The sequence below is a fragment of the Malaclemys terrapin genome, chromosome 14 (assembly GCF_027887155.1).
Source record: "Malaclemys terrapin pileata isolate rMalTer1 chromosome 14, rMalTer1.hap1, whole genome shotgun sequence".
NCBI classification, from domain to species: Eukaryota; Metazoa; Chordata; order Testudines; family Emydidae; genus Malaclemys; species Malaclemys terrapin.
This window is the reverse complement of record NC_071518.1, coordinates 10,252,955-10,359,090: the sequence shown is the minus strand read 5'-3', so window position 1 is coordinate 10,359,090 and position 106,136 is coordinate 10,252,955. Positions and strand designations below refer to the sequence as shown.

Genomic DNA, 106,136 nt, shown 5'->3' with positions numbered 1-106,136 from the left:
GAAGAACATAACCCTTTGCGGACATTCCAGTTGAAACTTTTCTGCTGGGTCCTATTGGTAGCAGCTGTCACTTAGCTTTTGGAACAGAACAAAGGATCCATGGGCTACCCTTCCCCAGAGCTACCAGTCTTCCGACTAACAGAGATCAGTAGAAACCAACAGAGACCCTATTCCAAGTAAAGGTTACTCCATCATTGAATCTCTGAAACCAAAAATGGCAGAGCCAAAATGCAGTGCCTACCAGGAAGAAGGGAGTTCAAGAAAAACCCTCCTTTACCCCTGTCTGTGCCCACAAAGGAAATGGTAGTTACTCCAGCTTTTAGGAAGCCATGGTTTGAAGAGGGAGGGAAAGGTGCCTGTCCCTCCCATTCATGATGTTTGCAGTGTTGTTGTACCTGTGTTTGTCCCAGGATATTAGGTAGACAAGATGGGTGAGGTGATATCTTGTATTGGCCCAACTATATTGGACCAAAGAGACAAGCTTTTGAGCTTACACAGACCTGAAGACGAGCTGGAGAACTTGTCTCTTTCACCCACATAAATTGGTCCAGTACAAGATATTACCTCACCCACCTTGTCTCTCCCATTCATGAGGCCTTGGAGGGAAATACATGTTGGGAACTAGGATTCTTAAGCACAAGATATTGTTTCTGGATATCTAGCTTTGCTTGGCTCCTTTTACAGCTTGTGACGATGCGGTTCTGGCGGGACCCAACTGAGGGTGCCAACTCAGGACAAATTGCTTAAACAGCGCAGTTACGGCCCAAGGCTGGGTTTTTTCCACCTGTAAGGCAAAGCAAACCAGCCAGACTAAGAGGACTTCGGTCTCACCCCACTGGCTAACCACAAGTCTCACAAGCAATTTCCTTAGACACTCCAGTTTCCCAGTATCACCACCAGTGCCACCCGTTATGGGGACAAATGGTTATGAAAACCAATACCCCAATAAAAGAAAAAAGGTTCTCCTGATCCCAGAGGACCAAGCCCCAGACCCAGGTCAATATACAAATCAGATCTTACCCACAAATCACGCTGTTGCCAATCCCTTAGAATCTAAAATCTAAAGGTTTATTGATAAAAGAAAAAAAAATAGAGATGAGAGTTAGAATTGGTTAAATGGAATCAATTACATACAGTAATGGCAAAGTTCTTGGTTCAGGCTTGTAGCAGTGATAGAATAAACTGCAGGTTCAAATTAAGTCTCTGGAATACATCCCCCGCTGGGAAGGGTCATTCAGTCCTTAGTTCAAAGCTACAGCTTGTATCAAAGTCCTTGCAGAGGTAAGAAGCAGGATTGAAGACCAAATGGAGATGAGGCATCAGCCTTTTATAGTCTTTTCCAGGTGCAAAAACACCTCTTTGTTCTTACTGTGGAAAATTACAGCAAAATGGAGTCTGGCGTCACATGGGTCACTTTCTGCATACTTTGCTGAGTCTGAAGGCATATTTGCCTTCTCTCAATGGGTCCATTGTATAGCTGATGGTCCTTAATGGGCCATCAAGCAGGCTAGGCAGAGCTAATCCCAGTTTGTCTAGGATGTCACCCAGAAGCATAGCATAAGTTTGCCATACAGACAGTATAGAGCCAACATTCATAACTTCAACTACAAAACTGATACACACATATAGACAGCATAATCATAACCAGTAAACCATAACTTGTCTTAGACACCCCATTTGACCCCCTTCATACAAGATTTGGGTGCCACTACAGGACCTTGGTTACAACAATGATCTATATGGTCCCAGTTTATGTCAATAACATCACACAGCTCTTATCTGGTTGACCAATCTGCTTCTGAGGTCAGTCATGGAGGCCGGTGCATAGGGAGTTCCTGACAACAGAAGTTCCTGATTCCCCTGGGCGAATGACAGGAATGGAGAGGAAGGGGCTAGTGAACAAACTTTGAGCTAAGGGCCATTTAATTCCTTTCTTAGCAGGATGATGATCAGACAACAGGAAAAGGACTCCTGGGCCAAACCCCAGTATCCAGATCCAAGCACTTCTGAATTTTGAAGGTGTCAGAATTATGAATGCAGGTCTAGATCAGAATTTTTAACAGTCCGTTTAGAATGAATCCAAACCTCAGACCCAGACACCCTTCAACTTTGGAGCTTTTGAAATAGATGCAAATATGGTAGCTTCAGCTCAGGTAACTTGTCTGGGACAAACTCTCGGCAGTATGCTCAGCAGCTCCCCTAGTGACATTCACAAGAGCCTAGTTGCAGGGTGGAAGATTCTCCACTGGGGAAGGGGCGATACAGAGTCCAGCTGTGCTCCATGGCTGCTGCGGATAGGTGATTTAACACCCTGAAATGGTGTCTTGCCCCAGCAGTTGCACTGTAAGCTGTTTTAAACTAGTGAAGCCATCGGGTTTGTTCTTTACACAATGATTACTTCAGCTGTCAACAGAATTTAGTGAGCCACCACCAAAAAACGCAGGTATATTACTGGCAGAGTACAGCTCAGACTGCATGTGAATGATAGGACTCCCTTTTGATGCCCTGATTCCTAGCTCAAGCTAAGAAAATTGCCCAGAAGCAGCTGGAAGACGCTGAGTGGCACTGAGCCTCGTCCTTTATACTATAGTAAATCTGCTTTTTGGAAAAGAGAGACCCTGGTCAGATGCGCCAGTGATGGGTGGCAATGGAAGAACCTATGTAGGTTTTCCTCTGTTTCAGCATCACCTGAGAGGTAGCTCTGCCTAGTAAACTGGCTTGTGCTAGCGCACTTCTGCTTAAACCTGCCATGTGTGTGTGTGTGTGTGTGTGTGTGTGAGTGAGGAACGGGGGAACGGACTGATTTGCTGTTGTCATTCAATACTGCATGATTTTCACAGAGATGTGACTGTCTGCCTTTGTATCCATTCGTAAATACTGTTTCACACAATGCCAGGGAATGTAAGATCCACTCTCTCTCTCTCTCTCTCACACCTGATGGCAGGTATCTAGAGAAGTGATTCAATCAAGGAAGGTGATCCGAGCAGCTGTGATTTGAATGGACTGAGGGGTGGGTGCAGTGTAGGAAACAAGAAGCTAGAGGGGAGAATGACAGTAATCAAGACATGAGATAATGACGGACTGGATGAGAGTCTGAGCTGTAGGGATTTCAGTGGGAGTTAGGTGCCTAAATACCTCTGAGGATCTAGGCCAGAAAGACAAGTTCAGCTAGGTGTTGCGGAGGATGTTGTGGCAAGGTCTGGACGCTTGCCAGTGCATATAATATACGTATTATTATTAGACTGAATGTGTAAACATACTTGTTTTAAATCAGCACGCTAATCCCAAGAGCACACATTGTTACCTCCAAAGGCAAATGATGATCATAAACCAATAACCTGAACCAACATTACTAATCACTGGCAGGCAGGAAAGTGAGAAATGTACAGGTACAATTACTGGAACATACTATCTAAGCAACCGTTTGCTCTTTTGTATTTATGGAAGAAGAATGGATCGTATACGTCAGCCGTTTCACATTTTTTTCTATACTATTGAAGTCAAATTGCACCTGGACGACAGTCCCAGTGTCTGATGAAGACCCCCAAAAACTCAAGAGTTTTTTCTGAGTGGAAACATTTGCAAGTCAAAGCAATCAGTGGAGATCATTTTTACACATGCCGGTCTTGACTGAAGGTCTGAGCCATGCACACTTTCTTTTGTACTTAGACACTATGTTTCACCGAGCAAATGAAAACAAATTTGAATTTAGCTCAGAAGAGCTTGGCTTTATACGACCTGTTTTGTTTGACTTGTCTTGAAAGACAACAGGGCCTCAGTAGTTAAAAGGATCTTGTGATAGAAGAAGAACTGGCAAGTTCCTTTAAATAAGGATGTTTCCAGTACTTCTTGCCGGGGATGAATAGAATTGGTTGCAAGAGGAGAAACAGGATAACGCTAGGGGAGAAAAAAAATCTTCACTTCCATGACACAGCTGGTTACGGATCCTGAGGCTAAGGGATAGATAGTGTGGATCCTTTGGGAATGTAGAATGAACAGATATCTCTATTGGTCGGAATGGTGGGTCTGATGGGCCATATTACGCCACTGAATTTTGAAGAGCACTTCCCAATGATTGAGGCTGTGATTGAAAAATAATCAGTGGTGTTATATCACCCATGGCATTTCAAATACCATATATTACACCTTTACAACAGAGCCATGGTAATGTACTAGGACAAAATGGAGATTAAATCTGAGTTGACTTCGAAGGAGTTTTCTGTTATTGAATCTGTACAGGCAAGTAAGCTCGATGAAATGCTCAGAAAGATTTCGTTAGGCTCAGAGAACCTGCTTAACTTGTGTTACAAAAGAACAAAGATGATCAGTTTAAAGAGTAGAGCTGGATGGAAAGTTTCACAGCTAAAGAGAAAACAAACAACTCTTTGTTTTGGCCAAGGCACATGTGATTGGTTTTTGCTGGTATAACAGTTTCCCTTTTGTGTACCTGTGGCAAGAAGAAATGCAGGAAACAGAGTCAAATTCATGGCTGGGACGGGATAAGTGACGGCAATTTTAGTGAAACCTGCAGAAAAATTGACCCATGGAGAGTAAACACAGTGGGACAGATTCACAAGCAGACGTAGTGGAGATCAACTGGTGTCAATCAGTTTAAGAGCTGATCCAGTGTAGGGATTCATACATCATTTTAATAGCATATTTTAACACCCTGGTGGGGCAGCTGACTTGGGGTGGTTTGCCATTAAACACAGAAACTTTCAGTTCTAGGATATATTGGCTTCGCCGTGCTCCAGATTGGTGGTGACTGGATATGCTGGCTGTTCACTAGTCTAGGTGAAGTGTCTTGGATGCTGCCCGATCTCAGTTCTGCCTCCAATGGGCACATGCCCATGTCGCTCACACACACACAGCCCAATTAGCACTAATTCCTAGTCTGGCTGGCAGACTTAGCGGAGATGCAGATTTAAAGGATGACATTTAATTGCCTGATTTTCAATGGAGGGGCACATACGTAGCCCACTTTTATGTGTGCAAAATCTAGCATGCTTGCATACCTACACATGTGATCTCACATTATGCACATACAAAAGTAATTGGGCATCATGCCAGAGTGTGTATATCTTTGGGTATAGATGCGCACAATTGCTTAGCACATGGAAACTGGGTTTGAAAATTAGACTTGAAAGCCATGAATTTTTGAAATGTGCTGCAAGAATCTATTGTAGTATTTTGCTGCTCTCACATGAGCTTGTGCCAATTGTGAATAAAGGTCACAGAAGCTCCTGTTTGGTATTATGAGCATTACTGCAAATCTTTAGACTTTGGGGAAGGGGTTGGAATGGGGGCGGGGCAGAGTGGGGAAAGGGTGGAGTGGGGGGGGCTAGCACCCACTGGCACCCGGGAAAGTTGGCGCCTATGGCAGCATAGATGTACCCCTAAATGATTTACTCACTCTATGGTGGAACAGAGAATTAAATGCAGGTCTTCTGAATCCCAGGCTAACAGCCTAACCACTGGATTGTCCTTCCTTTAGGAAAGTTTCTCTTTTCCAAGGCAGCTTTGGACCAGTGTGCCCAAATCCTCCATAGGTTTTGTCTATGAAGGACTCAGTTAAAGAAATTCCCCTCTCTTAGGGCGAGAAAGTTGACCCTTCAGGACCACTGCTAAAGGAAGTGGGAAGAGCTTTCTGGATTCAGACAACACGATTCTTTGCTCAAGATTTTCAGGTGAGGTTGCTCCTCTACCAACCTGTGGTAGAATCTGCTTTTTATGAATATGTTTTCCATTCAGTTGCACTGATGGGTTTGGATCACACCCTTTAGGATCTGTTTCTAATGTTGACACTTACCACTCAACAATGCAAATTTTGGGGATGATCCTCCTTCAGACTACAGGTGATAAATTTGATCACATAAACAAGTCAGGTATTGTGCATTCTTTCCCATCATTCAGTTGATGCTATCACAATCTCACAAAGGTTTGTCTTTTGGCATATTCTTAGGCCTGGTCTACACTAAAAAATTAGGTCGACCCAGCTGCGTCACTCAGGGATGTGAAAAATCTACACCTTGAGTGACGTGGTTAGACTGACCTGATCCCCAGTGTAGACAGCTCAAGGTCAACAGAAGAATTCATCCATTGACCTAGCTACTAGCTCTCGAGGAGGTGGATTACCTATGTTGATGGGGAACTGTTCCCATCAGCGTATGCAGTGTCTATACTGAAGTCCTACAGTGGTACCACTACACCATTGCAGGTGTCGACAAGCCCTTAGTTCCTTTTAGCATCTCAGAACCCTCAATGATAATTGAAAATATAAAACAAACTGAATTATTACTATTTTAATTCTATTTCCCCTTAATTCTAATTGTTATATTCAACAAGAAGCTGTAACAGTGTATTGAATAGTAATATACTCTTAAAAGTTTCTTTAATCTTAAAACTAACTTTAATTCCAGGTGAGTTTATTTATTCCAGCCTCCAGTATGGTAAATTTTATACCCAATTTTGTTCTACATTAAATAACTTCCAGAGTTCACTATCAAAGTAACATTCCAATGCCAAACACTAAAATGCTTTTTATCATTTCAAATTAAACACTTGTTCATTAACCAAAAGTGATACAATAAACAGCTTGATTATAATTAATACTACCTTCTAATTCTAAAACATAACTCCATGTAATTGTTAAAGGACACTCCCACACGTAAAAGCATGTATATGTAACTCAGCATCTCACTGATACTAAACAACTTCATTACAATTCTTAAAACAATAGTAACTAACTACAGTTAAATTTCAGAGGGGTAGCCGTGTTAGTCTGAATCTGTAAAAAGCAACAGAGGGTCCTGTGGCACCTTTAAGACTAACAGAAGTACTGGGAGCATAAGCTTTTGTGGGTAAGAACCTCACTTCTTCAGATGCAAGAAGTGAGGTTCTTACCCACGAAAGCTTATGCTCCCAATACTTCTGTTAGTCTTAAAGGTGCCACAGGACCCTCTGTTGCTTTTTACAATTAAATTTGTAACTACACCTTTACCCCTATATAATGCGACCCGATATAACACGAATTCGGATATAACGCGGTAAAGCAGTGCTCCGGGGGGGGGGAGGGAGGAGGCTGCGCATTCGAGTGGACCAAAGCAAGTTCGATATAACGCGGTTTCACCTATAACGCGGTAAGATTTTTTGTCTCCCGAGGACAGCGTTATATCGGGGTAGAGATGTTTTTTAACTTGGATATTTAGTGAAATTTAATCCACAGCGCTATACTCAGAACTTCAAATATAATCAGACAAAGGAATATTTGTTGTCAATTTGATTTCTCATATAACCATCACAATCTCTCTTTGGGCTATTGTTTTTATATTTTACAAAGATGATAAAAGTGACACTTAAGCTAGTCGTTCCTAACTTGAAAATCTTGAGGACTTCACCAAAAACTTTTATATTGATTTACATCTTACCAGGAGTCTGGTAAGTGCATGAGATGTCTACAGTGGGCATTTACTTTGTGGTTGTCACATATTTCATATTGTACCAATTACCAATGCAATATTATGATCTTGGAAAGGTATCAGTCACCTTAGATTCTTAATGATTGGAATCTGTACAACTTAAAAAAGGTGGAAACAAAACCAACCCCAGAGGGGTGAAACAGAGGATAAGTTCTTCCCTGTGAGCTTCACAGCTGAGATAGTTTCAAGGATGAAAGAAGGCAGTCTGGCTGTCCTCCTTTCACACAATTTATTGCTCTTTCCAAAGAATAGATAAGGGTTCCAGCAGGCAGCATAAAGCTGTGAACTAATCATCAGAAAGGAAACAAAGCACAAATTTGTACCTCTCAACGCTCACCTAGAGGTTTTCTGGGCCTTATAAAATATAGGTCTTTCTTTCAATTTCAACATTAAACCCTGTATCAAGTATTCCTTAATAATACTTCTACATTGCCATTTCTAAATACAAATAAATGACATCACACATGCCTCAATCAAATTTAACCCCTAACATGCCACTCCTGCATTTGCTGACTGAATCAGTGTGTATGGGGATTAGTTACCATCTACAATTAGTCTCTCATCCAAGACTTTTTCTTTGTCCCTTATACTGGGAAATTGCATATAGGAGATTGCATATAGGAGATGAACAGGGAGTTTCGCAAGGGAGTTCTCCAGGTGAAGGAGGAGCAAATACAGGACCTTTGGGGTAAGTGACTGTCAGTAGTGTGTGTTTGTTTGTGTTTGAGGGTTACTTGCTGAGTGCTGAGCTTGTGTTTGTCAGTCTGTTTGTTTGGTTGGTTGTTTGAAGGACCGTGTGCTGTGGCTGGCAGTTGGAAGCTGTGAGCTTCAAAGGAAAGTCTGAAGGCTAGAAGCCTCTGGTAATTGGCTGAGCCTTAATCAGTGGGCGGGGCATTCACCTAGGCCAGGGCTTTATAAAGCAGCGCACAAGTGACCAGGGAGCTTTTGCGAACAGGGAGTTTCGCAAAGGAGTTCTCCAGGTGAAGGAGGAGCAAATACAGGACCCTTGGGGTAAGTGACTGTCACTGGAGCTTTTGCGACCAGGGCCTGCTAACAGGGAGTTTCGCAAGGGAGTTTGGAAGGGGAGCAGGAAGGGAGCGCAGGTCCCTTGCCAGTTCTATCTTATACCCTTTATTCCCCTTAAAACCTATAACCCAAACTACATTCAAAACTTCTTGCTTTAAACAACCCCTTCATTAACTAGGAGAAAATGCAGGCAGAAGCCCAGCTGCAGAGTGGGGGCTATCCAGTTTATTGCACTGAGTGTAGCATGTATGATTACCTGCCCCAGGGGTGGGTGGCATATATGTGCATTCTGTGCAAGGAGCTCCTGGCACTCAGAGACCATGTACGGACTCTGGAGGCAAGGGTGGCGGAACTGGAGGAGCTAAGGGAGGCAGAGAGGTATGTTGATGAGGCTTTCCAGGACATTGTAGAATTGTCCCACTTCCGGTCAGACAGCCCCTGCGCTGTTGAGGAGGATGAAAGGCCCAGGGAAGCAGAGCAGTCAACGGGAGCAGAGGGAAACCTTCCCATAGTTGGGACCCTCCTTCCAGACGGTGCTGGGGTTGCCTCTCGCACTGAGGTTACCTCTCCGGGGGAGGGAACTCCAGTTTCTAGGAAAAGGCAGGTATTAGTATTGGGAGATTCGATCATTAGAAACGTAGATAGCTGGGTTTGTGATGACCGGGAGAACCGTATGGTGACTTGCCTGCCTGGTGTGAAGGTTGCAGATCTCTCGAGGCATCTAGACAGACTTATGTGTAGTGTTGGGGAGGAGCCGGTGGTCGTGGTACATGTGGGTATCAATGACATAGGGAAGGGTAGGAGAGATGTCCTGAAGGCCAAATTTAGGCGGCTAGGGAAGAGACTGAAATCCAGGACCTCTATGGTGGCATTCTCAGAAATGCTCCCAGTTCCACGCGCAGGGCCAGGTAGGCAGGCAGAGCTTCAGAGTCTCAATGCGTAGATGAGACGATGGTGTAGAGAGGAGGGGTTTACATTAATTAGGAACTCGGGAAACTTCTGGAATGGGGGGAGCCTATACAGGAAGGATGGGCTCCACCTAAACCAAAGTGGAACCAGACTGCTGGCACTAAACATTAAAAAGGTTGTAGAGCAGTTTTTAAACTAGGAGATGGGGGAAAGTCGACTGCTGCAGAGGAGCATGTGGCTCAGACAGAGACGTCTCTTAGGGGAGAGTCTAATGATAGAGAATCTCCAGGTTATAGTCAGGAGCAGAGGATGGAAGAGGATAAAGTAGGGGCAGATCAGATGATAAACATTCACATAAAAAAGAATCTGATACATCAGAAAAGGGCAGACAAATAAACAGTGACAAGTTTTTTAAAGTGCTTGTACACAAATGCTAGAAGTCTAAATAATAAGATGGGTGAACTAGAGTGCCTTGTTATAAAGGAGGATATTGCTATAATAGGCATCACAGAAACCTGGTGGACTGAGAGCAATCAATGGGACACAATCATTCCAGGGTACAAAATATATCGGAAGGACAGAACAGGTCGTGCAGGGGGAGGAGAGTGGCACTATATGTGAAAGAAAATGTACAATCAAATGAAGTAAAAATCTTAAGCAAATCCGCATGTTCCATAGAATCTCTATGGATAGTAATTTCATGCTCTAATAAGAATATAACATTAGGGATCTATTATCGACCACCTGACCAGGACGGTGATAGTGATGATGAAATGCTAAGGGAAATTAGAGAGGCTATCAAAATTAAGAACTCAATAATAGTGGGGGATTTCAATTATCCCCATATTGACTGGGAACATTTCACTTCAGGACGAAATGCAGAGATAAAATTTCTCCATACTTTAAATGACTGCTTCATGGAGCAGCTGGTACAGGAATCCACAAGGGGAGAGGCAACTCTAGATTTAGTCCTGAGTGGAGCGCAGGAGCTGGTCCAAGAGGTAACTATAGCAGGACCGCTTGGAAATAGTGACCATAATACAATAGCGTTCAACATCCCTGTGGTGGGAAGAACATCTCAACAGCCCCACACTGTGGCATTTAATTTCAAAAGGGGGAACTATGCAAAAATGAGGGGGTTAGTTAAACAGAAGTTAAAAGATACAGTGACTAAAGTGAAATCCCTGCAAGCTGCATGGGCGCTTTTTAAAGACACCATAATAGAGGCCCAACTTCAATGTATACCCCAAATTAAGAAACACAATAAAAGAACTAAAAAAGAGCCACCGTGGCTTAACAACCATGTAAAAGAAGCAGTGAGAGATAAAAAGACTTCTTTAAAAAGTGGAAGTCAAATTCTAGTGAGGCAAATAGAAAGGAGCATAAACGCTGCCAAATTAAGTGCAAGAATGTAATAAGAAAAGCCAAAGAGGAGTTTGGAGAACGGCTAGCCAAAAATTCCAAAGATAATAACAAAATGTTTTTAAGTACATCAGAAGCAGGAAGCCTGCTAAACAACCAGTGGGGCCCCTTGATGATCGAGATGCAAAAGGAGTGCTTAAAGACGATAAAGTCATTGCGGAGAAACTAAATGGATTCTTTGCTTCAGTCTTCACGGCTGAGGATGTTAGGGAGATTCCCAAACCTGAGCTAGCTTCTGTAGGTGACAAATCTGAGGAACTGTCACAGATTGAAGTGTCACGAGAGGAGGTTTTGGAATTAATTGATAAACTTAACATTAACAAGTCACCGGGACCAGATGGCATTCACCCAAGAGTTCTGAAAGAACTCAAATGTGAAGTTGCGGAACTGTTAACTAAGGTTTGTAACCTGTCCTTTAAATCGGCTTCTGTACCCAATGACTGGAAGTTAGCTAATGTAACGCCAATATTTAAAAAGGGCTCTAGAGGTGATCCCGGCAATTACAGACCGGTAAGTCTAACGTCTGTACCGGGCAAATTAGTCGAAACAATAGTTAAGAATAAAATTGTCCGACACATAGAAAAACATAAACTGTTGAGCAATAGTCAACATAGTTTCTGTAAAGGGAAATTGTGTCTTACTAATCTATTAGAATTCTTTGAAGGGGTCAACAAACATGTGGACAAGGGGGATCTAGTGGACATAGTGTACTTAGATTTCCAGAAAGCCTTTGACAAGGTCCCTCACCAAAGGCTCTTATGTAAATTAAGCTGCCATGGGATAAAAGGGAAGGTCCTTTCATGGATTGAGAACTGGTTAAAAGACAGGGAACAAAGGGTAGGAATAAATGGTAAATTCTCAGAATGGAGCGGGATAACTAGTGGTGTTCCCCAAGGGTCAGTCCTCGGACTGATCCTATTCAACTTATTCATAAATGATCTGGAGAAAGGGGTAAACAGTGAGGTGGCAAAGTTTGCAGATGATACTAAACTGCTAAAGATAGTTAAGTCCAAAGAAGACTGTGAAGAACTTCAAAAAGATCTCACAAAACGAAGTGATTGGGCAACAAAATGGTAAATGAAATTAATGTGGATAAATGTAAAGTAATGCACATTGGAAAAAATAACCCCAACTATACATACAATATGATGGGGGCTAATTTAGCTACAACAAGTCAGGAAAAAGATCTCAGAGTCATCGTGGATAGTTCTCTGAAAATGTCCACGCAGTGTGCAGAGGCAGTCAAAAAAGCAAACCAGATGTTAGGAATCATTAAAAAGGGGATAGAGAATAAGACTGAGAATATATTATTGCCCTTATATAAATCGATGGTACGCCCTCATCTTGAATACTGCATACAGATGTGGTCTCCTCATCTCAAAAAAGATATACTGGCACTAGAAAAGGTTCAGAAAAGGGCAACTAAAATGATTAAGGGTTTGGAACGGGTCCCATATGAGGAGAGATTAAAGAGGCTAGGACTCTTCAGCTTGGAAAAGAGGAGAGTAAGGGGGGATATGATAGAGGTATATAAAATCATGAGTGATGTGGAGAAAGTGGATAAGGAAAAGTTATTTACTTATTCCCATAATACAAGAACTAGGGGTCATCAAATGAAATTAATAGGCTGCAGGTTTAAAACAAATAAAAGGAAGTTCTTTTTCACGCAGTGCACAGTCAACTTGTGGAACTCCTTACCTGAGAAGGTTGTAAAGGCTAGCACTATAACAGAGTTTAAAAGAGAACTGGATAAATTCATGGTGGTTAAGTCCATTAATGGCTATTAGCCAGGATGGGTAAGGAATGGTGTCCCTAGCCTCTGTCTGTCAGAGGATGGAGATGGATGGCAGGAGAGAGATCACTTGATCATTGCCTGTTAGGTTCACTTTCTCTGGGGCACCTGGCATTGGCCACTGTCGGTAGACAGGATACTGGGCTAGATGGACCTTTGGTCTGACCCGGTACGGCCTTTCTTATGTTCTTATGTTTTATGAAATCCCCATTTGTTTATTAAATACTCTTTGGTGGGTTCTGCCAACGTCCATGAATATTATAGTTTGGTTCAGCAACTGAATACTACTAAACAGTAGCTTTGGGTTCCCCTTTTCTTCAGGTTTATATGAGAATAAATCCACACACGGCCTTTTCTACCTCTTGGGTAAAGGGCTAACTAGCTATCTCTCCTCAGCCCATCCCAATCCACCAATTAGGCACAGCTCTTCCTAATCAGGGCTACTCCAGAGCAACTGCTGTTGTTGCAGCACCCAGAGTGCTGCCTCAGTTGTTGTTTCCCAGCACTCTGTCACACATCTCCCTGCTTACCTGACAGGAAGGTGTTTTCTCTCCCTCCTTACTGGAGGTGCTACCCCCTGGGGCTCCCTTAGTAATCCTCCAGGTCCCGCTTGTGGGGCCCACTCATTCTTCACCCATAGAAATCACTGCTGGTGGGGGGTGGTCACCTCCATAGCTTGGTTTCGGCCCACAACTCTTCACACCGTGGGCATCCTGGGGGGTTGCTCTTTCTATTCTCCTCCTTTGTATCTGCTGGTGGCTCAAGGACTGTCCCCTGCCCCAACTTTGTCACAGCCCTACAAACCTTGTGCCTGACCACTACCGCCAATGATGACAGGGAAATACTATTTTACTAGCTCCTTGGACCATCCGAGAGGCAGTGTGGTCTAGTGTTCAGAGACAGCCTACTGAACTAACCTCTGTAAAGAAAAGCAGTTAGGCACAGGTGCTAGAACTAGGGGTGCTGGGGATGCAGCAGCACCCCCTGGCTTGAAGTGGTTTCCATCATATACAAGCATAGGCGCCGACTCTGTGGATGCTCCAGGAAAAAAAATTAGCGGGTGCTCCCTCCCTCTCGCGTCCGCCTGTGGCCCCTGCTGATCAACTCCTCCTCCTCCCTCCCAGTGCCTCCTGCATGCTGTGGAACAGCTGTTCAGCGATGTGCAGGAGGCGCTGGGATGGAGGGAGAGGAGCATGGACATGGCGTGCTCGGGAAAGAGAGTGGAAAGAGGTTGGGAAGAGGTGGGGGGGTAGGGGGGCCTTGTGGGAGGGGATACAACGCGGGATCGGCTCCAGGTTTTGGCCGCCCCAAGCAGCCAAACAAAAAGTGAGGGACCGTCCACCGTATTGCCGCCGAACAGCTGGACGTGCCGCCCCTGTCCGAAGTGGCCTCCCCAAGCACCTGCTTGGTAAGCTGGTGCCTGGAGCCGGCCCTGATACAACATATGTGTTGATAAAGTGATACAGCAGTTTACTCTCTTATACTTTGCTGCTTGAGCAAAGGTCTTTTCAAATGCAAATAGTTTCTTCTTTCTACAGCACAAGACCGAAGTCCCATAGCTAACTCTGAGGTATATAGGAACCATCAGGATTGGAATGGTAAGTACTCACATTGGTTATAAGTAAATTAGAAAAAAGTAAATTGTGTCCAGTCACATTTTGGGTCTGAGAAATTGACACATTCAAAATCTGGGCTATCCAGTTCCCCACCAAGGATCTTTTTTAAAAAAAATGATAGCTCCTTGCACATCAACTCAACCTCAAAACTACTGGTAATAGCTCAACCAAAGACAAGTGTCTAGGTCTGAGTTCCTTTGCCAGACCTGAAGAAAAGCTCTGTATAGCTGGAAAGCTTGTCTGTTTCACCAACAGAAGTTGGTCCAATAAAGATATTATCTCACCTCCCTCTAATATGCTGGGACCAACATGGCTACAACAACAATACAGACAACTTTCTTTTCTATAAGCTTTGTATTTGGAATAGTTTTCTGATCACTAATAATGTTTTTTTTACAGGGCCTTTAACATAAGCCTATCAGAGTGCAGGAGAATTTCATCAGTTTGTTACGTTTGAAGATCAAGTAAAATTATAGTGACATCTAGTGACCATTAAGATTACCAGCAGTAACAGAACAATATATTGCTGCTAGAGAACATTTTAATCACACAGTATTCAGAATTCGATTATTAAAATCGGTAGAGAATGAATTAAAATGCTGATGGATGTAATAACGTGACCAACCCTATAATTTATTGAAAACAGGCTTGCAAATTCTTAAGAATGCAAAGAATGATTACAATCAGACCTAGTTAATGTGAATGCATCTAAAACAACATGTTTATTCAGCCTGAAATACAGGAGAATGTGGTTAACAGAGAGTTCGCTGTGGTCAGAAAAACACCAGATCACCTGCCTGTCCCCAATCAGAGAAATTGGAGAAATTTAACGTAGCAAAGATCTGCAATTGCCCATTTATTAAATGTATCTGTATAAACAGCTAGAGCTGTACAATTTCATGTGAAGACAAATATCAATGCATTGAACAGTTTCATGGTCTCTATAATGCCAGGTTGTTAAGAATAGTGATTGCGCTTTAATTCCCCCAAACTGCACGTCAGTTTGAAATCCCAGGCAGGAGAGCACTCTGCCTGGATCTTGGGCTGAGAAGACCTGCACTAGGACACACATGGCAGTGACAAAGTCTGAACTTGGACTGCTTTGGACTCATAAGACTCAGCTGTATCCTTCTGCGTTGAGCCAAGGGTGCTCGCTGTCATTTTAACCCCCCAAGGAATCAAAGGGCGCTCTGGTCACTTCAGAGTGGGGAGTCTGTTATACTTAGCCTGTGTAATGACCTGGTCCCAGCTGGGCCGTCAGCAGAAGGGCTCAAACCTGGGCACTTCCGGTTCTTTGCATAAGCCTCTACTGCTTGAGCTAGAAGACCTCTCTCTGTAAGCCAGTGCTGCAGCAGGCTCATCGCTCTCAGGCCAAGCCGCCGCTAGAGAGGGACAGAGCACAACGCTGAGTGTGTGTGCGGGTTACCCTGTGAAAGAATAGTCCCCACCACCAGCAGTGGGCCTGCTGCCCCGGAGCTCAGGTGCCGTATGAGAGCTCAGCATGCACCTCTTGAACCCATTCCTGAGCCTCTTCCCAGCCCCGCAGAGCCAGTGGGTTCTGACCTGGGGGATGGAGCAAGCACCTTGTGCTGCTCCCGAATGACACATTGTCGCTGACTGAAGGGAAGCTGCTGATGAGAGCCGTGGTCAGCCTTTCCCCCTGAGCTGGAAGCTCACTGGGAAGCTGGTTCTTTCAGGGCATGATCCAATGCCCATTGAAATCAGTGGAAAGACCCACTAAGTTCACTAGGCTTTGGATAAGGCTCAGGGAGAGGGGAGGGAGGGAAGGGGAAATGTGTGAGGAGAGGGCAGAGATCTCCCCTGAAATCAAGAAAGTTCTGCAAGGAGTAGGGTGACCAGATGTCCCAATTTTATAGGGACAGTCCCGATTTTTGGGTCTTTTTCTTATATAGGCTCCTATTACCCCCAACCCCCTGTCCCGATTTTTCACACTTGCTGTCTGGTCACCCTAGCAAGGAGGAAGCAATTCAAGGCTTTGTTGTGGGAAATGGGTTCCTGTAGGTGTCGGACTGTCAGTACTTACAGTGAGCTTGTCTCTAGTTAGTGCTATCAGTCCCACACTTTCCTACAACACCCCAAATGGGGAAATTCCTAGCGAGATTTAAAAAGCAGAAGAATGCTTAGCGGACACTGCTGTCTGATTGCCTGGGGTTTGGCTTGCTCTCCAGTAAAACACTGGGTTCTGACTCTAAGTACGACAGAATCTAACCTGGACAGTGAAATCTGATAAGTGTTGCAATCCGGACAGTTATCTTTGTCTGTTTACAAACATGGAGCTTCCCAGGGGATGTCTGCTTATGTCAGGCAACCTGTTCCCTTGACGATAATGTGGCTTGGACCTGAGCACAGCCAGATGGGGAGAAATACCATCCACAGATGGCAATGACAAAGAGCAAAGTATTGAGATGGGGGACAGGTTGTGCAGTGGGTTACCATAGAGATCTGTGCCTGAACTTATTTATCTGCACCATCAGCAGTTTAGTGAAATGTTTTGTTGATATTAAATTATGATGTCGCTGAGCACAGAGAATTAGTACAAAAGAATGTAGAAATAGTTGAGGCTTGGGAGGAAAATAGCAAAATGAGATTTAGCTTAGAAAAATTCACACTAATCCTTAGGTGGAAAGCAATATGAGTTATACTCCGTGATGGGGGGAATGCTACATAGCAGTAGTTATTCTTTAATTCTTATGTAGGGTTACCATATTTCCACAAACAAAAAAGAGGACACTGGGGGGGGGGAAGCCCCGCCCTAGCCCCGCCCCGCCCCATCCACTCCCTCCCACTTCCCACCCCCTGACTGCTCCCCTCAGAACCCCAACCCCCCCTGCTTCTTGTCCCCTGACTGTCCCCTGCTGAGAACCCCCTACCCTAACTGCCCCCCCCCAGGACCCTACCTGTCCCCTGACTGCCCTGACCTTTATCCACTCGCATGGGTGGCAGGGTTGTAGAAATTTTGGTGGTGCCCAGAACCCCCCACCCCACCTGCCTAAGGCTCTGGGAGGGGGTTTGGGTGGGGGGAGGAGGTCTGGGGTGCAGGTCCTGGGCTGGGGATTAGGGTGCAGGAGGGGTGCAGGTTCTGGGATAGAGTTTGGGTGCTGGGTGCAGGCTCTGGGCTGGGGCAGGGGGTGGGTGTGCACTAGGGGGTGAGGGGTGCAGGCTCTGGGATGGAGTTTGGGGGTGAGAGGCGGTGCAAAGGGAGGGGGTGCAGGCTTTAGGAGGAAGTTTGAGGGCAGGAGGGGGTGTGTGGGAAGGGGGGAGGGGGATTGGGAGGGAGTTTGGGGATAGGAGGGGATGCAGGGGTGAGGGCTGTGGGTCTGGGGATGAGGGGTTCATGATGCAGGAGGGGGCTCAGGGATGGAGCAGAGGATTAGGGTGTGTGGGGATGAAGGCTGGGGGGTTTGGGGTGTTGGAGAGGCTCAGGGCTAGGGTGGAAGGGCAGGGTAAGGGCAGCCTGTCTTCCCATTAGTGGATGGGGGCACTAGGACCTGGGGGCAGCAGACAGCAGTTGTCTGCGTGTACTCTCAGAGCCAGCACATGCAGACAAGGGAGAGGCAGACAGGGACGGGGGGGGGGGGGGGGGGGGGGACCCACGAAGGGGGGGATGCACGGAGGGGGGGTGGCAGGTGGAGGCTGGGGACCCATCCAACACTCCCCCGCTCCCTAACTGCCCACCCCCACTCCCCTTACCATTCTGGCTCCACGTGGGTCGGTTTGTGTGTTACACAGGACTACAGACAGAGGGAGGGGGGAGCAGGGGAGGGCTCTGGCTGCTGGAGGCCAATAGGAGTGGGTCAATCGGCCTAGCCGTCCAATCAGCAGCCACGCTCTGCATGGAAGGGAGGGAGGGAGGCGAGGGAGAAAAAAACCCCGGACATTTTAACCTTGTTACCAATTCCTCCCGGACGGCTATTTAGAGACGCAAAAGCCGGACGTGTCCGGGGAAATACAGACGGATGGTAACCCTATGTAGCATCTAGAGGCTCCAGTCACTATTAGAGTCCTGTAATGCTTGACACGGTTCAAACATCCAAGAAGACACAGCCCCGAAGAATTTACATCTACAAAATCTACTGTAATCCACAAAGAAATGTAGTGGAGAGAAGGGATAACAAATTAGACACTAAGCTACTGTAGTAAGATGAGGCCCTGAAACATAAACCCTTATCAGAGGCCTGGTATGAGGCCTAAGGCCTGAACTAAAGTAATGGTCAAGACTTTGCTAACATAAAGTAAAGTTAAGCTGTGAGCCGGAAGCAGGCCCTGCTCACAGAAGCTGGCAACAAAAGGGCTGATGTTTCAAAAATACATATACCTAAAAGGTACTGGACACTAAAGATACAAACATATGCCAGGATGATACCAGAACACTCTGATACTTGCACATTACACACAGATAACAAAGAACAGGCGAACCCATCCTAAAGACAGGGGCAAAAGAGTACTATGATGGATGGAGTTGTTTGGTTCTAACCAACATGTACAAGGTGAGAGGCGGCACCTTACTGCGTAGAGGGGTTGTACCTCAATACGTCAGGAATGATGTGTAACTTGTTTGTACCTGTGTATAAGAATGCATCCCTGGGGCGGTGTCTTTGTCCAGCATAGGGGGCAGTGGAGTGTCCCGTCACTGACTGAGCCAGTCCATTGTCAGGGAGCATATATGTACTAGCAGAACTGTAGACATCTGATCCGGGGAGCTAGAGACTGTGTTTCGTTTGACAATAAACCTGGCCGGGTGCCTTCGTGCCTTATCAGAGTCTGTGGTCATTGGGGGTTCTCTTGGGGTCTGCTGTGTCAGCGATCTGCGCAGAGCCGGGGCAGCACACAGAGGGAACACACGCACGCAGCCGACGGTTACCAACATTGGACAGAGCAGAGCATCACACCGGTGGCGTTTGACAACAGCTACAATACAAGAATTTGGGTTTGCTGCCCAATCAGCACTAGGGTTTATGTTTGTGTTCAACAGTGCTAGAATCTTGTCATTCTTGTGACATATCAAATAGTGAAAATCTTCTCAGATCAACTGTTCATGAACTTTCAGCCCTAAATTCCTGACCAACACTTAGCTGCCTAATATCCTGAAAAAAGTACCATCCTCCGATATTATAATGTTATTGAAACAAATAACTCTCCCTGTCCCCGACAACCAACCAGTAGATTTAGCCACTGAAAAAGACAAAGCAGTGTGTGTTCTAACGAGGAGAGTTAGACTCCTCATTAAGTCAGCGCAACTAAAATTTGCTAGCTCACTACAGCTGAACTCCTCCCTCCTCTGGCTTTGGTCAATTACAGAAAAGAGTGAAAGTGACCTGATGAAAGAAGGAGTTTCTCTCAAGAGAAGCTGGAGAAATGTTGTTTATTCCCAAATTCTTCACTGCATAAAGGACTGAAAACGGGCCAGACGGTTTAGTGCCTAAAGAAGCAAGAGAGTGAAAACTGATAGTTCAACCGCAACTGTTTTACAGGTAAGACACCTTTTAAACCCAGAATCTTTGTGGCTGATTTGGTCATAAATGTGCATTCAAATCTGGCCTATGAACAAACATTGCAGGAAACGGCTACACTGCCTAAGAACTGAGAGGGAATCTTCAGCCAATTTCAGACTTGACTTCTCTTGTGTCTTTACTTCTACCAAAAAAGAAACAAAAGGAAGTGAAGTTGGATAGTAGTGTTGACGACTCTTGTGATATTTCATGGTTTTCTTAACAATTTTAAAGCTGGAATCAGGTTATTACTTGACAGTCTCAGATCTCATTTAAAAAAAAAATTTTTTTTCTAGACTTCCTGGTTGCTGTGAAAAGCTTGAAAATGTGACCCCTAAATGCACCAGTTCCAGAACATAAATAAAAAGAACCGAAATTTATTATTGTTTAAAATCTCATAATTTTTAAGCCAATCGTGTGATTTTTGGGGGCCTGACATTTGAACCTTTGGGGTTGACGATACTGGGATAGCTACAATTTACATTTCTATACATTATGAACAGCACCAGTTGGGGACATTTCTGATCCTGCCTGCACATTGTTCTAATTGGGAGCAATATTGTTTTATATTTGGGGTCATTTTCCCCATTTCTTTCATATGATGGGTTTTTTGAGGGTTTTTCAGTACTGCATACTGATAACTTTATCCAGATTGAATACTTCTTATATCCTTAGTGTGGTAAGTTTTAAATACATGAATCGTATTAACCAAGGAGGAAGTGCTACCTAGAGAGCAGCACAATGGGACTTTTATCCCTTGGGCTTAGGACACCTTTATCTTAAGGCACAGAAGGTACCTGAGAATGTTTGAGGCCTCTCAGATCAATCATCTGTGCTCTGACCAGTCATTCTCAATCTGATCCTCAGAGTAGGCTGATGTTTGGGTAGTTTTAACTCTTTGGTCCTCTGGGTATAACTATTAGCCTATTTGTCCATATCAAAATCCCTGTTCCCTCCCCAAAGGGCCACCAATCCCCTGGGTTTTCTCCACCAGGTCCTGGCTTCTCTCCTGCATTGCTTACCATGAGCTGTGATCTTGAGTAGTGATCTCTGCCCACCCGGGACTTTATATTCTGGGAACAGCCAGCTAGCCTGCACACCTTGATCTGATCTGCAGCTGTTGCTGGTTGGCTTGTCTTTCGTTCCTCCAGCAGTGGGAAGGAGAACCTGGTCTCATTGGTGGCCACACTGCCCTTTGAAGTTTGGGAGACCCCAGAGTATGTTGAAGTGATCAGTGGCGCATTCCCTAATCCCAGTGCATGTGGGGCTCCCTCTCAGGCCCCAGGGTTTCTAAAAGGCAGGAACAACAGTGCAGACATAGAGAGCCAGGTCCTGCTGCTGTCAGGTAAAGGGGTTGTAGATCTACTTGCCCATTCCTGACAATTGACTTCCAGGCACAGGGCCTGCTGGTTGCCTCTGAAGATTATAGGAAGGAACAGTGAATAAGGAGAATAAGGGCAACCCATCCTCCCTGCTGTATTTCACATTATGTAGTGGGAGGGGAAAATCCCATGGTGGAGATGATGCTCTGTCACGGTCCTTGATTTCCTTCTTTTGGAAAGTGAGCATCTCCTTCCTGCTCCTAATACCTCACTTAGACCAGTGAGGCACAAAGCTGGGGAGCTGAGCCACCAGGGATGGTGGTGAGTAAGAGGCAGAAAATGAGCCCCTCCCATTCACCCCTGCTAATGAGAGGAGAATGGAGCTGCCAAGCTCACTGAAAGGCCACAGCACCAGGAGTGCAAATCTGCTTCTAGCTCCTGTCAGCACTAAGAGCAGGAGACAGTGGGATGAATGCCCTCTGCCAACCAGCATGAATAGCACAGGAAATATTTAACCAAGCAGTGCCTAGATGCAGGGCCAGCTCCAGCTTTTTTGCTGCCCCAAGCGGTGAAGAGAAAAAAAAAAAAGGCGCAATCTGCGGCAGTTCGGCGGCTGCTCTATCGCGCCCCTTCATTCTTCGGCGGCAATTTGGTGGCAGGTCCTTTCCCCTGAGAGGGACTGAGGGACCCGCCGCCGAATAGCCGCCAAAGACCTGCCAAAGACCCCCTTCCATGGGCTGCCTCAAGCACCAGCTTGCTGCGCTGGTGCCTGGAGCCGGCCCTGCCTAGAAGGCTGGCCGTGCGATTAAAGAACTGTATTGGGGCTCAGAGGCGCTGCGTGTGGTTTCTGGCTCCCACTAGGACCTTGAGTGTGTCCTTTAAACCCAGATCCTCAAAGGTCGTCAGGCATCTAATTTCCCCTGAGGTAGGCACCCAAATATCTTTGATAATCTGGGCCAAAATTGTCTCCCTGACTCAATACCCCACCTGAAAAATGGGAACAATACCACTTTCTTTGTCTGACTGGTCTATTTAGATAGTAAGCTCTTCTGGACAGGAAGTACCTCTTAAAATATGTATGTAGAGTGTCTAGGACACCTGGTGCCACTAGGAACAATGGTAAAACAAGCAAACTCATCTTGTCTTCTGCAAGGGGCTTAGTCATTTTAAACAATCGGGTGTAAAGAGGTTCTTCTCCTATGATGGATGGTGATACTCAGCCAAGCATTTCAGACACACAATTGTTATTTTACTCACTGACAGTTAAAATGAACATCACAGAATATTTCACCATAATTTCTTATAATGGCTCCTACAAAAACCTGGATTTGGAGACCTTGACTGCGATATTCCAGCATCACATCAGGGAGCAGGAGAGGATCTGGCCCTCTGTTACGATTCTCCTTTCCTCCCAAATGTCTGAAATTTCATCTTTGTGATTTTTCTTAATTTTTTGAGCAGTACACATGGAGCTACTGAAATCCAAGGAGTTACACCCACTTACACCAGGTCTTAAGTTGGTCTGAGGGGCAAGTCTACTGATATATGGGGGGTTACACTAGGATCCTTCATTAGATGAAATAGCATTGATGTGATGTGTGTTACATTCTGAGGTGCAATCCAGACCAGTGAAGAGCTGTCAACTCTGACCCTCTAACCTTTAAGTGTCTTAAAACTTTGCTTCTGTAGCTCTCTGCTGGGGATGTCCACAGTCAGAAACAAACATGCGCTTTATGTCTGTGTATTGGGCAACCCTGGTTCAATGTTTTGACTTCACACTCTCCGCAGCGCAGAATTTTCCCCAAAACACGTATTCTGAAATGTCCAGCCCTGTCCCGGACAACCAGCGGAATGTTAACGTTCATTGCTCTTTAAAGAGTCAACATCCAACAGTTTGTTACTTTAACTGGAGTTACCAAACCGTTCAGTTCAAACACAGCTCTGGACTGGCTTGGATTAAAAGTAAAACAAGTGAATTTTCATTTCAAAGAGAGAGGTGTTGGGTGGGTACAAGCATAAGGATTAAAGTCGGCAATAGTTACAAGAGAAATATAGATAAAATGCTTTCTACTAACTAAAAATTAGCAAGCTAAACTTGGTTCAAGGTAAAATCCACACCACATGTTTCCATCAATATGGCTGACGGAGCTCCTGGGTCAGGATCTATCCTCCAAAGTCAAAAGGCTGATACTCTTGTCTTCTTATGTGAAAGATAGATACGTTGGGTTTCTCGACCCCTCTCTTTTATAGTCCATTGAAGCTTTGAAGAGGATTCTTCTGAAGGAGACGTCCAGACAACAGTCTATTTCCAGCTGTGAAAGAGGCAACATGGAGTCTGTCTTGAAGGGAGTGTTCTGCTGCATCTTCCCCTGCTTGGATTGTCTGCTAAAATGCAAATTATTTAGTTTCTGCCCCCACTGGTGCAATTGAATGAACATTAGACGTGTGATTGCCAATCTCCTTCCCCCCACACCATAGTATGACAATTGCCTTCACCCCTTGTTAGCTTGATGGGTCTGTTTATGTGGGATGTAAATACATTCTCATTATCTTTCCAAGTATTTTGGAAGTAACTTCCAGGTGGGGAAATTCCTGCGTGGCTGGAAAACACATTTTAAGAATTATAACTTCAGTTGATGTCCATAACTTTGCATCAGATGCTTGCATCTACATTACATGATGGTATTAATAACCAGTGAGTCATGAGATTTTCACTGAAACCTTGCATGACACTTACCAGATACATTTCACGACATTACAGACTTGGGGTACACTTGAACTAGTTAAGCCAGCTGCAATTCATTACCAGATATTTTGGTGCCCCTAGCCCTCTGCCCTGGGGCTGTTCTTAATGTCACAGTGTGTCACCAGGGTGAGATTTTCAAATCCATCCAGCATTGGCCTAAATATGCTCCCATTGAAGTCAGTGATAAAAGTCCTTATAGAAAGGTGGGTTGGGGTCGCCTCTCTCTGGGGCGGCTGGGAGCCAGGCCACCTCACTACTTAGGTCCGGTGAGTCGGGGAATTAGCCTGGTGGGGCAGGAAACAGTCAAGGGCTCAGGCCCTCAGGCAGGGGCTGAGCAAATAGTTCAGTGCCAGGCCTGGACCTGGGTCAGGGCGGGCAGCAAGCACCCGGTCGGGAGCTCAGGCCCTCAAGAAGGGGCTGAGCAAATAGTCCAGGATAAGCACAGGCCCTGGGTCAGAGCAGGGCAGCAAACAAGCAGGAGCTCAGGCCCTCAGGCAGGGGCTGGGCAAATAGTTCAGGAACAAAACCCAGGCTCCTGGTTCTGAGTGTCTGGGGCGAGGGGGAGATTGCCACCCATGAGTGGGGTGGCAGGGGGGACGCAGGCCCGCCCACTCCACTGCGTCCCAGCCCAAGGCCCTAACAGCGGCAGGCACCCTGCTGCTATGTCAGTGGGGATCCTGGCCGCAACACACTGACATCGGCTTTGGGTGTGCCGCAGCCAGACTAGGGTCGGCTGCCCCCGGGCTACTTCCTACCTCCCCATCTAGCAGTATCTGCGTCTGCTCGGTGTCCTCCACGGAATCGAGCACCATGGGCTCCTCAGGGTACTCAGTGAGCGGTAGGCTTGGCAGCTCCTCTGGGTCGCTTCTCACCGGTAGGCTTAACAGCTTCTCTGGGTCTGGTCGCCATCAGGCCTTGACTGGTATGGCCAGTCCTCGGGTCGGTCACAGGCTCAGGAGTCTCCCCAGCGGGAGCTAGGCCCCCAGCGTCTGGCTTCTCCGGTGGCCTGGCAGCTTCTGAGCCCTCGGATGGGGCTTTTATACTTCCTGTCCTGCACTTTGACCTTTGGGAGGCGGGCACAGGCTCCAGTGGCTTCGCCCACCTTGGAATCCGGAGGGGCTCGTCCCTCTCTGGGGCGGCTGGGAGCCAGGCTGCCTCACTACATTCCTATTGATTTTAAAGGCAGCAGAGTTAGGCCAATAACTGAAGTCTTTGGAAAATACCACCCTAAGGAAAGGAAACAGGAAATGTTTGGGGGCAATAATAATTGATAATAGTATCACTAATACTCATTCAACAACGGTCGTTATCTTCTAGTCTGTCTGCACATTTGACATTATGCATTAGGTGGAGTTCAATGTGCAAGATTGGCATAAATTTACAGTGAAGACAATTCTGCTTCACAATTTATAAAGAGAGGGTTAGTTTCCCCCCAGCTGGGCAACAAAATTCAAAGAGAGTTTAAAGCTATCAGTTTTCTTCTGCTCACCTATAAGATGAAAGGGGTTCAACCTCAAGGAAACAGATTAAATTCGCATGGCAGCTTTGTAGATAAATAGAAAGACCATTCAGACAGAATACCGATCACAAAGCCACTGTATACTGAATCACAAAAAGGAACGCCAAAAGCAAAACAAGATGAGTTCAGAAGTGATCCAATAAAAGATATTACCTCCCCCACCTTGTCTCTCATATCCTGGAACCAACACAGCTGCAACAACACTGCAACAAACAAAATAATCCAATGTATCAGGGCACCTGAGGTGTTGGGATTAATATAGGTAGACAAGTGGAATAACTCATTTTAAACTAACAAGAATGAAAAATAGCAAGACGTATACTGCTTTGCATAAAAAAGTTCACCTAAAGCAGGGTTGGGGCTTAGCCTCAGCTCCCAGTAGCGCCTGTGGTAGGTTACATGTGGGCCCAGGCCCTCAAAGGTATTTAGGTGCCTAGCTCCCATTGAAATCAACCTGTTTACTAGAGACCTGGTTTAGAAGAACATAACCCTTTGCAGACATTCCAGTTGAAACTTTTCTGCTGGGTCCTACTAGTAGCAGCTGTCACTTAGCTTTTGGAACAGAACAAAGGATCCATGGGCTACCCTTCCCCAGAGCTACCAGTCTTCCGACTAACAGAGATCAGTAGAAACCAACAGAGACTCTATTCCAAGTAAAGGTTACTCCATCATTGAATCTCTGAAACCAAAAATGGCAGAGCCAAAATGCAGTGCCTACCAGGAAGAAGGGAGTTCAAGAAAAACCCTCCTTTACCCCTGTCTGTGCCCACAAAGGAAATGGTAGTTACTCCAGCTTTTAGGAAGCCATGGTTTGAAGAGGGAGGGAAAGGTGCCTGTCCCTCCCATTCATGATGTTTGCAGTGTTGTTGTAGCTGTGTTTGTATATTAGGTAGACAAGATGGGTGAGGTGATATCTTGTATTGGCCCAATTGTATTGGACCAAAGAGACAAGCTTTTGAGCTTACACAGACCTGAAGAAGAGCTGGAGAACTTGTCTCTTTCACCCACATAAATTGGTCCAGTACAAGATATTACCTCACCCACCTTGTCTCTCCCATTCATGAGGCCTTGGAGGGAAATACATGTTGGGAACTAGGATTCTTAAGCACAAGATATTGTTTCTGAATAGCTAGCTTTGCTTGGCTCCTTTTACAGCTCTAATCTGGTTGACCAGTCTGCTTCTGAGGTTGGTCATGGAGGCCGGTGCTCCCTATGCACCGGCCTCTCCATCCCTGACAGCAGAAGTCCCTGATTCCCCTGGGTGAATGCCAGGAATGGAGGGGAAGGGCTAGTGAACAAACTTTGAGCTAAGGGCCATTTAATTCCTTTCTTAGCAGGTTCATGATCAGACAACAGGAAAAGGACTCCTGGGCCAAACCCCAGTATCCAGATCCAAGCACTTCTGAATTTTGAAAGTGTCAGAATTATGAATGCAGGTCTAGATCAGAATTTTTAACAGTCCGTTTAGAATGAATCCAAACCTCAGACCCAGACACCCTTCAACTTTGGAGCTTTTGAAATAGATGCAAATATGGTAGCTTCAGCTCAGGTAACTTGTCTGGGACAAACTCTCGGCAGTATGCTCAGCAGATCCCCTAGTGCCATTCATAAGAGCCTAGTTGCAGGGTGGAAGATTCTCCACTGGGGAAGGGGCGATACAGAGTCCAGCTGTGCTCCATGGCTGCTGCGGATAGGTGATTTAACACCCTGAAATGGCATCTTGCCCCAGCACCTGCACTGTAAGCTGTTTTAAACTAGTGAAGCCATCGGGTTTATTCTTTACACAATGATTACTTCAGCTGTCAACAGAATTTAGTGAGCCACCACCAAAAAACGCAGGTATATTACTGGCAGAGTACAGCTCAGGCTGCATGTGAATGATAGGACTCCCTTTTGATGCCCTGATTCCTATCTCAAGCTAAGAAAATTGCCCAGAAGCAGCTGGAAGACGCTGAGTGGCACTGAGCCTCGTCCTTTATACTATAGTAAATCTGCTTTTTGGAAAAGAGAGACCCTGGTCAGATGCGCCAGTGATGGGTGGCAATGGAAGAACCTATGTAGGTTTTCCTCTGCTTCAGCATCACCTGAGAGGTAGCTTTGCCTAGTAAACTGGCTTGTGTTAGTGCACTTCTGCTTAAACCTGCCATGTGTGTGTGTGTGTGTGTGTGAGTTTGTGTGTGTGTGTGTGTGAGAGTGAGGGAACGGGGGGACGGACTGATTTGCTGTTGTCATTAAATACTGCATGATTTTCACAGAGATGTGACTGTCTGCCTTTGTATCCATGCGTAAATACTGTTGCACACAATGCCAGGGAATGTAAGATCCACTCTCTCTCTCTCTCTCTCTCTCTCTCTCACACACCTGATGGCAGGTATCTAGAGAAGTGATTCAATCATGGAAGGTGATCCGAGCAGCTGTGATTTTAATGGACTGAGGGGTGGGTGCAGTGTAGGAAACAAGAAGCTAGAGGGGAGAATGACAGTAATCAAGACATGAGATAATGACGGACTGGATGAGAGTCTGAGCCGTAGGGATTTCAGTGGGAGTTAGGTGCCTAAATACCTCTGAGGATCTAGGCCAGAAAGACAAGTTCAGCTAGGAGTTACGGAGGATGTTGTGGCAAGGTCTGGACACTTGCCAGTGCATATAACATACATATTATTATTAGACTGAATGTGTAAATATACTTGTTTTAAATCAGCACGCTAATCCCAAGAGCACACATTGTTACCTCCAAAGGCAAACGATGATCATAAACCAATAACCTGAACCAACATTACTAATCACTGGCAGGCAGGAAAGTGAGAAATGTACAGGTACAATTACTGGAATATAGTATCTAAGCAACCCTTTGCTCTTCTGTATTTATGGAAGAAGAATGGATTGTATATGTCAGCGGTTTCACATTTGTTTCTAAACTATTGAAGTCAAATTGCACCTGGATGGCAGCCCCAGTGTCTGATGAAGACCCCCAAAAACACAAGCATTTTTTCTGAGTGGAAACATTTGCAAGTCAAAGCAATCAGTGGAGATCATTTTTACACATGCCGGTCTTGACTGAAGGTCTGAGCCATGCACACTTTCTTTTGTACTTAGACACTATGTTTTAGCGAGCAAAAGAAAACAAATTTGAATTTAGCTCAGAAGAGCTTGGCCTTATACAGACTATTTTGTTTGACTTGTCTTGAAAGACAACAGGGCCTCAGTAGTTAAAAGGATTTTGTGATAGAAGGGGAAATGGAAAGATCCTTTAAGTAAGGACGTCTCCAGTACTTCTTGCCGGGGATGAATAGAATTGGTTGCAAGAGGAGAAACAGGATAACGCTAGGGGAGAAAAAAAATCTTCATTTCCATGACACAGCTGGTTACGGATCCTGAGGCTAAGGGATAGATAGCGTGGATCCTTTGGGAATGTAGAATGAACAGATATCTCTATTGGTCGGAATGGTGGGTCTAATGGGCCATATTACGCCACTGAGTTTTGAAGAGCACTTCCCAATGACTTCAATGGTGAGGCTGTGATTGAAAAATAATCAGTGGTGTTATATCACCCATGGCATTTCAAATACCATATATTACACCTTTACAACAGAGCCATGGTAATGTACTAGGACAAAATGGAGATTAAATCTGAGTTGACTTCGAAGGAGTTTTCTGTTATTGAATCTGTACAGGCAAGTAAGCTTGATGAAATGCTCAGAAAGATTTCCTTAGGCTCAGAAAACCTGCTTAACTTGTGTTACAAAAGAACAAAGATGATCAGTTTAAAGAGTAGAGCTGGATGGAAAGTTTCATAGCTAAAGAGAAAACAAACAACTCTTTGTTTTGGCCAAGGCACATGTGATTGATTTTTGCTGGTATAACAGTTTCCCTTTTGTGTACCTGTGGCAAGAAGAAATGCAGGAAACAGAGTCAAATTCATGGCTGGGACGGGATAAGTGACGGCAATTTTAGTGAAACCTGCAGAAAAATTGACCCATGGAGAGTAAACACAGTGGGACAGATTCACAAGCAGACATAGTGGAGATCAACTGGTGTCAATCAGTTTAAGAGCTGATCCAGTGTAGGGATTCATACATCATTTTCATAGCATATTTTAACATCTCAGTGGGTCAGCTGACTCGGGGTGATTTGCCATTAAACACAGAATCTTTCAGTTCTAGGATATATTAGTTTACCTGTGCTCCAGATTGGTGGTGACTAGATATGCAGGCAGGCCTAGCAGAGATGCATATTTAAAGGATGACATTTAATTGCCTGATTTTCAATGGTGGGGCACATACTTGTCCCCCTTTTATGTGTGCAAAATCTAGCATGCTTGCATACCTACACATGTGATCTCACATTATGCACATACAAAAGTAATTGGGCATCATGCCAGAGTGTGTATATCTTTGGGTATAGATGTGCACAATTGCTTTGCACATGGAGGCTGGGTTTGAAAATTAGGCTTGAAAGCCATGAACTTTTGCAATGTGCTGCAAAAATCTATTGTAGTATTTTGCTGCTCTCACATGAGCTTGTGCCAATTGTGAATAAAGGTCACAGAAGCTCCTGTTTGGTATTATGAGCATTATTGCAAATCTTTAGACTTTGGGGAAGGGGTTGGAATGGGGGTGGGGAGGGGTGAGGAAAGGGTCGAGTGGGGGTGGGGATGCTAGCACCCACTGGCGCCAGGGAATGTTGGCGCCTGTGGCAGCATAGATGTACCTCTAAATGACTTACTCACTCTATGGTGGAACAGAGAATTAAACGCAGGTCTTCTGAATCCCAGGCTAACAGCCTAACCACTGGATTGTCCTTCCTTTAGGAAAGTTTCCTAAGGCAGCTTTGGACCAGTGTACCCAACTCCGCCATAGGTTTTGTCTGTGAAGGACTCAGTTAAGGAAATTCCTCTCTCATAGGGCGAGGAAGTTGACCCTTCAGGACCACTGCTAAAGGAAGTGGGAAGAGCTTTCTGGATCCAGAACAACACGATTCTTTGCTCAGGATTTTCAGGTGAGGTTGCTCCTCTACCAACCTGTGGCAGAATCTGCTTTTTATGAATGTTTTCCATTCAGTTGCACTGATAGATTTGGATCACACCCTTTGGGATCTGTTTCTAATGTTGACACTTACCACTCAACAACGCAAATTTTGGGGATGATCCTCCTTCAGACTACAGGTGATAAATTTGATCACATAAACAAGTCAGGTATTATACATTCTTTCCCATCATTCAGTTGATGCTATCACAATCTCACAAAGGTTTGTCTTTTGGCATATTTTTAGGCCTGGTCTACACTAAAAAATTAGGTCGACCCAGCTGCGTCACTCAGGGATGACGCTTGGGTGACGTGGTTAAGCCGACCTGATCCCCAGTGTAGACAGCTCAAGGTCGACAGAAGAATTCGTCCATTGACCTAGCTACTGCCTCTCGAGGAGGTGGATTACCTATGTTGATGGGGAACTCTTCCCATCAGCGTATGTAATGTCTATACCAGGGATCGGCAACCTTTGGCACGCGGCTCACACCCTGGCGGGCCAGGCCGGTTTGTTTACCTGCCACGTCCACAGGTTCGGCCGATCGCGGCTCCTTTTAGAATCTCAGAACCCTCAATGATAATTGAAAATATAATAGAAACTGAATTATTACTATTTTAATTCTGCTTTCCCTTAATTCTAATTGTTATATTCAACAAGAAGCTGTAACAGTGTATTGAATAGTACTATACTCTTAAAAGTTCCTTTAATCTTAAAACTAACTTTAATTCCAGGTGAGTTTATTTATTCCAGCCTCCAGTATGGGAAATTTTATACCCAATTTTGTTCTACATTAGAACAATTTTGTTCTACATTAGATAAATCCAGAGTTCACTATCAAATTAACATTCCAATGCTAAACACTAAAATGCTTTTTATCATTTCAAATTAAACACTTGTTCATTAACCAAAATTAATACAATAAACAACTTGATTATAATGAATACTATTTTCCAATACTAAAACATAGCTCCAAGTAATTGTTAAAGGACACGCTCATATGTAAAAGCATGTATATGTAACTCAGCATCTCACTGATAGTAAACAACTTCATTACAATTCTTAAAACAATAGTAACTAACTACAATTAAATTTGTAACTGTTTTTATTTGGATATTTAGTGAAATTTAATCCACCGCGCTTTACTCAGAACTTCAGATATAATCATACAAAGGAATATTTGTTGTTAATTTGATTTCTGACATAACCAGCACAATCTCTCTTTGGGCTATTGGTTTTGTATTTTACAAAGATGATAAAAGTGACACTTAAGCTAGTGGTTCCCAACTTAAAAATTTTGAGGACTTCACCAGAAACTTTTATATTGATTTACATCTTACCAGGAGCCTGGTAAGTGCATGAAACATCTACAGCAGGGCCGTCCTTGGGCATACACAGCATACGAAACTGCGTAGGGCACGATGAAATTGGGGCACCAATTTGCCCCAAATTTATGGTGCCCTAGGCAGCTGCGTGCTGCATACGTGGCCGCACCAGCCCCTTCGACAAGCCCTATCCCTTGGCCGGCCCCCCCTGCAAGGGGCAGAGCCATCCCTAGGGGTTGTGGGGCCCCGGACAACTCCCTCCACCTTGCCTCTTACCCTTCCCCCCTGCAACCCGGCCCCAACCCGCTCTACTCTGCCAGCTCCCAGCCGCGGCGCTACGCTGCCTGCCGCCGCTGAGTGCGGGGAAAGGATCGCCCCTCGCATTCACTGGCAGCGGGAAGCAGAGAGACGCGGCCTCAGCCCACTCCGCTTTCCTTGTCATGCCCCAGCCATGTTGCTTGGGTTAGGGGAAGGACCGCTCCCAGCGCTCACCAGCGGAGGACCGTGGCTGGGAGCTGGCGGGGTAGAGTGGGTTTATAGATTCATAGATTATAGGACTGGAAGGGACCTCGAGAGGTCATCGAGTCCAGTCCCCTGCCCGCATGGCAGGACCAAATACTGCCTAGACCATCCCTAGTAGACATTTATCTAACCTACCCTTAAATATCTCCAGAGACGGAGATTCCACAACCTCCCTAGGCAATTTGTTCCAGTGTTTAACCACCCTGACAGTTAGGAACTTTTTCCTAATGTCCAATCTAGACCTCCCTTGCTGCAGTTTAAACCCATTGTTTCTGGTTCTATCCTTAGAGGCTAAGGTGAACAAGTTCTCTCCCTCCTCCTTATGACACCCTTTTATATACCTGAAAACTGCTATCATGTCCCCTCTCAGTCTTCTCTTTTCCAAACTAAACAAACCCAATTCTTTCAGCCTTCCTTCATAGGTCATGTTCTCAAGACCTTTAATCATTCTTGTTGCTCTTCTTTGGACCCTTTCCAGTTTCTCCACATCTTTTTTAAAATGCGGCGCCCAGAACTGGACACAATACTCCAGCTGAGGCCTAACCAGAGCAGAGTAGAGCGGAAGAATGACTTCTCGTGTCTTGCTCACAACACACCTGTTAATGCATCCCAGAATCATGTTTGCTTTTTTTGCAACAGCATCACACTGTTGACTCATATTTAGCTTGTGGTCCACTATAACCCCTAGATCCCTTTCTGCCGTACTCCTTCCTAGACAGTCTTTTCCCATTCTGTATGTGTGAAATTGATTTTTCCTTCCTAAGTGGAGCACTTTGCATTTGTCTTTGTTAAACTTCATCCTGTTTAACTCAGACCATTTCTCCAATTTGTCCAGATCATTTTGAATTATGACCCTGTCCTCCAAAGTAGTTGCAATCCCTCCCAGTTTGGTATCATCCGCAAACTTAATAAGCGTACTTTCTATGCCAATATCTAAGTCGTTGATGAAGATATTGAACAGAGCCGGTCCCAAAACAGACCCCTGCGGTACCCCACTCGTTACGCCTTTCCAGCAGGATTGGGAACCATTAATAACAACTCTCTGAGTACGATTATCCAGCCAGTTATGCACCCACCTTATAGTAGCCCCATCTAATTTATATTTGCCTAGTTTATCGATAAGAATATCATGCGAGACCGTATCAAATGCCTTACTAAAGTCTAGGTATACCACATCCACCGCTTCACCCTTATCCACAAGGCTCGTTATCCTATCAAAGAAAGCTATCAGATTGGTTTGACATGATTTGTTCTTCACAAATCCATGCTGGCTATTCCCTATCACCTTACCACCTTCCAAGTGTTGGCAGATGATTTCCTTAATTACTTGCTCCATTATCTTCCCTGGCACAGAAGTTAAACTAACTGGTCTGTAGTTACCTGGGTTGTTTTTAGTTCCCTTTTTATAGATGGGCACTATATTTGCCCTTTTCCAGTCTTCTGGAATCTCTCCCGTCTCCCATGACTTTCCAAAGATAATAGCTAGAGGCTCAGATACCTCCTCTATTAGCTCCTTGAGTATTCTAGGATGCATTTCATCAGGCCCGGGTGACTTGCAGGCATCTAACTTTTCTAAGTGATTTTTAACTTGTTCTTTTTTTATTTTATCCGCTAAACCTACCCCCTTCCCATTAGCATTCACTATGTTAGGCATTCCTTCAGACTTCTCGGTGAAGACCGAAACAAAGAAGTCATTAAGCATCTCTGCCATTTCCAAGTTTCCTGTTACTGTTTCTCCCTCTTCACTAAGCAGTGGGCCTACCCTGTCTTTGGTCTTCCTCTTGCTTCTAATGTATTGATAAAAAGTCTTCTTGTTTCCTTTTATTCCCGTAGCTAGTTTGAGCTCATTTTGTGCCTTTGCCTTTCTAATCTTGCCCCTGCATTCCTGTGTTGTTTGCCTATATTCATCCTTTGTAATCTGTCCTAGTTTCCATTTTTTATATGACTCCTTTTTATTTTTTAGATCGTGCAAGATCTCGTGGTTAAGCCAAGGTGGTCTTTTGCCACATTTTCTATCTTTCCTAACCAGCGGAATAGCTTGCTTTTGGGCCCTTAATAGTGTCCCTTTGAAAAACTGCCAACTCTCCTCAGTTGTTTTTCCCCTCAGTCTTGATTCCCATGGGACCTTACCTATCAGCTCTCTGAGCTTCCCAAAATCTGCCTTCCTGAAATCCATTGTCTCTATTTTGCTGTTCTCCCTTCTACCCTTCCTTAGAATTGCAAAGTCTATGATTTCATGATCACTTTCACCCAGGCTGCCTTCTACTTTCACATTCTCAACGAGTTCCTCCCTATTTGTTAAAATCAAGTCTAGAACAGCTTCCCCCCTAGTAGCTTTTTCAACCTTCTGAAATAAAAAGTTGTCTCCAATGCAGTCCAAGAATTTGTTGGATAGTCTGTTCCCCGCTGTGTTATTTTCCCAACATATATCCGGATAGTTGAAGTCCCCCATCACCACCAAGTCTTGGGCTTTGGATGATTTTGTTAGTTGCTTGAAAAAAGCCTCATCCACCTCTTCCACCTGGTTAGGTGGCCTGTAGTAGACGCCTAGCATGACATCTCCCTTGTTTTTTGCCCCCTTAAGCCTAACCCAGAGACTCTCAACACTTCCGTCTCCTATGTCCATCTCTACCTCTGTCCAAGTGTGTACATTTTTAATATATAAGGCAACACCTCCTCCCTTTTTCCCCTGTCTATCCTTCCTGAGCAAGCTGTACCCATCCACACCAACATTCCAATCATGTGTATTATCCCACCAAGTTTCAGTGATGCCAACAATGTCATAGTTGTATTTATTTATTAGCACTTCCAGTTCTTCCTGCTTATTCCCCATACTTCTCGCATTTGTATATAGGCATCTAAAATACTGGTTTGATCTTTCCTCCCAGTTTTTTCCTGACTCTCCTTTCTCTCTGCCAATATAGCCCACACTCCCTCTTGTTTCCGACTCATTTCCCCGGTCTCCATGTTCCCCACTTACCTGTGGGCTTTGCTCACCTGTCCCCGTCGAACCTAGGGTTGGGACCGGGCTGCTCTGCTTCCCGTCACTGCCGGTGAGTGGGGGGGAGGGATCCCTTCCCCAAGCCCCTTGCCCCGAGCGACATGGCTGGGGTCAGGGTGAGGGAAGCGGAGCGGGCTACTCCCGCCCCCCCACTAATCCCGGAGCCATTCTGGGCCTGTGGGGCCCCCAAAAGTGGCCCCCCACAGCTCCTGCCTCCCAGGCACCCAAATAGCTAGGGATGGCCCTGGTCTACAGTGGGCATGTACTTTGTGATTGTCACATATTTCATATTGTACCAATTACCAATGCAATATTATGATCCTGGAAAGGTATCAATCCCTTTATCAACTTAAAAAAGGTGGAAACAAAAACAACCCCAGAGGGGTGAAACAGAAGATAAGTTCTTCCCTGTGAGCTTCACAGCTAGGATAGTTTCAAGGATGAAAGAAGGCAGTCTGGCTGTCCTCCTTTCACACAATTTATTGCTCTTTCCAAAGAATAGATAAGGGTTCCAGCAGGCAGCATAAAGCTGTAAACTAATCATCAGAAAGGAAACAAAGCAAACATTTGTACCTCTCAATGCTCACCTAGAGGTTTTCTGGGCCTTATAAAATGTAGGTCTTTCTTTCAATTTCAACATTAAACCCTGTACCAACTATTCCTTAATAATACTTCTACGTTGCCATTTCTCAATACAAATAAATGACATCACACATGCCTTGATCAAATTTAATCCCTAACATACCACTCCTGCATTTGCTGACTGAATCAGTGTGTATGGGGTTTAGTTACCATCTACAATTAGTCTCTCATCCAAGTCTTTTTCTTTGTCCCTTATACTGGGAAATTGCATATAGGAGATCCCCATTTGTTTATTAAATACTCTTTGGTGGGTTCTGCCAACGTCCATGAATATTATAGTTTGGTTCAGCAACTGAATACTACTAAACAATAGCTTAGGGTTCCCCTTTTCTTCAGGTTTATATGAGAATGAATCCACACACGGCCTTTTCTACCTCTTGGGTAAAGGGCTAACTAGCTAACTCTCCTCAGCCCATCCCAATCCACCAATTAGGCACAGCTCTTCCTAATCAGGGCTACTCCAGAGCAACTGCTGTTGTTGCAGCGCCCAGAGTGCTGCCTCAGTTGTTGTTTCCCAGCACTCTGTCACACATCTCCCTGCTTACCTGACAGGAAGGTGTTTTCTCTCCCTCCTTACTGGAGGTGCTACCCCCTGGGGCTCCCTTAGTAATCCTTCAGGTCCCGCTTGTGGGGCCCACTCATTCTTCACCCATAGAAATCACTGCTGGTGGGGGGTGGTCACCTCCATAGCTTGGTTTCAGCCCACAACTCTTCACACCGTGGGCATCCTGGGGGGTTGCTCTTTCTATTCTCCTCCTTTGTATCTGCTGGTGGCTCAAGGACTGTCCCCTGCCCCAACTCTGTCACAGCCCTACAAACCTTGTGCCTGACCACTACTACCAATGATGACAGGGAAATACTATTTTACTAGCTCCTTGGACCATCTGAGAGGCAGTGTGGTCTAGTGTTCAGACCAGAGAGCAGGTGCTCCCTCCCTTCGCGTCCGCCTGTGGCCCCCGCTGATCAACTCCTCCTCCTCCCTCCCAGTGACTCCTGCATGCTGTGGAACAGCTGTTCAGCGGTGTGCAGGAGACGCTGGGATGGAGGGAGAGGAGCATGGACAGGGCGTGCTGGGGGGAGAGGTGGAAAGAGGCTGGGAAGAGGCTGGGTGGGGCTGGGAAGCGGTGGAGCCTTGTTGGAAGAGATACAATGTATGTGTTGACAAAAGTGACACAGCAGTTTAATTTCTTGAATTTTGCTGCTTGAGCAGAGGTCTTTTCAAATACAGTTTCTACAGCACAAGTCCAAAGTCCCATAGCTAACCCTGAGGTATATAGGAACCATCAGGATCAGAATGGTAAGTACTCACATGGGTTATAAGTTCATTAAAAAAAAGTAAATCATGTCCAGTCATATTCTGGGTCTGAGAAATTGACACATTCAAAATCTGGGCTATCCAGTTCTCCACCAAGGCTCTTTTAAAAAAAAATTGATAGTTCCTTGCACATCAACTCAACCTCACAAGTACTGGTAACAGCTCAACCAAAGGCAAGTGTTTAGGTCTGAGTTACTTTGCCAGACCTGAAGAAAAGCTCTATATAGCTGGAAAGCTTGTCTGTTTCACCAACAGAAGTTGGTCCAATAAAGATATTATCTCACCTCTCTCTAATATGCTGGGACCAACATGGCTACAACAACAATACAGACAACTTTCTTTTCTGTAAACTCTATATTTGGAATAGTTTTCTGATAACTAATAATAGTTTATTTTACAGGGCCTTTAACATAAGCCTATCAGATTGCAGGAGAATTTCATCAGTTTGTTACGTTTGAAGATCAAGTAAAATTATAGTGACATCTAGTGACCATTAAGATTTCACAGTTGTACTACCAGTAACAGAAGAATATATTTGCTGCTAGAGAACATTTTAATCACACGGTATTCAGAATTCGATTATTAAAATTGGTAAGAGAATGAATTCAAATGCTGATGGATGTAATAACGTGACCAACCCTATAATTTATTGAAAACAGGCTTGCAAATTCTTAAGAATGCAAAGAATGATTACAATCAGGCCTGGTTAATGTTAATGCATTGAAAGCAACATGTTTATTCAGCCTGAAATACAGGAGAGTGTGGTTAATAGAGAGTTCTCTGAGGTCCGAGAAACACCAGATCACCTGCCTGTCCCCAATAAGAGAAATTGGAGAAATTTAACGTAGCAAAGATCTGCAATTGCCCATTTATTAAATGTATCTGTATAAACAGCTAGAGCTGTACAATTTCATGTGAAGACAAATATCAATGTATTGAACAGTTTCATGGTCTCTATAATGGCAGGTTGTTAAAAATAGTGATTGCGCTTTAATTCCCCCGGCTGCCGCTGCTACCCCGGGGCTCCAGCAGCAGGGCTTGGGTGGTGATTTAAAAGGCCAGGGGCTCCCAGCCACCGCTCCCACAGCGGAGCCCCGGTCCCTTTAAATTGCTGGCAGAGCCCCTGGGGCTCCTGGCTCCCGCCGCTACTCTGGGGCTCCGGCAGCTGCGCTCGGTCAGCAATTTAAAGGACCTGGTACTCCGGCCGCCGATACCGCCCCGGACCCTTTAAATCTCCACTAGCTCCAGCAGTGGAGCTCTGGCGGAGATTTAAAGGGCCCGGGACAGTACCGGTGGCTGGAGCCTAGGCCCTTTAAATCTCCGCCAGAGCTCCACTGCCGGAACCCTGGGGTAGCGGTGGCGGGGCTTCGGCGGTGATTTAACGGGGCAGCGGCTCCCAGCCGCTGCTACCACAGCAGAGCACTGGGCCCTTTAAATCGCTGCCGGAGCTCTTGGGGTCCCAGCTACCTCTGCGACCAGGGGGCTCTGGAAGCCGGGCTCTGACAGCAATTTAAGGGGCCCAGGGCTCCATCTGCTGCTGGGAGCCCCAGCCCCTTTAAATTGTCGCCTGGGGAAGCTGGTCCAGCATAGGTATGGCACAGGGTACCAGCTCTTGCTGGTACGCTGTACCAGACCGTACCGGCTTACTTTCACCTCAGACCCCACCTGAAAAATGGGAACAATACCACTTCCTTTGTCTGACTGGTCTATTTAGATAGTAAGCTCTTCTGGTCAGGAAGTACCTCTTAAAATGTGTATGTAGAGTGCCTAGCACACCTGAAGTCACTAGGCACAACGATAAAACAAACAAACTCGTCTCCCTGTCTTCTGTAAGGGGCTTAGTCATTTTAAGCAATCAGGGTGTAAAGACATTCTGCTCCTATGACGGATGGTGACACGCATCCAAGCATTTCAGACACACACAATTGTTCTTTTATTCACCATGCAGGTAACATGAACATCACGGACTATTTCACCAGAATTTCTTATAATGGCTCCTACAAAAACCTGGATTTGGAGACCTTGACTGCAATATTCCAGCACCACATCAGGGCTGTTCCTTTTGAAAACCTCAGCATCCACTGCGGGGAAACCATCGAGTTAGACTTAGAACCAGTTTATGACAAAATAGTGAAGAAGAAACGTGGTGGCTGGTGCATGGAAAACAACCATCTTTTATATTGAAATTCCCAGCGAGATTTTAAAAAGCAGAAGAATGCTTAGCGGACACTGCTGTCTGATTGCTTGGGGTTTGGCTTGCCCTCCAGTAAAACACTGGGTTCTGACTCTAAGTACGACAGGATCTAACCTGGACAGTGAAATCTGATAAGTGTTGCAATCCGGACAATTATCTTTGTCTGTTTACAAACATGGAGCTTCCCAGGGGATGCCTGCCTATGTCAGGCAACCTGTTCCCTTGACGATAAAGTGGCTTGGACCTGAGCACAGCCACATGGTGTGAAAGACCATCCACGGATGGCAATGACAAAGAGCAAAGTATTGAGATGGGGGACAGGTTGTGCAGTGGGTTACCATGGAGATCTGTGCCTGAACTTATTTATCTGCACAATCAGCAGTTTAGTGAAATGTTTTGTTGATATTAAATTATGATGTCGCTGAGCACAGAGAATTAATACAAAAGAATGTAGAAATAGTTGAGGCTTGGGAGGAAAATAGCAAAATGAGATTTAGCTTAGAAAAATTCACACTAATCCTTAGGTGGAAAGCAATATGAGTTATACTCCGTGATGGGGGGAATGCTACATAGCAGTAGTTACTCTTTAATTCTTATGTAGCATCCAGAGGCTCCAGTCACTGTTAGAGTCCCGTAACGCTTGACACAGTTCAAACATCCAAGAAGACGCATTCTACATTCTACAAAATCTACTGTAGTCCACAAAGAAATGTAGCAGAGACAAAGGATAACAAATTAGACACTAAGCTACTGTAGTAAGATGAGGCCCTGAAACATAAACCCTTATCAGAGGCCCGGTATGAGGCCTAAGGCCTGAACTAAAGTAATGGTCAAGACTTTGCTAACATAAAGCAAAGTTAAGCTATGAGCCAGAGGCAGGCCCTGCTTGCAGAAGCTGGCAACAAAAGGGCTGATGGTTCAAAAATACATTTACCTAAAAGGTACTGGACACTAAAGATACAAACATATGCCAGGATGATACCAGAACACTCCGATACTTGCACATTACACACACAGATAACAAAGAACAGGCGAACCCATCCTAAAGACAGGGGCAAAAGGGTACTATGATGGATGGAGTTGTTTTGTTCTAACCAACATGAACAAGGTGAGAGGCGGCACCTTACTGCATGGAGGGGTTGCACCTCAATACATCAGGAATGATGTGTAACTTGTTTGTACCTGTGTATAAGAATGCATCCCTGGGGCAGTGTCTTTGTCCAGCATAGGGGGCAGTGGAGTGTCCCGCCACTGACTGATCCGGTCCATTGTCAGGGAGCATATATGTACTAGCAGAACTGTAGACATCTGATCCGGGGAGCTAGAGACTGTGTTTCGTTTGACAATAAACCTGGCCGGGTGCCTTCGTGCCTTATCGGAGTCTGTGGTTATTGGGGATTCTCTTGGGGTCTGCTGTGTCAGCGATCTGCGCAGAGCCGGGGCAGCACACAGAGGGAACACATGGACGCAGCCGACAGTTACCAACATTGGACAGAGCAGAGCATCACACCGGTGGCATCTGACAACAGCTACAATACAAGAACTTGGGTTTGCTGCCCAATCAGCACTAGGGTTTGTGTTTGTGTTCAACAGTGCTAGAATCTTGTCATTCTTGTGACATATCAAACAGTGAAAATCTTCTCAGATCAACTGTTCATGAACTTTCAGCCCTAATTTCCTGACCAACACTTAGCTGCCTAATATCCTGAAAAAAGTACCACCCTCCGATATTATAATGTTATTGAAACAAATAACTCTCCCTGTCCCCGACAGCCAACCAGTAGATTTAGCCACTGAAAAAGACAAAGCAGTGTGTGTTCTAACGAGGAGAGTTAGAATCCTCATTACGTCAGTGCAACTAAAATTTGCTAGCTCACTACAGCTGAACTCCTCCCTCCTCTGGCATTGGTCAGTTACAGAAGAGAGTGAAAGTGACGTGATGAAAGAAGGAGTTTCTCTCAAGAGAAGCTGGAGAACTGTTGTCTATTCCCAAGTTCTTCACTGCATAAAGGACTGAAAACCGGGCCAGACAGTTTAGTGCCTAAAGAAGCAAGAGAGTGAAAACTGATACACTTGTGGTTGAACTGTTTTTACAGGTAAGACACCTTTTAAACCCAGAATCTTTGTGGCTGATTTGGTCATAAATGTGCATTCAAATCTGGCCTATGAACAAACATTGCAGGAAACAGCTACACTGCATAAGAACTGAGAGGGAATCTTCAGCCAATTTCAGACTTGACTTCTCTTGTGTCAGTGTAACAGACTTACTGGCTTATTCTCTCAATTATCGGCCCAGCCAGAATACACATTCACATCATCTGACTTGGTTCAGATGCCAGTGTGAAAGGTGACCCAGAAATAACCATGACAGATGGACAGATTCAAACACTTCTGATGTTATGCTTGGTTCTGATAGTTGTAAGCAATAATACATTTTATTTTGTTTTCAAAGCCAACATACTTTCAATACATTTAAAATTAGAGTAGTAACAACACAGTAAGATTTCCCTTAAAGAGGAAAAATCATTTAAAATACTGTTTTTACTTCTACCAGAAAAGAAACAAAAGGAATCGAAGTTGATAGCAGTGTTGACAACTCTTGTGATATTTCGTGGTTTTCTTAACAATTTCAAAGCTGGAATCAGGTTATTACTTGATAATCTCAGATCTCATTTAAAAAAAAAAATTTTTTTTCTAGACCTCCTGGTTGCTGTGAAAAGCTTGAAAATGTAACCCCTAAATGCGCCAGTTCCAGAATGTAAAGAAAAGGAATCCAAATTTATTATTTTTTAAAATATCATGATTTTTAAGCCAATCGTGTGATTTTTGGGGGCCTGAGATTTGAACCTTTGGGGTTGACGATACTGGGATAGCTACAATTTACATTTCTATACATTCTGAACAGCACCAGTTGGGGACATTTCTGATCCTGCCTGCACATTGTTCTAATTGGGAGCACTATTGTTTTATATTTGGGGTATTTTCCCCATTTCTTTCATATGATGGGGTTTTTGAGGGTTTTTCAGTACTGCATACTGATAACTTTATCCAGATTGAATACTTCTTATATCCTTAATGTAGGAAGTTTTAAATACATGAATCATAGGAGGAAGTCTACCTAGAGAGCAGCGCAATGGGATTTTTATCCCTTGGCTTTAGGACACCTTTATTTTAAGGCACAGAAGGCACCTGAGAATGTTTGAGGCCTCTCAGATCAATCATCTGTGCTCTGACCCGTCATTCTGAATCTGATTCTCAGAGTAGGCTGATGTTTGGTGGTTTTAACTCTTTGGTCCTCTGGGTATAACTATTAGCCTATTTGTCCATATCAAAATCCCTGTTCCCTCCCCAAAGGGCCACCAATCCCCTGGGTTTTCTCCACCAGGTCCTGGCTTCTCTCCTGCATTGCTTACCATGAGCTGTGATCTTGAGTAGTCATCTCTGCCCACCCGGGACATTATATTCTGGGAACAGCCAGCTAGCCTCCACACCTTGATCTGATCTGCAGCTGTTGCTGGCTGGCTTGTCTTTCATTCCCCCAGCAGTGGGAAGGAGAACCTGTTCTCATTGCTGGCCACACTGCACTTTGTACACTGAAGTTTGGGAGACCCCAGAGTGCGTTGAATTGATGGGTGGCGCATTCCCTAATCCCAGTGCATGTGGGGCTCCCTCTCAGGCCCCAGGGTTTCTAAAAGGCAGGAACAACGGTGCAGATGGAGAGAGCCAGGTCCTGCTGCTGTCAGGTAAAGGGGTTGTAGATCTACTTGCCCATTCCTGACAATTGACTTCCAGGCATAGGGCCTGCTGGTTGCCTCTGAAGATTGTGGGAAGAAACAGTAAGTAGGGAGAATAAGGGCAACCCATCCTCCCTGCTGTATCTCACACTATGTAGTGGGAGGGGAAAAGCCGCGGTGGAGATGATGCTCTGTCACCGTCCTTGATTTCCTTTTTTGGAAAGTGAGCATCTCCTTCCTGCTCCTAACACCTCACTTAGACCAGTGAGGCACAAAGCTGGGGAGCTGAGCCACCAGGGATAGTGGTGAGTAAGAGGCAGAAAACGAGTCCCTCCCATTCACCCCTGCTAATGAGAGGAGAATGGAGCTGCCAGGCTCACTGAAAAGCCACAGCACCAGGAGTGCGAATCTGCTTCTAGCTCCTGTCAGCAGTAAGAGCAGGAGACAGTGGGATGAGTGCCCTCTGTCAACCAGCATGAATAGCACAGGAAATATTTAACCAAGCAGTGCCTAGAAGGCTGGCCTTGCAGTTAAAGAACTAGATCCGGGCTCAGGAGTGCTGGGTGTGGTTTCTGGCTCCCACTATGACCTTGAGTGCATCCTTTAAACCCAGATCCTCAAAGGTATTTAGGCATCTAACTCCCCCTGAGGTAGGCACCTAAATATCTTTGATAATCTGGGCCACAGTTGTCTCCCTGACTCAATATCCCACCTGAAAAATGGGAACAATACCACTTCCTTTGTCTGACTGGTCTATTTAGATAGTAAGCTCTTCTGGTCAGGAAGTACCTCTTAAAATGTGTATGTAGTGTGCCTAGCACACTTGAAGTCACTAGGCACAACGGTAAAACAAACAAACTCGTCTCCTTGTCTTCTGTAAGGGGCTTAGTCATTTTAAGCAATCAGGGTGTAAAGACATTCTGCTCCTATGACGGATGGTGACACGCATCCAAGCATTTCAGACACACACAATTGTTCTTTTACTCACCATACAGGTAACATGAACATCACGGACTATTTCACCAGAATTTCTTATAATGGCTCCTACAAAAACCCGGATTTGGAGACCTTGACTGCAATATTCCAGCACCACATCAGGGCTGTTCCTTTTGAAAACCTCAGCATCCACTGTGGGGAAACCATCGAGTTAGACTTAGAACCAGTTTATGACAAAATAGTGAAGAAGAAACGTGGTGGCTGGTGCATGGAAAACAACCATCTTTTATATTGGGTTCTGAAAACGCTGGGATATGACACCACCATAATAGGAGCAAAAGTTTACAACCCAGAAGAAAATGCATATAATCATCATATTGATCACCTTCTGCTAAAGGTGGTCCTGGATGGGAAAGCCTACATAGTGGACGGCGGCTTTGGAATGGTCTATCAAATGTGGCAGCCAATGGAGCTGATTTCTGGGAAAGACCAGCCCCAGGTTCCCGGCATCTTTCGCTTCATGGAAGACAATGGGATCTGGTACTTTGAGAAAATCAAAAGGAAGCAATACAATCCCAACCAAAGCGTCTCTAATTCCAATAATCTGGAAAAAAATGCATGTAAGAAAGTTTACCTGTTTACCCTGGAGCCACGAGAGATAGAAGATTTCAGGCCCCAGAGTGTGTATCTCCAGACATCTCCAGATTCTCTGTTCGTTAAAAAGTCCATCTGCAGCCTCCAGACCACTGATGGCCTTTGGGCTTTAGTTGGGTGGAAACTCACCAAGGTTAAATACAATTACAAGGAGAACATGGATCTGGTGGAAACCACAACACTTACAGATGAGGAGGTGTTAAAAACAGTGAAAGACAAATTCAGAGTAATGCTAGATCATAAACTCATCCCAGTGAACAGGAGCAGATTGTCTATGGTTTAGTTTCTTGGCCAGAATATAATTTGATACAGCTACATCAAAGAGAATCTCTTTCCCAGGATCCAATTATTGCAAAAAATGAAGGGCTAGGCTGTCACTTTCTGGCTAGCATAGAACAAGGAGTGGCACGTAGCAGTGCTATCCCAGCAAAGAAATTGTGACTCTTGGAGCTACAATTTCTTCCCTGCTTCTCCCCTGGCTTCAGCTGGTAAATTAAGTCTTCCAGGCTTATGCCAGTAGTACAGTACTTTTCACTCTGTGTGGGCTCCATTGCGCTGGTTGGTCCATGGGGTTGGGTTGGGGGTGTGTGGGCTGGAGGCAAGTTTCTGCCCCTTCCCTGCTTCTTTAACCCTATGGAGCTGCCCTTTCCATATGCAGAATGGCAAAGTGAGGAGGTCATGCAAGGAATCCCCTTATGCCTCCTTGCTCCCCTGCACTACCATGTAGAGCAAAACATACCCAGGCTCTAAAGAAATGCTACATTACAGCTGCAATTTAATATCCAGAGATGCTAGGACATTCAGAGTTCAGGTTGCCACAGTCACCCTAGGTCTACCCTCTTTTGCAATTGCATTAGGAAAAGGATCTTTCACTATGTAGTCACATAGCTGCACAGCTGTGATATACCGGGATTAATACTTAGGGACTGACTATTTGCAGCTATCAAAATTGCCATGGATGAACACAACTCCAGCACTGGGTGGGAATTTCCTGCCCCTTTTGTGGCTCCCCACATAACCTGAGGCATCTCCATAATATAACCATAAAGGGGCAATTCTAGGGAACAATTTTTGAGGCACGGACCACATATTTTTGCATTTATAATCCTGACCCAGCCATGGTCTCTCTGCAACCCACCATCTCCTTGACATGCATATGATTTCTACTCAGCATAATGACTTTTACTCTCCTTCAGGAAGAACTTGGTCATTTCTTTTTAATCAATCTGCCAATTGGTCCTACACTCATCACTGAGACTTGGGAAGGGCTATTATTCCCCTGCCCAAAACAACTAAGCATTCTTAAAGACTGTTCTGTTTGTCATGATTATTTGTACGTTCAGAAATATTTTATGAAGACCAGCCTTGTACAATAAAATATCTGAGGCCCATTTTGTTGTGTGATGTGGGTGGTTGTAGTCATTGTATGCACTGGTTAATAACAGGGGCTGCTGGCTAACAAAATCTTAGTCATATACGTAATTGATACATGAGTTAATGGGATTGCTTCCATATGTGAGGGGCACAGGAAGTGACCCGTGTTCTGTTGTTTTTATTGACCAGCAGCCCATATTCCTTTTCAGGTAAAAAGTCATTTAATATTCTGGTTGTTGATGATGAATTATTAAAAAGAAGCTTTTGCATTAAAATCAAGCTTAGTATCGGTTTACTATCAGATAGGGCCTCTATCAGGAGATTGTATCCTTTCCTTCAAGGGGAATTGACTCACTCAGATAATAGGTATTTTTCCATCCATTCATCAGTGGTGTCATTTGAAAGATATGATAAAAATGCTGAGCAGTCACAAAAAATGGGCTCACATCAGTTAAATGTGGTAAAGGAACAGAAACGTGAAGTGTTCCATGTAGACAGAATAACTTCCCACTGCACCATCCGCTGCGACATTCACGTGCCCCGAGACTCTCACATGGCGAATCCAGTCAGCCTGGCTGTGTGATGGTTATTTATAACTGCTCATGCCTTCCCTCTTCCTGCCACAAGAGGAAATGAAATTCTAAAGCATCTAAAGCATACAGTGAATCACCATAGAAACAGGTTCATTGCAGGGTGTCCCGATCTTCAAATGAAATTCTTGCAGAGTCTAGCTAGCAACATGGGTGCCCCATCACACATCATAATATAAGAGACATCAACTCTAGCTATCTTAAGTATGTATATCACCCTCATTACTGTCACATCTTTAATGTATTTATCCTTACAAGCATCCCATATCTAGGAAAGCTCTATTATCCCCATTTTACAGAGGAGGAACTGAGGTGGGGAGAAGGAGGGATAGCTCAGTGGTTTGAGCATGGGCCTGCTAAACCCAGGGTTGTGAGTTCAATCCTTGAGGGGGCCACGTAGGGATCTGGGGCAAAATCAGTACTTGGTCCTGCTAGTGAAGGCAGGGGGCTGGGCTCTACTCGATGACCTTTCAGGGTCCTGTCCAGCTCTGTGAGATCGGTATATCTTCAAAAAAAGAGAGAGCGAGAGACTAAAGCCTAGATCCTCAATGGTATTCAGGATTTCAATGGAAATTAGGAACCTAAATTCCTTTGAGGATCTGGGCCTACGTGACTTGTCCAAGGTCACACAGAGGAGCTGTGGCACAGCAGGGATTTGAAGTCAGGTCTGTTCAGTCTCAGAATAGCATCCTAGTCAATAGGCCACATAGAGAATGGCTGCACTACACCTGGGCCTGAGGGCTACCTGAAAGACTGGGCTGCAGAGTGCTCCTCTCCTCCGGCCCAAACGTAAGTTATTGTGGGCATGTTGGAGCTACGGTTTGAACAACACATGGGAAATGTTAGGGTCCCCAAAGAATGGGGGAAATGCAGGCAACACAGACTCAGCACCCCAAACTGGATGGAGCAGTTTGACAGACAGGCCTGATGCTCAGTCCAGAAGTGCTGGAGGAAACTACGAGACCAAATATCCCAGCTATGCATGCAGATAACATGTTACTCACAGAAATACTGACACCTGGTGATTACGTGCTGGCAGAACCCACCTGGTCATCTCAGCTGGCCAAGGGGCACCTGGGAAGTTACACACAGTTACGGAGAATTCACTCAGCAGTACTCACACCACAGCATGCCCCCACCTTGCGGGGACCGCTGCATTTCCATGTCTATGAGGGGTGGGTGGGAAAGGCTTCTTAGGAGTAGGCAGGGTACTCTGGACAGAGTGGGCCAGGACTTCATGCCAGCTCTACACAAGCCAGGGCGGGGGGGAAATTTGTGGTGAGCCAGTCCACTAGCTAATGTGGATCTCCACACCTGGGCTGGAGTGATGGCCCAGAAGGGGCTGTTGTGCAGTTCCAGACCCTCCTCTTGTCACAGTACCTAGGTAGTTGCTCCTCCTTCTGAGAGCCTTTTCCAGTCCCCGGAATGCACCCCTTCCAAGTGACAGGCCTGTTCCTCCACCCCTTCTTGGGGCAGGAGTCTGCAGTGCAATCCAACCACTTTCTGACTGGCTCTCTGGGTTATACCTCCCTGGTATACCATGATACCGAGCAGCTCCCCGTGGACGGTGGGCGTGACCCTGCCAGAGTTCTCCTGTGGGAGCCAGTGGTCAGTAACACTATGCAGTGACACCAAACTGCGCACAGAGCTGAGAGTAGATTTAAAAAATAACAGAGAGATCTACACGGATATTGTTTTACCTATGCTTGGCACTCCCCATCCAGTCCTGAGGTAGACATGACTAAGCCTTGGTGTCCCTATTCTCTCTGGGTACCACGTTACAGCTAGCTGGCTGTAGGCCCTGGCTCTCAGGACAGTTGGTCTGTCAGCCTCGCTGCTGCTGTATCCCTGCCAGCTGAGCTGACCATATTCCCACTCCCTCCCTTTCTGCCAGGGCAGCTTTTTAACCCCTGAGGGTCTTTGGAACTCAGTCAGCCCTGGGAAGAGAAAAATATCTTAACCTGGAAGGTTCCAGCATCCATCTTAGGCTGGATGCTTCCCGCTTCTTTCCCCCAACGGATGGCCAGGCCCTTGTTGTCTTAACTCCTTTAAGTGGGCACCTCAGAGACTGTCTTATCTGTCTCATTGGTTTACTGTTCTTGGGTTCCTTAACAACCCCCCTTTACAGTCTGTTTTGATTTAACTCTGTGCAATTGGTCAGGCAGCAGTATAAACCTGAATGAGGAAATCAAATCAGACATAAGATTTCTACACGGTCATACAGATATTTCCAGTGTGTCATAACCCTGCAAAAACAGCTTTAGCAGCGGGAACCAAAAGGACCAATCTCTTAGGGTATATCCACAGCCACAAGGTGTGATGGCAGCTCAGGAAAACATGCCCATGCTGAAATCCAGCCGTGAAGCCATGGCATGCCGTGCCTCCAGGACCCAAGCTAGCTAGAGTAAAACTGAGCTGCAATCACACTCCAGGACTGCAACACAGACATACCCTTAGTTGACTCTTCCTCCAGTCACTCTCCCTGCAGCCTGTGGCCTGTTACACAGCTCAACACTTCTCTGTCAACTGTTTCGGTGTACACTGTTCTGGACTTATTGCTCAGAGAGGAGTTGAGAAGATCACTGGGCCAAGCCTGGGTCATTCAACCAACCCACACTCTCACATGTCAACGGTTTGGTCTTTTCTTAATGTTATCTCAGCTGTTGGAGTCTTAAAGGCAGAGCAGCCATATGGGCTCAGATAATTCAGGGTATGCTGTCTACACTGTCCACAGCAGTGAATCCCTGAGCCCAGGGCGACGGACGCGGGCTTACGCTAGGTGCTGAAAAGAGCTGTGTAGACATTGAGGCTTGGGCTGGAGCGCCGAAGTTGAAGTCCACCCCCATCCCTAGGCTTCAGAGCCTGAGCGCCAGTCCGAGGTGCAACATAAAAGCACAGTCTCTTACAGCTATTGTTAATGCTGTAGCAGGAGCCCGAGTCTGTCGAGTTGGCTTGGGAGGCTTGCTGCCATGGGCTGTGTAGATGTACCCTCAGGGGCTGGCTGGGAATAGAATCCCCCCTCCACTGAATGAAGAACAAAGGCGCCTCCAGGGCTTGATATAGGGATACAAGAACTCACCACTACACTACGAGTTCAAAAGTTGCTCAGCCTGTCTGCAGATCAGTGACTTTAGTGGAATGAATTGGTAGCTCTCCATCTCAGTCTGGGCAGGTGTCTTCCATGCAAACACCACCATCACAGTCATGGGGGCTTGTAGAGTACTGAGCAGGGGGGCCAAGGACGGGAAGTCCATAGAGACAGAACTGCTCTGATTGATTGTCCCTGGAGGGGAGGTTTGTGGGGGCACTTTGGAACATTGCACAAGGAAAATTTACCCTGGTGATGCCTGTGCTGTACTCGCTCTTTGGATTGCTAGAGAGCTTCTGTCTTCAAAAGAAATGGTGATCCAATGTGCAAAGCTGAAGGTTTAAACTTATTTAGATTGTGAGCCTTTTGTTCTGTGTTTGACCAGCACCTAGCACAAGGGGGTCGTAGGCCATGACTAGGGGTCCTAGGAGCTATGACAGTACAAATAAACAAAATTATTGTTATTAATAATAATGTATAACACAAAAGAGGACACTACCCCTCTTTCCCTAAATGGCTCTGCCAGAGAGTGAAACACTCAGTTCTGGTATATGGTGAAAAGGGGTCTGCACCTTTAAGAGCAGGAGTTTCCAATGCAAATATTTTCAGGGAACTTTGGAGAGAGCCAGAAGAGAAAGCCTGACACTTGCTAGTTTACAGGAGATTGCCTAGGTGCCTTATTCTTAACTTAATCTGTTAGATACATTCAATGGCGTACGGAAATGACTTTTTTTTGTGGCTGCAGCATTCCAGTGCTTGCACCTACTTCTGCTATTCACATTGGGGAAGTTTAAGTTTTAAAAATAAACCGAGTGAAATGTGTTGCAAGGCAGCAGCCAGACTTTTCTAAGTAAAAGTATCAAGTTTATGTGTTTTTAAGCTAAAACGTTTGAGACTTAAACTAAGCACGTCCAATGGCAGTGGATAAAAATCAGCTCCAATCTCAGATGCAATGCAACTTTACATCAAATGAACAGTTTAGTTGCATGCAAGAGACTCATACTTTGCAAGTTTTTCATGAATGTTAGCAGTGAGGAATTATTTCTTGCTATTCATTCTAATTATGAGAAGATATAGATATTCCCAGGGCAGTTCGCAGAGAGAGACAGAGTTAATGTGTGAATCTTGCTAGCTGATCCCATGAATGCTGAATGAAATCCTGCTGCCGTGGGAACAAAAATAAATGAGTCAGATTAGATTCAGGGCCTATATTTTTGGCAATCCAGGTTTGGAATAGAGACTGGTAACACACAGACTACCTAGTATACCAGGGCTTGCTCTCATTTCAGTATGATCACTAGTGCGGTGAGAGCAGTTGCACAGAGCAATCCAGCCTGTCACAAGAAGGGACACTTGCTCTAGGAAATTTAAAATGAAAGGCACATAACTTGTATGATTTCCGCCTGTCTACACTCATGAAGCCAATGATTTTATACCAGAGACACAAACACTCACATGGCCTAATTGAGACCACACCCATTATGCTAGGCACTGTACATATACCCAATGAGGGACTGTTCCAACCTTGGAGAGTTTACAATCTAGATAGACAGAGGCAAAGAAATGGTGGAAAGGGAAATGGAGGCACAGAGGGGTGATGTGACTTGCCCAAGGTCACACGAATTGTCAGTAGCGGAGTCAGAAATAGAATCCAGGTCTCCTGACTCCCAATCCAGTGCCCTAGCCAATAACCTGCAAAGTAGCTCATTAACTGGATAGCATAGCGAGCCCTTGTGTTTGGCAAGATTGTGTAGGTGTGTGGCCAATGCGGGCTGCTGGAAGCGGCAGCTAATACGTCCCTTGGCCTGCGCCATTTCCAGCAGCTCCCATTGGCCCAGAGCAGCGATCCACGGTCACTGGGAGCAGTGATTGGCTGGACTGGCGAACGGGGCAGGTAAACAAACCTGCCCGGCCCGCCAGGGGCTTACCCTACGCAAGCGGCGACCCCTGTTTGAGAAACCCTGATCTAGCTCCTTCCTTCCTTGCAACTGGGCCAATGGCACTATGGCTAATGGCTCTGGGATGAGTGACAACATATGAAGGTAACCTGCAGGGCCTAAGTCCAATACTATTGACTAAGAGGTAGAATCAAATCTCTTCCCCAAAGCTGCCTCTGATCCAACAGGGAACTTATAGCTTCTTGAACAAAGTAAAACTCAAGTAGGTGCCACACATTAAAAAAATAATTCAGGCCCATCAGGCCAAGCAGATTTACCAGGTTCTGTCTGGAACAGCTTGGCCTATTCATAGTGACTGGACATTCTTAACCAGAGATGAATATTGGACCAAAAATCTGAACAGAAATAACAGACTCTCTGCAGAGTCCTACAGCATCCTGGGGACTGACTGTGAGGCGCCGATGCTGCAGCTCTGGATAGCTGAGGAGGCTGTGGCAGAGTGCACCCCTCCTCAAACAAAGGGCGGGAGAGGAAGGGGGGCAATGCAGGAAGTGGTGTCAAAGAGGCGTTGCCACATTTTTTGTGGTCACTTTGGCTATTCTGAGGTGATAATTTTCCCCCTCTCCTGCCCCTCAATGGGGAACTTTTTTCTCTATTATATTACATTTCCCTCTGTTGTTTCATCATAGAGCCTGATTCTGACCTCATACCAGTGTAAATCAGGAGTCACTTCACTGAAATTTGGAGTTACACTGCTGGGAAACCAATAACTGACATCAGGCTGGTACAGGCTATAGATGAAGAGGCCTGTTAGGTCATCTGGTCTACTTTCCTGCCAAGATAGCATTTTTCCCAATTGTACACCTGGAGTGAGATTTCCAAAAGTGCTCAGCATTAGCCTAACTCCGCTCCTCTGGGAGTGCCTGGAGAAGCTCCCACTGACTTCCATGGGAGCAATGCCAACGTTGAGACTTTTGAAAATCCCACTCATCTCTCGATTTAGATTAACACAAGTTTAGTAGCTTTTAAATATACCCAGGGAGGTAGTTTCAACTACTTCACTTGGAAGACTATTCCATAGCCTGAGACATCTCACGCTCAGGAGGTTTGTCCTGCTAAGGGTAAATTTTCCATATATTAATTTATATTCCTGCTAGTTAATGCCCCCGTCTGCAACCTTTCTTATGCTGAATCGTTCCTTTCCCTCCTCAGTGCTGACAACCTTCAGGTACTCGTGGGCTGCTCCCTGTTCATTGCTGCTGAGGCAAACAGTCCATATTTAACTCTCCTAGTCTTTCCTCAATAGTCAGTTCTCCCAACCCTCTCCTTTGTGTTGCTCTTCTCTGGGTTTTCTCCACTCAGTCAATGTCTTTTGAGTAACAAGCGGTGCTTCTCTCTCCCTGCCGTTAGCTCCAAAAGGCATGATATCATTTGCAAGCACTCATTGACAATAGTAAATTTGCTGGAACAATGTGCCAACACATAAGCTGTCATTAGATCACATTCTAGCCCATTCGGGCTCCAGTAACGTGATAGGCTTCAGCATTAATCTCACTGCACAACGTGCATGCAGTGTAGCTGGAGAAATGCAGTTTTGCAAGACAGGCTAATAATACATGTGGAAAGCCAACCAATCCATTTTATATTTCTTTAAGCAATACAGCATTTTACTGTTCAGAAACATTTTGTTCTATGCAGTACAAATAAGTCCTGAGTGTGTATTCAGCTACAGGGCTGTTTCATACACGAACACGGCAGAGTCTCACAGTGTAGGTGTGACAATATACTCAACAAAACGTCAACCAAGTACTATAAAACTCCTACTGGATTTCAGAACTGCAGGAGCACAGCTCTGAGTTGCTGATTCTGTGTATGAAATTTGGTTATAATTCACACGGTACAGTTAGTGTAATGGACACAGCTGGGAGGTGTTTACTTTCCCCTTATTCTAATCAACAGATTCTTGGCAAGTTTTTCTGGAAGAGAAAAGAACTCTCTTTTCTAAGGTGACCACAGCTCTTACTGAAAGTCAAATAATCCATAACAGATTGCTGAATGGCTCTGGAAAAAATCAAGTCACAGAAAAATGTTAAATTAAATCTAAAAAAGTGGAAACAACACAAATCCATTTAGAGTTCGGCTGAGTGAAGGGATCAGTATTGTCATCCAGAGACTAATTATTATTATTTTTATTGCAATAGCACTTAGGAGCCCCAGTTACGGACCAGGACCCTATTGAGTCAGGCATGGTACAAAAACAATAAAGATGGTCCTTACTTGTAGAAGTTTGCTGAGAAGGTGATGCACAATTCTCATCAGCTCCTAACCTTATCTCTATTTTGAGAATGCCTTGTAAATACATATTTCTAAAACAGGTGATACCCACCAATCTAGTGTTTCAGTCTTGTTCTTATCTCCTGCATGGACTTAGCTTTCTTTCAAAACACTAGAGTCAAGGGTAAGGGGGGAAGTTTGCAGGTCAGGCAACCTGCGTTACAAAAACGGGGTGAATTCCTTGAGATCAGTACAACTATAACAAGTGTTTCACTCTCTTCATGCAGGAAAAATGAACATCAGAGAATATTTCACAATATTCCTACAAAAAAGTGGACTTGGAAACCTTAATTGCAATTTTTCAGCACTACATTCAAGCTGTTCCATTCGAAAAACTCAACATACACTGTGGAGAAATCATCGAGTTGGATGTAGAACCTATTTACAAGAAGACTGTGAGCAAGAAATGTGGCGGATGGTGCATGGAAAATAATCAGCTTTTGTTTTGGGTCTTTCAGGGTTGACTCTATCCTTGGAGGAAACACTCACGATCTAACAGAACACATATATACTCCTCACATGAATCGTATTCGACTGAAGGTGGCTTTTGGTTGCAAATCCTATATAGTTGATGGTGGCTTTGGTGCTAGGTGTCAAATGTGACAACAAATGATGCTTTCTGGGAAGGACTAGCCTAAGACTCCTGTCATCTTTCGCTTCACAGAAGACAGTGGGATCTAGTAGTTTGAGAAAATCCAAAGGAAGCAATACAATCCCAACCAAAGCTTCTCTAACTCTGATAATCTGGAAGCAAAAAAGGTCAGGAAAATATATTCATTCACTCTCAAGCCATAGACTATAAATTATTTTCAACAGCTAAACATGTACACTCAGGCATCTCCAGATTCTCTGTTTAGAAAGCTGCCTCTAGATCACTGATGGGTTAAAAGCCTGGGATCTCACATGGAAGTCAAAACCAACCGCTTATGAGGAAGACTGATGAGCATGATGGCCTTTCGTTGTCCACCCTGTAAAGGAGGAAGGTGACCCCAGCTCATGGGAGTCACTGGTGGACAAGGTGAACGGAAAAGACATCGCTCAGGTAAATGAACGATTAAGAAGTGACAGTCGAGGATGGGGTTAGGAACTGACCTAGGGTTGCGTAAATCTAAAAAAAGGCAGTGGGGGCTTAGAGTTGTTTCTTTTCTGAAAATCTCTCAACTGCTCAACAATGCCTTTCTAGAGGACACGGAGGCCCTGGCCCTGGGTATTTCCGAGTCTGCCTAAACAGAGCTGCTCGCTTTCTCTTCAGAGACTGATAGAGTGATTGCTACAGATATAAGTACCACACAGAGTTTTCTAAGCAAGCCTACTTTAGTCTGAAGGTAAAGAGCATTACAGAGAGAACATACAAAAACAATAAAAGAACCTTTGCGCATGCTAAGAAGCTTACCAGAGTTCATCCCAACTCTAACATGGGTGCTGACAGGATAAGTCCTTGAACTCCCCCACCCTAGGCGCAGCCTCGTGGTTACAAGTTCATCACAGCTTTAGCTCAGAACACCACCCAGTCTTATGGCCTCAGTCCTTCCAATCCTCCCCTAAAGATTGGGGTCCTCTGTGGACCAGGAGTTCTGTCCATTTGACCTGTCAGGAAGAAAGCCCTGAGTCAAGTTAAATCCTAGGCTTTTATATCATAATATTTTCTCTCTGTTGGTCTCTGGAGTATTCAGAGTATATGCATTTTTCCTTGGGGTAGGGGAAGAGGCTTCAAAGGCTGATAATGGGGGATGTTCATTGGCATTCCCCCTCCCCGTCAGAGAAGGTATATACAATACTACACCACCACATACACAGTCACATTTTAATACAATGTACCCCACAGGTGCTAATTCAGTAAAATTTATCTTCACTCAATAAAACTTATCTTAATTCCGTAAGGCTTTGTGACAGACTGACAATATCCTGCACAGTGTATATTATCTAATTCAGGGGTCGGCAACGTTCGGCACGCGGATCACCAGGGTAAGCACCCTGGCGGGCTGGGCTGGTTTTATTTACCTGCTGACGCGGCAGGTTCAGCCGATCGCGGCCCCCACTGGCCGCGGTTCGCCGTCCCGGGCCAATGGGGGTGGCGGGAAGCGGTGCAGGCGAGCGATGTGCTGGCCACGGCTTCAGCGTCAGCAGGTAAATAAAACTGGCCCGGCCCACCAGGGTGCTTACCCTGGCGAGCTGCGTGCCGAACGTTGCCGACCCCTGATTTAATTCAAAACAACTATGCTAGATGGAACTTTTACAATCTCAAGGTAAAACCTTCCGTAAAATTAACATTAAAAATATGTTAAACTGACTGCCAACTTGAGCAAATAAATTCACAATAAACGTAACTATACTATTAACTAATTTTAATATACCGATATCATGTCTTTTCTTAAGCTTCTTCCCCCTTTCAAACCAAATCTTCCTAGTCCTTTTAATCTCTTAATACAGAAATTGCCTTATATTTCTATTATTTTTTGTCCCTTTTCTCTGGATCTTGTTTTAATTCTGGTATTCCTTTTTTTTTTTTTTTTTTTTTTTTTAAAGTGGGCAGCCAAACTCTAGTGCAGAATTAAAGGTGAGGCTGTATCACAAAAGTCCTCTAATATTTTCAGTATAATTCTCCATCTCCTCCTTAGTACATTTTTACAAATTATTCACGTCCTTGAACAGACTGTAATTGATAGCTGAGCAGATGTCTTTCTTCAGCAGTCCACAATAACACCCAGGAGAGGTTATGACTTAGTCAGAACACACCAGAGTGTAGGAGGTGATTAAATGACACTGAAAACTAGTTGTAAGCCCTGAATTCCATTTCCTTATCAGAAACGGTGGGCAATTTACATCGGGTCACATTTTCAAAAATGCCCTGTAATTTCCGGTGCCCAACTTCCAATGCCAAGGGCCTGATTTTCTAAGTCTTTGAGTATCTACAACTGTAAGGAAGGCAACAGGAGCACAGGATGCTCCTGAAAAATCAGGCCCATGGGATCTAAAATGGAGGCAATCAAAATTAGATGCCACCTTTGAAAATGTGACCCTTCACCTCTTTATGCCTATTTTTCATCCAGCTATAAAATGGGCAGACATGGACATTTCTTGCAATATTCTTGAAATACTTTAATTTTATGTAGTATTGTGGGCTTAGCTGGGATTGTATAACCTCTCTAGGGTGGGGAGGATGTAACAGATATTGCAACTCCATGCAGTATCTTTGGGGTTGCAAGATCTTGCAAGAACCAGATTCTTTCCGGGCTCTGCTACACACTTGGTCAGGTCTCAGTGTTCTAGGCAGATTTGGGACCTTTAACAAACAGCATGGTCTGAACATTTGGAGCCAGGTTTTCCTGAGTTCAAATTCCTGCTTTGCCAATGAGGCACTGTGAAGCCTTTGCCAAATCACTTAGGGCAGGGGTCAGCAACGTTCGCCACGTGGCTCGCCAGGGTAAGCACCCTAGCGGGCCGGGCCAGTTTATTTACTCGCTGACGTGGCAGGTTCGGCCGATCGCGGCCCCCACTGGCCGCGGTTCGCCATCCCGGGCCAATGGGGGTGGCGGGAAGCCACGGCCAGCACATCCCTCAGCCCGCGCCGCTTCTCGCCGCCCCCATTGGCCCGGGACAGCGAACCGCGGCCAGTGGGGGCCGCGATCAGCCAAACCTGCGCGTCAGCGGGTAAATAAACTGGCCCGGCCCGCTAGGGTGCTTACCCTGGCGAGCCGCGTGCCGAATGTTGTCGACCCCTGACTTAGGGCTTGATCATGGCAAGGTGCTGATGATAGCCCTGATCCAGCACAGCACTCCACCATGTGCTTAACTTTAAGCACTTGATGTCAATGGGACTGTTCATGTGCTTAATGCTAAGCACATACTTAAGTGTTTTGCTGGATCAGGGCCAACATGCCCTGCATTTTGCAGGATGAAGCACTCAATCTTTTTGCCTCACTTTCTCCTTCTGTAAAATGGGAATAGTACCTGTTCCACAGAGGTAGAATTAATTAATGTCTGTACAACACTTTGGCCATGGAAAGTGCCAAGTATTACTATTGAAATAAACTACTTATTTTTTTCTCATATATACATAAAATTGTGTTTAAGATGTATTTGTCATGGTATTCATTGTTTATCTATAAAACATCAAGTCAGTGCAATGGAAGTTTTAAAAACATCCAAAAAAAACAGGAACTTCTGTTAGTGAAGAATGGTTCTATGTACTTGGTCCTTTGAAATTTGAACCTGCAACACCTGAACAACATACTCAGTTTACTAAGAAGAAAGAGAAGACTGGCTTTCCTAATGCCAATGGTTATTGTTTGCTGTTCAAGAGAAAATACATCAACCAGCAATCTATGGAATTTTTTCGGGGGAGGGGGGGGAATGAAAATCTAGTTCATTCTGGTTTTAACCAGTAGAAAAAATAGCAAATCTCTTAAAAGGAAGATACAAAGTTTAATCAGCTCATGGATCAATGAAGTCCAAATATGTGCACTCATCTCATGGACTCTGCCCTCTCTTGGATTTTAAGATCTAGTACAGAACAGCCCTGAGGCAGACATATATTACTTAGAAAAAGAAGCTTGTAGAGGGGAAGCCTTGCACTCCATGGCTGTTCCTGATTTAGCGATCCAAAAACAAATCAACCAAAAAACAAAACCCCAAACGGGTGCAAAACCTGATACAATTGTTGCTGGGTCGTTTTCACAGGTAAGCTCCTTTTTAAAACCAAATTATTTGTGTACAGTTAAGGTCCTGGAGAAACATGCAATACAAATGTCCATAGGACTAAGGTTTGTAGAAAATGGTGTATGAAAAATGGTGCAGAAATGGAAACAAAACACAGCCATGTTGGTTTAATGCCATCTCTTGAAAGTGGCAAAACAATTATAGAAATATGTATTGGCTTTCTCTCTCTTATTTTTACCACCAGACCTATTCATCTAAACTCGGATATTCCAGATTCTACACTCTGTTCCCAGAAATTACTAATTCTTTTGTTATTTTTTAATTTTGCACATGCAGTAGATTCTTAATAAAGCAAGCAAAGACAAATAAACTAGCCAAAAATAGAGTTCTTATTAAAAGGGGTAAGAATTCACGACAACCTTTTAAAAATAACTTTAAAAAATATGAAGTTATCAGACTTTGCTTTCCTTACTGCAAAATGATCCATTTTCTGGGAACAATGGGTTAATAATAGATGGATCATTTGCAAATAGATTTACTGTGATAGTGTGTACAGTTATGGTAACTGAATGTGCAAATATAGTGCATCAATGCCCACACATTTTTGGATGTGCATCTGCATTCCTAGACTTCTGACAGGCCACAAAATTTCTTTTGTTGATGATTTTCTCTGTATAATGGTGGTTGAGTTTGAGTAGGATAGTTACGTCTCCACTGGACAGTCAAAGCTTATCCAGAAAGCAGAACATATGTTGTAAACCATTCCACTCTAGTAGGTTCTGAGAATTTTCACAGCAGCTACTCTCACGATCCTTTTCTTGGCCATTTTCTGGCGTTACTTAAACGTACCCAAATACTAAACTCCTTTCAGCCGAGGTTGATTGCATCATATTGCTAGTGCTGGGGCTCTCTACTAACTTTGGACAGCATGTGTTGCCTATACCACGCATAGCATGAATCTGTCACTGAAAACCATTTTATGATTCATCCTGAGAAATTTCATCTGGCAGTAAACACGCAGCAGCTCCCTGATGAGTTTATCTCAATGCAGTAGATTGATTCCCTGAGTTGACAGAATGGTACTAACAGTCTAAACATCAGCTTACCATAGAGCTCCCATTGTGTACACATAAATATTTCAAGGTAGGTTTACGAGTTATCAAGAAATTAAACATTTGAAGCAACACGGAGTGCTCGAAATGGTTTGTGTTCCTAGCAAGGGGACAGGCTGTAAGAAAACCTTCAAAGCATTTTATGCACAGGTCCCACTTTCAAACGGAGCAACATACAGCCACTTGCTGGCTCTCCCACTTGGAATGTTGGGACTGTAGCAAGCCATTGAGAAGACTCAGAACATTTCAAGGCATGACTTCTCAGCTGCACAGCAAGGCAGGAAAACCAGCTGAATAATTCCTATGCAGAAATGCTGACAGTGAGCAGTTATTTGGCCTGTTCAAACTCGCCTGCTTGGATAGGCTGAATCTTGCTCCCCCTTCATGCGCACAAAAGACTCAAGAAGACATAATGGAACTGGTCCAGTTCTTTTGTGTGCCAGCTGGGGGTGCCTAATAGGATTGAGAAAGCCTGGTTCAAAGAGCCAGATATGGACCAGTTTTCCCCAGTTCTGGTGTAGGGGAATCTTTGGTTGCCATCAAACCAGGTAATGGGTTCCTATACCACCTCTTGCTGCTGCTATCACAGAGGTTGTGTGGCGAGCATTTCCAGTTTGGGGAAAGAACATGACTGCACTGTGCTGTGCTCCAGCAATTCGGCTAGTGGACAGCTAGGCATATCAGACAGCTGCAAACAGCCCTCTACCACCTTCATCTGCACCTAGGTGAGAGAGAGCACGGCTGAGAACAGAGGCTATGGTCTTAGTCTTTCTGGGAGTTTACCTGCCTCTTCTGAGAATCCCAATTCCAACACCAAAGTGTCACGACTATATCAAACTAGACAGGATTAGAGCTTAGTGATTTGTGACTCTCAAAAAAAATCAGTGGTTCAGTTAATCATCTGATGGTCTGAATTTATAACAAGACTTGACACTTCTATGGCATCTCTAATCCAATAATCTCCCAAGTGCTTTACCAATGTGCAAGGAATATTATTTTCCTCATTTTAGAAGATGAGGAAACTGAGGCATACAGAAAATGAATGGCTTACTTATGATCTCAGACACAGACTCAAAAACAGAACCCAGGACTCCTGACTCCCAAGTGCCTGCTCTGACCATTAGATCACACTGCTTCCTTCATCACTTCTTCAGATGAGAATATGGACATGAGAACTGTCTTATTCAAAAACCCGTTAACGTTTCCTAATTTTGTCCTATTTTGACTGAGTCCTGGTATCACACTGACCTAATGTAGATACCAAAAATCTTCCTTACATACACTTGTGCACACAAGGGGGTAATTACTCTATGGTGTCCACCCTTGTCAAGAGATGGCCTGGGACCAAAAAACCCAGATCCCAACATCCATGCCCTATCATTACTACTGCATTTCTCTACCACAAGAATCAGTTTTCTTTTCAATACTCCTATGATGGGGTTCAGTAGATCATAGCATCTGTGCTAGTTGGAATCAACAAGAAATCCCTTCACATCATCATAAATAATTAACTTTTTGTTAATGTTACTTCTTTTACAGGCAATATGTACATCGAAGAATATTTAGCAAGAATTGGATACAAAGGCTCCCATGAAAAACATGATTTGGAAACCTTAACTGCAATCTTCCAGCACCACATCCGAACTGTTCCATTTGAAAATCTCAGCATCCATTGTGGGGAAACCATTACCTTGGATTTAGACCAGGTTTACAACAAAATTGTAAGGAAAAAGCGTGGTGGATGGTGCATGGAACAAAACCAACTTTTATGTTGGGTGCTGAAAACACTGGGATATGACACCACTCTTTTAGGAGCATATATATACAACCTGCACCAAAACACATATGCTTCCCAAATGACCCACCTTCTGCTAAAGGTGGATATTGATGATAGAGCCTATATCCTGGATGGAGGCTTTGGTGTATCCTATCAAATTTGGCAACCAATGGAACTTATTTCTGGGAAAGACCAGCCTCAGACTCCTGGCATCTTTCGCTTCACAGAAAACAATGGGACCTGGTACTTTGAGAAAATAAGAAGGAAACAATACATTGCCAACCAAAGCTTCTCTAATTCTGATCTTCTGGAAAGAAGTGAGTGCAGGAAAATTTACTTGTTCAGTCTTGAGCCACGAACAATCAGAGATTTCCAGTTCCAACGTACGTATCTTCAGACATCTCCAGATTCCCTGTTTACAAAGAAGTCAATCTGCAGCCTGCAGACCACTGATGGGTTTCGAGCTTTAATTGGGTGGACACTCATTGAGACAACTTACAACTACAAGGACAACACAGATCTGGTAGAATTCATGACTCTTAAAGATGAAGAGGTGGAGGAGACACTGAAAGATAAATTCAGCTTAACATTAGAGAGAAAATTTGTCCCAATTAACCTCAAAGGACTGTACGTGATTTAGTGTAGTGCTAAAACATACAATAATTCTATGCAATTGCAGCATCTTTCACAGTCTAATATGACATTCAATAAATGACCTAAAATCCATTAATACCAGGTTAAAATGAGAACTTAAGTTCAGAAAAACAGGCACTTCAGAGTCCCATGTTGATTAGTTACCACCGAGAGAATAAATGGAGCCCACACACACTTTTGTGGGCACAAATTTAGAGACTGGTTTGAGGCTGGATGAAGATCTGAGAGGACATGTGGTCCAGGGAGGAAAAGTTTTCTAGTGGTGTAAGAACACAACTTGGAGAGGAGTACTGGGGTTTCTGTGCTACTGACATATATATGCTGGGACCATTAGGGAAATCACATTTCCAAACTTGGCTGCTTAAATTTAGACACCTGAAGATCAGACCACTTATTTAGGTCTGAAATGTGGATTTAGAAGTACTGTACCAAGCACTCAACTCCATATCCCCATTTTACAGATGGGGAAAATATACTTCCCCACCTCCAGGGTGTGTTAGGAGGAATAATTCATTCATGTATGTAGGGCACTTTAAGGTCCCCAGACTTACAAGTGCAGAGTATTATCCAATTTCTCTCTGTGATTACTACAACGAACCACACATGTTAATTATGTTTAGTATGTCCATTTTTTTCTTATGATGCTTTTGTAGTGGTACTAATTCACATCCTGTCTAAAGGATGAATTGTAATATGGTGCCCAAACTTGTTTCTCTATTGTGCCTACTTCCATTCCACATGGCCACAAACTGAAATTCCTTAAAGACAGATACAAATGGGAATGTTATCAAGGTGACGAGCATAAAAAGCATCCAACTGAATCAAGTCTATTTAAAGAAACTCCTTGTCTAACTAATGAGTCCCCTCTTCTAATATCTGTGGTTTTGCAATTGCAGTTCCCTGTTCTAAAAATGTTTCTCTCCATCATGTTGCTATGTGAAAGACCCATAAAAACAGAGAAATTGACTGTGCAGGGGAAACAGTGTCAAAACAAAGTTAACAGAGTAGACCACTGAGAAAAATAATTCTCCAGTCGTTTTTCCTGATGGTAATCTTACATGCTGCTTTTAACAATAGCAGGTTAAAGAAGAGAATCAAGACATTTTCTTTTCAGTGGACAGCCTCCTTGTTCTAACATGATTTATGAAAAACTCATGAAATACAAAAATATATTAAAAATAAATAAATGAAAACAAGTCTTTGTAAGTATGAATTGTAATTAAGTTTTTATTCCCCAAATATCAGATAAGTACTAAGTGTTTCAAATAAAACTTGCCACTTTCTCTTTAGCTGGGAGGAATTTTCATTTGGTGCTCACAATCCATAACACAGAACCCCCTCTCTTCTACGTAGCAGATCACTGCCTCCTTTATGCTGATAATGGCTCCTTCTCTGGTTGGCTTCAATGTGGCCTTTGACACCCTGGTTATTCCATCCTCCTGTGTCACCTCCATCAGCGCCTCTGGTTCTGCTGCCACCTAACTGCTCCTGCTGTCTACTAAAAGGCCTATTCTCTGTAGAGCTCCACATGGGTCAGTCCTCAACCCTCCCACCCTCTGCACCGTCATTTATAACAACTCTCCCACAGAGATTTTTCCCCAGACTTGACAATTATTACCAGGTCTTGGCTTTACAGTGTCAGGTCAAATGGAGCTCTGCTGATTTACACCTGCTAAAAATCAGTTTTTCAGCCTGGCAAATTCTCTGAGTTGATAAATACAGTAGTTATTTAGCTGTGAATACTGTACCCCAAACCTCTCGAAAGACAGATAACTAGGCCTAAGATAAGAATGGTATTAAATATAAGAGTCACCGAACCACAGCCTAATACCATTAGGGAGGCCTTGTGATAGCTGCCTTCCCACAGGAAAAGGGAAAGGAATGACTAATTTCTAAAAGGATCCGGCAGGAGGCATAGGAGATTTATACTCCTGTTATGCTGATAAACATGGGATCTTACGTCTACAGGGTAATTCAGCCGACACCTTTCCCCTGCAATACATTTTAAAGTTAAAGTGGACTCTCTCTCTTTCAGGCTAGTTTAATGAGACGCCAAACTATTGTGCAGCGTTTTAGCTGCAACCTGTTGTCAAGTCACCTGGCACCAACACTGTTAACACTATATCCCAACACGTTCAAAATGTATCGGGAATTAGGAAAGCACGGTATCTTGATTTACAGGAAGACAAGGCAACTTTGCTTTCAGGCTGAGATCTGAATAATTGTAAAATTAATGGGAGCTGGGTGTTCAAATCCCATAGATGGCTCTGAATAATCTCAGCCTAACTGCCCATCACGTATACCCAAAGCCCAAAGGAAAATACCATCCATTAACAATTGTATTCGGAGTGTCTTTCAGAAAAGAACTACGAGTAACAGGAGAAAACCAGTTCAAGCTTCATTTCACCATTGGAAAAAGCAATTAAAAAAACAACAAGGAACAAAGTTTAATCAGCTTTTGGATCAGTGGAGGTAAGATACAGGATGAGCACTCACTTCAGCTAGACTCTGCCCCTATGGCTTTTAAGGTCCAGCATCAATTAGATCAAAAGAGACAAGATAGGAAGAAGTGAAGGGAAGGGAAGTTGTGCAGTCCTCATCTATTCCCAGCATTGGCAACTACAGTAGTAGTAAAAATTTCAACCCAACTGGCACCACAGAGAGGACAGAGAGAACTAGCTCAATTGTTGCACTATTATTTCAGACAAATCATTTAAGTTAATCATCTTCGAGAGTTATTTTCTCTTGCAAGTTTCATTTACTCAAACTGCATAGGCAACAGCTAGCAAACATAAAAGGAAACCACCACATTTTAATGCCTCTTCAGGAGTGGGGGGAGGAGATATAATATAAAATAAACCAACTTGTGTTTTTATTATTGGATCCCGATAAGTACAATTTAATTATTCACAGCATGCTAGATAAGCTGTTAATCCATTCTTAACAATGCTGGATGCGTTGACTGACTAGCACATCCAAACAGTGGGTGAATAAAAACAAAATCTAGTTTCCTGCCTCAGTTTCTTTGTTAACAACACTAAGCAGCAGAAGAAACTGATGACTTGCCAACTAATTTTGTAGTTTTCCTGAATTCCTCTTCTGGCTCCTCTCAGCCAGCGTACCTCAAATAGGACACTTCAGGAAGAGTGATGATGGCTAATGATATGTGCTTTCCTCATGCAATGCAGTATTAGACAGATGATGAATCTGGACCTAAAAGGTCACTCTCAAAGAGGACAGGACAAATAGTTCTAGATGTCTGAAGACAAAGTTTAAACTATTCTTACTGCTATGAGCTCTCAATGAGCACATGAATGCCAGCTGCTGTAGACTGCAACAATCACCCCTTGCTCTCATTCTTGGTCAGAGTTGTGCCAAATTCACAGATTATTCATTTCACACCATTTGCACAAACAATTCTGCTGTTTTATGCACCTCCCCCCTCCAAACTTTGCTTTATTTGCAAGCTTGAGAAAATGGCTACTTCCAAACCAAAAATGCTCATTCTAAATCCAAATTACATCTTCAATCAAAAAGGGGTCCTTTTTGATTGAGAAACAGGTCCATTTATGCTTTAAAAACTGCAGCTTAACAAAACTGTCCACAACAATGGGTCTATTTTTGAGTTTGTAACAAAGGCAAGAATGCTTGATTAAATGTAGATTTGCATCATGAACATTTCACGTCTACACTTAAGCCTCCATAGTGGTCTAGTTATAGTAAGGAACTATGTATAGCAAAATTCTGTAACACACCTAGATGACTTAGGAGCCTAGGATCAGATTTTTAAAGATATCTAGGCACTTAAAGATGCAGATAGGCACCAGAGAGATACCTACTGGGATTTTCACAAGCATCTAGGCACTTTTACAACTCCGACTAGGCACTTACATTTTGCTGATTCTACAATACAGTTGACGCTCCAAGATAGCTGAGTGAATAAATAGGTTGCCCTAACCTCAGCAGCTGCTTTTAAAGTTGCATTTGAAGAGTTCATCTAGCCATCATCGAAAGCTGTTCAATCAAACTTCTGGCCAGTAGGGTACCAACCTTTAAAGATTATACACTGCTAATAATTGTAGCGGGGTTACGCATTTTCTTATAACCCTCCAGTAATAGAATATAAGTTTTCTGTGAAGCTGTTGAAATTCAGGTCACTTCACCTTCAAAACCTTCCACCCAAACACATGCAATGCACAGTACCCTCCAGGACTCAGAGATATCCGACTACAGAGCTGTTTTTGTTTTTCTCCCAATCACATGCAGCTATTCTGCCTTGGAATGAAGGACACAGAAGGTGTCCTCTCTGCATACATTCTCTGTGCAGAGAAGCCTCTGTGTAAAGTTTAATGCTCTTTTTATTATATGCATGCCTCAAATAATTATCCAATCAAAGGAACTTTCAGACCAGATTATGTGAAAGCAACAGAATGTCACCAGTTCAAGAATCCTGAAGCCCAAACAAAATTTTAGTGACATCTAGTGGTCACTAGTGTCTCACTAGAATATAGTTTCCCCAAAATACCTAGCACTATTATTCAGAAATCCTGCCATCACCAAAGAAATTTATTCATATAACAGGGTAGTCATTTCCTAGTAATAAGCAAGAAAGAATAATGGGATATATTCTGAGTTTTTCTTGTGATGAGCAACAATAAATCACTTTGTAGTTCAGGTCACATTTGGGAAGAAAAATGTCTTGCGATCATTAACTTTTGTTCAATTGACAATTATATATAGTCAAGTTTTAAGTAATTGAACCAGTAGCATTTAATTAGCTCTGAAAACCTATATGAGATCATGAATCATAGACTTTCCACCTTTATGAAGCTCCCTTACTAGGTTAAAAGTGTATTTCTCTTTCCATGTGTGATCCATCTTAAATATCTAACGAGGTGCTTTTGATATATGGATTATAGTCCATATATCATACATGCAAACTACTGTAGATGTACGGCCTCTTACTTTATATAATTGAGTTTCGTGTCTTGCTTCACTGAGCTGTTCCAAAAAGAAGAGAGAAAAAAAAACCAACGACTCGTGTCTGTGATGGAACTGCCACTACTTGCTTTAATTTAGCAAACTCCTCCAATCCCTCCTTTCTCGAGAGAGCCAGCATCCTGGACGACAACCTGGACAACTAGCCAGGGCAATAAAATAGCAGAGAGCATATTTCTTGCTAAAGGTTGGGATACAGAAAACTGCTATAATTTTAGATCTGACACATGCTAACAACAAATTTCAACATGCCCAGAGCAGCAATTGATGGAAGGCCAGTACTGTCTCTCTGTGCAAACAATGCTTCAAACTGCTTCATTACTTTCTAACTAGAAAAGGCATTTCAACTCAACTAATATTTGGGGGCATGTCCTTAAGGCCCAGTTTTTTAAAGGTATTGAGGTGTTGCTTTGCTCAGAGTTGCAATGCTTAATTGATTTAGGATCCTAAATTTCATTCTCAAAAGGGATGTAGGCATTTAGGAGTCTAAATCCCACTGACAGTCAATCTCTAAAGCCCTTTTGAAAATTAGATTTAGGCTCCTAAATCAGTTGGTACTGCAATGCTGAGAGCATTAATGTCTAAATACATTTAAAAATCTGGGCCTGAATCTAAACACTATCAAACAATGCACTAAACATCTCACAGGCTATGTTAAGTTTCAGTGTTTATATTATATTACCTAAACCACAATAATCAGACACAAAAGTCTTTTAAAAGTTTTTATTCAGCTTTACGATGTGTTTCTGAAGCGGTCATTATCCTGCTATCACAGATCTTGTTTATAAGATTGGAAATTTTTTGCCAGAAAAGAAAACCACAACCAAAGGAACATCAAAAAAAATTTTTGGAGGTGAGAGATTGAGCAGATCATGATTCATAAGTGTCAAAGTGAAAACATTACCCAATATAAATATTTAGCTTATTCTAGAAAAAAAATGGCTTCTATTACAAAAACCTCTCTTTAAATAGATTTTATAAAAAAATAAAATTCAACTAAATGGATTTAATCTCTCTGTTCCTTTTTCAACTTAATTTTAGAATTGTTAAAGAAACGTGTAAGTTTCTGCAGACTATTTCTTTCAATTTAAAAAGTGTAAGGGGTTTCAATTTATACAGTAAAAAAAGCACTGAAAGCAGAATTGCTTTATAAGATTGGCCATAACTCATCATTAGTTGAAATACTTGCATTCAATTACCATCATAAAATGTAAAGATTGTTGCTCTCAAACACACGGGATAGCCATCTTACTTATGCACAACATTTACACAGCTAACTGGCTTAGAGCCCCGTGGTCAGTACAACTTGCTCAGACGGGAAAGGATGTATGACATCCATTATATAAGCACCCGCTTTGAAAGTATGTTTGTCATGTGGACAGCAGAAATTTCAATCAGAATAGACTTCGATTTTGAAACATATCTTACATTATTTGGTGGAAAATAAACACTGCCCAGTTACTCTACCCTGTAGATAACATTTCTATTAGCTTCAATTGTGCAGTTCACATCAATCCTGGGGTTTTAAGAACATTTTCTTAGCTTTGCTAGGTCTCATGTTACTGTTCTCATCTTCATCCTGTAGCACACGCTGGTCTCTCTTTTTCAAGAATTTCTTCCCGATAGTTCCCACTAAGGTTTCATATCTGTTAAGATATTTAAATTAATACACAAATCACTGTCAAGTATAGGGGTAGCCATGTTAGTCTGGATCTGTAAAAGCAGCAAAGAGTCCTGTGGCACCTTATAAACTAATAGACATATTGGAGCATGAACTTTCGTGGGTGAATACCCACTGTGTCAGATGCATGCATTCACCCACGAAAGCTCATGCTCCAATACGTCTGTTAGTCTATAAGGTGCCACTGGACTCTGACACAAATCACTATTATTCATAAAATCAAAGCAAGTCATAAATCCTATCAGCAATACGAATCTGTGGTGCAACAGAGGACTGCCAATGCCACTCCTCTTACAGCACTCTGTTAAGAGACACAGTTACTGCCTGTATCAAGATATCAGAGTATTAAGGGGCCAATTTTGCCTTCTGTCACACAGTGTGGTACAGAGTGACAGAGTAGGGAGTACAAAGGTGTAGCAGAGGGTAAAAAATGGCCCCACGTTATTTCCCTAGGACGTAATGAAGCTATTCCACTAAACACATTCTTCAAAATTCTTATTTAAAAAATCTTGTGCACAACACAAAAGTTTGCTCTTTTATAAACACTCTGATGAGAGTGCAGCAACACATCATCTTGGTAATTTTAACTATGCCATAAAACATAAATTACCTTCTGGCCATTTCTTCATCTGATACGTCAGCCTCGGCTGTATCATCTGCTTCAATTTCTTCTTTCTTGTACCTAGAGTTCATTTGGATCATTAACTTCTGAAAATGAAATGGGAAATCAGTTTACAGTTAACTCTTTCACAGAATTTCAATTATATAGATATTACTGATAAGAAACTCATTTTTAAAACGGACAAGCAAGACTCTTTCCCCCGAGTTTTAACTGAAGCTGCTTTCCTTTGTTCGTAGTATAAACTTAGGGCTAGATCATGGATTTACCATGAACCGTGAATAAAAGGGAGCAGGCAGCCATGCTTTGCTGCGAGAAGACCAGGGAATGAACTGTGACTGGCTGCTTCCCCCTTGCTCCACGGGCTGGTAGTGATGGTGATTTGCACCAGTGCAATACCTGGGTGGAGCTTAGTTCCTCCTCTGTTACCCCACTGCACAGTGATTCAGATAGCTTGCGTAGGGGAGTGTCTTAGGTCCCCATACAACCCAGCATGGCCCTGAAAACAGCTCATGACTCAGCCCTTACAAAACTTAAAATAATGAGTTTTATTATAATTTTCCTGCATCTTAAAATTGTTCTAATACAAACATAACCTATTTTTTGTTCCTTCCTTGTTTGCACACCAGCATGCGTGCCTGGCATCTGGGACTAGGTTTTCTTAGCACTCTTTACAATTGTTGGCACTTAAGTGACAATGCACTATCGATCGTAGGTTCTACAAAAACTGTGGATAAATCTTTTAAAAAAAGTTATGTAGCAGATCTGTTTTTTCATTGTCAAGTATAATCTAGTGTATATAATTCCCAGATCTTAAGGGAGGGTCAAATTTAGGAACTAAGCAACTTGAAAATGTTTATTCAGCAGGGAGAATCTGTCTGAAAAGCTTTACAATAAAATACTACTTGCATTAAAAAAAAGCCAGTGAAAATGCCAACCCTGATGAGACAGTAATCATAATTCCCCCTAAATCACATTAGATCTGAATTCAGCATCAGTAACTTTTCATCATAGGCAGTTATTTAGCTGGGAGACACAGATTAATGGCAGTGTTGTTGTTACTATTATAGCACCATAGATGTGTGTGATGTTGAATAGAAGTTAAAGACACCTCTGCTCGAAAGAGTTTTTATTTTAAAGGCATGATTCTGCAAGACCTTATTCACATGAGTAGTTTCCAGTCAACAGGGCTGAGAGTTTGCAAGTTTGGCCCCTAATTTAAGGAGCAATATGATGACTGAAGATCCAGACTGGAAGAAAAGTGGGAGAGCAGTGAGATTGGGCAGCTGTTTTGCTGAGCAGTGCATGGAGCATGGAGGCTTTGTTCTTTGAGGGGAGGAAAATGCATAGGAATCACGTATCATGTATAGGAACTATTGAGCTGTTGACATATGGGGGGAAAATGCCAGATATTTACCAGAAATAGCATTTTATTTACTTCCAAAATCTTGGCTTGAATCACAATCACATTGAATCACAATGTGGAAATACATTTTATTTAAGACAGCGCCTGCAGAAAGCACTGCATTGACAGAGAACCAGTAAACAAAATGAACTCCTCCATATCACCTGCTTGTATGTCTTAATGCTAATCTGGAGCCACCTCTCAGTGGAGGATGGGAATTCAGCCTCCACACTCATTCAGCTGAGATAAACAACGTTGGGTGCCAATGGACGCTAGTGTGTGACATGGACATGTGTCAATCTGGGACTGGAAAGACTCATTTCATAGTGCCAGACAGATTTCATCCCTCTTGACTTGAGTAAAAGTGCCTCAGAGGTGAAAGGCTCCATTTGTTCAAATGGATCAAACATACACAACACAAGTGAATAAACCACTTTTCATCCACAATTTTTTTTTTTTTTAAATTATTAGGGACCTTATTTCACAGCTGGATAAATCAGGCACAGAGAAGTAAAGAGACTCGGACCAAGGTCACAGAGCAAATGAAAGGCAGAAGCAGGAACAAGTCTCTTAAATACCAATCCAGTACCTAGGCTCTTACTGAGGCAGTGTGATTAAGAGTAAATACTCCCCAGAATGTTGTATTTTCAGTACAGAATTGCAAACGTTTCATAAAATCCTTCAAAATGCTTAGCCTGCATTTTAATTTATTTTCAAATTCCTGCAATCAAACAGCTCTACTTCTAAAAGTTGAAAACAACAAGTGTGAGCACAGAGAGAGCGTATCAACACACGAATTAATGACCGAGTATCAACAATCCCGTTAGAAGAGCAGCTGATTTTGCTGAACAGCAATGGGAATGTTGAATAAGAGGAGGACGGGGAGTTGAGGTGGAAATTACCATTTTCATCCTACCTAGCAGAGCTCAAATTAGAAGCACGAAGATTGGACACATTTAGCAATAATCCACTTTGTGCTACAAAGCATATAAAGCTCAGTTAACTCTCACTGAAGTCAACAGAAAGACACTTCTTGATTTCAATGGAAGTCACGTTGAGACCTAATTCCAATTTATAGTTTTTCTTAGTTATTAACTGGGGTGGTGCATTGGTGCCATCCCCTCTGGCCAAGCGTAGTGCAGCCCCCAGTGGGGTTGTCAGTCTATTCCTGGTGCCCACGGGTCTGAAAACTCTTTCTTCACTCCCCACCCACTCCACCAGGTTCCAGCTCAGGGCCCTCAAGTTAGGTAAGCAGGATCAGGGTTCTTCAACTCTGACAGTGCCCTGAGCTTCTTCCCACCTTCCCCTGGGTCTCTGCAGGCTCTCCAGCCTATTGATCCGTTCATCCCCTCCTGGGCTGTTGCCTCTGGGCAGCTCCTTAGTAGCTTGCTGGCGAGAACTCCTTTCTCCAGCCTGCTCACTCCTCTGGTAGCCACTCTACCCATCTGCTTCCCAGCCTTTTTAACCCTCCCAGCTGCTGTGAGGCTTCCAAACAGCAGTGGCTGGCCGTGCCTGTATTAACCCTTTGGTTGCTGGTCCAGTGTGGGGCACATACACTCCATGACCCTAACAGAAGTAGAACATTTGACAGTACCTCAATTTCTGGATTGAACCCTTTAAAGGACATTCTGCCATAAAGTAGGTCTTCACATGGCATAAAGCTTCTCTCTTCTATTATAAAACTCCTGCACAACAAACAAAACCAAGTATTTGTCTGAACAGCGTGTTTTAACATAGTCACAATAACCAAAGGCAATAAAAAAAAAAAACAAAAAAATTAAGTGTCTTATGCCAGATCTATGTTTGAAAAAATTTGCTGGTATACAAAATGTTGCCGCTGCCCCCTGCCCAGCCAGACTTGAAAAACCCATCCAACCAAAAAAAACACAAACAAAACCCCTCAAAAAACACAAACACACAAAACCTCACATCCCGGGTGACATTTTTATACCAGCAAATTTCTAGTATAGAGCTGGCCTTAGTAGAGACTGGTAGGAAATAAAACCGTGTGGTTCTCTCTTCAAAGATTGTTTTCTTTTCTCTTTTAATGAACAAAACAAGAAACAGAAAGAAGTCCGCACTCAGGAATGATCACATACGTGTACTGCAGAAGTGTTTCACCTCCTCATCCCCACCCTGCACACGTAAAATACTAAATATCAGTAACCTTATTCACTTTAATCACATGTAATTAATTCTCTGAACTCCAGATGTTAAGAAGAGACTCCCTCTTGTTAAAAAATTTCCCTCTTTTAAAGGACAAAATAAACATTTTAAAAATAGTTTTCTTATTGTTTATAGCACCTCTTCAGAAGGCAGGAATGGACGTTTGTGCCCTTACTAGAAGATGTTTTCCTTATTGTTGCATCTCCATTAGAGATTCTGCAACTGGATATTCTTGGATTGACCTCTGTACCTGCATGAAACCTTAATGAAATCAGTGGAGCTCCATGCAGGAGCCAGATTCTCTCTCGTGGACTTGATTGCAAGATTGGGGCCTAATTAACAAGGTTTCAGCCATTTAAAAAAAAAAGCAAAAGCAGCATTAAATCACCTGGTCACTAAAAAGAAAATAATTACATTGATACCAGGAAAACATACAGATGAAAAAAGGGGAAGTAGGTCAAACTCTGGACTTATAAACCTTGAGAGTGGTTCCTAAGAATAAAATGCCGCATAAGTACGCTACACCTACCAATCTATTTTACTAATGTCTACTGGTCACTAAGAGTTACTATTATTCTTGAAGTGTTTCTGGGACAGAAAAGGATTAATACACAACACTTTGCTTTGCCTCCCAAATAGTCTAGATCAGGGGTCGGCAACGTTCGGCACGCGGCTCGTCAGGGTAAACACCTGGCGGGCCGGGCCAGTTTATTTACCTGCTGACGTGGCAGGTTCGGCTGATCGTGGCCCCCACTCGCTGCGGTTCGCCATCCTGGGCCAATGGGGGCGGCGAGAACTGGCGCGGTCGAGGGATGTGCTGGTCGCAGCTTCCCGCCGCCCCCATTGGCCTGGGATGGCAAACCACGGCCAGTGGGGGCCGCAATCGGCCGAACCTGCCACGTCAGCAGGTAAATAAACTGGCCCGGCCTGCCGGGGTGCTTACCCTGGCGAGCCGCGTGCCAAACGTGGCCGACCCCTGGTCTAGATATACGTAATGAAAAAATATGACAAACTTACTCCTTTTCCTTGAGTTCTGGTAAATCCAGATACCAGTGCTCTTCACTGATTATCTTCTTTTCCTCCTCTTCTAGTTGTTTTTTAGTTTCTGAATCCAATCCCCTTTGCATGAACTGAAAGAAACACACACAAAGATTTTTCTGCATAAAGTTTCTTTTTCCTAAATGTAATTTACAACTATTTAATAGGTTGCCTGACATTTATTGTTCATGCAGTATTTCATGAAAAATGTTAAGACGTTTTGCCTGACTCAACGTTAGGGCAATTGCCAACATACAGACAAATAACTGCAATATTAAAATTCAGTTGCATCACCACTTATATACCCAGGTGACCAGCACTTTAGTAATACCGGAGATAGTTTTGACTTCCTTGGCATATTACCATCCTGCAATTCCTGGAGCTTTGGCAAAGGACTGAGGAAAATTTAACGATTTCAAAGCTGTTGCTGCATACCAGATGCCAAATGGTTATACTCCACCACATAAAGAGGTCAGGGGACAAACTGAACCTGGCTTAGGCCAGGTTAGCATTTGTTTTTTTACTGTATTCTTTTGAGGGAGTCCCTTTGTCCTCCAGATTCTCAGATTTCATAAAGAAAAAGAAAAAAAAAAAAAAAAGCCTCTAGCCCACGAGGCTGCAAAGAGAGCCTTTATGTTACCTGAATGTTAGGCCTGGTCTTCACTTAAAAATTAGGCTATGTCTATACTTAAACCACTACAGCAGCACAGCTGCATCTGCACCACTGGAGTGCTTCAGCATAGCTACTCGCTACAGCAACAGTACGGGTTTTCCTGTCACTGTAGTTAATCTACCTCCTGAGAAGCAGTACCTAGAAGATGGAAGAATTTTTTCATCAATTTAGTGTTCTCTGTGCTAAGGTTTAGGTTGGTTTATCTACATCGTTCACAGGCGTGGATTTTTCACACCCATGAGAGACATAAATGGGTCAACCTAACGTTTTTAGTGTAGACCTAGCTACATTGTTAAGGGGTGAGAAAAATTCACACTGCTGAGTGCTATGGTTAAGCTGACCTACTCCCCAGTGTAGATGCCACTCAGGGAGGTGGATTAACTACAGCAATGGGAAAATTGTAGGCAGTGTCTACACTATGACCGTAGTGTAGATATGGCATAATGCAGTGATGTTTGAGGAGTTCACAGAGAGATTGGAACAATAGCTTGAAGAAGTGTGAGCTGCCCATTTCATCTCCATGAAGTGTTAACTCAAGTGCCCACTGAGTACAATTAAGAGTCAATGTTAACTATTTCAGTGACCAAACCATGACCGAATGTTGAAGGTTCACTTTCTCCACAACGAGAAAGGCTATAAACATTTCTTTTAAAATGAATGCTTAGGGTTTGACATCACCATGAATGGAGTTGGGGCCTCAGGCCTGGTCTACAGACAGCTTTTTTATCAGTATAAATATGTCTGTTAGGGGATGTGATTTTTTTACCCACAGTAATACCGATACAACCCCTAGTGTAGATACAGTTATATTGTTATAGCGTATTCCTCTTCCCGAAGGGGAATAAGTTATACTAGTATAAGCACATTTATACCAGTATAATTAGGGCCCTACCAAATTCACAGTCCTTTTTGGTCAATTTCCCAGTCATAGGATTTTAAAAATTGTCAATTTCACGGTGTCAGATGTTTACATCTGAAATTTCACCTGTTGTAACCATGTGGGTCCCAACTCAAAAAAGTGTCGTGCGGGGTCACAAAGCTACTGTGTGTGTCGGGGGAGAGGAAGAACACAGGACATGTGGGGTGTCATCACTTTTACGGGGGGACAGGGCTGGCCGGGGCCCATGGTTGGGGGGTGCTGTGGTCCCCTCTTACCTCCCCCCCTCCCCGCCAGCCCATGGCCCCTTTAAACCTCAAGCTCTAGGTTTGGAGCTGGGGAGTGGCAAGGCTGGGGGCGCCCCAACCGGGAGCTCCCACCATGTGCTGGGCTCCTGCTGCTAGTCCCGAGAGGGCCAGGGGAAGAGATACTCCCAGGGCTGGATTAGACTCACCTCCGGGAACCTCCCCATGCCGCAGTAGGGGAGGGGCGGGGGCCGCTGCAGGGAAAGATAAAGTCCTGTCCCTCCCCAGCCCAAAGGGGACTAGCAGCCGGAGCCTGGCGCATGGTAGGAGCCCCCGAGTGGGGCACCCCTAGCCCTGCCCCTCCCCTACAATAGCCAGATATCACAGGGGAGATTTTTCACGGCCATGAATTTGGTAGAGCCCCAAGTATAATTGCATTCATAGTAGACGGGGGGAGGGAGGGGTAGGAGGAGGGGAAGGGGAGACAGGTGTACCTCTAACTGCACTGGTAAAGCAGTACTACCTGTATTTAGACAAGCCCTTAGGCACATCCCTATCACACTTGCAATCTTTATCTGGCATTAGCCATGAGAACATCCAAACCTTACCAGAGAAGATGCTAGCAAAGCATAGCAGAGCATGCAAGACCCTATTTCAAACATCTGCACAATTTACTGTGACAAATCATTTTGGTGTCCCAAGTAGACGGAGCTTGGCTTGTGAACTGAAATTGCAATGTGCCACTACTTCCTCACCCCCATACAAATATATATATAAATGGACAATCAGAAATTAAAAGATGGTTTATCACTTTTCAGGCTATGCAAAACAGTAAGTGTATTATTTTAATTTTGTTTATTTATATATTAATTCTATAGCATAGTCTGAAAAGTGATAAGCCATCTTAATTTCTCATTTTCCATTTTTACTGCTATATGTACCCAACTCTGTGTGAGTTTCTTAAGTAAAGAAAATGGAGTTTTGTTTTCTGAAAGAATTCAAAAACATGTCATAGCCTTCCATTTAAAATTACAGTATCTGGATTTTCTCAGAAGTGAGTAAAATGAGGGAGCCTATGTGGAAAAACATGTTAATCAAGGAAACTGGAATCTCAATGGGAGAAATTTTAATATAAGCATCCAATTAATGTTCATTTTTATTGATTATGTTCCTAAAAACAAATGACCTGGGAGATCCCTTGGATAAAAATATCTGGTCACTTACATTTAAAATTATTTAAAAAAAAATACAGATTGCAATAATTGCAAAGCACATAAAACATGCTGAGTGTTTCTTTGGGTCAAAGTTTAGTCTCCATAGAAACACAGATTTAAGCCTTTGGTGAGCAGCGACTTGTAATTGTGCTAATTATTCTGCTACCTTTATGGAAAGTGAACTCTGCTACAGCTGAGGACTGAACGGAGATTGCAAAACTCATTTCACTTAGTACTTTGAAGGACTATGGCCCCAAATAACAAGCTAAAAAAGGAACAGCACAACTAAAACGAAGCAAACAAGCCATGAAGGCATTGCTATATTAAGTTATAAATATTTAATGAATATTTATATTTTTAAAAAATTAATGGCGATTCAGCTTCTGTGTTGTTCTGCAGAAACAGAGAGAGCATCAATCATGCCAGTGTGTACTCTACTGAATTATGTGTTGCATTACACGACATGAACCAGAGTCCATTAGCCACTGAGCTGAGACTAATTTCACTTTGGACTTGATGCTAGATTCACAATTCCAAGGGCGATGGCTAGGTCGGTACTTTATTAATATCCCTCTCTCATGCTACTACATTTATGAGTTGGGAAAAGAGTGGGGGGGGGGGGGAAGAGAAGGGAGGGACAATGATCTAAGTTCATCCCGTTATAGGATATTCTTCTAGCAGTCAAAGGAGAACTGTCCAGAAAAATCAGTGCACAACAAAATCCAAGGCTAGGAAATATTTCGAGTCAAGGCAGCTCAACCAAATGTGACAAGCAAAGGGAATATTTTAAATTAAAGATATAAAGAAAAAGAGTTTGAGCATTTATGTTCATGATAAAGAGGCCAGCACAGACAGCTCATGGGAAGAAAGGAATTTCCAGATGTTTTTCAGCAAAGAAATCCCAGTTTTGCTAATGCAAGATTTTGCTGAAATAAGGAAGGTAGTTCACAGTATGTTCCTGGATCAAAACAACAGGAACCCTGTAGTTCAGGGGTCGGCAACGTTCGGCACGCGGCTTGGCAGGGTAAGCACCCTGGCGGGCCGGGCCAGTTTATTTACCTGCTGACGTGGCAGGTTAGGCCGATCGTGGCCCCACTGGCCACAGTTCGCTGTCCTGGGCCAATGGGGGCGGCGGGAAGCGGCGCGGGCCGAGGGATGTGCTGGCTGCGGTTTCCCGCTGTCCCCATTGGCCCGGGACGGCGAACCATGGCCAGTGGGGGCCGCGATTGGCCGAACCTGCCGTGTCAGCAGGTAAATAAACTGGCCTGGCCCGCCAGGGTACTTACGCTGGCGAGCCGAACGTTGCCAACCCCTGCTGTAGTTCATAAAACCACTGGAGACTTCTGGGAGTCTAAGGAGTTAAATATTTGGCTACAAGTGAAGATACCGTGGTATTCAAGACAGTGTTATAAATGCCATTTCATCAGGGGTTAGCACAGCCATTTTTTCTAGTATTTGTAGTATAGCTACAAAGTGGAACTTCATATCATCAGTTTAGTAGTTACCACAGAAGAACTATGGATTTTCTTTAGCCAAACCTTCCAATGCCATCATTGCCAATGCCATGTTGTTTAGTATATTTCTAGAGCACTAACAATGAACATCTGAGAAAGCTGGAGAACTGGTGAAGAGAGCAAGCGAAGCTAGAATTACCTGATGCTAATTTTTCCTTAAAGGGTTAATTATATATATCTTTAAAAATTCCTAACAAGGACAAGAGGGGCATTCACTACATAACTGACCTTATAAACCAAAACAAATAAGAAAAATGTCAAGAGACAATCTGGGTGAGGTAATATCTTTTATTGGACCAACTTCTATTGGTGAGAAAGATAAGCTTTCAAGCTACAGAAAGGTTTTCTTCAGGTGTAGCTTGAAAGCTCATCTCTCTCACCAACAGAAGTTGACCCAATAAAAGATATTACCTCACCCCGACCTTGTCTGTCTAATATCCTGGGACCAACATGGCCACATGCATATAAGAAATATTTAAGTCAGTTAGTGAGATGAAGAGGAACATAATTTGAAATGACAACAACAAGACAAGGCAAATTTAAAAGTGTGGCCTTGTTTATCCTGGGAAAATGTACTGTGGTAGAAAACGTGTTAACTAATAAAATTAAAATACAATTTTGCCCTTAGTGCAGACAAGGACAGTTGTATTTAAACCCATATTAGATCGTTGTGGTTAACCCTAGGTTTCTACATGGACGTCCCTTGCCAGGTATTTTCTACTCATGACTTATGGCTCATCCACTAATTTGCTGAGCCAGGGCCTCATTTACTGTACAGGACCCAATCCCGAATCAGGCAAATTTCCACCTAGATCAGGACTCCAGGTTTGGGTCCTGAATCATGTAACAGTAGCAGACACTGTGAGTCCATCTCCCCTTCCATCCACTCAAAATCTCAAGGAACATTTAATCCTCATCCCTCATTATGTTATTTGACCACTGTTTTCAAGAAGGCTTTTCCTAGACTACGTATTTACTACAGAATACTTACAATAGGTTTTTGGTTTCTATTGTATTTACACATTTTCATCTACATAGATGAGCGTAGCACCCGGTGGCTTATTTTATACATTGGTTTAGTTTATATACACCACTGGTGTCTATGCCTTCTACAAGCCTGATGACATGTGTCCCTTTGCACTGGCTCAGGACAAGGGCCCTGATTCCAGAAACAGCACCTTGATTCAAGTCCTGTGTCAGAACAGGCTGGCCTGGGTGTGGAAGAGCCTGTAGCAGAGAAGGGGGTGCTGGTTATAATGCCATGTCTCTTCCCCGTTTACACTGCAAAAGCCACCTTGTGATCTAGCTCTGCATGTGTTTAGTCTCCCACCTTCATACCCTTCAAACATGCTCTTCTCCATGTCCTTCCAAGCCCCCAGATGCCCTCAGGTTTCCATCACCCCATATCGCATAGCCCCATTTAGTCTTTTATCCCCTCCCCCCATACTTCCAAGTACAACAGCAAGCAGCAACGTACAAATGCCTAGGCAGACACACAAATCCTCACCTCCTCACCCTCAGCCTTCATGCCAGCCCCCCAATCCCAATGCCCTACTCCCTCCCTATCCTCTCATCTCTGGAGAGCCCTAACTACTTCAGCTTCCCCACAGCCAAGGTCATCTCCCCTTCTATCCTGAAGAGGCATTCTTCCCCATCTGCACCACTCCTGGGAATGGTCTCCTTTCTGTGACTCCCCAATCCTTTCACAGTGGTGTGTGTGTGTGTGGGGGGGGGTGTTTATCATAATGCAGGAGCAGTAGTTTTTGTGAAACAGAGCTTAATGTGGATCCCTCAGGGGCCTAGGTCAATTTAAAACAAAATATTTTTCTGGGTCTGCGAACCCTTGTGACCACCCTTTCCCGCAAACACTGGAGGGCAATCTTTCCCTTTGTCTCCTCCACAGGTCTCATGCCATGTGCAGAATCCTCCCAGATCTCTTCCCGTGAGCCCCAAACCCCAGAGCAACTTGCCCTTCTTTCCCTCCAAGCCTCCTAAATACCATACCCTACTCCATCCCTACATGCCAGGCCTTTGCCTTACAGCCCCACAATCCACCCACGGGGCACCAACCCCAAACCTTGCTCCCTAAGCCTACAGCCCCAGGGTAGGCTCCCCCAATCACCTCTGCACCTGGGAACCCCCCATCCCTCCCTAGGGGGGCAGCTTACCCCTTAACCCCCCCCAACTGACCTCCCTCGCTCCCTCTCCCAGCGCCCCCAATTCTCCCCATTCCTCACTGCCGCCAAACCCTCCCCAGGGGACATCTTGCTCCATACACCCCCATCACCTGACCCCAAGCCCCCTCACTCTCTGCCCCAGAACCCCCAGCTCTCCCCATAACCTCCCTCCCCACTCGGGCCACTCTCCCATCCCTACACAAGGGGCAGCTCGCCCCATACACCCCCCACTCTCTGCCCCAGAGCCCCCAGCTCTCCCCATAACTGCCATCTCCTCCGCATCCCTACACAAGCGGCATCTCGCCCCATATACCTCCCACTCTCTGCCCCAGAGCCCCCAGCTTTCCCCATAACTGCCATCCCCTCCCCACCCCATACACAAGGGGCAGCTCGCCCCATACACCCCCCACTCTCTGCCCCTGGGCCCCCAGCTCTCCCCATAACCCCCATCCCCTCCCCATCCCTACACAAGGGGCAGCTCGCCCCATACACCCCCCACTCTCTGCCCCTGGGCCCCCAACTCTCCCCATAACCCCCATCCCCTCCCCATCCCTACACAAGGGGCAGCTCGCCCCATACACCCCCCACTCTCTGCCCCTGGGCCCCCAGCTCTCCCCATAACTGCCATCTCCTCCCCACCCCATACACAAGGGGCAGCTCGCCCCATACACCCCCCACTCTCTGCCCCTGGGCCCCCAGCTCTCCCCATAACCCCCATCCCCTCCGCATCCCTACACAAGGGGCAGCTCGCCCCATACACCCCCCACTCTCTGCCCCTGGGCCCCCAGCTCTCCCCATAACCCCCATCCCCTCCCCATCCCATACACAAGGGGCAGCTCGCCCCATACACCCCCCACTCTCTGCCCCTGGGCCCCCAGCTCTCCCCATAACCCCCATCCCCTCCCCATCCCATACACAAGGGGCAGTTCGCCCCATACACCCCCCACTCTCTGCCCCCGGGCCCCCAGCTCTCCCCATAACCCCCATCCCCTCCCCACCCCATACACAAGGGGCAGTTCGCCCCATACACCCCCCACTCTCTGCCCCCGGGCCCCCAGCTCTCCCCTCCCCCCCGATCCGTCCCCACACGCCGCCTGACATCCCTCACTCGGATCGGCCCCCCAACCCGCCCGGGCTCCCAGCGGCGGCCCACCCCGCGGCCTGCTGCTCCGCAGCGCCCCGCGCTAGCGGCCTCCCCCGCCGGCAGCCGAGCCGAGCCGAGCCTCGCCGCCTCTCACCTTCATGCGCAGCAGGTTCTTGGACAGCTTGGACTTCACCTCCCCGGCCATCGCGGTGCCGGGCCTGGGCCGCGGGCAGGCCCCGATCGATCCCCGCCCTCGCCTGCTGCAGAAGCCGGGCCGGTGTCACACACACAAGCCGGGAGCTGGCGGGGTGGGCAGGGCCAGATTTCCGACCAGGGGCCTCTGCGGCCGGACTGCAGCGGGTGGCGAAGCAGCCGCCCAACAGCGATCCGCCTGGAGCCGCTTCACCCGGGACAGGGGTGTTTCAAAGCGGAAGAGGCCCGCGAAACGCGGCTGGGAGGGATGGGGGGTGTCACATCCATAGAGGGGCAGGACCCCCCAGAGCCTGGTGTATCCACGGGGACAGGGAGTGGGGCTCAGACCCTCCCCTCCCAGCGAGCATTGGCTTATTTGTAGTTTATTTTCTTTCCAAAACACAGTTTTAGCACCTTCTCAATATTCTGCTGTACTCAGATTACATTCCCCAAAACAAGACTCCCCCTTTGGCACAGGCAGATTGGAGCAATATTCCTGGTTTTTTTAGAACTTGAGATTTCTGCCCGGAGCTGGATTCAAACCTCACAGTACCTGGGATGCGATTTAGTTTTAATAACTGTTAGAGTCGCCTCAGAGCCACCCAAGTTCTCATGGTGATAATTTCCCAGATAGTTAGCCTGTCTCTCTGCATATGCTCAGTGTACTCCATTAGGATTACAAATGGACCCGCGAGCCTGACTGAAGAAGCAAACTCTTTTTCAAAGAACATTGTAATTTATCCTCCTCTCCCCCTACCTCCATGGTCCCTTAAAAGCACCCACTCCAGGCTGCTGGCTCCTCAGCCATCATCTCTCTTGGGTAGAGACCCACATCTCTCTCCCTCGTGACTGGGCTTTTTTTCTGGGCTGCGCGGTTCCCTGCCTACTCTGTGTTATTCCCAGCAAGCCAAACTGCTTAACCAGGCCGTCATCCGTGCTTCACTTTTTCTTTGAAGGCTACAAACAATGTAATTGCCAGCAGTTATAAGTTACCACACAGCTTTTTAGAAGCAAGTATATTTATTCTTAAGGTGAAAGCATTACAGAGAAAACATATTAAAAACAATAAGTTTCTACATGCATGCAAAACCTTACCAGAGGTCACCCATCAGTCTTATGGGGTCTCAGTAGGCCAAAGTCCTTCCAATACCTCCCAGGAATGATTGAGGCCCCCTGTGGACAGAAGGTCCTGTCCATTTGCTGGATCAGAAAGAAGGTCATGTATCAGTTTAAACTCAGGCTATTTATCCAAACTTCATTCTTTGTCTGTTAGTCTCTGGGGAATCCAGTTTGAACTGGTATACCTGAGCCTTTCCAGGTAGTGGTACTTCTCTGGGGATGTTACAACCTGAGTTAATTTGCCTAACTACTCCTCCTTCCCCCACTCTCAGTTCTTAATTCTATGGGAGAAATTACATACAATCCCTGACCCACAATGATACATACATTTAATATAAAGAAACAGAGGGTCCTGTGGCACCTTTGAGACTAACAGAAGTACTGGGAGCATAAGCTTTCGTGGGTAAGAACCTCACTTCTTCACTTCTTGCATCTGAAGAAGTGAGGTTCTTACCCACGAAAGCTTATGCTCCCAGTACTTCTGTTAGTCTCAAAGGTGCCACAGGACCCTCTGTTGCTTTTTACAGATTCAGACTAACACGGCTACCCCTCTGATACTCTACATTTAATATAGTAAGAGCTACAAAGATATTGCAGGAAATTGCTCTAGCTGTCATAGGTACCTTGTACTGTTGGGCGTTTGAGACCCTGGTGCAATGATCTGACCCCTGATTTGATCTCTATCTGTGAGCAACAAAACTTTGTCTGAATGCAAGTCGGTTTTTTTCCTGGTAGCTGTATCCTGGGACCCCTTGATCAAATGGTCCCAAATTTGGATTATTGCCCTTACCTCACAGCCCCACGAGGCACACCAAATTTCAAGGCAATTTGATTAACCAGACAGATTTTAGAGCACTTCGAACAGTCAAGCTTTAAACAGAAAGCTGGTCTTAACCTTATCGATAGTAGAGCTATTGCTTTGCTAGAATTCCTGTGCCCACGCCCACTGATCAATGAACCCTGCTCCTTTGGTAGCATCCTTTCGGTATGCAGTTGATGCACATGTCACTTTGCTGATGCCTCTGACTTCGGGGACCATGGTGGTGCCAATTGTACTATAATTTACACCAGGGGTCGGCAACGTTTGGCACACGGCTCGCCAGGGTAAGCACCCTAGCGGGCCGGGCCAGTTTATTTACCTACTGACGCGGCAGGTTCGGCCGATCGCAGCTCCCACTGGCCGCAGTTCGCCGTCCCGGGCCAATGGGGGCGGCGGGAAGCCGCGGCCAGCACATCTCTCGCCCGCGCCGCTTCCCGCCGCCCCTATTGGCCCGGGACGGCGAACCGCGGCCAGTGGGGGCCGCGATCGGCCGAATCTGCCGCGTCAGCAGGTAAATAAACTGGCCCGGCCCGCTAGGGTGCTTACCCTGGCGAGTCGCGTGCCAAACATTGCGGACCCCTGATTTACACCATTGGATTGTCCTTTAAATCCGTCATCAACTGCAGGTATGCTAAGGGATGGGAATGGTGGGGAAGATGGGCAACTTTCCCACCTTAAGTCTGGCCCCATTCCCATACATCGCTAGCCAGAACGTCAGGCTTTGCAGTCTCCTAAGCTCAGGGATTGTTCCTTGCTTGCACCCCTTGTGGGGCAGGGAGGTTTCAGGACCATGACCCCAGCCCAATGGGAAGTTCCAGGACAGTTGTGCCATTCCAGAGCTCCCACTGTGTTGGTGCCCCTCCACATCAGCATCCACTGGTTTTACCTAACTGAGCCCCAGCTTGTGTAAGTAGTTGTATAATGATTTACACCAAATGAAGATCTGGCCCAGTATGTTCAAGTCTGAAGCACTGTGTTTTGTAGTCAATACAGTATGGTAGATGATGTGTTTATTTAGAGAGGCAGAGATTGTAAAAAGGGGGCCTCAACATATGATGTACTTGGGCCATAAAAAAGCATCAAAGAAAATTTTTTAGATTGCATCTCTGAGCATCTATACCCCTCAGTTGGATGGTGAGGAGGCTAGACAGCAATCAGACATATTTTGGGCAAAATCATGCTGTGTATTACACTGATTAAACATTCTATTGGAGCTCTTCACAATTTACACTTGTGTCAAGGAGAGCAGAATCTGGCCCTAGCGCTTCCACCTCTGATGATATGAGGTTAGTCTAAATGAAAGAATTAAAAAAAGTGGCTTTAGTGATGGGAGGTAGGAGCAGGGCCGGCTCCAGCATTTCTGCCGCCCCAAGCAATTGGGAAAATAAAAAAAAAAGCCGCGATCATCGGTGGCGGCAGTTCGGCGGCAGGTCCTTCGCTCCTAGAGGGAGTGAGGGACCTGCCGCCCCCGAATTGCCGCAGGTGCCGCCCCTCTCCCTTGGCCGCCCCAAGCACCTGCTTGTTAAGCTGGTGCCTGGAGCCGGCCCTGGGTAGGAGAGTTATTCTGAATGCCCCCCGCCTGTGATGTTATTGACATAAACTGGGACCGTATAGATCATTGTTGCAACCAAGGTCCTGTAGTGGCACCCAAATCTTGTATAAAGGGGGTTAAATAGGGTGTCTAGGACAAGGTTATGGTTTACTGGTTATGATTATGCTGTCTATATGTGTGTATCAGTGTTGTAGTCGAAGTTATGAATATTGGCTCTATACTGTCTGTATGGCAAACTTATGCTATGCTTCTGGGTGACATCCCAGACAAGATGAGATTAGCTCTGCCTAGCCTGCTTGATGGCCCATTAAGGACCATCAGCTATACAATGGACCCATTGAGAGAAGGCAGATACGCCTTGTAACTCAGCAAAGTATGCAGGGACTGGCCCATGTGACTCCAGACTCCATTTTGCTGTAATTTTCCACAGTAGGAACAAAGAGGTGTTCTTACACCTGGAAAAGACTATATAAGGCTGATGCCTCATCTCCATCTGGTCTTCAATCCTGCTTCTTACCTCTGGAGGAACTTTGCTACAAACTGAAGCTCTGAACAAAGGACTGAGGACCCATCCCGGCTGGGGATGTATTCCAGAGACTTGATTTGAACCTGCAGTTTATTCCATCGCTGCTGCAAGCCTGAACCAAGAACTTTGCCATTACTGTATGTAATTGATTCCATTTAACCAATTCTAACTCTCAACTCTATCTTTTTCCTTTTATGAATAAACCTTTAGATTTTAGATTCTAAAGAATTGGCAGCAGCGTGATTTGTGGGTAAGATCTGATTTGTATATTGACCTGGGTCTGGGGCTTGGTCCTTTGGGATCAGGAGAACCTTTTTCTTTTACTGGGGTATTGGTTTTCATAACCATTTGTCCCCATAACGAGTGGCACTGGTGGTAATACTGGGAAACTGGAGTGTCTAAGGAGATTGCTTGTGAGACTTGCGGTTAGCCAGTGGGATGAGACCGAAGTCTTAGTCTGGCTGGTTTGGTTTGCCTAAGAGGTGGAAAAACCCCAGCCTTGGGCTGTAACTGCCCTGTTTTAGCAATTTGTCCTGAGTTGGCACTCTCAGTTGGGTTCCACCAGAACCGCATTGTCACAGTGGCGTAGTCGTGCTTGGATCCACAGAACCAGGTCAATTAAGCTTTGGGTCAGAACCCTGCGCTATCCAAATTTGAATTTTGGGATTGAGAGTTTTGTTGGTTAAAGAGCTGCTACAATGGCTGAGCAAAGAGCATATGAGGGACTTGGCAAAAAAGCCCTGGAAAATTTGTGTTCAGAAAAGAGGATAAGCTTTAGAAAGAAAGCTACAAAAGAAGAACTGAGAAATCTGTTAATAGCCAGTGATCAGGGGGCAAGAGCACAGCCCTTACCTGAGGCTGCAGAAGATGCAGAAAAAATTAGGATGCAAAGGGTGACAAGTAAACTGCAATTTGAGCATGAACAGAAGCTAGCAGATCTTCGATTGCTGGAGAAGCAAAAAATAGCAGAGTTAGAAAGAGAGAGAGAGAAAGAGGCTGCTGAGAGAGAGAAAGAAGCTGATCAAAGAAAGAAGGAGGCTGATGAGAGAGAAGAGAGAGCTCGCAAGGGGCGTCTAGAGCTGCTCGCTGCGGAACAGGAGACGGCCAGACTTCAGCTCCAAGTAATGGAAGAGCGGAGAAAGTCATCCCCACCTGGTACTCCACTTCCCCCCCGCCATGAGAAAAACTGGGAAAGGATGTGTCCCATTTACAATGATACTGAGGATATAGAGGAGTTTTTGTCTACCTTGGAACGCCTCTGCAATCTGTACCAGATCCCTGAGGGTCAGCGAATGCCTGTCCTGCTGACCAGACTGACTGGAAAGGCCAGGGAGGTATTCAATGACTTGGGGGAACAAGAAGCCTTAGATTATGAGCGGTTTAAGGATTCTGTGTTAAGGCGGTTCAAGGTTACTCCTGAATCTTACAGAGTTAAGTTTAGAGAGTTTAAAATGTCTAAGGATTGTACTTTTGTAGAATGTGCTCATAAGCTGATGGGTTTTGTTAAAAAGTGGGTTGTGGGAGCTAAGGCGCATGGGAGTTTTGAAAAACTGCTGGATTTAATAACTTTGGAACAGTTCTTAGACATTGTGCCTGACCATGTGAGAGCAGCTGTGTGTGACAGGGACCCTGAGTCAGTCCTACGGGCAGCAGAGATTGCGGATGCCCATACCCAAAACAGGGCTCGAGAAGGGTGTAAAACCCTGCGGAAAACTAATCACCATTCTCCCCAGTTCAAGAGGAGGGAAGGATTTAAAAATAAACCTGATTCTTCTAAAGGAGTTCAAGGGGGCCCGGAGGGTAGGAACTCACATCCCAGGACGGAACAGGTTACATGCTATCACTGTGGTATCCTGGGCCACATGAGACCAGACTGCCCGACCCTGAAGGGCAGCCCAAAACCAGCAACCCCAAGTGCCACGGCCAATGCTAACCCTATTGTTGTAAACTCACAGGCAAGCCACACAGAGCCCAGCATTGGTGCCCTGTGTGCAAATGCTGTTTCTGTGGTCTCTGAAGAATTTGACCTTAAAACTCACATTAAAGCTAAATATGGTGGAAATAACGCAGAGTTTATTAGCAGTGCAGAAGTGAATGGAGTGAGGTGTATGGCATGGAGGGACACCGCAGCAGATATCACTTTGGTTAAAGCAAGTCTTGTCAGGAAGGAAGATTATTTGCCTGGTGAAGATGTAACTGTTGTAGCCTTATCTAAGTATTTTGTCAGGGTGCCTTTGGCTAAAATCCACCTGAAATGGAAGGGAGTGGAGGGCACCATGGTTGTGGGAGTAAAAGACATAATTCCTAAGGATATTATGATTGGAAATGATATTAAAGCTATGGTCAGTCAAGTTAATACAAACCAGGCACAAGAGAGGATTGATCCTAAGGTGGTGCCTATGGAGGGTTTCTCCAAAGGTTTGTCTTTGGAAAGTAGCTGTTTGGCTGTGAATAAAGTTTCTGAATGTCTATCTAATGTCTCAGAAGTAAATCTGGAATTAGATCAAGCGAAGGGAGAGGAGGACAAGGAGATTTTGGATGAGCCTAGGCAGTCCTGTGAGCTGATGGCTTTATCTAGTCAGCAGTTTGGGAAGGCGAGGAGAGTGGAAGATGAGTGTCCCTATACCTTATCTGTTTCCTGTGCGAAGAATAGTGACAGTGAAGGAAATGTGCCTGTGTCTGTCAGGGGTATTGACTTGCCTATGGAGGAAGCTACCCCAGTCTCCAAGCAGTTGTCTGTGAACAGCCCGGGGTGCTGGGACAAGGGAAATGAAATCCCAAACTGTATGTCTAGTAAAGGAAAATGCGTCTCCAACTCTTTTTTGTCTGTGGAGCAGACAGAAGGTGCCTTTCGGCCTGTGATGGTTGAGAGTAATTTAATTGTCTCAGAGTTGGTTCTGGATTCAACTAAAGCCCAGGAAAGGAATGGTCCTAAGTTTGCATCTGCTGGGGAGAATGGCACCGTAACTAGGTTGCATCCAGTTAGTGTCTTAGCAAAATCCCAGAGACCAGACAATTCTGGTGCTTGTATTTTGCCTGTTGCTCATGTGTGGTTGGAGAAGGGTGTAGCAACTCTGTCTGATCAGGGTGATACCCTAGCCAGGGCACAAGGAGAGCAGAAAGGTAATTTGGTTGTGGTACCTACGGACAGTTTAACAACTTGTAGCAAAAAGGAAAAAATTCCTAAGCTTGTGTGTGGCAAAGAGAAGGGAAATATTTCTAATCTTTTATCTAGGAAGTCTATGGGTTTGCCTGAAAGGGGATTGTGTAGAGATCTGCCTGATGGGCCAAAGGTGATCCTGAATGTAAGAAAGACCCAGACAGAGTCTGTTGTTGCTCAGGAAAGTGTTCCTTTAGAGCAAGCCCTAGGTGAAGAGGGTAAGGGCAGAATTTCTGTAAGGGGTGAATTGCTGCTTAGAAAAGCTCCTGGGGAAAGGAATCCTCATGGTAATCGGTGCAAGCAGTTCCCTGCAACTGAAGGGTGTGAGAGTGATTTAATCAAGGAAGTTTCAGTTCCTAGCAGCCAAAAATTGTCGGTTGTGAATGGATCCACTAACTTTCCTTGTAAAAGATCCAGTGTGGGTAGCTTTGAGAAAGTCTCAGAAGAAGTAAAAGTTGTTAAGGAATTGAGGCAGCCCTATAACCAAGTGGCTGTGTGGGGCCAACTTGTTGGGGAGACAATGGTGGTGAAACAGGAATATCTCCTTTCTGATTCTTTAGATGAGCAGTTTGGGCTTCAGGGTCTGAGGACAGATTTGGTTACTGATGTGTCAGAGCAGAGCAGTTTTAGGGCTAAATGCTTGAGGATGCGGGGGAGAACAAGCAAACTCTCACCCTCAGACTCTTTGGATTTGTGTGGTATCTCTTTAAGACAGAGTCCAGCCTTGGAAATGATAGTAGTTACGAATATGAAAACTGGTGAACTGGCTCGGGTCTGGGGTAGTGCAAATTACTTGCCGGGCTGGGAAAGGAAGGACTTGCTAATGGCTGTTAGCACAGAGGGCCCACCCCATCAGCCAGTGAATTCTGTTAAGCAAGCGAAATCAGGGTTTGATCCTGCAGGACAAGGAGGAAAGAGAAAACTGAATTTTGCAAAGGGAAGCCACAGGTTAACCCTAAAATGCCCAAACTCCAATGGTATTAAGCCAAAGGTGTGGCATGACAAACATGACTGTAGATGGACACTTGCAATGAACTTGTTGTTATTGCTAAATTTTGTAATGAATGTGTTGCTATTGCCACAAACTGTAAAAATGTACAATGTGCCTAATCTTTTGGAAAATCCCTTGAACATGTTAAAAGGAATACATGAAAACACGCGTTATGTTAAAAGGCCTTGTTACACTGGTGTTTCACAGTTCATGCCTATAAACAATATGGGAACTTTTCACAGGGGAAAAGACATTCCAAACCTAATGTGCTGTATGAAAAGGAAGACTGAGGCACACTACCATATTGCTTTCATGGCTAAATGCCAAGATTCCTGTACTATGAAGAACATTAATATCTGCATTTATTCGATGTTAATTGGGTTCCAAACATTTGCCCGAGCTTGTATGGATAAAGTAACGGTTTTCTTTAGCTCTTGGCAAAATCACATGAGACATACAGGAACGATGCCGCCAGAGCAGATCCAATCCACTATTGTTCTAACTAAGTTTTACCTTGAGTTTGTAAAGAGGTTCAATCATGTGGTTGAACATGATTTTGATAAACCATTTCTGTTATACACTGGTACGGCTTCTAACCCCATACTAGCTGTAGTGAGACAGAACCCAGGATGGGGAGCTCTTGGGATGCAGTCAGTGATGTTTGTGTCATCCCTTCCTGCATCAATTCTGCGTTGGGGGTGTGACGTTATTGACATAAACTGGGACCGTATAGATCATTGTTGCAACCAAGGTCCTGTAGTGGCACCCAAATCTTGTATAAAGGGGGTTAAATAGGGTGTCTAGGACAAGGTTATGGTTTACTGGTTATGATTATGCTGTCTATATGTGTGTATCAGTGTTGTAGTCGAAGTTATGAATATTGGCTCTATACTGTCTGTATGGCAAACTTATGCTATGCTTCTGGGTGACATCCCAGACAAGATGAGATTAGCTCTGCCTAGCCTGCTTGATGGCCCATTAAGGACCATCAGCTATACAATGGACCCATTGAGAGAAGGCAGATACGCCTTGTAACTCAGCAAAGTATGCAGGGACTGGCCCATGTGACTCCAGACTCCATTTTGCTGTAATTTTCCACAGTAGGAACAAAGAGGTGTTCTTACACCTGGAAAAGACTATATAAGGCTGATGCCTCATCTCCATCTGGTCTTCAATCCTGCTTCTTACTTCTGGAGGAACTTTGCTACAAACTGAAGCTCTGAACAAAGGACTGAGGACCCATCCCGGCTGGGGATGTATTCCAGAGACTTGATTTGAACCTGCAGTTTATTCCATCGCTGCTGCAAGCCTGAACCAAGAACTTTGCCATTACTGTATGTAATTGATTCCATTTAACCAATCCTAACTCTCAACTCTATCTTTTTCCTTTTATGAATAAACCTTTAGATTTTAGATTCTAAAGAATTGGCAGCAGCGTGATTTGTGGGTAAGATCTGATTTGTATATTGACCTGGGTCTGGGGCTTGGTCCTTTGGGATCAGGAGAACCTTTTTCTTTTACTGGGGTATTGGTTTTCATAACCATTTGTCCCCATAACGAGTGGCACTGGTGGTAATACTGGGAAACTGGAGTGTCTAAGGAGATTGCTTGTGAGACTTGCAGTTAGCCAGTGGGATGAGACCGAAGTCTTAGTCTGGCTGGTTTGGTTTGCCTAAGAGGTGGAAAAACCCCAGCCTTGGGCTGTAACTGCCCTGTTTTAGCAATTTGTCCTGAGTTGGCACTCTCAGTTGGGTTCCGCCAGAACCGCATTGTCAGGTAGGAGCAGGGCCGGCTCCAGCATTTCTGCCGCCCCAAGCAATTGGGAAAAAAAAAAAAAAAGCCGCGATCATCGGTGGCGGCAGTTCGGCGGCAGGTCCTTCGCTCCTAGAGGGAGTGAGGGACCTGCCGCCCCCGAATTGCCGCACATACCGCCCCTCTCCCTTGGCCGCCCCAAGCACCTGCTTGTTAAGCTGGTGCCTGGAGCCGGCCCTGGGTAAGAGAGTCATTCTGAATGCCCCCCGCCCCAATTCTGGCAGCTAAAATTGCAACTCTGCTTTCAACCTACAAATGCATTTATTTTTTCCAAAAGAGAATAGCTCACTGAAACAGCACAGGGGAGAAAAAACCTAAATCATCAAAGATTCTACATTAAACGGACAGATCAAAGATGTTATTTCCTAGGAGACAGAGGGTCCTTTTCTTCAGTGAATATCAAAGTTAAATCAAAGTTTTAATTAACATTATTTAAAGACTAGTTTCTCTTTAAACAATGTGAAATTGTTCTTAAATGATCTTTGTGAACTGATTTCATGCCAAGTGGGCTCCAGTTTTAGATAATGCAGAGGTTACCTACCTGCTAATATTATTTCTCCCCTTCAAAAAGTGCATTTATACTTCCAGAATGATTGGAATTCTAGCACACTATACCTATTTCAAGCATTGTACTGGCCTTTGAATTAACTAGGATTCCCTTTGAACTACCTTTGGATTCTGAGTTGCCTTTTAAAGGCCTCAGAATATTTTAAACTGATTATTTCTGTAAAAACAAGCCACTCAAAGTATAGCAGCTAGGTCATTAATTTGTGTCAAAATCCTCAACTATATTGTAATTAGGGATAATACATATGTGCCAGGACTCACCAGGTGCTAAGATCCTTGTGCAGCAAGCCCCTGGCTAGCCATATAATAGTTAATTGAAATGACCACCTGGGCTTTTAAACTCCACAACAAATAAATAGTTTGTCCTATGGTAAGATGCAGTCAGTTTGTTAAGCCCAGGTCTAGATTCAGAACAAGGACACTCCACTACTGTCCCAACTTCACCTAGCACTCCCCTTAAGAAGATGTAAGCACGCTTTATTTTTTTAATTTCACCTACTGGATCCTGATTGGCTGCTGCCTTCTCTTGGCCTTTCTAGCCACTGGATATCTAAATCTTGTTAGTTCTGCTGGTTTCAGAGTCTGAGAGGCCTTTTTAGGGAGTGCTCAGAGATTTAAACTCACTGCCCCTCTTTCCCAGTGATACTTTTCCTTTGGGCTAGTGATGCCTCCAGCAAGGAGTAGGCCTCGTACACCTCATCACAATGTGTCTAAGAACACGCAAATGAGACAGAGGTAGGTGTTGATGGTGAGTTTGAAAACTGTAAAAGATGTTGTAATGGCCTGTAGGTTGCATACGACTGCCCTCCACTGAATGCAATACAACTACTTAGTTGTGTATCCTAAGCCCTATACAGAAATAGCAGCTAAATGAGTTCTTTTAGCTTTAGGGGTCGAGTCCTGTGTTTTGAAAGGGGAAGAGCTGATCTCTCTCTCTCTCTCAGATACTGACATGAAATTCTGAGCAAACAGCAGGTATAGCATTCTAACACCTCTGAGGTCCTAGGTGGCCAGAGATTTGTTAAAATATTAGCCTTTGATGCATGCACGTGTAATCCACTGGTCAGTATGCAATCTGCTTTGTTCTGAATCAACAGAGTATGTAGGTGTGTTACAGCTCTTTGTTTGAATGGTTAGCTTGAACTACAATAACTCATGCTTTTAGTTCGTGAAGTCCCCAGTTCAAATCCTGGTGTTGACTGAGATGGCAGTTTTCACACATGTACATCTGATTATCTTACACCGAGCTCCTGCGTTCCTCTGTGCACTCCAAACTCCTGTGATGGCAGGAGTCCTATATAGGAGTTAAACTGAAACATTTTTGTGGCAATAGACTCATATGTGCAGTTTCATGTTCCCGTTGCTTATGTCGAATCTGTTTCCCTCTGAATGGATTTTCATAACCTTGCGCCTCAGAATATAGAGTGAAGAGTCATGAATTTAGAATACACCTTGGAACAAAATAAGGGGAAGTGTTTCAAAATGACAGAGAGATGTTTTTAATCTGAGGAAACATCTGTTCTCAATCTGGGAAACGACAGTTTTTCTAAAGTGTTTGGCAGCCCAAATGGCAGGGAGGCTATTTATGTATAACAAGTACAGTAATTCCTTTCTGCTTACGGATAGCAACAGCCTCATAATAGCAGTTCGGCTCCCTAATTTCAACCCCCCTCCTACACTGGAAGTGCTCTAGATGTCTGTTATTCCCTTGGTATGTAGACAAGCCTGGAAGTTTGGTCCCATGTTGCAATGACTTGCCTGTCTCCTGATGCTGGCGCCTAGAGCGAAAAGCCTTTACATAATGTCAGTCTCTTTGCTTTCCTTGAAAAAGAGCTAGAGAGCTTAAACTTTCTGGCTTTGCCATAATCACAATTAAAAAAGAAAAAGGAAAACATCACAATCCATTTGTTAAGTACACCTCTACCCCGATAGAAGGCTGTGCTCGGGAGCCAAAAAATCGTATCACGTTATATCGAACTTGCTTTGATCTGCCGGAGTACGCAGCCCCGCCCCCCCTGGAGCACTGCTTTACCGCGTTATAGCCAAATTCGTGTTATATTGGGTCGCATTATATAGGGGTAGAGGTGTATAAAAATGCAATCCAAAAGAAATGGTGATGGTTTGCAATTTCCAAGGTCAATAAATGGCTCCCATGACTTTAACATTAATGCTGGAAGCTTGTTCCAGAACAATTGAACCTTTTTATAGTTTCAGCCACTCACGTTGCATCATTGCATGAAAAGTTGGAGGCTTTTTGTATTTTTTTCCTCAGGAGGGTTGGTTCTGATTGATTAAATTGTCATTGTTTGAGTTAGTTGCTGAATTATAACTTGGCATTTTTAACAGTGTGATTTGTGTAAAGAGACAGCTTTTTGATACAGCAAACTAGCTGATAATTTTTAAGTAGAAAAAGGAGCTTTAATTCACTATGTGTACTCAGCCTTTCACTACTACCTCAAAAAAGCATTGGAAAATAATGTCGAGATTATGACACAAACGGAAAGTACACCAGATTTAAACCTGCTCCTTCTTTAACATATCATAGGCCTGGTCTATATATGGTACTTATATGGACTCCACATAGTATCTGAGCACCTTACCATCTTAAATGGATTCATCCTCCAATAGGATAGGGAAGTACAGTTATCCCAATTTTACAGGTAGGGAACTGAGGCCCATAGGCCCAATTTAATGGAAGCTAGGTGCCTAAATACTTTTAAGGATCTGAGCCAGAGAGACTTGTGCCAAACTCCTTGCCCAAGGTCACACCAGAAGTTTGTGCAAAGTTGAGAATCAAGCTCCCGTCTCCTGAGTCCAAAGCGAGCATCCTAATCATTGAACAATCCTTCCTCTACGTAGCAAGCTTCAGCCAAACATTACAAAGCAATTTATAAAGGTAGGCAAGTATCATATTTTACATGGAAAAACAGAGACAAAGTGTTTAAGGGATTTACCCAAGATCATGCTATAAATCAGTGGCAGAGGTCTATTTCACCACATGGGCATGTATTTCCCTGCACCAAAATGATGAGCTGTGATCCAAAGAGCTTCTGAACACCCCCAAATTCCTTTGACTTCAGCCAGACTTGAGGTTATTGAGCACCTCCCAGTGTGTGCCCAGTCTAGGGTGACCAGATGAGGGGAAGAAAATATCGGGACACATAGGGGAGGAGGAGTCCTGCCGGCTGAGAAAAACAAACAAAAACAAAGCCGAGTCCTGCCCGCTGAGCAAACAACAACAACGACAACAAAAAACCGAGTCCTGCCGGCTGAGCAAAAAAAAAAAACAACAACAAAAAAACCCGCAGTGCTGCTGGCGGCTATTGGGACAAATTGCGTCCCAACCAAAGATCAGTCAGGACGCGGGACAGACACCGAAATATGGGGATGATCCTGATTTTATCGGGACAGCTGGTCACCCTAGCCCAGTCCTGAACCAGCTATCCAAGTCCAGGTAAAAGGCTCATCATTTTTGATGCAAAGAAACTCATGGCCACGTGATGCAGATGTTTTTTACTCTCATGAACGGTCACCCATGTTCTCCATACGACTAGCTGTTTGCTTCCAAGGCCCTGCACAGTATATTTCTCCCTGACCTGATTTAAATCAGCATTCCACAATCACATAGTCTGCAAATCAAACAACAAACATGCTTGTCTTTAATGTAAGACCAGTGGCAGCAGAGCAATGTACGTAGGGGAGATACTGATTAGAGCAGGGATTGGCAGTCTGGAGACTTAGGCCTTATTCATATCTATGTTACTCCAGGTTTATCTGATGTAATTGCTTATGTTAGAATAACACAGTGGTAAATTAGACCTCTGAGCTGTAAACCCGAGTCAGTCACTAACTTGCAACGTAATCTTAGTTATTCCATCAAACTGTTTTTGCCTCAGTTTCACCATGTCAAATAAGATACTTGCCTATTTTTACAAATCTTTGGATGAAGCATGCTACATAAGTCCACAGAAAGCATTTTTATCATTAAACCACTACTTTTATCAAGCCAATGGTGACATTAAACTTCTTATATGCCTTAAGTCCTGGCAGGTCTTTTGCTAAAATGGTTACAGTGGAATTCACTGAAATTGGAGGTCATAGACTGATATGCTGCAGGTAGATTGTTTTATGACCATTGATCACTGCAACAAAGGATACGTCTTCACTATCCGCCGGATCTATCGGGGATCGATTTATCGCGTTTCGTCTAGATGCGATAAATCGATCCCCGAACGCGCTCCCTGTCGACTCCGGAACTCCACCAGAGTCAGAGGCTGAAGTGGAGTTGATGGGGGAGCCGCGGCCGTCGATCCCACGCCGTGAAGACGCGAGGTAAATCGATCTAAGATACGTCGACTTCAGCTATGCTATTTTCGTGGCTGAAGTTGTGTATCTTAGATCGATTCCCCCCCACCCAGTGTACACCAGCCCGTAGAGTCACAGAGTTTAAGGCCAGAAGGGACCACCAGATCATCTAGTTTGACCTCCTGTATATCACCAGCCACCAACCCCACCCAACACCCGCATATTAAACCCAACCATCAAAATTAGACCAAAAGTATTACAGCTCACAAGAACTAAACTATTATGTGTCATGGGCAGACAATAAGAGGGACTGAGGTGCACCAGCCCAAGGACCTGCAATGGCAAGTAATTGATTGTGAGATATACCCAGATAATCCAGCCAAGTGATCAGCATCTCATGCTGCAGAGCAAGGCAATCCTCCCTACCCCCAAGTTCACTGCCAATGTGACCTGAGGGAAAATTCCTTCCTGACCCCACATTTGGTGATCAGTTAGACCCTGAGCATGTGGCCAAGAACCAGCCAGCTAAGCATGGGAGAGAGAGAATGCTTGGTGCCATCTCAGAAAACTAGCCCATCTCCAGCTGTAGCTAATGTCCCATCTCCAGCTGTGGCCATCCCTAAAACTTCAGAGGAAGAAAACCAAATAAACCCCAGAATACACTGGGCAGGGTGGGGGAAGTCCCTTTCTGACCCCTGCAGGTTACTGTTTGAAGCTCTGAAGCATGAGCTGTAGGAACATGAGACATACCAGAAGAGATCCCCAGGAATGCAGAGCCCTGCTCCCTACCCTCAAAAGCAACCCCATCATACAATTCCACTCATAAAATTTTACAGCTCTCTTTTAAAGCTAATTAAGTTGTTTTCCCCCACAACTCCCATTGGGAGACTGTTCCAGAACCTCACTCCTCTGATGATTGGAAACGTTCTAATTTCCAGCCTGAATTTGGTCATAGTCAGTTTATATCCATTTGTTCTTGTACCAACATTGTCCTTTAATAGCTTAAATATCTCATTACCCTCCCTGCTGTTTACTTTCCTGATGTATTTATAGAGAGCAATCTATCCCCTCTCAGCCTTCTTTTTGCTAGGCTAAACAAGCCAAGCTCTTCTAGTCTCTTCTCATAAGATGAGCCCTCCATTCCCTTGATCAGTTGTTCTTCTCTACACCTGTTCCAGTTTGAATTCATCTTTCTTGAACATGGTTGACCAGAATTGTACACAGTATTCCAGATGAGACCTTACCAGTGCATTGTACAATGGCATTAATACTTCTCTATCTCTACTGGAAGTGCCTCACCTGATACATCCTAGGATCACATTTGCCTTTTTTGCAGCTGGTAGTCAAGGTACTCAAATGGAATCCATGAGTCGAGAAGAGTTTTCTTCATGTGAATGCCTTCCAACTGTCGATCATCCCCAAAACTTCCTCATAGCACCAATCCTTGAGTCATCTGATGATCTTCATTATCTTCGCACACCTTTATCCTCTCTCTCCAGGGTCTGGAAGTATTCTGCTGAAAATCACCAGACCTTTCACTTCTTGCCTTGATCCATACCAGTGGGAACCTAGCAGTGTCTTTCATCCTGATATTCAGCATAAGCAGTGAATTCTTCCCCATTCCCATTAGGATCCTTTTCAGCCTCCTGTCCACATCTTGTATCCTTGCTCACGGCAGATAGCACACTCTTCTGTTCTCTTGATCTTGTCCGGTGACAGGCCTGTCGATTCTTCTTAGTACGTAGCCCCCGATCACAGACCTCTCTCTTCCTGGTGTTGAGGAGAATTTGTCTTATGTTCTCTGTCACAGTCCTGTGAACATCATCCTCATTTCCTTGGGCTCCGGTCTCTGACTATCTCCATGGTCCCTTATTCCCTTCTGCAGGGACTGGCTTCCCTTCTTTTCCTTTGCCACCCTGTCTTCTGCCTATTTCTCCTCCTTGTTCCCCAGTGCAGCAAACCTGTTACTCAATTCTATTTCACTTCCACTAGCCAGTCTCTTCCTCTGCCTTATCCTCATGGTCACATTTTTCCATGGATCACTCTCCTCTCCTGGCAACCCACCCTCCAGTTCCTTTTGTTTGTCAGGTATTCACAAGTCTTGAGTTGTCTCTCATCCTCTCCTGCATTATACCTTAATTTCCTCGTATGCGTTCCATCATCGTTCCCAGCTCCATCTCTAATCCTCGGATCCTCTCTGCCATGCGTCTGTACCTTCCATCAGATATCCATTCAAGGATTACATACATCCCACAACTTTCGCATCTAATCAACTTCTTTGTCTCCTCTACTCCTTAGCTCACTTCTAATGCTGCCTCGGTAGCCACCATTGTCTTCTCTTCCTAGTCCCTACTGCAAGAGGGGGGAAAAAAGAGAAAAAAGAATCCCCCCCCCCTACAATCTCCCCCTCCAACTGAAACTCTGCTGTTAGCTGCTAGCTGTTACAAGTATGGATAAGTGGATCCATTCATGGGCCAGGAAGAAACTTTCCAATCGCCAATTTAGAACACTGCACAGCTAGCCAGGTGCATTATGGGTGTGTAAACTTTTCACTGAAGCATCAACAGTGGTAACTCCTGGAGGCAGGATACTGGACTACAGATGGATCACTGCTCTGATCCAATGTGGCAAATCCTGTGCTTCTAACACCTGTGTTGCTAATCAGTGAAGGACATCACAATGGGATACTGGTATATGAACAAACTTTTAATGACAGCAGTGGATAGTACGGTATTTTACTGTATTTATTAGTAAATATTTCATAACAGAAAGTAATATGTAGTCAAGGGTAGTCATTTTCATGTCTTCAGAATAATCTGTAAGCCCTTGTCAGTAGTAGGAAATAAGCTGTGACAAAAAAGGGTAATACATTCATTAAAACTAGAATGATTTATATCATAACATTATGAGGTAGTATACTTCACCTCTTAAAACAGCAACCCCTCAGTGACTGTTTCCCTAATTTGCATAAGTAATTGACCTCTCATTAGCAGCTCATTAGAAAAATTGAGGTGCCGTGTCAAACGCAAACCCACTGCGACGGAGCCTCTGCATATGAATATATCATTGAAAACTCAGCTGGATTTTTAAAAGGAAGGTCCAGAAAAGCTTAATTTCTCTGAAAATACGAGTTTCATTTAACTCTGTAAATGAAAAAGATGGGCCAAAATTTGAACACTCAAGCACTTGAAGTTAGGCCCTGAAATCCATACTAAGACACATTACTCAGTATTTGATTTTCAAATATTTTGAGCAGCCAAAGCTCTTGTTTCAGGTAATCACAATTGTAGGTGCTCAATACACTTTTGGAAAAAATCAGCCCACTTATTTAGATGCCTAAATACAGAGTTAGGTGCCTAACTTTAGGCAGACAGGTTTGAAAATCCATGTCCCCAAATCCATAACAAAGCACTTAAGTAAGTGGCCTGCTTTTCAGAATTACTGATCACCTACCCCCAATTTCCATTGACTTCAGTCTAGATTTAGGGGTATGAAAAAGAGCAACAATTCTGAACATTTTGGCTACGAGTTGTGTTTAGCATCTTGTAAATTTCAAATGAAGGTGTCTGGAGGTACAACTCATCTTTTTCACGGAAGCTAATAAGCAATACATGAATGTTAATAAGCCCAAATAATTTTTACACATATAAGAGCATTAACCTAAATAATCTTTTCTGTCTGTCTGTCTAGGGACTGATAAATCATTGTTAACTTAACTTTTCCCCACAGCTGTCTTGGAGAAAGGGAGGCTTACATTTATCACACAGTTTTACAAGCCCTTTCTGCTGCGGACAAATGCTCAAAGATCCATTCTATTTAGATAAGCCCTAAAAAAGTTCAGACATTTAGGTGAAACACATCTGAAGGTAGCTAAACTTTTGAGGCCCAATTTATTTTTTCATTACAAAACTATGAGAAAGGAAAAGGAAAGGTCCCTTTTTTACTGGCTCAGACTTGCACTGCATAGGAAAAAAGAAGAACCTCAGTGACCCTCAGCAGTACCAGCTAACAGAACTCAGCATCTGAAGAGGGAATGAAAGCAATGGAATAATGTGAGAAAGGATATGGAGAAGGGCCGGCTGTGATGATCCAGATCTGCACTAGGAAAGAAGAGAGAAGCAGGAACAAATACTTCTTCAGTTCAGGAAGAGTGTCTGTTGAATGAGTGACGAGACTACAAGCCAGAAACTGCTACCCAGGCCTCAGTGAGATTTGAACTTGTGATTCCTAGTTTATGAGACCAATGTGGTAAGCCCGAGCTATAGAGCTGGGGCCCAGACACCTTCAGTATAGGGTGGAAGTTGGTTCTGGCCAATGAGTGATGCGTGACTGATGAACAAACCTTATGAAAAGTTAGTTTTTCCAAATTCTTCTGTTTCAACTTTGTTCTTCTATCACTGATCACAACATGTGCTTATCATGTGATAGCCCACCCACTTTATCTTGGCATGTCTGCATATATGTTTTGTTCTAACAACTGCCAAGCTAGGAGGCACAACAATGATGATGAAGGGTTTTTCCTGTTATGGAGGGAAAAGCAGGCTTTGCTATGCTCTGTAGGCAAACAGGATTAATCAATCTTCTATGACATTTAAAGAGAACAGGTCAAGCTACAAAAGAAGATATAAACAGCAGTCAATTAGGTTCCTTCATTGTAAAACATGTTGTGTCTATACCAAAGGCTGTGTTGGAACTATACCAAGGGATGAGAATCTCATTCTGCATCTCTAATCCTGTGCAACTGAGGTTGGTTCCTGGGGTGCAGATCTCTAGGCTCTTGCCATTTGGTTTGAACCCAGATTAGGAACGAAATAAAATGCCTCAAAAAATGGCATATGGCTCCAAATAAAGGAAAAGTTTTTCTGCTGCTTGCCAACAGACATAGCGTGGTTGGAGGATAGTGAGAATATCCTAAGTGATCAACTGTCTGTTCTTTGGAACTTGAACTTTCCATCACCACTGACAAACATGGCATGATCCATCAGTGTTGCTTCATAAATGAAGGTTTCCTTACTGGACTAGCTATGAAAGGATTAAATTTAGCCTTGGTGTAAAGCCTTTGGTTTCACTGGAGTTTTGCAACCTTACAGCAGGCTGAATTTGGCCTGAAAGGTGGATTTATGAGGTCATAGTTGAATAAGTTAGCAGGTGAACGTTAGTCCCTCCATAAACACAGAGACATACGCGCACATGCAACTTTTTTGTTGTAACCCTGATAGCACTGAATTGCAAAGCTGGGTAACAAGTCCAGCTCTAAGTCTGAAAAAAATAATGTTGAGAATGTGTCCGATATATTGTTCCTGAAACACCTGCATAACCTGGCAGCTCCTTTCTGAGCTTCATGCCTGTCATAGCAACCATTTTTTAAAAGCTCCTGAGCAACAAGCAAATCAGTATAAAACACCACGGAGGTTTATCAATGCAATCATTCACCATTCGAGTATGCTCTTCCGTCATTATGCATGGTGTTGTACGGTAATGCTGTTCATTAGAGCCCACCTACACCCATACAGCAATGATCCTCCCACACCGTGCATAAGCATGGCTTGTGTGCTGAGTTTCTTTTGGATTTAGGAATAAACCTGGATTTCTGCTGTGCATGGAAAATGTGCCTATTCTCCCTTATGCCCACGCACATACGGTATATTTTTTCATTCCAAATGGGACCTAAATTGGCAATACTAATATTCAAAGTTCAAGGAGGAGTAAAATACATTTATAATTGTTTCCTTGTGTGACCGGGGTCCCAGTGGGGGCCAGCTATGGTCACCCAAATAGGGTGAACTGCAAAGAAGGGGGCAGACAATCCCCATAAAGCTGGTGGATATTCCAATATTTAGATTTACCAAGCCAGCATAAAACAGCTTCTTTATTACCTTACTGGTTACTCAGAAGTCCAAACAACAGAGTTCCCTTAAAGTGATCCAGCCTCAGGCCTCCATCCAGGTACCTAAGTCAAATGTGATGAAGATTGCTGAAAATCTTATTTCATCATATATATATATAAAAAAAGGTTCTACCAATCCCAAAGGAACAGACACATTACCTCCCAGGTTATTGAATATTCCAGATCTTACCCAAATACATGCTACAGCCAATTCTTATTAACTAAACTAAAATGTATTAAAAAACAGAAGAGAGAGAGAGAGAGAATAGTTAAAAGATCAATATACATACAGACATGAGTTCAGTTCAGTGAGGTTCAGATTCATAGCAGAGATGGTGAGCTTTGTAGTTGCAAAGAGTTCCTTTAGAGTTCAGTTAATAGGTTATACACCAGTGTCCAAATATCATATTCAGGGCATACCAGCATAACTGGGACCTCAGTCTTGTGACTCAGACTTCCCCTGATAAAGCCTAAGCAGATCTGAGATAACAGAATCAGGACTCAAGGATCTTTTATCCAATTTCATGTCCTTTTTGACAAATTGTAGTTCAAAAGATAATTAGCATGACTTTGAAGGAGGTCCGTCACCAATACTTAGCTACAGAATTAACATAAGGCAATTTGCTTGTCCCTCCACCATTCACAGATTATTTGCTATACATCTCAAAGAGAGATGAATACAGCGATATCCCGTTTACAATTCATTTAAATGCTAGGATGTTCTTTTGATCTCTGAATTATCAGAATACAGCATAGACAGGGACTGTTGATTACATCAGTTGACCCTACTCATACATACGTAAATAAATGACAACACAGACATTATCTCCCCACATGTCTTTTGAGGGTTATTTATTTTCCAGGAATACCTTTTATTTTGCAGTTTAACCCTTTCTAGCCATGTGTCACACTTTGAGGTTTCTTTTTAAATAATTTGTTTACTCGTTTAATGGAAATGAAAAAGTGGATATTATCACTGTGTAACACATAATGTAACACAAAACCACTGAAGACAGAATTGACTTCATACTGTAGAGCACATGCTTTAACTGAAAAGTCATACATATACTATATAGACATGAACATAAAAAAATAATTATTTAAAATATACACACCCCTACCAGAAATAGAAGTGGGGGTGGGGGGAAAGAGATCCACACATGACAACTGGTACTCATTGTGACATTGTGCAGTCTATATGGTTTTATAAAAACATGATAAGTGAATATAATGTAACTGGGATAGTTTTAGAAAAATATGGTAATAAGTGAATATAACGTAACTGGGATAGGCTTCATGCAAAAGGTCTCTTGTAAGGTATCATTATAAAGCTTATAATCTATTGAGTATGATCATCCGATTTGTATAAATGTACCACTCTTGTATCTAAAACTAGAAATATAAAATATAACTCTGAGGGTCTATTGTAATTATGTAAAGTGTGGGTCATTAATGATGGTTTGGAATCTTGATGACTCCCATTAACAAGGACCATTATCCGCAGATGGCTGTGTTTACCTGTGAGTCTTCCTGTATATGTGTGTGCTGGCAAGTGGGCAATGAAGACTTGCAGTGACATGTGATCATGTCACCTACAGTGACCAGACAGCAAGTGTGAAAAATCGGGACGGGGTGGGGGGTAATAGGAGCCTATATAAGAAAAAGACCCAAAAATCGGGACTGTCCCTATAAAATCGGGACATCTGGTCACCCTAAATTGTCACCTGAATTGGAATCCATCTTTAACCTGGTGCTTTTCCAGTGAGGGGGGTGGAAACCCAGAGGGACAAAGGGTTCCCGCCTTATGCAAAAGATATATAAAGGGGTGGAACAGAACAGAGGGGAGAGGAGCCATCATGAAGAATCCCCTAGCTATCACCTGAGCTGCCACAAGAGCTGTACCCGGGGAAAGAATTGTGCCCAGGCCTGGAAGGTGTCCAGTCTGAGAAAAACTTATTGAAGCTTCTCTGAGGGTGAGATTATCTGCATTTAGTTTGATTAGATATAGATTTGCACATTTTATTTTATTTTACTTGGTGACTTACTTTGTTCTGTCTGTTACTACTTGGAATCACTTAAATCCTACTGTCTGTATTTAATAAAATCACTTTTTATTTAGTAATTTACTCAGAGTATGTATTAATACCTGGGGCAGCAAACAACTGTGCATATCTCTCTATCAGTGTTATAGAGGGTGAACAATTTATGAGTTTACTCTGCATACGCTTTCTGCAGGGTAAATCGGATTTATTTGGGTTTAGACCCCATTGGGAGTTGGGCATCTGAGTGCTAGAGACAAACACACTTCTGTAAGCTGTTTTCAGGTAAACTTGCAGCTTTGGGACAAGTGATTCTGACCCTGGGTCTGTGTCTGGAGCCAGACTGGAGTGTCTGGCTCAACAAGACAGGGTGCTGGAGTCCTGAGCTGGCAGGGAAAACAGGAGCAGGGTAGTCTTTGCACATCGGGTAGCAGCTCCCAAGGGGGTTTCTGTGATCCAACCCATCACACTCATGTCACTTAATGCACTTCTAGAAGGCTCTTAGATACCATGGTGGCAGGCACAGAATAAGAACCTGAATAAAATAGAATACATGCAAAACATTATTCAGATTGTCAATGTTTTTTTGATATAAGATGCCACATTAAATAGTAAGCAGGAAAGGTAAATTACAAACACAGAAACTAATTAAATACAATGCATGGACAGAAATAAAGTCAATCTTATGAACCTCCAAAAAGGTTGAACAGATAATTTCCTGATGAAGGTCCCAGATACCATGGTGATGGGTGACCTTATACAAACCTAGATGTTTAGAGAATATGGATAGCTGAAACAATTTTTTTAATTGTGGGGACTCCATACCATCAGTTATTAATCAACTCACTCTGGCGAGGAACCAACTGCAAATATATGCCCTGTTCCAAAGCCCATGGAAGACAAAGTAATGTCTCCGATAAACTTCAATGGGTTTTGGATCAGGCTTATGGGAAGGTCAGTGGTTTAAGAATCACAGCTCCAAGCATGATTTCCAAAGCTGGGAAATAGAGTTGGTCTTCTGTGTTCCTTGAAGAATTTAAGATGTACAGAAACCTTCTGAAATAACTAGCAAATACATCAAAATCTCTTATGATTAACAGCAACAAAAGAAAGTGAGTATCTTTTTTTAAAGCATGATTTTAGTTGTTCTTTGTACAATGGTATAATATCAGCTCCTAAATCCCACTGTGCAGTGTGAAAAATGACTCTGTCAATGTGAGACAAAAGTAGGATATTGTATTGAAAAGTAGAACATTTTGTCTAATGGGGAAGAGCTGACATCTGCAGAATGAATAATGCTTAAT

The 106,136-nt window shown here is 44.2% G+C and overlaps 3 protein-coding genes, 3 long non-coding RNA genes and 1 pseudogene across 7 annotated transcripts; 5 read left to right on the top strand and 2 right to left on the bottom strand.

Annotated features, from left to right (window-relative positions):
• Nucleotides 1-7,490: 7,490 nt before the first annotated feature.
• Nucleotides 7,491-14,864, top strand: LOC128849065 (uncharacterized). The gene is made up of 3 exons (XR_008447157.1): nucleotides 7,491-8,489; nucleotides 14,166-14,225; nucleotides 14,643-14,864. It is a non-coding gene; the product is annotated as an uncharacterized LOC128849065 (long non-coding RNA).
• A 72-nt stretch (nucleotides 14,865-14,936) lies between these two features.
• On the bottom strand, nucleotides 14,937-19,293 carry LOC128849064 (uncharacterized). Its single transcript, XR_008447156.1, has 2 exons — nucleotides 17,955-19,293; nucleotides 14,937-15,625 (listed from the first exon to the last, which is right to left on the bottom strand). It is a non-coding gene; the product is annotated as an uncharacterized LOC128849064 (long non-coding RNA).
• Nucleotides 19,294-19,574: 281 nt separating this feature from the next.
• On the top strand, nucleotides 19,575-20,133 carry LOC128849066 (uncharacterized). The gene is made up of 2 exons (XR_008447158.1): nucleotides 19,575-19,735; nucleotides 20,050-20,133. It is a non-coding gene; the product is annotated as an uncharacterized LOC128849066 (long non-coding RNA).
• A 21,191-nt stretch (nucleotides 20,134-41,324) lies between these two features.
• Nucleotides 41,325-46,076, top strand: LOC128848751 (arylamine N-acetyltransferase, pineal gland isozyme NAT-3-like). The gene is made up of 2 exons (XM_054048884.1): nucleotides 41,325-41,457; nucleotides 44,091-46,076. The coding sequence occupies exon 2, from the start codon at nucleotides 44,096-44,098 to the stop codon at nucleotides 44,966-44,968; it is 873 nt and encodes a 290-aa protein (XP_053904859.1). The 5' UTR covers nucleotides 41,325-41,457; nucleotides 44,091-44,095; the 3' UTR covers nucleotides 44,969-46,076.
• A 1,035-nt stretch (nucleotides 46,077-47,111) lies between these two features.
• On the top strand, nucleotides 47,112-54,848 carry LOC128848963 (arylamine N-acetyltransferase, pineal gland isozyme NAT-10-like; annotated as a pseudogene).
• Nucleotides 54,567-63,380, top strand: LOC128848878 (arylamine N-acetyltransferase, pineal gland isozyme NAT-10-like). 2 transcript variants are annotated; one of them, XM_054049127.1, is made up of 2 exons: nucleotides 54,567-55,011; nucleotides 61,280-63,380. In XM_054049127.1, the coding sequence occupies exons 1-2, from the start codon at nucleotides 54,966-54,968 to the stop codon at nucleotides 62,155-62,157; spliced, it is 924 nt and encodes a 307-aa protein (XP_053905102.1). In that variant the 5' UTR covers nucleotides 54,567-54,965; the 3' UTR covers nucleotides 62,158-63,380. The 2 variants fall into 2 exon arrangements, with proteins under 2 accessions (XP_053905102.1, XP_053905103.1); XM_054049128.1 differs by lacking the exon at nucleotides 54,567-55,011 and adding an exon at nucleotides 58,510-58,649.
• A 4,497-nt stretch (nucleotides 63,381-67,877) lies between these two features.
• Nucleotides 67,878-82,347, bottom strand: MPHOSPH6 (M-phase phosphoprotein 6). Its single transcript, XM_054049129.1, has 5 exons — nucleotides 82,017-82,347; nucleotides 74,058-74,170; nucleotides 72,469-72,559; nucleotides 69,461-69,558; nucleotides 67,878-68,815 (listed from the first exon to the last, which is right to left on the bottom strand). The coding sequence occupies exons 1-5, from the start codon at nucleotides 82,065-82,067 to the stop codon at nucleotides 68,680-68,682; spliced, it is 489 nt and encodes a 162-aa protein (XP_053905104.1). The 5' UTR covers nucleotides 82,068-82,347; the 3' UTR covers nucleotides 67,878-68,679.
• Between the last annotated feature and the right edge of the window lie 23,789 nt (nucleotides 82,348-106,136).

Bases quoted from the DNA above. Each gene is read 5' to 3' on its own strand.
- MPHOSPH6 (XM_054049129.1), bottom strand. From the start codon at position 82,067: ATGGCCGGGGAGGTGAAGTCCAAGCTGTCCAAGAACCTGCTGCGCATG. The intron at 72,560-74,057 runs GTAAGTTTGTCA...TTTGTTGTGCAG, and splicing joins CCAGAACTCAAGGAAAAGGA to GAGTTTTATAATAGAAGAGA. The intron at 68,816-69,460 runs GTAATTTATGTT...ATATCTTAACAG, and splicing joins GATGAAGAAATGGCCAGAAG to ATATGAAACCTTAGTGGGAA.
- LOC128848878 (XM_054049127.1), top strand. From the start codon at position 54,966: ATGGGAGTCACTGGTGGACAAGGTGAACGGAAAAGACATCGCTCAG. The intron at 55,012-61,279 runs GTAAATGAACGA...CTTCTTTTACAG, and splicing joins ACGGAAAAGACATCGCTCAG to GCAATATGTACATCGAAGAA.
- LOC128848751 (XM_054048884.1), top strand. From the start codon at position 44,096: ATGAACATCACGGACTATTTCACCAGAATTTCTTATAATGGCTCCTAC.